Source organism: Aquarana catesbeiana, linkage group LG07, assembly GCF_042186555.1.
Source record: "Aquarana catesbeiana isolate 2022-GZ linkage group LG07, ASM4218655v1, whole genome shotgun sequence".
Taxonomy (NCBI): Eukaryota; Metazoa; Chordata; class Amphibia; order Anura; family Ranidae; genus Aquarana; species Aquarana catesbeiana.
In genome coordinates this window covers 104,785,922-104,930,100 of record NC_133330.1, presented here as the reverse complement: position 1 = coordinate 104,930,100, position 144,179 = coordinate 104,785,922, and the positions used below count along the sequence as shown (strand labels likewise).

General features: G+C 44.8%; 1 protein-coding gene and 1 pseudogene across 1 annotated transcript; one reads left to right on the top strand and one right to left on the bottom strand.

Annotated features, from left to right (window-relative positions):
• Window positions 1-80,425: 80,425 nt before the first annotated feature.
• KDELR3 (KDEL endoplasmic reticulum protein retention receptor 3) lies at window positions 80,426-139,847 on the top strand. Its single transcript, XM_073592578.1, has 5 exons — window positions 80,426-80,882; window positions 102,456-102,556; window positions 129,419-129,577; window positions 133,980-134,232; window positions 136,839-139,847. Exons 1-5 carry the CDS (start codon window positions 80,792-80,794, stop codon window positions 136,877-136,879), a joined length of 645 nt encoding a protein of 214 aa, XP_073448679.1. The 5' UTR covers window positions 80,426-80,791; the 3' UTR covers window positions 136,880-139,847.
• Window positions 107,602-107,666, bottom strand: LOC141104010 (U4 spliceosomal RNA; annotated as a pseudogene).
• Window positions 139,848-144,179: the final 4,332 nt, after the last annotated feature.

The window sequence follows — 144,179 nt, the reverse complement described above, 5'->3', positions numbered from 1 at the left end:
TGGGGAGAGGGGGAACTTGTAAGGTGGCAAAGATATACCAGGACAAAAACTAGGTAGGGAGGACACCTAAATAAGGAGCCTAACAAGTCTAAGGGGTCCACTGAAATGGGACACCACGTGAGAAATCACGTAAGAAGGCACAGTTCGTGCCAGGCCTATTGGGGGTGGGGGGTCGAGGTGGAGAATCTGAGCCGTGAGCCCGGTAGCATAACAGGCATATATAGCTTAACTGAGGCACATCAGTGTAACAAGACATTTAAACAGCAGAACACACATCAGATCATCTGTGAAGGATTGTGGCGGCCTGTGTGGCCAAATAGCTCCACCCAAGCCCACCCCTCTCCCCCACAGAGGAGATATCAATCTGTGAGATAATATTATGGGAGAGAAGTAAACATTTTCAACACATACTATCCACAGACCCCAACAGGGGCCCCGGAAACAAATCCGTGTAGTAACACTGAAAACAGTAACAATGTGTAATAACATTTTAAAGTGAGACTAATCGGTGTATAAGAAACCGTATACCGAGAGCTATAGGAGCCCACGTGGATAGTGGCAAGAGACTGTGGACCCAGTCAGTCCATCTGTCAGCCCCTCCACCCGTATCCAGGTGGGACATTTCCGCTAAACACATAGAGTGTAGACCAGTGCGGTAAAATATTCTAGAGGCTCAACAATTGCATATCCAAAACAAACATTAGAAATTTGAAGTCCAGTAGCCTCTCCTAAACCCCAGCTAGGTACAACACACCAGCAAAGGGCAGGGAGAAGGCCCACCAATTTGGTGCACCATCTGTCCTGAGGCATTAGAGTACGTATCAGGCCATCTTGTCTCCCATCGTAACATATCCGGCTGTAATCAGGTGGAACAGGTGAGGATAAATGTAAAAAGAAAAGAAAAACCCCCCAAAAAAAGACTTATCGGGGGGGAGGGGTTCCAAACATTGACCTGTCCAGCAGACAAGAGATACGCAGTGTACTGGGATGGTACTAGGCATATGGGGAGCGTTGAAATGGCTTCAAGCAACTTTTAAGAGTTACCTTAATCTTCCGGAGAGGTAGGATGATGTGGTCTAGTGTCAATAGAATGTGATCTGTACCTCGGGTGCCTGCGTCGTTGTGGGAGAGGGTCACGTGTTTGCACCCTGGCACGGTCGTCTGGTGGGTCCAGCCAGTTCGGTACATCAGTTGGGTCTTGCTCCAGAAAGCTGAAAAAGGCTGGGAGTTGATCCGGGTCGGAGAGGACAAATTTATGCTCAGCCCTGGTCACCTTAATACTGAAGGGGTGTCCCCATGTGTAGGTTGCTCCGGCTTGACGTATCAGGTCTAGCAGTGGGTGGACCATGCGGCGCATGTGGAGAGTGTTACGAGAGAGGTCTGGGTATAGGTGGATAACAGAACCATCAAAGTCCACGGGACCCAAACGCCATGCCTTGCGCATAAGTTCTTCTTTAAGGGTGAAATAGTGAACCCTGCAGAGGACATCACGTGGGTGGTCACTATGTTCCCTCCTCGGTCCCCCCACTCTGTGCACCCGGTCTAGTTCAATAGGAGACGAAGTCTCTCTTCCTAGGACTTGATTGAGGATGGCAGTGACAGAAGGTTTCAAGTCTGTACCCGCCGTGGCCTCCGGTATGCCTTGCAGCCGTATATTATTCCTGCGGCTCCTATTTTCTCCGTCTTCTATGCGCAGTTGATGTTGTCGTATACGGTGTAAGTGCTCCTTGGAGGCCCGCTCAAGGGATGTGATGCGGGCTGCATGGTCAGATTGAATGTCAGTTAGGGCGGACACTGCAGTCTGATTAGTGGAGACCTGCTGTTGGAGGGCCTTGAGATCCTTGTGGAGTGAGGTCTCCATTTTGACCGCCCAGGACTCAAACTCCACTCAGGCCGCCAGAAGGGCTGAGGCTTCAGATCTAGGCGATTCTCCTGAGATTTGAGGGGCCACAGCCCCATGACCTGCGTCTGGAAGTGGGGCAATAGAGATCCCAGATCTGGACGCTACAGCTGGTAAGTCCGAGGGCTGGACCGGGGGGTCATCCGAATCCTCGCTGCTGTCTGTCGCCGGCTGAGCGGGGGGAGGAGGCTTGCCCTTCCCTGGGTTTTGAGTGGGCGCCATCTTGTCTTTGGGAGTGCGGGGATCGGGTTGAGCTGTGCGGAGCAGGTATCGCTGGATTGTGCCCTGTTGTAGATTTGAGAACTGTGCGTGGACATGCTTTTCAAGGATGTGCGATGACTGAAGTATAGCCTGTCTGCTATGGGCGGTCACGGAGCTCAGCAGCTCATTTCTTTAGCCATACATGGTCGGTCACGCTTCTCTGCAGAATTGTGCAGACGGGGACCACAGGTGGGCGCTGACCCTGCTGGGCTACTCTTGTGGCTGTGCAGGTAGTGATCTAGGCTCAGAGGGGTGGAGGAGATTAGGAGCATTTGAGGATACAGTAGCTTGGGTGGAGCAAGATGGCCGCCTCTCGTGGTTTCTGGGGCCATGTCTGCAGCACGCGCGCAGATGAGGGTAGATACTTGTGGGTATCTCTGTCAAGGGCCACAATCCACCAGGCCAGGATGCCCTGGGGGGTTAGTGAAGTTTAGATTAGGCTCAGAGGAGGAGATGGGGCTGCCAGGGTGTAGTAAGATGGCCGCTACACTAGGCCTCTGGGGCTAGGGCTGCAACTGGAGCCAGATGGGGGTGGATGCCTCTTCAATATCCCCTTGGGGGGCTTGATTGGCCAGGCCAAGGTGCTCCTGGGGGTGGATGGAGACGGATTGGGCCCAGGAGAGAGACGGAGAGGTAGCAAGATGGCCGCCGTCAATTATCAGGTCCCTCTAGCTGGTCTAGTAGGGTGGCTCAGGGAGGATTGCGGGCCCCGGGTGGCAGGCTGAATATCCCCAGTGGTCTAGGAGGAGGAGAGCCGGTCTCAGGGCAGGTGGAACGGCCCGAGGCCGCGCCGCCACAGCGTCCGGGTGAAGCAAGATGGCCACCGCTCCCCAAGGCCAGTCCTCTCAAGCGGCTGGAGCTCCACGATTGGTTACTTTCAGTCGGTTTAGGAATGTAATCAGCTTTGCCAAGCGCCAAGGCTTGAAATTTGTCTGGTTTGTTCTATTTCATTAAAAGAGGAATCTTTTAAAAAAGAGGTCTTTGTGTTGGTAAGATGTTTGACTAATACAAACCCCTCTAATGACTGGTTTGTGGGCTTCCCACAACGCCAAGGGGGGGGGTGTCAAGGGACGTGTTGTTGGCAAGGTCCTTGATGGCACTTTCAATTTCCAGATGGTGAATAGGGTTAGCTAATAGATTATCTAGGGACAAGAGAGGATAAAGAGGTGATGACTGCATTGTGGTCAGACCAGGCACAGAGCATAATGATTGAGGCCAGAAAAAGGGGAGGTGCAAAATATGGTCTATGTGAGAGAACAGCTTGTGGGGATCAGAGCAGTGGGTATATTGTCACCTCACAGGGTTCTGTTCTCTCCAGGAGTCAAGTAGCGAGTGCTGATTCAGAAGGTGTTGGTAAGAAAGGCGATGGGCAGTATATGGGGCTGGGGATTTATCTAGAAACGGATATAGTACTTGATTTGAGTCTCCACAGATCAAAAGTGTACCTCGTTTATGGGAGGCAATGACAGATAATAAATGGGAGAGGAATGACAGCGGGCTCTTGTTTGGAGCGTAATAGGAAGCAATTGTGACTTTGTCTGTCAGTATAAGATAGCGGCCCTCTGGGTCACTGGTCTCCGTCAGGAGCGTGAATGGCGTGGAGCGATAGAAAGCAATTAAGACCCCCCACTGTTTAGTGGAGGCTGAGACTATGTACACTTGTGAGTATTGGCGACCAAAGATTTTAGATAGATAGAGGGATGAGAATGATCAAAATGCTTTAGTACGTTTATAGGGGGAATTGGGTCCTTGAACATTAAGGGTATGAACATTGACATTTACCACATTTAGATTTGCCATGGTTGGACTCAGGAGAGATTAGCAGGTGACTGGTTCACAGTGGCTAGGGGTACCTCTCTGAGGGGGCAGGAGGGAAGGGCAAGGGTAAAGCAGGGGTAGGTAGAAGAGCAGAATAAGAGGATGAGGAAGGAAAGTAGCACTAGGCTTAGTGAAAAGGGAAAAAAAAGCGTTCAATGGATGGAGGGTTTACCACCAGCCAAAGGGCACAAAAAGGTCCGATGAATACCCTATGTCAAAAAGTAGGGGGTATTCTAGGACTGAGGGGGGGGTACAGTGAGCAGTCTCCAAGACTGCAACAGCCAGAAAGGGGGGTGAGCATTATACATTAAAGAAAGTCATATAGATGAGTCTCAATATTAACATTAACACTAAAACTAAGTATCCCTGGTCAAGTAAACAGAAGGACATCCAGCAGATAGGGTCTGTATTAAGTCAGAGTGAACAAACACTAATGCCCTGTACACACGATAGGATTTTCCAACAACAAAATCCGACGGATGTTGGCTCAAACTTCTCTTGCATACACACGGTCACACAAAGTTGGTCGGAAATTCCGAATGTCAAGAACGCGGTGACGTACAACACGTACGACGAGCTGAGAAAAATGAAGTTCAATAGCTAGTGCTGCTCTTCTGCTTGATTCCGAGCATGCGTGGAACTTTGTGCGTCGGAATTGTGTACACACAATCAGAATTTCCGACGATTTTGTTGTCAGAAAATTTGAGAACCAGCTCTCAAATTTTGTGTGACAGAAATTCTGATGGAAAATGTCCGATGGAGCCTACACACGGTCGTAATTTCCGACAACAAGCTCCTTGCAAACATTTTCCATTGGAAAATCCTATCGTGTGTACAGGGCATAAGACTCAAGGGTGGGAGTAAGCACAAGAAGCAGGACGGAGATAGTGACTAAAACCACTGCTGAAGGTCCAAGGCAGTATTACCCAATGTGAACAACTTAACCATAGGAACCCAGGGGGTGTCAGATGCAACATTTAAAATCATAATAACTATATGTAGGTGCCTGAGTCTTTCCGCTAGGAAAAACCGGTGAAGGGAATCAGGTCCCAAGGTACAGAGTCAAGGCCGAGAAGCAGATATAACATAATATGCAGACAGAGATGTCCAGCATGTTGAAGTAATAAATAAATAAATAAACACTTGGCATAGTTAAGGGTCAGGTGGATTTGCTAGGAGAGCAAGGTAAAGAGTAGGAATTTGTGAAGCAAAGAAAAGTGCATCTTAGGGAGGAGTCAGTCCATGGAGTCTTCTGGAGCTGGTGCTGGTGAAGCAAAGCAACCTCGTTTGTGGACGCTGGACTGGGCATGGCGACCTGGTGAGGCTTGCAGCTTCTTGGGGGAGCTGGATTCCGCTGTACGTCTGGATCCCTCAGCGGAGGCTTCAGGAGGAGAGAGATGGAGGTCTACTAGGGTAGCTTGTAGGTCTTCGGCAAATTTGCACAGGTATGAAGAACCGTTGTGGGAAGCACGCACAGCAAATGCGAAGCTCCAGCAGTATATAATGTGATGTTGTTGCAAGATGAGCAGATGGAGTTTCATGGCTTTTCTCTTGTTGAGAGTAAGCTGGAAGAGGTCAAGGAATATCTGATACCGGTGTCCCTGGAAGGTTAAGGATTCCTTATTACGTGAAGCTGCCATCAATTGCTCTTTAGTGCAGAAGTAATGTCGTTTTACTACAACCTCCCTCAGGGGACCATCTTCTGGACGCGGAGTCAGGGCCCTATGGATTCTATCCATCTCCTGTCGCTCCATAGGGATTGATGGGGCAAGTTCCTGAAAGAGGGCCGTAATGGTGAATTGGAGGTCCACTACAGTCTCAGGGATACCTTGGATGCAGAGATTTGATCTTTTGGCCCTGTTCTCAAAATCTTCAAGATGGGATTGGAGGGTCAAGTTTTCCTTACGGAGGGTTTCCAATTCCTCAACATGGTTGCCTGTAATGATATGTAGCTCCTCAACCCGCTGCTCTAACGCTGAGGTGCAGCAACCCACATCCCAGATCTTCCATGTCAGCTGCTCAGTAATGGCATCTGAGGTGTTCTGTAGAGCCTTTGTGAGCATCTATTTAAACTGGCAGAGCAGGGCAGACTGAGAGGTGTCACACTCCAGGGCTATGGGGGTTGCCCCGGATTCAGAGTCAGACTCACGGTCTGCTGCTGTTACCGGGAGCCGATTCAGTTTTGGAGTGCACAGTGTGTCAGGTCGGGAAGATGGCAACGGCGCCATCTTAGAGGAAGCCCTTGCTAGCACGTCCTGGATCATCTTTGGCTTTGATTTCAGCTTAGAGTCGCTATATACCAATGCTGGCTGCTCCGGTGGGTCATGGCAGAGAGTGGGTTCAGCAGGTGGGGTTGTGGCAGTATAAGACTCTGGTATCGGTAGATGCGGAGATCTAAGCAGGCATGTCTTGCTCAGACAACTTTGTGCATGCACCCCTGTAGCTCCCCTGCCTGAATTAGAACACTCCTAGGCATGTTATTTAAAATATACACATACAAATTAGGTGCGCTTGTGTAAACCAGTGGTATAACATCAAGTGTGATGTGTGATGATCCGGTCGGCTCTCCTCTTCCTCTCTTCTCTCTGTTCCCCTGCATTGGTAAGGCTGCATTGAATGGGCACTGGTGAGGCTGCATTGAATGGGCACTGGTGAGGCTGCATAGATGGGCACTGGTCTGGTTGCATTGATGGGCACTGGTCAATCTGCATTGCTGGGCACTGGTGTGGTTGCATTGCTGGACACTGGTGAGGCTGCATAGATGGGCACTGGTCAGGCTGCATTGATGGCCACTGGTGAGGCTGCATAGATGGGCACTGGTAAACTGCATAGATGGGCACTGGTCAGGCTGCATTGATGGGCACTGGTAAGGCTACATAGAAGGGCACAGCTGAGCCCTGCATTCTTTATGTAACGTACTGCTGAGCCCTGCATTCTTGATGTAGCGCACTGCTGAACCCTGCATTCTTTATGTAGCGCACTGCTGAACCCTGCATTCTTTATGTAGCGCACTCCTGAGCCCTGCATTCTTTATGTAGCACACTCCTGAGCCCTGCATTCTTTATGTAGTGCACTCCTTAGCCCTGCATTCTTTACGTAGCGCACTGCTGAGCCCTGCTTTCTTTACGTAGCGCACTGCTGAGCCCTGCATTCCTTACGTAGCGCACTGCTGAGCCCTGCATTCTTTAGGTATCACACCCCTGAGCCCTGCATTCTTTATGTAGCACGCTCCTGAGTGTTATTTAGCCCTGCATTCTTTATGTAGCACACTCCTTAGCCCTGCATTCTTTATGTAATGCACTCCTGAACTCTGCACTCTGTAAGTAGCGCACTAAAACTCTGCACTCTGTTTTTTCTCTATCTTATCTTTCTAAAAATCCAAAAATTCTAAGAAGTATCTTTTTTTTATCTCATGGTCGAAATGTGAGGAATAACATATATAGCATACAATCATTCCATAAACACATACCACATACACTGCATATATAATTTGAGGAAAATATGCTCGTAAAATAGTATACCACTTGCAAATTAAAAAAAATATGTCCCTGGATTTAATTTTAAAAATGTAGTCACCGTATTCTAAAATGACCGGGTTTAACAAATGCCTGACAATCACACAGCTCTAATGATTTTTGGCCCAGCAGCATCCAGTTAATGTTGGGTTAAACAGGTCTCAGCATGACACAAACAATAGTACATTCTCATGCAAGCACCCCGGCATCCGGCAACCATCAAAGAAATAATGCAGACAACAGGGCAGAGCTCAGAGTGTAGTATTAAACAATGTTCAGGTTTCAGCCCTGGTTCACACCAGTGCGATTTGTCATGCGATTTGACCATCAGAAATTATATGGCAAGTCGCACCCCATTCCCGGCAAAATGCTCCTTTTTTATGGTAGAAAATGCCCTACTAAAACACCGCTAAAGCGTCGCAAAAACAAGCGGTGCTTTAGTGCTAACGGCACGGGTCTGCAGTGTGAAAGGGGTCTCAAAGTGATTGTAAAGGTTTCGTTTTTTGTTTTGTTTTTTAAATAACAAACGTGTCACACTTACTGTCAGGGCTGGGCTCAGCCCTTCCTTCTTTGAGCTGGCCGCTCAGCTGTCGGCTAATTACCAGCTCCCATCTCTCTCCACAGTTACTCAGCTGTTGATGATCCTGCTCGTCAGTCCTGCCAACTTAAGCCGTCCAGTCCAGAGGAGCTCTGCCTTCGCCTTGGTCACATCACAAGAAACTATCTCCTGCGTTCTTGTTTAAAGACTGGCTTTGCTGACATCCCTTCTGGCTCTAGATCCTGCTTCTAAAAGTGACTATTGCATACAATGTGACAAGAAAGGCAATTGTGCAAAAGTAAATAAATAAACAAATGTCCTATTATCGTGATATTCAATGAATATTAAAATATAAAGTTCATATATGATAAGGTGCATCAGTTGGGATCAAATATGTAGGACAAATGCGTATATGTTTGTAGTAATCTTCATACATAACGTTCCGATATTATCAGGCTCTCAGAACTCTCACCTTAAGAAGAGTAAATTCAGGCATTAATGGGTGTCTTTAGGTTGGCACTGTATGTTGTAACGTGATGGTAATCAGGATTTAGCATCCGTTGGTGGCCAAACTTATTGCCTTCTTAATCTTCATATGAGGATATGTCTATTCAAAAGTTATATCTATTTATCTGTATCTATATATCTATATATCTATATATCTATTCAGATGAAGTCACAAGCGGTGACGTAACGCGTAGGGCGTGGCGGAGAGCAGACGCAAACCGGAAGTCACGTAAGAGGGCGCCTCAGACGCCGCTGCTTCTGTTCAATGCTATTTTAAAGTTTTTAATATGTAAGAGACCACTTTTTAGACATTAATAAAGCAGATATATTCATCCTACTACACCATTGGAGGCTTCTTTCTCTTCCCCCCCTTTTTTTTCATTCCACCAGGCTGGTTAAGCCCAGGTGGAAAATCTTTTGAATAGATATATATCCTCATATGAATATTAAGAAGGCAATAAGTTTGGCCACCAACGGATACTAAATCCTGATTACCATCACGTTACAACATACAGTGCCAACCTAAAGACACCCATTGATGTCTGAATTTACTCTTCTTAAGGTGAGAGTTCTGAGAGCCTGATAATATCGGGACGTAAGGTATGAAGATTACTACAAACATATACGCATTTGTCCTACATATTTTATCATATATGAACTTTATATTTTAATATTCATTGAATATCACGATAATAGGACATTTGTTTATTTATTTACTTTTGCACAATTGCCTTTCTTGTCACATTGTATGCAATAGTCACTTTTCACAATAGAAGGTGATAGATTTGATGCGCAAAATTTCTTTATTTATTTTCACGGTTATTAGAGTGTTATGTGAACACTTTTTGATTTTGCTGCAGTCTACGCTAGACATCATCACATTACGTATATCACTATTTCTTTATGTTTGATCATTTTTTTGAGATTTTGTTGTCACCATTCCATTACTTCTCGCATTAGCGCGAAGGACATTTCCACTTGCATTCTAGATCCTGCTTGCTGTTCTACTACTTGGATCCCTGATTTCTGGCTTGGCTGACTATCCGTTCTGGTTACTGAACTTTGGCTATGTTTTGACTAGGTTTGCTCTTTTTACTTTTATTATTAAACAGGTGTGATTTAACTGTACTTTTGTCTCGGTCTGATTTCATGGTTTCTGACAATTACCTGCTCTGTGCAAGGGCCGATTTCCCTGGGGGCACCCGTGCGAGCACGCTCACGAGTCCCGCTGCTGTGTCTATTGACACAGACAGCAGGACACGGCTCCCATGTCACTGGATTTGATTGACAGCAGTGGAAGCCAATGGCTCCCGCTGCTATCAATCTATCCAATGAAGACCCAAGACAGCGTCTGGAGCTGATCATTCAGATCATTCACACCACATACTTTTACACCATCTGTGCCTCTCATGTACATGTACTACCCACCACCATACACTCCACACTAGAGGTCGACCGATATATCGGCCGATATTTGGCTTTTTTTACTTAATCGGCATCGGCCGATTGTGCTCATAAAAAAAGCCGATTCAGCGGGACTTGCAAATGACTTCTGTAATTGAAGTCAATTGCAAGTTGTCTGAAGTTTTCTTCTCTCCTCCTCTGGGCAGCCTGCCAAGTCTGATAAGAAGATACATTGTATCTCTTTCAGGTTCTTTTATTATCAATAGACTGAACTCCGTGGAGAAGTTTTCAGTTTAACCATTTAAAGACTAAATCTTTTCTGACACTTGTTGCTTACAAGTAAAAATCCTGTATTTTCTGCTATAAAATTACTTAGAACCCCCAAACATTATATATATTTTTTTTAGCAGAGACCCTAGGGAATAAAATAGCGGTTGTTGCAATATTTTATGTCACACGGTATTTGCGCAGCAGTCTTTCAAACGCAATTTTTTAAAAAAAAATACACTAATGAAATAAAAAAAAAAAAAAAAGCAGTAAAGTAAGCCCATTTTTTTTCGTCCAAAAGTTTTGATTACCTGTTTTTGTGTATTTAATATTTAAGATATAGTTATTTTTTTTTAATCTAAATTCTACATACAAGTGAACTGATTGGAGGTTTGTTTTGTTTAATAAATGTTTAAATATAAAAAATTTTCTGTATCACTTATTACTTAAGGCTGCTTTCACACTGGAGCGGGCATGCGTTGACGGTAAAATGCTGTTAATTTTAGCGGTGCTTTACCGTCATTTTAGCGGCGCTATTCGCCTGCTAGCGGGGCGCTTATAACCCAGCTAGCGGCCGAAGAAGGGGTTAAATGCGCCCCTGAAGCGCTGCTGCCGAAACGCTTTGCAGGCGCTTCGGCAGCGGTGCGCATTTATTTCAATTGGCAGGAGTGGTGGAGGAGCGGTATACACTGCTCCAAAGATGCCACTTGCAGGACTTTTTTTTAACATCCTGCCAGCGCATCGCCTCAGTGTGAAAGCACTCGGGGCTTTCACACAGACTGCAGGGGAGCTGTTTTACAGGCGCTGTTTTTAGCCCAAAAGCGCCTGAAAAACGCCCCAGTGTGAAAGGGGTCTAACTGTTAGATTTTATGAGATGAAGGGAAAAAAAAAAAAATCGGCCTAATATATCGGCCCTAAAAAATCGGCATCTCATATCGGCCATCGGACACCGCGATTTCTAAATATCGGCTTTGGCATCGGCCAGAGAAAAACCCATATTGGTCGACCTCTACTCCACACCCCTCTCTTGTACATACTGCCCAGGAGAAGGGAGAGACACCTCAGTGGAACAGAGGGTCCGGCGGGGGGAGTGTATTGGAGGGGACCCGTGTCTTCAGGAGGTGGAAGGAATCCCAGGAGGGAAGGTTGAATTCCTGGAAGTTGAAAGTCGTTTCACTACAAAACCCAGCAGTGAATCAGCACTTGTGAGGAATCCAGAGACAGCCTCTACAGGGCAGGTGCAGTATGTTAACGCTTTGTATGATGATCTTAATAATGAACTAAGTGCATTTCAATCAGAGTTAATAGTGGATTGAGACTTAAGAGAACACTTGAGAGCACTTCCTACAAAGAAAGACATTCAATTACTAATAACCGCTACTGAATCATCCTGCAAACAGGCTGCGGAGGGGTTAAGGGAGGATATAGGGGCACAGAGTAGAGGAAATGGAGATGGGCCAGGATGATATTAGACAAGGAGTGGCTGATATCCAAGATATGACAAGACATTATGAGGAAGTGTTGAATTCTCTATTAGATCAAATGGATAATCAAGAAAATAGAGAAAGTAGGCAAAATATACGTATAAGGGGCCTGCCTGAAATAAAACAACATTTTGAATTACTTCCAAAGGTGATCAGTTTGTTCCAGTTAATTCTGGGGGCCATCTGCACCGGATATGATTGAAATAGATAGAGTCCATCGTGCCCTTGCCCCTACCCCCCAAAATACAGAAAAAAAACAAGAGATGTCATTTGTAAACTACATAGATATCTAGTGAAAGAAGCCATTATGAAAGCAGCCCGCAATAAATCCACGGCTGATTTTGAAGGTGCACAAATAGCCTTATTTCCAGATTTATCATATAGAACTCTTATGTAACGAAGAATGATTAAACCCTTGCTGGAAGTTCTACAAGCAGCTGATGTTAAATATCACTGGGATGTAGCAACCCGGAATGGGAAAACAGTAACACTTAAAACAAAAGATGACTTGCAACACTTCATAGAGGTGCTGAGCTCCCCCTGGTGGACTTTCTGGATTGGAGTTTGAATAATTACAAACCACCACTACAACGACCAGAACGATGGAAACAAGTGCCAGTTAAAGGTCAACGGACAATTGATGTGGATAAGACAGGACTATAATCCGGTCATAGAAAGGTATGCCTTAGTAATGGTGTAAAGTGAAAAAGGCTAAGAGGAAAGGAGCAGATTGACTAGAGTTGATGGGGGGGTATTTTGGTTTGGGGGGGATGGGGGGAGGAGGGGGAGGGGTTGCTTTTCCCTCTGTTCTCTTTTAATCCCCAACCACTCTCCCCTTCTTTCTTTTTTTTATCCCTTGTATTACCCTTTTTTTTTTCTTTGGGGGGGATGTTGTTTTTCCCTCTGTCCTCTCTTAGTCCCTCTCCCCTTTTTTTTTAACCCCCCTTTTTTTCCCCTTCCCTTTTTCCCCCTAAACACTTTTTTGTTTTCTCCCCTTTGGTGAGAATTTTTGAGGCAATGCGCTGAAATACCACAAAAAAAAAAAAATGATATCAGAATATAAATGGAAGCCCGGGGTTCACGAGGTACTCACGAGGTTCATGTTTTTATTCATCTTTTCCCCAATAAGTCGGTCCCAAGACAAGAGACTTTGTTTTCTGCCAAAAGGCAGAAGGGGGGGGACTACGGGCACAGGTGGTGCACCTCTGCCCGGTTTCACCCTCCCTTTAGGGGGATGTGCCACAGACAGTGGCATAGTAGGTTACGGTTTTTAGATGGTTTTGTGTGTTTTTTTTCTTCTCCTCCTCCCTCCTTCTTCTCATCAGATGCATCCAAGGCGAGAGAGCTCAGAAGGCTGGGTGCAGACACTGATCAGGCACAGGAGTACAATAAGAGACTCATGGGAGTAATGAGAGAATGGCAGGTAGAATGAAGATTGTATTATAGAATGTGAGAGGGCTTTGTTTGATTGGCAAGAGGGGCCGCCTCTGGCATGAACTGCGTCACATGAGGGCAGAGAGAGTTTTTTTGCAAGAGACGCACTTCGTGGCAGGGTCTACCCCTCGTATGCCTCTTTTTCCATATAATCAATGGTTTCATGCACCTTCACCCATTCCCAGGGCTGGAGGAGTTACAATAGCTATCCACAAACAATGTCCCCTAGTACCCATAGAAATACAAATAGATCCTGAGGGCCGCTTTCTTTTTGTTAAAGGAAAGATCCAGGGCCAGTGTTATACCCTAGCTACTATGTATGCCCCCAATAGCCATACCGTTAAATTTCTATCTAAAACTTTGGATATCCTGGGTACGTTTCTGGAAGGTCTATTGGTTATGGGAGGGGATTTTAACATTACCTTGGACCCTAGTCTAGACACCTCTTCGGGGAAAACCTTTGTATCTCATAAGGCGTTAAGATATGTTAAACAGAGCCTTCGCTCTCTGCATTTGGTGGACAGTTGGAGGGTGCTGCATGAGCGAGACAGGAAGTTATAACTCCAAAATACACAATGTATATTCAAGGATCGATATGTTGTTGATCGATCAATATTATCTGAATTATGTAAATTCATCTTTTCAACTATTGAGTCAATCACCATGTCAGACCATGCTCCAATAAGTTTAACGATGTCCAGCATCGATTGGGAGCCTGGAAAGAACATGGCGATTGAATGAATCTATTTTGGATAATAAACAGAAAGTGGAATCCTTGTCCTGCACACTAGCACTATACTTTGAGACCAATATATCAGAGGAGGTGCCTGACCAAGTGGTATGGGAAGCCCACAAGTTGGTCATCAGAGGGGAGTTAATTTCAATGGGTTCGCGTATTAAAAAAGAGTGACAGACGGAAATGGTTTTACTTTTAGAGGAAATGCATAAACTTGAAATTATACGTAAGGCCCATTTAAAACCTGGGGACACGCAGAGACTGGAGAAACTGCAGGCAGACTTAAAACAGCTTCTCGATCGAAAAGTTCAAAATAAATATAGATACTTTGCCCACCGATTCTATGAACAGGGGAATAAGGGTGGGAGACTATTGGCTAGACAACTAAAGAAATAACAGGATTCACGCCATGTTCACGCTATAAAGACAGGCGATAAGCAGATAGTGGAATCCCAAGCAGTAGCCGCTGAGTTTCATCGCTTTTATGCGTCTCTATATAACATAGACTCGGTTCCTGTGGGGACGGAGGAGGGTGGACGTTTGAATAGAATTTGGGAATAGCTTGAGGCCTCAGAGCTACAGGTCATTCCATCTGCGGCCTTGGAGGAAATGGAAAAAGCAATCTCCATTGAAGAGATGGGTGGAGTGATTGCAACTTTGCCATTAGCTAAAAGCCCGGGACCTGATGGTTTCACAAATATGTATTATAAAACATTTTCCTCAATCCTGTTGGTTGCTCTTTGCAGATACCTTAACTCTATCTCAATCTCTAACCCTTTGCCTCCAGAGGCACTGTTGGCTTATGTGACGGTTCTCCCGAAGGTAGGGAAAGATCCTCAGTGCTGTGCCAGCTACAGACCCATCTCCCTCCTTAACTCTGACACTAAGCTCCTGGCTAAAATTCTGGCCCTAAGGTTACAAGAACATATAGTTAAATCGATTCACGCAGATCAAACAGGGTTTATGAAGGGCCGAGAGGCTAGAGATAATACTATTCAGGCCCTGCATGTATTGCATTGGATGCATAATGGACGGAACCAGACCCCCCAGGGTAGTAATTTCAATGGATGCTGAAAAAGCATTTGATAGGGTGGGGTGGGAGTTTATGGTCGGGAATTTTGAGGGAGATGGGTCTGAGAGAGTGGATGATGGGATGGGTGACGGCACTGTATGCAGATCCTAGAGCAAGGGTTAAAGTTAATGGTAGACTGTAGATTATTTTGAGATACGGAATAGGACTAGGCAGGGATGTCCACCATCCCCATTATTATTTGCTATGGTGCTGGAGTCCTTTCTGCGTACAATTAGGGGAAATAGGAAGATCAAGGGGATTTGTAACGGATGTCATGAGAAGGTTCACCCGTTGGTGGCGCTGTCAGTCTCTTGGATCGCAATACCAGTGTCCACCAGCGGGTGTCTTCCAACACCTAAGACCTGTAATAAGAGGACTCATCTGCTGGTGGCACTGTTGGATCCTTGGGCCGTAGTATAGTAGTGTCCACCAGCGGGTGTATTCCAGCAGTGTGGAGCAGACAGCACCTTCTGCGCCCAGGTGTAACGTGAGGTCAATTATTGGCAGCCTTATAAATACCCGGCAAGCCCTCACATGCTTGCCTTGGTACCTCTCTCCTTGAGCCCTGACCTTCTTTGCCTGTTAACCGATCCTGAGCCTGCATCTGACCTTGTTCCCGAGCTTATCCTGACCCAGTCCCTTCTGTGTTCCTGTACCCTTCAGCCTGATCCATCCCCTCTCTGTCCTGTTGGTTCCCTGTCCCTCATTTATTGATCTTTACTGATCTTCTGTGTATGACCTTGGCCTGGCTAACGTTTATGCTTCTGGAACATCCCTTGTCCTTCTGCTGACCTGCCGTGTATGACCCTGGCCTGGCTGACATCTGTGATTCTGGTACCTGCCCCTTGCTGTATATATTGTTGTTGTTGGTGGGTTTGTTGGGTTGGTTGTGCACTGTTTGTATTATCTTATTTATCATCTATCTTACTAGATATCATTATTCACTATACATGCGTTTTGGGTTATCTCTGTGCAGTACACACGGTCTGGTCTACTAACTCCCCTGATAACGGAACATAAGATCTCAGCTTACGCAGATAATCTACTGTTGTACCGCTCCTCTCCTCAAGAGTCTTTGATGGAATTGATGTTGGAAATAGACAGGTTTGGCTTTATATCTAATTTTAAAATAAATATTGAAAAATCAGTGTTGATGCCAAGCCATGTGCCTTTGAGGATGAGGACCACCTTGCAACAATCTTTCCCTTTTGTTTGGCACCTTGATTCTATATTCTATTTAGGGATATATACAGTATCTCTTCAGATATAAAGCACCTATTTGATCTAAACTATGGACCCTTGATGGTATCCATAATAAAAGACTTGCAAAAGTGGAGAAGTCATACTCTGACATGGTTTGGCAGGGTAAACACGCTTAAAATTAGTGTAATTCCCAGGCTTATTTACGTTTTACATACCGTACCCATAAAACTCCCATATTCTTTAAACAAATTCGAAGGGCTTTTATGACCTTTGTGTGGGGAGATAAACATCCCAGGTTGGCACACGAAATTTTGAGGAGACCAAAACGGGAGAGTGGAGTGGGACTCCCAGATATAGCGTTTTATTACAGAGCCATGGCCCTGATTCATATAATGAACTGGTGCCATGACTCTGCTAGTAAAATTTGGATGCCTTTGGAGAAAACATTAGCAGGTAGGAACTTGGCCGGAGCCCCCTGGATTCCGGTTTCTTATAGGCGGTTGTTGGAATATGCATCACCATTGATGAAGACAACGCTATCCATTTGGGATAGAATGAACAGTACGGGGAAGTTTGCCCTCCCCAATATCCCCTATAACACCATTGGATTTCCCTGGTTTTCCCCGGGGGAAGAGAAAGGGAGTCTAGATCGCTGGGGAATGGACGGAAAGGGTAATTGCGCTGGCTTCAATACATCAATAAGTTCCCATATACAGGAGATGTCTTACAAATTCCTGACAAGATGGTATTGTACACTGGCTCGATTGGCTCAGATATATCCATTGGCGGATGTTAACTGCTGGAGGGGATGTAACCAAAGGGGTTCATTTCTGCATTTATGGTGGCATTGCCCAAAGATTAAAGTTTTCTGGGAGGAAATAGCCCCTTGGAGTAAGAAAATGACACTTGGACCTATAGAATTCTCTCCATTACATTTTCTTTTTCATGGGATGCCATCATCTGCTAAGTTTTATAAGAGAAGCATAACTCCCCATTTGCTAAATGCAACCAAAATATTGATACCTGGATTTTGGAAACAGTCTGGATGTCCCACTATAATGGATTGGAAAAGGGAGGTAGAAAAATAATGAAAGCAGAGAGATGGATACATATGGTTAAAGACCAACAGAATACATTTAAAGATACATGGGCAGGATGGCTGTATTACTCCTCAGAAATAGGGGTGGATTAAACCCTTTTGGGGACAATGCTGCGTTATGGATCGGATAGTCTGTGGGATGCATCTGGTGGGGGGGAAACTGGGAGGGGGTGGGGTTTTTTTTTTTCTTTTTTTTGTGTTGTTTCTTTTTTCCTCCTCTGGGAGGCACAGTGGAGAGATGATTGATGTCATTTAAGGAAGAGGATAAGTTATAATAGTAAATTAGGCACGGGATGGGCAACACATAATGGAATCACATAAAGAAGGGTAATTGAAATGAAAGGTGGAGAGGTATAAAAATGAAATAGTAGAGTGAGATTATATTGAATTAAAACACTAAACATAAGAGGACACGAAAATAGTAATTTGAAATTATACATTTTTTTATATATTTTTTTTATTATTTACTTTTTTTATTGTATTGTTGGTTTTTTGACACACCTACTAGGGCGCTGTAAAGCCCCCTTCTTAATTATACTTTGTATAATGTTTTGCACAAATTGAGTTTTGGTTATGGTTAGGTAAGTGGGTGGGCTTTTTTTTATTTTTTTTATTTTTTTATTTTTTTCTCTCTTTCTCTCTTTTGAAGAGGACATGATCAAGGACCCGGTGTGTTTTCTCGGAATGGGGGGGTTAGTGTGGTGTATGTTAATCAAAAGATTTATATATATATATTGTGCAATGTGTATTTCTATGTTGTATGTTGGAATTTGTCTTAATAAAGAAAAAGTGATTATAAAAAAAAGGAGGTATGCTGCTGTGTCCGGGTTTCAGGAGGACATAAGTGTCAAAACCCGTACTGTCTGGGTCATTCCCATACAGATGGCAACCCTAGATCCTGCACTTCCAGGTAAGGGGAGCAAATGCGCGCCACTGGCAGCTCGATGTCCATCGCCACCCGCCGATTATCCTACAGAGAGGCAAAACGGCAGTCTGCATATGTACAACAAGGCAGATTGCCTTTTTGACAGGAGGGAAGGCCTGGATCGTGTGTCTCTGCAAAGCAGGGGCATGGATCCATGTCTTCCCCTAGTAAAAACTACGACTAAGGCATAATTGCACCCACTTGGAGGAGTTTAAGAGGGAAGCTTTGGTCCTAAAGTCCAGATTTCTGACCAAGGGTTATGACAACATGGCCCTTGACTCACCAATAACAAAAATAGGAAATAGACATAGGCGTATGCACAAGGTGTGCCAGGTGTGCCTGGACACACCCTAATCACGATGTGCTGCGCAGAATTCCCCTGCTGCTTGGCTGCAGAGAAAGGGACTGGGGAATCTTTGTCCTCAGTCCCTTTCTCTGTTTCAAAAGTGAGACATCAGGGGTCTGTTTAGACCCCTGTTATTTTACCAAAGCCCCCAAATGAGGCTTCTAAAAAATTGTGAAAAGAATGGTAAACTATTGTAAAAAAAATTATAAAATAGTAAAAAAGTTATAATAATTAAAAATACCGTACACTACTGACACCGTCCATTGCTCTACTGCTATAAATATATATATATATATATATACACACACACGTGTGTGTTTGAGGTGCACACCCTAATGCAATAGGCTGTGCACACCTATGGAAATAGAGATCGCCAGGCTCTCTTAGGTGACAAACCACCACAAGTAGAAAACAGAGAGGACTTTGAACTAGCTTTTCTCACTACTTACTCTAGCCAACATTGGGTTATAAAGAGAATAATTAAAAGGCATTGGCCTGTCATTAAAAATGATAAGGTTCTAGGACCTCTGCTTTCTGAGAAACCTCGTGTTCTCTTTAGAGGTGCCTCTAATCTTAGGCACTCTATAGCACCCAATATTCCAGGACCACCTATATGTCCCACTTTCTTTGGTGATCTGAAAGGTTTCTTTCTTTGCAGAAAATGCCAGATTTGTAAATTAAATGCATTTCATGGCAGAAGACTAACAGAATTTACATCAGTTGGTGCAGGAACCACACATTCTATTGAATCCTTTATCACTTGTACCACTAAGTGTGTTGTGTACCTTTTAAGGTGCCCTTGCAGTTTAGAATACGTAGGGCGTACCATCTGAAAGTTACACGTTAGACTAGGAGAACATGTTGCTAACATTCAAAGGGGTTTCGACACACACAATGTTTTGAAACATTATGATCTCAAACATAAAAGAGACCCCAAGGGTACCACCTTTTTTGTTCTGGAAAAGTACATACCACACTGGAGATTCAGTAATGGTAGACTTAGTATATCTAGAAGCGAAACAAACTGGATATACAGGCTTGGATCCCATGTCCCTAATGGCTTGAATGTGGAGTGGGACATCAACTGTTTTATTAATAACTTTTGATGTCCCCTCCAACTATGCTACCACTCTACTACTAATATTGCCTTTTTTATGTAACTGTAATGGTCCCCCCCCTCCCCTTCTTATTCCTGTTTGTTCTATTATATCATTATTAGTTGGACTGCTTTAGCAGTCCCACTATTGTTATTTGATTGTATTTAGTGGGAATGCTTTAGCAGTCCTACTATTGTTATTCGATTTTATTTATTTTTATTTCTTTATTATTCCGTACGTTGTTTGGCTCTGCGTAACTTCTGCATACTTTCAGCTATTAAAACCATTCAACTATTAAAATGTTCGTCTCTTTCAGCTGATGATGGGACTTTTTCAACTTTTTTTCTACCATTTATACTTTTTAAAATATTAAGCTTTTTATCACTTTTTTTAACATTGAAGTCAATGGGAGCATGCTTCAGATCCTTAAAATCTTCTTCCGCTCCCAAAAGTTTCAGCTCCTTCATACTTTCACCTACAGACACCAAATAACTTTAAAATGTTCACAAAATATTCAGCTATCTGGCTATATCTTTTCAGTTTGATATCTTTTACAGTTTTTGTGAAAAAGCTTTCTGTTTAGAGGTCATTTCAGGAAATTTTAGCCATGGTTACCAAAGCTTCTGTTATACACAGGGGGGGAGGTGGCTGGAGCATCTCAGCTCTGATTACAGAGCCCGGGGGAGGGAACAGAGACACCATGTACTGATTTATAATAGAGGAATATGATGGGGCAGTTTTGATGGGGCAGATTTGATGGTGGCAATATGATGGGGCAGTTTTGATGGGGCAGTTTTGATGGTGGAAACATGATGGGGCAGTTTTGATAGGGCAATTCTGATGGGGCAGTTTTGATGGGGCAATTCTGATGAGGCAGTTTTGATGGTGGCAATATGATGGGGCAGATTTGATGGGGCAGTTTTGATGGTGGCAATATGATGGGGCAGTTTTGATGGGGCAATTCTGATGGGGCAGTTTTGATGGTGGCAATATGGTGGGGCAGTTTTGATGGGGACAATTTTAATGGAGCAGTTTTAAAGGTGGCAATATGATGGGGCAGTTTTGATGGGGGCATTTTTGATGGTGGCAATATGATGGGGCAGTTTTGATGGGGACAATTTTGATGGGGCAATTCTGATGGGGCAGTTTTGCTGGGGGCCGTTTTAGCAATTCAGCTATAGCTTTAGCAGTCCCACTATTGTTATTCATTTTTATTTCTTTATTCCGTACGTTTTTTGGCTCTGCGTAACTTCTGCATACTTTCAGCTATTAAAACCATTCAACTATTAAAATGTTTGTCTCTTTCAGCTGATGATGGGTCTTTTTCAACTTTTTTTCTACTATTTATACTTTTTAAAATATTAAGCTTTTTAACACTTTTTTTAACATTGAAGTCAATGGGAGCATGCTTCAAATCCTTAAAATCTTCTTCCGCTCCCAAAAGTTTCAGCACCTTCATACTTTCACCTACAGACGCCAAACTTTAAAATGTTCACAAAATATTCAGCTATCTGGCTATATCTTTTCAGTTTGATATCTTTTACAGTTTTTGTGAAAAAGCTGTTTGTTTAGTGGTCATTTCAGGAAATTTTAGCCATTAAACACAGTGTCCTGTGCTGCTTATGTTGCCATGGTTACCAAAGCTTCTGTTATACACGGGGGAGGTGGCTGGAGCATCTCAGCTCTGATTACAGAGCCCGGGGGAGGGGACAGACACACCATGTACTGATTTATAATAGAGGAATATGATGGGGCAGTTTTGATGGGGCAATTCTGATGGGGCAGTTTTGATGGTGGCAATATGATGGGCAGTTTTGATGGGGGCATTTTTGATGGTGGCAATATGATGGGGCAGTTTTGATGGGGACAATTTTGATGGGGCAATTCTGATGGGGCAGTTTTGATGGCAATATGATGGGGGCAGTTTTGCTGGGGGCCGTTTTAGCAATCCAGGTATTCAGCATTCCCACGCATTTTCCCCAGGAAATGCATTTTCTAGTTAGTGGGAATGCTTTAGCAGTCCCACTATTGTTATTCATTTTTATTTCTTTATTCCGTACGTTTTTTTTGGCTCTGTGTAACTTCTGCATACTTTCAGCTATTAAAACCATTCAACTATTAAAATGTTTGTCTCTTTCAGCTGATGATGGGGCTTTTTCAACTTTTTTTCTACTATTTATACTTTTTAAAATATTAAGCTTTTTAACACTTTTTTTAACATTGAAGTCAATGGGAGCATGCTTCAAATCCTTAAAATCTTCTTCCGCTCCCAAAAGTTTCAGCTCCTTCATACTTTCACCTACAGACTCCAAACAAACTTTAAAATGTTCACAAAATATTCAGCTATCTGGCTATATCTTTTCAGTTTGATATCTTTTACAGTTTTTGTGAAAAAGCTGTTTGTTTAGTGGTCATTTCAGGAAATTTTAGCCATTAAACACAGTGTCCTGTGCTGCTTATGTTGCCATGGTTACCAAAGCTTCTGTTATACACAGGGGAGGTGGCTGGAGCATCTCAGCTCTGATTACAGAGCCCGGGGGAAGGGACAGACACACCATGTACTGATTTATAATAGAGGAATATGATGGGGCAGTTTTGATGGGGCAATTCTGATGGGGCAGTTTTGATGGGGCAATTCTGATGGGGCAGTTTTGATGGTGGCAATATGATGGGGCAGTTTTGATGGGGCAATTCTGATGGGGCAGTTTTGATGGTGGCAATATAATGGGGCAGTTTTGATGGGGCAATTCTGATGGGGCAGTTTTGATAGTGGCAATATGATGGGGCAGTTTTGATGGATACAATTTTAATGGAGCAGTTTTAAAGGTGGCAATATGATGAGGACAGTTTTGATGGGGGCAGTTTTGATGGGGGTAGTTTTGATGGTGGCAATATGATGGGGCAATTTTGATGGGGCAATTAGGATGGGGCAATTAGGATGGGGCAGTTTTGATGGTAGCAATATGATGGGGCAGTTTTGATGGGGCAATTATGATAGGGCAGTTTTGATGGTGGTAATATGATGGGGCAGTTTTGATGGGGCAATTCTTATGGGGCAGTTTTAATGGGGACAATTTTGATGGGGCAATTCTGATGGGGCAGTTTTGATGGCAATATGATGGGGCAGTTTTGATGGTGGCAATATGATGGGGCAGTTTTGATGGGGCAATTCTGATGGGGCTGTTTTGATGGTGGCAATATGATGGGGCAGTTTTGATGGGGCAATTCTGATGGGGCTGTTTTGATGGTGGCAATATGATGGGGCAGTTTTGATGGGGCAATTCTGATGGGGTAGTTTTGATGGTGGCAATATGATGGGGCAGTTTTGATGGGGCAATTCTGATGGGGCAGTTTTGATGGTGGCAATATGATGGGGTAGTTTTGATGGCAGTATGATGAGGGCAGTTTTGCTGGGGGCCGTTTTAGCAATTCAGCTATTCAGTTTTACCACGCATTTTCCCCAGGAAATGCATTTTCTAGTTATTTATTATTCCGTACGTTTTTTGGCTCTGCGTAACTTCTGTATACTTTCAGATATTAAAACCATACAACTATTAAAATGTTCGTCTCTTTCAGCTGATGATGGGACTTTTTCAACTTTTTTTCTATCATTTATACTTTTTAAAATATTAAGCTTGTTATCACTTTTTTTTAACATTGAAGTCAATGGGAGCATGCTTCAGATCCTTAAAATTTTCTTCCGCTCCCAAAAGTTTCAGCTCCTTCATACTTTCACCTACAGACGCCAAACAAACTTTAAAATGTTCACAAAATATTCAGCTACCTGGTTATATCTTTTCAGTTTGATATCTTTTACAGTTTTTGTGAAAAAGCTTTTTGTTTAGAGGTCATTTCAGGAAATTTTAGCCATTAATCAAAGTGTAGTGTGTTGCTTTTGTTGCCATGGTTACCGAAGCTTCTGTTATACACAGGGGGGGGGTGGCTGGAGCATCTCAGCTCTGATTATAGAGCCCGGGGGAGGGGACAGACACACCATGTACTGATTTATAATAGAAGAATATGATGGGGCAGTTTTGATGGGGCAATTCTGATGGGGCAGTTTTGATGGTGGCAATATGATGGGGCAGTTTTGATGGGACAATTCTGATGGGGCAGTTTTGATGGGGACAATTCTGATGGGTCAGTTTTGATAGGGAAATTCTGATGGGGCAGTTTTGATGGTAGCAATATGATGGGGCAGTTTTGATGGGGCAATTCTGATCGGGCAGTTTTGATGGGGGCAGTTTTGATGGTGGCAATATGATGGGGCAGTTTTGATGGGGCAATTCTGATGGGGCAGTTTTGATGGTGGCAATATGATGGGGCAGTTTTGATGGGGCAATTCTGATGGGGCAGTTTTGATGGTGGCAATATGATGGGGCAGTTTTGATGGGGCAATTCTGATGGGGCAGTTTTGATGGTAGCAATATGATGGGGCAGTTTTGATGGGGCAATTCTGATGGGGCAGTTTTGATGGTAGCAATATGATGGGGCAGTTTTGATGGGGACAATTTCAATGGAGCAGTTTTAAAGGTGGCAATATGATGGGGCAGTTTTGATGGGGGCAGTTTTGATGGTGGCAATATGATGGGGCAATTTTGATGGCAATATGATGGGGCAGTTTTGCTGGGGGCTGTTTTAGCAATTCAGCTATTCAGCATTCCCACGCATTTTCCCCAGGAAATGCATTTTCTAGTTTTTATTATTTCTTTATTCTGTACATTTTTTGGCTCTGCGTAACTTCTGCATACTTTCAGCTATTAAAACCATTCAACTATTAAAATGTTCGTCTCTTTCAGCTGCTGATGTGACTTTTTCAACTTTTTTTCTACTATTTATACTTTTTAAAATATTAAGCTTTTTAACACTTTTTTTAACATTGAAGTTAATGGGAGCATGTTTCAGATACTTAATACCTTCTTCCGCTCCCAAAAGTTTCAGCTCCTTAATACTTTCACCTACAGACGCCAAACAAACTTTAAAATGTTCACAAAATATTCAGCCATCTGGCTATAACTTTTCAGTTTGATACCTTTTACAGTTTTTGTGAAAAAGCTTTTTGTTTAGAGGTCATTTCAGGAAATTTTAGCCATTAATCAGAGTGTACTGTGTTGCTTTTGTTGCCATGGTTACCAAAGCTTCTGTTATACACAGGGGGGGAGGTGGCTGGAGCATCTCAGCTCTGATTACAGAGCCCGGGGGAGGGGACAGACACACCATGTACTGATTTATAGTAGAGGAATATGATGGGGCAATTCTGATGGGGCAGTTTTGATGGTGGCAATATGATGGGGCAGTTTTGATAGGGCAATTCTGATGGGGCAGTTTTGATGGGGCAATTCTGATGGGGCAGTTTTGATGGGGCAATTCTGATGGGGCAGTTTTGATTGTGGCAATATGATGGGGCATTGTTGATGGGGCAATTATGATGGGGCAGTTTTGATGGAGGCAATTTTGATGGGGCAATTCTGATGGGGCAGTTTTGATGGCAATATAATGGGGGCAGTTTTGATGGTGGCAATATGATGGGGCAGTTTTGATGGGGACAATTTTGATGGGGCAATTCTGATAAGGGAGTTTTGATGGCAATATAATGGGGGCAGTTTTGATGGTGGCAATATGATGGGGCAGTTTTGATGGTGGCAATATGATGGGGCAGTTTTGATGGGGCAATTCTGATGGTGGCAATATGATGGGGCAGTTTTGATGGGGCAATTCTGATGGTGGCAATATGATGGGGCAGTTTTGATGGGGCAATTCTGATGGGGCAGTTTTGATGGTGGCAATATGATGGGGCAGTTTTGATGGGGACAATTTTGATGGGGCGATTCTGATGGGGCAGTTTTGATGGCAGTATGATAGGGGCCGTTTTAGCAATTCAGCTATTCAGCATTCCCACGCATTTTCCCCAGGAAATGCATTTTGTAGTCTAGTTTTAATTTTATTCTGTACGTTTTTTGGCGCTGCATAACTTCTGCATACTTTCAGCTATTAAAACCATTCAACTATTAAAATGTTCGTCTCTTTCAGCTGATGATGGGACTTTTTCAACTTTTTTTCTACTATTTTAACTTTTTAAAATATTAAGCTTTTTAACACTTTTTTAACATTGAAGTCAATGGGAGCATGCTTCAAATCCTTAAAATCTTCTTCCACTCCCAAAAGTTTCAGCTCCTTCATACTTTCACCTACAGACACCAAACAAATTTTAAAATGTTCACAAAATATTCAGCTATCTGGCTATATCTTTTCAGTTTGATATCTTTTACAGTTTTTGTGAAAAAGCTATTTGTTTAGTGGTTATTTCAGGAAATTTTAGCCATTAAACAGAGTGTACTGTGTTGGTTTTGTTGCCATGGTTACCAAAGCTTCTGTTATACACAGGGGGGGGTGGCTGGAGCATCTCAGCTCTGATTACAGAGCCCGGGGGAGGGTACAGACACACCATGTACTGATTTATAATTGAGGAATATGATGGGGCAGTTTTGATGGGGCAATTCTGATGGGGCAGATTTGATGGTGGCAAAATGATGGGGCAGTTTTGATGGGGCCAATTTTGATGGAGCAGTTTTGATGGGGACAATTCTGATGGAGCAGTTTTGATGGTGGCAATGTGATGGGGTAGTTTTGATGGGGCAATTCTGATGGGGCAGTTTTGATGGCAATATGATGGGGCAGTTTTGATGGGGCAATTCTGATGGGGAAGTTTTGATTGTGGCAATATGATGGGACAGTTTTGATGGGGCAATTCTGATGGGGCAGTTTTGATTGTGGCAATATGATGGTGCAGTTTTGATGGGGCAATTCTGATGGGGCAGTTTTGATTGTGGCAATATGATGGAGCAGTTTTGTTGGGGACAATTTTGATGGGGGAATTCTGATGGGGCAGTTTTGATGGTGGCAGTATGATGGGGGCAGTTTTGATGGGGGCCGTTTTAGCAATTCAGCTTTCCCCAGGAAATGCATTTTCTAGTAGAGGAATATGATGGGGCAGTTTTGATGGGGCAGTTTTGATGGTGGCAATATGATGGGGCAGTTTTGATGGGACAATTCTGATGGGGCAGTTTTGATGGTGGCAATATGATGGGGAAGTTTTGATAGGGCAATTCTGATGGGGCAGTTTTGATGGGGCAATTCTGATGGGGCAGTTTTGATGAGGGCAGGGGCAGTTTTGATGGGGCAATTCTGATGGGGCAGTTTTGATGGTGGCAATATGATGGGGCAGTTTTGATGGTGGCAATATGATGGGGCAGTTTTGATGGGGACAATTTTAATGGAGCAGTTTTAAAGGTGGCAATATGATGGGGCAGTTTTGGTGGGGGCAGTTTTGATGGGGGCAATATGATGGGGCAGTTTTGATGGGGACAATTTTTATGGGGCAATTCTGATGGGGCAGTTTTGATGGCAATATGATGGGGGCAGTTTTGCTGGGGGCCGTTTTAGCAATTCAGCTATTCAGCATTCCCACGCATTTTCCCCAGGAAATGCATTTTCTAGTTTGAACCTATTTTTTTCTTTTTTGACGGCCATCCAAGAAATTATGCGGCCTTATGGTTGTTTTTATAAATGAATATTGGATTTTATATTTAGGTTATGAATGAACTATGCTCATTAATGGTAACACGGAAGAGCGTTTTTTCTTTTTTCTTTAACACCCTTTTTTTCATATTTATTAATAAAGGAAAAATGGAATTTTTAATATTGAGGTAATATCGCAATTGTCCACATGATGGCATTGTGAATACCTCTTCTAGCGTCAACCACCTATGTAGTGTTTTTTCGGTAATATCACTGCGACCGTCTGGGTGTCATCAGAAAGTTTCTATTAAGTGTTTGTCTAATCAGCTCCAAGTATCGCTTTTGTGAAATCAATGGCTGCGTTCTTCAGCTTTGCTGTTTGGGTATATAATGCGCACGCGCGAACGTGTGTGCGTGCCCCTGATGATGTCATTTCTGACGAAACGGTCGTGGGGTTGACATGTACACACTCACTGCGCACCAGCGAAATCTTCGATACGATCTGGAGTTGTTTTTAAATCCTTGCAAGGAACGTTTCTGCTGTAAATGCACCGGCTTTTATTTCTCTGGAAATTTTTAAATAAAGGAAGCCAAAAGGTGTCTTTGCACTCTTATGCCCCGTACACACGGTCGGATTTTCCGATGGAAAATGTCCGATCGGAGCGTGTTGTCGGAAATTCCGACCGTGTGTGGGCTCCATCGGACATAAAATTTTCCGACAACAAAATCCGATCGCGTCAATTCCGACCATGTGTGGACTGTTCCGACGCACAAAGTGCCACGCATGCTCAGAAGAAATTCCGACACGGAACAGCTCGGTCTGGTAAAATTAGCGTTCGCAATGGATACAGCACTTTCGTCACGCTGCAATGTTAAAAATGGTTTAATACAGCGCACTCTCTTCTTCTTTATAATGTGACAAGAATTAAGTTTTTTTGCTGCTCATATTCACACAGACTTCTCACAAACTTATTTCTTTATGATTTATCGGGATTCCCTCAATATATTTTGATTTGTCACATCTGACATCATTATTTTGGTGTTGTTTTTTTTTTTTTTGGTTTTTAAGGCCGATTATTTTTTTTTTGCTTTGTATTTTTTTCAAGGCTTATTTTTTGTTTTTGTGATTTTTATTTGTACTCCTGAAAATTTTTGTGTGTGGTTTTTTGTGTCAAGTTACCACAACACCATTGATATGTTGTTCTATTTAATCTGTAGGAGATTGTTTGGTGTTGTTGTCCCTTGTTAATTTCACACTTTATGTTAGAAATGTACCTGAATCGTCACCAACAAACTGTCCTTTTTGGATGAAAACACACATAGGAGAGTATAATTTTCCAAAATAAAACTTTTATTAAGGGCTCACAACTAAACAAAGAGGGAGGCAACGCTGGAGAAACTGCAGAAATTGGCGAAGCCTTGGACCCCCAGGGCACACATCAATTATTTTCATGCAAAATTGGTGGCCTGAGGAGTCCTTATCTAAGGGAATGCAGTCTGGTCCAGAAGTCCCAGAGATCCATAAAGCAGCAGATGACATCTGTGTCCCCAGGCTGTGGTTATAGGCATATGCAATTTGTTTTGTTCCGAATTCGTTTTTTAACGAATTTCGACAAATTCGTTAAATCGGGAATATCCGAATTAACGAAAACCCATTTAACGTTTTTTTTCCCGAATATTCGTAAATTCGATAAAGTTGGACATTCGTAAATTCGGGTATTCGTACATTCGCAATTTACGAATGTACATTCGTACATTCGTACATTAGTAAATTAGTGAATTCGTAAATTCGAAAATTCGGAAATCTGAAATAATAGTTAACTAATAATAACTTAACTATTAGGAATTACTAGTAACTTTTAAATTATAGGTATTGTAATTTCCTTTCAAATTTGGCTGTTAGTGAACGTAACACATACAAATTTATCCAAAGTTATGAATGATCCGAAAAAATGGAATGGAACGTAATGAATTAATAATAATAAATAACAATAATAATAATAATAACAACGTTATATTATTATTATTTATTATTAATTTGTTCCGTTCCATTTGTTTAGATGCAGCATTTGTTTTGGATAATTTGTAACTTCAGATAAATTCGTATTTGTTACGTTCGCTGACAGTCAAATTTGAAAGGAAATTGCAATACCTATAATTTAATAGTTAGTTACTATTTCAGATTTTTTAATTTTCGGGTTTTTGGATTTTCAAACTTAGAATTTACAAATTTCCGAATTTTCTAATTTACAAATGTACGATTTTACGAATGTATGAATTTACGAATGTACAAATGTAAAATGTACAAATGAACGAATGTACGAATGAACGAATGTTCGAATTTACGAATGTAGGAATGCACGAATGAACGCATTTACGGATTTACGAATGGACGAATTTACAAATCGCGATCATAACGAATGACCCGAAAAACGAAAAAAATAATAAACAAATGAAACGAAAACAAAAATGAACTAATTTTTTTGGCTGTGCACATGTCTACGAGAGACTGCAGCTTTTGTCAGACCAGACTGAACCCAGGGTCATCACTCTCTGGTCTTCCTTCCACGCGGTGGCTCTGGTGGTGGAGTTGTGGCAGCAGGAGGAGGAGGAGGATGGTCCAACTCAATCACGTCGGTCTTGGGTGTTAGTTCCCCACTCACCCCCTTAGTTAGGACTTTATAAATAAGTTGCTCACACAGGAGGCGTTGACCCTCCTGCATGCCCTGCATTTTGGTGGCAGCCATGCAGGCAAAGGCCTCTTCAGGAGTGGGTAAGGCTCGGAGGGACGCAGAAGCCTCCTGAATGAGCCTGAGTGCTGAATCCTGCATGGGAGTCGCCTTCCTCGCTCTTTTATATGGAAGGCGGAGGGGAGGAACCTGCAATTCAGTCAGGCTGCGACTGGTCCCGGGCTTCTCTTGGCTGACACTTAGCCCCACCTCCTCCTGGCTGCCACTAATCCCAGCCTCCTCCTGACTGCCACATTCCACAACCTCCTCCTGGCTGAGGTCTTCCTGTGTATGAAAAAGGGACATAGTTTTAGTTTTTTATTCATCAATCACACACAATTTTCACCTCCTGACTGTTGCAAATTGAATGTTATCAAATATAACAGACTATCCTTCTGAGCCCAGGATTTTTCATTCTTGTCCCAATTATTTTTGCCCACTACTGTCTATTGATATGTAAAACACTTTTTTCAATCAGCAATTAGTGATCAATAATAACATCTAGGAAACATAATTTCTTTATTGACCAGAAATCTGTAGAACAATGCTATACCTGGCTCAAGCTGGGCTCCTCCACTTCTTCCTGGATGGAAGTCCCAGGTTGGACATCGGAAGCCTCAGCTGGGGTGGAAGGAAGAGTGGGGAGGGACTCCCTGACTTCAGTGTGGTCTGACAGAAATCGCAGTCTCTCATAGTACCACAGCCTGGGGACATAAATGTCATCTGCTGCAGCTCCGGACCTCTGGGAATCTGTGACCTTCTTGCGCTCCCTAAGATAAGTGCTCCTCAGGCCACCAATTTTGTTTTTTAAATAGGGGATGGTTGCTGTGGGGACCACCGGCTTCACCAACTCCAGCAGTTTCTCCAGCGCTGCCTGCCTCTTTTGTTTATTATTGTAATGAGGATGTCTCACCTGCCACAGACAGGGCAGCTCCCTGTATTTGTCTATGAACAGGGGGAGGAAATTGTGGTAATTGAAGCCATCCATTTTATCTGCAAGACACAACACAAGACAAACCCTAATGTCAGGCAAAACTCTCCTAATCTTGTTACAATATAGGCCTCAATCTAGAAGCAGTATAGGCCCAAGTTTAGATCTTACCTTCGTTCTCACGATCGGCGCCTCCGATACTCCTTCCTCCGCTCACAGATCGTACGTACTACGCACGCGTGTTATGCTTTATACACACTGCGCATGCGTGTAACTCCATCCGCCCCTAACGTTCTTTCGAGTCTATTCCCCGCCCCTTTTCGTTCTGCGCAGTGGGGGAAGAGCACATGGCGGATACACAGCAGGTGCGTGCTAATTATAGCAACGAGGAGGAGGAAAGGCCGGAGCCTGAAACGTCACGATCCAGAAGGAGATTTAAGGCCTCAAATATGTCCTTTGGGGAGATGTTGGAGATGGTGGACATCCTGAAGAAGGCCGACTATGATGGAAAGTATGGACCTTACCCCAACCCCAATGTCAGAAAGGCAAAGATAATTGCGAAAGTGGTCAAGAGTCTGCACCGGCATTTCGGGGTACGACGATCGAAAGATCAGCTCAGGAAACGGTGGTCGGACCTCAAATTACGAGAACATGAGCAGTACAGAAAGATCCGGAGAGTGCTGCAAAAAAGTAAGTAGTTGTCCTGTGTTCCTATTCTTTATGTTTCTTACGTTCGTGCTGCTCCATGTGCTTTTCTTACAAGTGTACAGTTTTAAATGGCAAATTTCATGTTCATGGGCACATTATTCGTTCGTATCAAACATTTTTCTTTCGGCCTATAAAACACCATTGTTTAGGCCATATGCATTTGGCCCCAATTTTTACGCCCTACTTTTACGCCCTACTACCAAACTATTTTGGTGGTGTAGATGGCTTTGTTACTAGAATGAAATGCCAACTAGATTCTGTGTAAGGAGAGGACACTCAGCAGCTGTTTTCACATCTGGACACTGGAGCACTAGTGTGGGACACAAGAACACCTTTTTTATTAGGGGGCCACACAGGTGCTCCAGTGCATACTATAGGGGGGGGGGCTACATCTGTGAAGCTTGTACCAAACAGGTAAAGTATTGCAGCTTGACAAAGGACACTGAAAATGCTACATTTCGGAACTCTGCCAAAATAGACAATTGTACCCTACTTCCAAGCAATGTTTCCTATTTATAGTTCTGCCAATCAATCCACTGTGTGTTAAGTATACCATTTTTGTTTTACATAGGGGAGAAAAGACTCGGAGGACACCCCTCAGCCGAGGAGACCACAGACCCCCCACCTCTGGAAGAAGGGGAAATACCCCCAACCCAAGAAGTGCAGGAGGAGGAAGAAGACGTGGTGGAACTAGTCACCACAACAGGTGAGTGTCTGCGACCACAGGCTCAGGTAAGAGATGGATGCCGGCATATTTTTGATACCTTTTTTTTGGGGTTTCTCTCTTTTTAGGTGATCGTGATGTTGTGGATCCAGATCCTTTCACATCAGAAAGTGCCCAGATCCTGATCAGGGAGATCATGGGGTGTAATTTATAATTGGAAAACCTCAAGAAAAACATCAATGATGTTATTGTAAAAAATAAAAACATCATTGATGTTTTGGGGCGAGTTTAAAACCCCTCCAAAACACTTTATTTTTTTGTGTGCTCCAATGTTCAAAATGTTTTAAAGATTTGTAGAAAAGCCAAATTTGGAGGATGCACACAGTGTGCCAACATGTGCTATCTGCCATCATGGGAGATCAATGGATGCGTTTTGGGGGTGCAACCCCTTCCTCAATAATAAAGTAGCTGAGAGGAAGGGGTTTCTCCCCCAAAACACGTCCCTTGATCCCCCGTGATGGCAGCTAGCACATGTTGACATTGGGAAATTTGTGTGCATCTTCCAAATTTGGCTTTTCCTGGGGTGACTTCACCCCATCTGAACGCAATATCAAACACACTTCCTAAATACTCATGTCTGATATTGCCTTCAAGTTCTACCAAATGTGAACTTTGTAAGTTCAAGATTTGTGTCTTTCTTGTTGTTTTTACACATGCCTGTTTTATCTTAAATGGACATTTATCTGTTTTATAATGCTACACCAAAAATTGTTATACAACAAACATGTTGGTTTGTTAGAAAAACCTTTTCTGAATGCACATCTGATTGTGCAGGTATTAAAGAGATTGTTAAGCAAGAATGTGTGGATTCTTGTGTCAACGCTAAAACACTTTGTTGGTGATGTAATTGGTGTTTTCTGTGAAAATGGGGGTTATTTCCTAAGGGCAAATCCTCTTTGCACTACAAGTGCAGTTTCAGTGCACTTGTAGTGCAAAGTGTCTTTGCCTTTAGTAAATAACACCCAACAGTGCTTTGTATAAAAGGTTACACAATCACGCCATTTTCTGGACTCAACACATTTCTGTCAGGGTCAGCTAAAACAAACACAAGCAGTAAATGTCCACAAAGATTTTCTTTTTTTTGGTTTTTTATTTGATAAAGGCTTCACAAATTTTCTGGCATAGTGATGGCCCCCCTACCCGCAAAGAACTCCAGGTATCGTAACCGGACATCACGGGCACTCAGGGAGGGCAAGCCAGGACGGCCACTTTCAAGCGCCCTCAGTGTTGTTCCATGTATCATTCCGGCCTCAGGCCCAACTGAGCCAGCATAGTTGGCCAAATGTTTGCGTAAAAAGTTATGGAGAATACAGCACGCCAGGATTATATGATTAAGTTTATACTCCGCCATATGGATGGGTGTCAAAAATAGGCGGAACCGGCTGGCCATGATTCCAAATGTGTTCTCCACCACTCTTCTGGCTCTGGCCAGCCGGTAATTAAAAACCCTCTGTTCCGGGGTGAGGGTCCTCATCGGGAATGGCCGCATAAGATGGTCCCCCAGCGCAAACGCTTCATCAGCAACGAAGACGAATGGGAGTCCTTCCACATTGTCCTCTGGAGGTGGCAAGTCCAAGCTGCCATTCTGGAGACACCTGTAGAACTCCGTCTGGGCGATGACTCCAACATCGGACATCTGGCCATTCTTCCCCACGTCCACATACAAGAAGTCGTAATTAGCCAACACCACCGCCAACATCACAATACTATTGAACCCCTTATAGTTGAAATAGTATGACCCCGAGTTGGGTGGTGGGACGATGTGGACGTGTTTTCCATCAATTGCCCCTCCGCAGTTAGGAAAGTCCCACCGCTGGGCAAAGTGGGAGGCCACAGTCTGACATTCCTGTGGCGTGGAAGGAAACTGTTGAGGAAAACAAAAATAAATTAAGATTTTTGCACATAAACATGGCAAGCAGATTAGACACAAACATTCTTGGCCAACCTCCAGATAGCATTTATTAAGGGGAATTTAACAACACCAAAGTATAAGGTACACCTATCATATTCCCCCTCCCTCCCCTCTCATGGGCCATTTCTAACATTATGGGGGGTGGGGAAATCTTGGACAGGTAACCCTCTCCACTTCATTGAGAGATGAATGCCTAAATACAGGGTATTACTTGGAACAGCCCTTCCTTAGTTACACTATTGGCAGCCCACTGGACAGGTAAGAAGTGTCATAATACAAAGATATAAATACACACTGTACACATTTGAGCACATTTGGACATTCTGCTATTACCTATCAACATAATAATAGGATACAAAAACTTTAAACAGTACCATTTGAAAGTATACAGGCAGGCCCTTGCACTACATGCTTTGGGTAATTCATCCATAAATCTGAGCACAAAAGAGATGGGTATAGTGTGTATGGGTTTGGCAAAGTCAGCAGATAGATGATTGAGGATAGATAGAGAATTGGGATCTGCTGACTTAGCAGTTGGGGGGAGGGAGGGTTAATAAAAATAATTTGGGGACACCACAAAAAAAAAGTCTCTGCCACTCTGCCTGAATTTAAAGCACAAATCACATTTCTAAACATTTTAGGGGGTGTTTGGGGTAAAGCACTACTATGGAGCTGATAAAATACTTTGTTAAGTGACTACATGAGGTGAATATAGGGGCAGGAGAACACGCTGGGGAGGTTATTGAAGGCCAATCTGTATGAAGTACTAAAAAGTTAATTACAGAAAAATCCAGCATGCATGAGGACAAAGGGGACATTCACAGCATATTACAATCATGGTAATTAGGGAATGAGGAGAGAAATACAATAAATTATCAATCATTAAATACAAAAAAATGTGAGATTAATGGATAAAAATCTTACCTTCATATACTCCTTCTGCAGGACCTGGATGATGGCAGAACAGGTCTCTGGGATAATGATTCCCAGAGCCTGGGGGGAGTACCGCAGGGTAGCGACCAGCCTCTGCTCCGGAGTGATGGCTTGCCTCATGCAGGTATCCTGCCTGCTTATATAAGGGGTCAGCGAAGCCAGCAGACGGTGAAACACGGGGTCCCTCATCCTGAGAAAGTTCCTGAAATCATCAGGATTATTCTCACGGATATCACGGAGCAAAGGCATATGAGAGAACTGGTCACGTTGAAGCAACCAATTCTTGGTCCATGAACTCCTCCCCACCCTGTTCATGGACTGGACTTGTGTCAAGGTCAGGACCCCAACACCAAGCCCCCGCACAGCACGAACTCTACGAGGAGTACGTATACGCAACATGGCTAGAAAACGGTTGGCTGCTCAGAACGAAGTAACAGAACGCACTGAAGAACAGCAAGGCCTGTGAAGAGCGACCTGAAAAACAGTAACGAACGAACAAGAACACAATGACTACTTAAAGTCGTGCGGAACTTGCTTGCACGCACTGAAGAGCAGATACAAACCCACAAGCACAAACTGAACCGCAGAAAACGATCTGAAAGCCACGAGTCTGAAAAAGTGCGAATCGTCTCTCACCAAACTTTTACTAACACGAGATTAGCAAAAGGAGCCCAAAGGGTGCCGCGCTTGGTTCTGAACTGGCCTTTTCTAGTCTCGTCGTACGTGCTTGACGTCACCGCGTTGTTGGCGATCGGAAATTCCGACGACTTTGTGCGACCGTGCGTACGCAAAACAAGTTTGAGCCAACATCCGTCGGAAAAATCCTAGGATTTTGTTGTCGGAATGTCCGAACAAAGTCCGATCGTGTGTACGGGGCATTAGAGTTTCTTTTTTCTCCCTTAATATACCATTGCTGTTTGTTGCTCCTTAATACTGGAACTTCACTGGGCATCTGTGGTTTGCCCATGAAAAGGAACTCCTATTGCTGTATACTGACCACCCTGGAAGTGAGCGGTTCTTAGTGGGGTTTGGAGGTCTCTGAGAGGGATACACTTGGACGTCTGTGGGTCGCCTGCTGGAGGAAGTATCTAATGTTTCATCACTGATTCTAGGATTCTACTAAGCCTATTTGAAGGGCTTTCTGGTAAACCTTTAATGCCACTAAGGTGATGGGCAACACATGCGGTGAATGTCACATTTCTACATCTGCACTGAAGTCACTTCTTTCCGAATATCAGTGTTTTATGAACATTTTCTTTGTGGTTTATTGTAGCCCCAGATCTTATTTCTAGAGGCTATTACACCTTTTGATCACATGTTTCTTTTTTTTCTTTGTGATTTTTGAATATTCACATATTGCATACTATATAATGTTATTATCACAGTTGTCCAGCGCTGCACTCTTGTTTCCATATGTTTTATTTGTACCCACTATTAGGCTTTTAGTGTTCAGCTGCAGGACATCTTTCACAGATCTTTTTCACTTTAGTTTTTTCAAAACCCAATTTAAATATTTACATCTAGCGCAAATTTCTTTTTATAATATTTTATAGTAAAAATACCCCCCACACTGTAATAAAACACAAGCTAGACACACAGTTAACCCCTTGATCGCCCTTGATGTCAACCCCTTCCCAGCCAGTGTCATTAGTACAGTGACAGTGCATATTTTTAGCACTGATCACTGTATTAGTGTCACTAGATCCCAAAAAAGTGTCAAAAGTGTCTGTTAGGGCTAGTTTACACTTGCTTCAAAACAAGGCTTTGGATACACTTTGTTAAAGCTCTCTTAAACGCCAGTCAAAGCTCATATCACTAAATAAAATGGTTAGCTTACAGTCCTGTTTACACCTTGTGTTTGCTTTGGCTCTGCTTTAAAAATTATACCCTATGCAGCTCAAAGTGTCTTCAAAGCCTCCATAGAGCTCTATGACAGATCACAACTGCAGTGCGTTTTCGACGTGGTGTGGGAAACGAGCATGGAACGCAAAGGAAGGGGGGATTTGGGTGCGGTGGAAGAAGATTTGTGCTGGGAAGAGCGGAAAGGCTTTACACTAGGATGAGAAGGATCTGTGCTAGAGGAGGGATTTGGGGGAAGGGGGGAGATTTGTGTTTGAGGGAGGGGAGGATTTTTCGCTGGGAGAAGAAAATTGGTGGGGATTTGTTGTGCTGGGAAGGGGGATTGGGGGGAAGGAGGATTTGTGCTGTGAGGGGGAACTGAGAGGCGTGGGGATATGTGCTAGGATAGGAAAGAAGGTGGAATTGTGCTGGGACTGGGGATTTGGGGAGGGTGGAGGAGGACTTGTGCTGAGAAAGGGGAAGAAGATTTGCGTGGAAGGATTTGTTCTGGGAGGGGGAGAGAGTATTTGTACTGGGGGGGTCTTGTGCAAATTAGTGCTGGATTTTTAGGGAGGGAAGGGAGTTTGATTTTTTTGCTCTAAGGGTAAAGTGGGGGAGAGTATTGCTTGGGGGGGTGGTATTTTGCAACTCTCCTTACCCCTACACTGTGCGTTGCACACCCCTGACTCCTGCACTCTTTTTGTTTTGTACTCTCAACTTTTACCATACATTACATACTCCTGACCCCTGCGTTCTGTGGATAATACTCCTGTCTCCTGAACTCAAAACTCCGGGACCCTGCTCTCTGTGTGTCATGTACTCCTAAACCCAACACTGACTACAGCCCTCTTGAGGGCATACTCTACATACTCCAGATTCTTGAACACATTGCATTACACACCCTGGACTCTACAGTCTGTGTTATGTATCCTAAACCTGACACTGACTGCAGCACTCAGTGCACTGGATATCCCCGACCCCTGTGCTCTGCTTTATAGACTCCTGCACCAGTGGCGACTGCTCATTAGGGGCACACGGGTGCCACGCCCCCTAATCCATAAGTCCGGCCCCTAATCTATATGGGGAGCACCAGACGCTTGGATTTTAATGGATTTTTTCTCTTAGAAGCATATGATTAGAGCCTGGGGCTCTAATTGGTTTTAAAAAATACCAATTTTGGGGGTAAAATAGTTGATGTGTGCCCTGGGGTACAAAGGCTTCGCCAATTTCACCAGTTTCTCCAGCCTTGCCTTCCTCTTTATTTTATTATGACCCATAATAAATGGCTATTTTGTATTCAAATATAGTTGCCTATGTATTTTACTTCAAAAAGGACAGTTTGTTTGTGAGTAGGCAGGTACATTTCCAAAATACAATGTCAAATTAACAAGGGACACCAACACAAACCAACCTCCTAGAGGTTAAAAAGATACAAGATAATAATGGTGTTGTCTTAACTTGACACACAAAACGAAAAACAATATTATGGAGAGCACTAGGAAAAAAAACAAGGAGATCTTGATAAAAAACAAAACAAAAACACTATGAACCAGAATTAAATACATTATTATGGAGATCTGACGAAAACAAAAAAATAAAATATTCAGGAGATCACGAGAAATAATAAAGAAATCATTTTTTCAAGAACTCTGTGTGAATATTAGCAGCAAAACAACTTCATTATTCTAGCATTCTAAAGAAGAAGAGAATGCACTGCAATAAAAGATTTAAAAAATTGCAGTATGACGAATCTCCATTATGAACGCTAGTTTTACCAGACCGATCGTTTCCGTCTCGTACTTGATTCTGAGCATGCGTGGAACTTTGTGCATCGGAATTGTGTACACACGATCAGAATTTACGGATTTTGTTGTCGGAAAATTTGAGATCCAGATCTCAAATTTTGTGTGTCGGAAATTCCGATGGAAAATGTCCGATGGAGCCTACACACGGTCGGAATTTCGGACAACAAGCTCCCATCGAACATTTTCCGTCGGAAAATCCAACCGTGTGTACAGGGCATAACAGTGTATACATTAAGGCCAGAGCATCTCTCCCTCGAGAAAGACTCCATCCGCAGAAATTCTTGTCTCCAGCCAGCGGATGGGGATGGACAGCCATCCCATCCCAGAAGATCCTAAGAGAAGACAAAAAAATAACATCCTACTCTCAAACCTAACTGTACACTATACATTATTTCTGTTGGGCGGAGGGTTAGCACACTGCCAGCAGAAATATAAACAACACAACTTAGATATAGCGCACACATTCTTTTTTTCTTCTTGTTCTGTCAGGAGGGGGTTATAACCTGCTAACAGAACAACAGGGAAAGAAAAAAACATACATACAGATGTGGACAGTCCTCTTCTGGAATTCCTGGTGGGAGGGGCCCCTCCCTGAGCAAACAGGCTCCGTAAAAGAGTTAATGTGGGAACAAACTTCACCCCTTGCCACAGGAAAGTTTCTTCCATCGGGCAACAGGGTGGCAGGCTGGTTTGCTCCTGAAAAATCAGGGAAAGAAAGAAAAACATGCTGCAACTCTACAGCAGTCCATGAAACTCACTCCTCGCGTACAGTGACAGAATTGTTGACATTTTTACAGATTTATTAAAAAATAAAAACTGAAATATCACATGGTCCTAAGTATTCAGACCCTTTGCTGTGACACTCATATATTTAACTCAGGTGCTGTCCATTTCTTCTGATCATCCTTGAGATGGTTCTACTAATTGGACTTGATTAGGAAAGCCACACACCTGTCTATATAATATATTTCTTTATTAAAAAAGAAAAACGGAAATATTACATGGTCCTAAGTATTCAGACCCTTAGCTCAGTATTTAGTAGAAGCACCCTTTTGAACTAATACAGCCATGGTTTTTTTGGGAAAGATGCAACAAGTTTTTCACACCTGGATTTGGGGATCTCTGCCATTCCTCCTTGCAGATCCTCTCCAGTTCTGTCAGGTTGGATGGTAAACGTTGGTGGACAGCCATTTTTAGGTCTCTCCAGAGATGCTCAATTGGGTTTAAGTCAGGGCTCTGGCTGGGCCATTCAAGAACAGTCACGGAGTTGTTGTGAAGCCACTCCTTCATTTTAGCTGTGTGCTTAGGGTCATTGTCTTGTTGGAGGGTAAACCTTCAGCCCAGTCTGAGGTCCTGAGCACTCTGGAGAAGGTTTTCATCCAGGATATCCCTGTACTTGGCCTCATTCATCTTTCCCTCGATTGCAACCAGTTGTCCTGTCCCTGCAGCTGAAAAACACCCCCACAGCATGATGCTGTCACCACCATGCTTTACTGTTGGGACTGTATTGGATAGGTGATGAGCAGTGCCTGGTTTTCGCCACACATACCGCTTAGAATTAAGGCCAAAAAGTTCTATCTTGGTCTCATCAGACCAAAGAATCTTATTTCTCACCATCTTGGAGTCCTTCAGGTGTTTTTTTTAGCAAACTCCATGCGGGCTTTCATGTGTCTTGCACTGAGGAGAGGCTTCCGTGGGGCCACTCTGCCATAAAGCCCCGACTGGTGAAGGGCTGCAGTGATGGTTGACTTTCTACAACTTTCTCCCATCTCCCGACTGCATCTCCGGAGCTCAGCCACAGTGATCTTTGGGTTCTTCTTTACCTCTCTCACCAAGGCTCTTCTCCCTTGATAGCTCAGTTTGGCCGGACGGCTAGCTCTAGGAAGGGTTCTGGTCATCCCAAACGTCTTCCATTTAAGGATAATGGAGGCCATTGTGCTCTTAGGAACCTTAGGTGCAGCAGAATTTTTTTTGTAACCTTGGCCAGATCTGTGCCTTGCCACAATTCTGTCTCTGAGCTCTTCAGGCAGTTCCTTTGACCTCATAATTCTCATTTGCTCTGACATGCACTGTGAGATGTAAGGTCTTATATAGACAGGCGGCTTTCCTAATCAAGTCCAATCAGTATAATCAAACACAGCTGGACTCAAATGAAGGTGTAGAGCCATCTCAAGGATGATCAGAAGAAATGGGCAGAACCTGAGTTAAATATATGAGTGTCACAGCAAAGGGTCTGAATACTTAGGACCATGTGATATTTCAGTTTTTCTTTTTTAATAAATCTGCAAAAATGTCAACAATTCTGTGTTTTTCTGTCAATATGGGGTGCTGTGTGTACATTTATGAGGAAAAAAATGAACTTAAATGATTTTAGCAAATGGCTGCAATATAACAAAAAGTGAAAAATTTAAGGGGGTCTGAATACTTTCTGTCCCTACTGTACCTTCCTAGCAGCCAGCTAGGTGAGACTGATTTTTATGATCAGCTGACTACTGGGAGACGCACCCACTAGCAGCCATTGAAACTACAACATTCTGCTCTGGGAGCCACACTGCTACCAGCAGGTGATCCAGGCCCTGACAGTAGGCAGTGATGGGCATTTCTTACTGTCGCACTGAACAGTGCAGTACATGTGTGTCAGTGTGATAGTAGTCTGGGCCCAGGAGGCAGGATGATGCCACCCCCATAAAAGGCAGGGCTCAGAGAAAGTGGGTTTTTATGGCACTAGCGGTCATTCAACCTCGATTTAGTGGCAGAAAAGAATTGCTAGTTAGATTTGGATTAAAGTTAAATCGTTTTATGTTTCTTTTAACATTTAAAGGGCTATTCATTTTTTTAAGCTGGAGTTCTGCTTAAAGCCTATACGCATACTCTTTCCTCAATTAGTTTGGTGGTCTCTGTATGTACAGAGTTACATTGAATCTCTTCATAACTTTCATCACCCCTGGCACCCCTATCAACGTGTATGCTTTAAAAACTTGAACATCGGAGGTCGCATGGGATGGTCTGAACAGGGATGTCTCAGGGGATGCCTTCTCTTTGCAGCTACTCTTCTATGTGTTTTTTGTTTATGAACAGTTGCTGCTATTACTGTATAGGCATCATCATTTTATGGCTCCTGCCATTAAAGGCACTGAATCAATGAGACAGGAGTGTTATATCATTTAATTTTACTTTTTTTATTAATTGAAAATGAAATTTACTATGCAAATCTTGCCAAAATGTCCAAAATAGCTAAAGCAATTAAAGCAGTATTATTAAAAAAAACTAGTGTAGTTCTCCCTACTTCTTAATTCTAATGTGCAATATTTACATCAAGATAGATCAAACATTCGTCTTCACGTGAAAAGAACATACTGCATGTCAAAATCAAAACCAAATTATGATGTGCATGTGTATAACGCGTGTCATAAAATGCAAAGCATGTTTGAACACCATTACTTCATGTGCCAAAAATAGGTGCTTATATTTATTTTATACAATGTCTCTGTGAAAAATAGCAAAGCATAAAGTCCCAAAGAAATCCAACGATATATCGTGTTAGGGCTGGAGACAGCGCTGGACTGACTCGGTCAGTCATTGGTGGGTGATAGCGTGAGCTAGCAGGAGGAAGTCTCTTTCAGTGGTTTGTGCCCAGTTTGTGGGATGTGGTGGTGAGCCCTTTTGGGGCTTGGGCTGCTGCCTTTTCAGTACAGCTTTAAGGTCGTTTCCATAAGCAAACTTGAAAAGGTAGGTGTAGAAAGGCCCCCGGTGTCCAATAATATGCAAGTTGAAAGGTGAGTTAGAAGGCGTTTATTGAAAAGGGAAACAAGTACATTGAGCCAACGCATTTTGGGGGAACAATGACTCCCCCTTCTTCAGGGCTGTTGCTGCTTGCTAAAAGATGGGGAGAGTTCCCAATCGGTTGTGTTAATAGCAAAGAATCTGAATAATCACTGTCAGAGTGACTTTGGTTGCAGAGGTCAAACTCACCTTTCAACTTGCATATTATTGGACACGAGTGCTACTTTCTACACCTACTTTTGCAACGATTTATAATAACATCTTCTCCATAACTTTAAATCGTTAAGGATGTGAACACACACCACTGCTGTGCACAGATGGGTGTATCCACACCTTATCACTATATTTTGCGGTCAAACAGAGCTTATGCTCCCCAGGTCCAGAATTTCAACCACCACTTCTTCCTATATAGATGTTTTTCAATGAGGCACTCAGGGGACAACAGTATAGAGGGAAACTCCACAGTGTAAAACTGTAAATTTTAATAAAGTAAAAGAAATTGAATACACATGTTGCTTTAAGACCCCATTCACACCGAGGGCGTTTTGCAGGCGCTATAGCATTAAAAATAGTGCCTGCAATCCGCCCTCAAACAGCTGCTCCATTGTTTCCAGTGTGAAAGCCCGAGGGCTTTCACACCGGAGCGGTGTGCTGGCAGGACGTCAGGAAAAGTCCTGCCAGCAGCTTCTTTGGAGCAGTGAAGGAGCGGTGTGTTTACCGCTCCTCCACCACTGCTCCCCATTGAAACCAATGGGGCAGCACTGGGATACCACTGGCAAAACGCCGCTATTGCAATGCATTGCGGGCGGTTTTAACCCTTTCTCGCCCGCTAGCAGTGGGTAAAAGCGCCCCGCTAGCGGCCGAAATGCGCCGCAAATCCGACGGTAAAACGCAGCAAAAAATAGCGGCGTTTTACCGCCAACAATATAGGTGGCTCAGTGTGAAAGGGGTCTAAGAGAGATCTCACACAGTATTGCAGCAATAATATCAAGCCAGTGATCCAAAATGGTGCCAAGGCTCCATCCAACATGAAGCTCTGCCCACTGACACATTGCATTCATACTGGACTTTATCAAAGGTACTAATCAAACTGAAGATAATTAAATTTAGGAAAATGAATGTAGTATTAAATCATCCAGGTAATATTGCTCTTACCATTAAACTCCACCTATCTGGTAGCTAATATAGTATTGTTTTCTTTCTTGTGCCCCAGATTCTTTTTATTTGCTATTATTTTCCCTTTAATGTGGCCCCCCTGGGTTCTGTGCTGGGACCAATCCTATTTATTTTGTTTATAAACGACCTGGAGGATGGGATGGGGTAAACAGTTCAATCTCTGTATTTGCGGGTGATACTAAGCTAAGCAGGGCAAAAACTTCTCTGCAGGATGTGGAAACCTTGCAAAAAGATCTGAACAAATTAACGGGGTGGGCAACTACATGGCAAATGAGGTTTAATGTAGAAAAATGTAAAATAATGCATTTGGGTGGCAAAAATATGAATGCAATCTATAAACTGAGGGGAGAACCTCTGGGGAATCTAGGATGGAAAAGGACCTGGGGGTCCTAGTAGATGACAGGCTCAGCAATGGCATGCAAAGCCAAGCTGCTGCTAACAAAACAAAGCAAGAATATTGGTATGCATTAAAAAGGGATCAACTCCAGAGATAAAACGATAATTATCCAGCTCTACAAGACTGTGGTCCGGCCACACCTAGAGTATGCTGTCCAGTTCTGGGCACCAGTTCTCAGGAAGAATGTACTGGAAATGGAACGAGTACAAAGAAGGGCAACAAAGCTAATAAAGGGTCTGGAGGATATTAGTTATGAAGAAAGGTTGCAAGCACTGAACTTATTCTCTCTAGAGAAGAGATGCTTGAGAGGGGATATGATTTCAATTCATAAATACTGTACTGGTGACCCCACAATAGGGTTAAAACCTTTTTGTGGAAGGGAGTTTAACAAGACACATGGCCACTCATTAACATTAGAAGAAAAGAGGTTTAACCTTAAACTACTATGTCCTCACCCGAAGCCGACCCATCCCTCAGCTCCAGGTGGAGGCGCCAGCATCTTAAGTAAGGGAATTGGGAAGTGAAGCCTTGTGGCTTCACAGCCTGTTTCCCTACTGCGCATGCGCGAGTCGTGCTGCGCATTCTGACTGGTCCCTGCTGTCTTCTGGGACCTGTGTGTCTCCCAGAAGACAGTGGGGGGGACAGAGGAGGGGCCAGACATGGCGTAGATTGCCACGGATACTGCGACGATCTTTCGCCAGAAGTGGGACCAAATACCTGTATTAGACATGTATCTGCTCCCCTTTCCCCCTTGAAAGGTGCCAAATGTGACACCGAAGAGGGAGAGGAACCGGATAAGTGAAAGTTAAATTTCTGGGTGGAATTCGTCTTTAAGTGCAGCAAATGGCATCATTTTTAATTCAGAAATAACATGCTTTAGAGTAGTAACCCAGCCCACAACTGTGGATCAGGAATCTAATGGAGATGGGTAAATGAGCAGTTTCCCTATAGGGGAAGATGGGGTGAGAAAGTAGAAGGCGCTCTGTAAATTCCCCTAGCTCTGATGGTCACTCATATAAGACTATTAACAGACGGATGGGCTCAGGGACTTCTGAAGACCAGATTCGGTATTTCATATTTAACTTAGAAATAGGCTGCCTCAAATCCTTTAGTCCTTTCATGTAATCTCAGACAAACGCAATGAAGTTGAGATCAGGGCTCTGTGGGGGCCAAACCATTACTTCCAGGACTCCTTGTTCTTTTTTATGCTGAAGGTAGTTCTAAATGACATTAGTTGCATGATGGTATGGCATGATGGTTAAGTACTGTATCTCCCTGTATTTCTCAGCATTGACACAGGACACACATTGGCAGGACACAATTGATCATTAATGTACCATTCTCCAGCCATTCGGAAAACGAACTGCATCCAGCTACAGCCAAATATTTCACATTTTGACTTATCAGTCCAGAACACCTACTGCCATTTTTCTGCACTCCAGTTCCTATGTTTTCATGCATAATTGAGTCGTTTAGCCTTCCACGGAGGTATGGCTTTATCGCTGCAATTCTTCCATGAAGACCACTTCTGGCCAGACTGCTCCACAGTGATGCCAACCTCCCACAGTGAAATCTACTGACAGAACAGCAAAGATTTACTGACTGTTTCAAGGACCAATTCTTTTACTGAGACAACACATGAAATCTACTGACAGATACATGGAGGTGATACCAAGAATGGCAGATCAGAGTGCAAAGTGGGAGTAAAGTAATGTATAGGAATGGTGATAAAAGATTATTAGTCACCATATAGGGTACTTGCAAAAAGTATACTGAGCACAAAGAACCATGTAGGATTACCCTTGAAAGAAAGTAAGGAGCCAAAAAAGTAAGAACGTAAGTAGTAGCTTAGTCTTGAACAGAAGAAACATAATCCCAGAGTATAGTGTGCTCCCAGAAATATATGTGGCAGAATAAGCATGGTGAACACCTAAGTGTGATTTGTGCTGAGCCGCATCAGCAGGGCCACGCCCAACGCCACACAATGCGCGTACGAGAGGGGCGCGGCGCCAACACCCGAGTGAAAGAAATTTTCGGCATGTGTCATAGCGGCCACTCCACCATAACAATGCTGATAAAAAACATCTGCGACTGTGCGCGGCGTTGGTATAACATTACATGCACAGCGCACGGAGTGTGGCGTCGACGCACGTCAGGCACGCGCCCCACAACCCAGAATCCTGAAGAAGCAGGGGAGGAGGGGAAAGCCTGAGCGCACATCGCAGCTCCTGAAGGTGGCAAAAACACCATAACCCTAAAGCATCCGCATCACTCAGGAAATGAGCGATTGCAGTGGGAACATCGGAGGGAAAGTGAATACCCAATTCCTTGTCAAAATACAGTGAAAACCTAGGCCTTCTTCCACTATCTCGGCGCTATGGACTTATTATAGACTTATTATAAATCTTATAATAATATAGACCATTCAATAATCACAGTGATTCAAACTTCCACAGCAATTCAAAGTGTCAGCTGCCGCTTAAAGTACAAAATGGAAGAAAAATAATCCATACAATATAGTAAAATGTCCACAGGTACTCCAAAAGGTACCTCTGATTACTAAGGCGGCGCTACTGTCATTGCTTATTATAACCAGCTTTCATATGGTAATGGCACATGAGAAAAAAGAAGAATGACAGATGGTGATAAAAGTCCAGGGAGACACAGATGGTGGTCCTAATGTGGTATTGAAGATGTGCACCTCACACCAGAATTCGCAAGCCGTGGATCACACTCATAGTTACATAGTTACATAGTAGGTGAGAAGAAGGACGGGTTAACTGGGGCTACTCCAAATATTATTGCCTAGTAACACCAGTATGGTGGAGGGACTAGTAGGTGAGGTTGAAAAAAGACACAAGTCCATCAAGTCCAACCTATGTGTGTGATTATATGTCAGTATTACCTTGTATAACCCTGTATGTTGTGGTCGTTCAGGTGCTTATCTAACAGTTTCTTGAAACTATTGATGCTCCCCGCTGAGACCACCGCCTGTGGAAGGGAATTCCACATCCTTGCCACTCTTACAATAAAGAACCCGCTACATAGTTTAATGTTAAACCTCTTTTCTTCCAATTTTAATAAGTGGCCATGAGTCTTGTTAAACTCCCTTCCACGAAAAAGTTTTGTCCCTATTGTGGGGTCACCAGTACGGTATTTGTAAACTGAAATCATATCCCCTCTCAAGCATCTCTTCTCCAGAGAGAATAAGTTCAGTGCTTGCAACCTTATTAGAACTCCCCTTAAGGGTTCTCACTCACCAGAAAGATGAACACATCAAGCCTTGATATGTTAACCACGGCTGTCATCCACGTCATGGAGGTGTCAGAGCTGTACTGGATCTCCCATAGGTACTCGGACAGTAAAAAAGGCTCAAATAGTGTAATTCCGTTTTTCTCTATTCTTTATTTAAACTCAAAATGAAATGTTCCATAAAATCCATCAGTAAGTTGATTCTTGAATTATCAGCATTAAAAAGCGTTCTACACAGCGCAGGAAACCCAAGAGACTCACAAAAAGACAGCATCCACCGCTCACTTCCGGTTGTCTCTTCCTGGCCGAGGAACGCAAATGTCACTTCCGGTCGCTGTACAGTCACGCTCTGACACGTTTCCTCATCACAACTTCCTCTGAGGGCGTGGCCTTATGGCACAGCGTCCCGGTTTTATATCAACAGTGTCAGTGCAGTATCAACATTAACCCTCCAAGTGCAAAACTGCTCACATCAAAAGGTGCACATCGGCGGCCATCATTGCTTAACTTGGAGATCAGTACACTATTGGCATAAAAGATTATACATGACTTGTATACCTACAGTGGGGAGAACAAGTATTTGATACACTGCCGATTTGCAGGTTTTCCTACTTACAAAGCATGTAGAGGTCTGTAATTTTTTATCATAGGTACTCTTCAACCGTGAGAGACAGAATCTAAAACAAAAATCCAGAAAATCACATTGTATGATTTTTAAAAGATTAATTTGCATTTTATTGCATGTCTTAAGTATTTGATCACCTACCAACCAGTAAGAATTCCAGCTCTCACAGACCTGTTATTTTTTCTTTAACCACATCAATACAGGGCACTTTCACCCCCTTCCTTCCCAGACCAATTTACAGCTTTCAGCGCTCTCGCACTTTCAATGACAATTGCGCGGTCATGCTACGCTGTACCCAAATGAAATTTTTATGATTTTGTTCGCACAATTAGAGCTTTCTTTTGGCGGTATTTATTACTCCATTTTTTTATTTTGTGCTATATAAGCGAAAAAAGAGTGGAAATTTGGAAAAAAAACAATATTTTCTTCTTTCTATTTTAAAAGAAATCCAATAAAATCGAATTTTGTCATACATTTAAGCCAAAATGTATTCTGCTACATGTCTTTGGTAAAAAAAAAATCCTGTTAAGTGTATAATAATTGGTTCGTGTGATCACAGACATATGTACGCAGATGATCATGTACAGATGTGCGCAGGTGATCACGGACATATGTGTGCAGATAATCATTGGGACATGTGATTTTACTGTTAAATCTGTGGGGGACAGGTGTTTTTACTATGTGGAAACGTGTGTGTGGACATGTGTTTTATGGACATGTGTGTTTTACATTGTGTACATGTTTTACATGTGTGTTTTACATTGTGTACATGTTTTACATGTGTGTTTTACACTGGTGACAGCTCATACTCACTGATCACCAGCCGGCTGCAACAATCCGCTCTCCTCTCCTCACCGACAACTTCTGTGTGAGGAGAGGAGAGCCGATCGCCTAGCAACCAGCTCTGTTTACATCACATGATGGCTGTGATTGGACACAGCCGTCATGTGATCAGGAGGACCAATCACAGAGCCCTCCTGCCGATTGGAGATGTGCTGTGTCCGGGTGACACAAGCGCATCTGGATTGCACCGCAGCACGGGCATGTGCGCGATCCACCTCCTTCTGAGGGACGTTCCTGAACGTCCACTCAGACGGAGAGAGCGCCCACCCGGCCGTACATATGCAGTGGGCAGGTGGGAAGTGGTAGAAGCCCTCCTGTTCTCCACTCATTACCTGTATTAACTGCACCTGTTTGAACTCGTTACCTATATACCTGTTACCTGTATAAAAAACACCTGTCCACACACTCAAACAAACAGACTCCAACCTCTCCACAAAGGCCAAGACCAGAGAGCTGTGTAAGGATATCAGGGATAAAATTGTAGACCTGCACAAGGCTGGGATGGGTTACAGGACAATAGGCAAGTAGCTTGGTGAGAAGGCAACAACTGTTGGCACAATTATTAGAAAATGGAAGAAGTTCAAGATGACGGTCAATCTCCCTCGGTCTGGGGCTCCATGCAAGATCTCACGTCGTGGGGTATCAATGATCATGAGGAAGGTGAGGGATCAGCCCAGAACTACACGGCAGGACCTGGTCAATGACCTGAAGAGAGCTGGGACCACAGTCTCAAAGAAAACCATTAGTAACACACTACGCCATCATGGATTCAAATCCTGCAGCGCACGCAAGGTCCCCCTGCTCAAGCCAGCGCATGTCCAGGCACTTCTGCAGTTTGCCATTGACCATCTGGATGATCCAGAGGAGGAATGGGAGAAGGTCATGTGGTCTGATGAGACAATAAATAAAGCTTTTTGGTCTAAACTCCACTCGCCGTGTTTGGAGGAAGAAGAAGGATGAGTACAACATCAAGAACACCATCCCAACAGTGAAGCATGGAGGTGGAAACATGATTCATTGGGGCTGCTTTTCTGAAAAGGGGACAGGACGACTGCAGCGTATTGAGGGGAGGATGGATTGGGCCATGTATCACAAGATCTTGGCCAACAACCTCCTTCCCTCTGTAAGAGCACTGAAGATGGGTCCTGGCTGGGTCTTCCAGCATGACAATGACCCGAAACACACAGCCAGGGTAACTAAGAAATGGCTCCATAAGAAGCTTCTCAAGGTCCTGGAGTGGCCTAGTCAGTCTCCAGACCTGAACCCAATAGAAAATCTTTTGAGGGAGCTTAAAGTCCGTATTGCCCAGCGACAGCCCCAAAACCTGAAGGATCTGGAGAAGGTCTGTATGGAGGAGTGGGACAAAATCCCTGCTGCAGTGTGCAAACCTGGTCAAGAACTACAGGAAACGTATGATCTCTGTAATTGCAAACAAAGGTTTCTGTACCAAATATTAAGTTCTGCTTTTCTGATGCATCAAAGACTTATGTCATGCAATAAAATGCAAACTAATTATTTAAAAATCATACAATGTGATTTTCTGGATTTTTGTTTTAGATGCCGTCTCTCACAGTTGAAGAGTACCTATGATAAACATTAACCTCTTCAGATCCGCGCTATTGCCATATGATGGCAACAGCGTGGATCTACATTGCCGGGACTACGTCTATTGACGTCGTCCCCTTTCCTCGTTCCCAGCACGCTCTCATGAGCGCGCCTTGGGGAAAATCTGTGTTGGCCATGTCCCTTGGACACAGCCAATCACAGATCGCTGTAGATGGCCAATCACAGCGGCCGTTTACAGCACAATCACCGTGGCCAATGAGAGATGATCTCATATGTAAACAATTGAGATCATCTCTCATTGCCGTCTCTCTCTCCTCACACAGAGACAGCGTGTGAGGAGAGAGAGCTTCTGTGAACAGTGTGTGAGTAAATTTTTCAGTATAAAACACAAAGTGTGCCCAAAAAGTGCCCAACAGTGCCCACAGTGACATCTATCTAGTGCCATCTGTGCCCACCTGTGCGCATCAGTGCCCACTTGTGCCATCAGTGCATCATCTATGCCATCAGTGCCCATCTGTGCTACCTGTGCCATCAGTGCCCGTCTGTGCCCATCTGCAATCAGTGCGCATCTGTGCAATCAGTGTGCATCTGTGCCACCTCATCAGTGCCCATCTGTGCCATCTCATCAGTGCCCATCTGTGCCACTTCATCAGTGCCCATCTGTACCAATTAGTGCCCATCTGTGCCTCCTTATCAGTGCACATCTGTGCAATCAGTGCACATCTGTGCCACCTCATCAGTGCCCATCTGTGCCGCCTCATCAGTGCCTATTTGTGTCACCTCAACAGTGCCCATCTGTGCCACCTCAACAGTGCACATCTGTATCAATCAGTGCCCATCTGTGCCGCCTCATCAGTGCACATCTGTGCAATCAGTGCACATCTGTGCCGCCTCATCAGTGCCCATCTGTGCCGCTTCACCAGTGCCACATCAGTGCATATCTGTGCCGCCTCATTAGTGCACATCTGTGTAATCAATCAGTGCACATCTGTGCTGCTTCCTCAGTGCCCATCTGTGCTGCCTCATTGCCCATCTGTGCCACCTCATCAGTGCCCATCTGTGCCGCCTCATCAGTGCCCATCTGTGCCGCCTCATCAGTGCCCATCTGTGCCGCCTCATCAGTGCCCATCTGTGCGATCAGTGCCCATCTGTGCCGCCTCATCAGTGCACATCAGTGCACATCTGTGCTCATCAGTGCCACCTCATCAGTGCAGGCTTAGCACACACTTGTGCAATCTCATAACCACCAGCAGCCATGTCCAAAAAAAGCTTTTCTGCCGAGGAGGCATACCAAATTCTTTCCACGGCCGACGAGAGTAATGGGGAGCTCTCTTTTTCGGATTCCCTTTCCAATTCGGATTCTGAGTCTGACGTAAATTATGAGCCAGTCCTCAGTAGTGGAACACTAACAGACTCAGAGGAGGAAGAAATTCGGCCCGCCAAACGAAGGCGTTCCGGTGAGGAGGCAGTGGCATCCACCAGCACCGCAGGGGCATCCACTAGCACCGCAGTGCCATCCACCAGCACTGCAGTACCTCGGCAAGAAAGGTCAAGTACCAGTGGGGTGTCACCTCAGCCCCAAAGGGTTAGGTCCCATGCCAGCCTTCCCTATGCCCTTCAGAACCCCTCGTGGCTTCCTCCTAATTCAGGAGAAGCTAGTGTTCCCCCTTTCACTGCCCAGCCAGGAGTCCAGGTGGACACAGAGAATTTTACCCCAATTAATTTTTTTAATTTAATTTTTATGGAGGACATGTTGGCGTCAGTTGTGGCCCAGTGCAACCTGTATGCACAGCAATTTATTTTGCAAAATCCCACATCATATTATGCCCGTCCCTATGAGTGGAGAGACCTAACAGTGGAGGAGTTCAAGGTTTTTTTTGGCCTCACATTTAATATGGGACTCACTAAAAAAAATGAATTATGTTCCTACTGGTCAACCCACCCCATCCACCACATGCCGCTCTTCTCCGCAGTAATGCCCAGAACCAGGTATCTGATGATAATGAGGTTCCTACATTTCAGTGACAAAACCCAGTACCCTCCCCAAAATGACCCAAATTATGACAGGCTTTACAAAATTCGGCCAATATTAAATTATTTTTCTGAAGTATTCCCCCAGCTGTTCACCCCGGACCAACACATATGTGTGGATGAGTCCCTTGTTAAATTTAGCGGCAGGCTTAAAATTAAGCAATTTATCCCCAGCAAAAGGGCCCACTATGGGGTGAAGGTGTACAAATTATGTGACCGAGCCACAGGGTACACATATGCCTTCATAATGTATGAAGGGAAGGACACCCAGCTGCAGCCCCCTAATTGTCCGGACTACTTGGGAACCAGCGGGAAAGTTGTTTGGGACCTCATATACCCCCTACTGAAGAAAGGCTACCACCTGTATGTAGACAACTTCTACACATCTCTGCCCCTGTTCCACAACCTTCACCGGAAGAAGACACCAGCATGTGGCACGGTAAAAAAGAATCGGAAGGGCTTTCCTCAAAGTCTTGTTAATAAGAAGTTGAGAAAAGGAGAGACGGCAAGTCTGCATAACAAAGAGATTCTGGCAGTGAAGTGGAGGGACAGAAGGGATGTGTATATGTTGTCTTCCATCCACAATAATGCCCCGTACACACAGTCGGACATTGATCGGACATTCCAACAACAAAATCCTAGGATTTTTTCCGACGGATGTTGGCTCAAACTTGTTTTGCGTACACACGGTCGCACAAAGTTGTCGGAATTTCCGATCGCCAACAACGCGGTGACGTCAACCACGTACGACGAGACTAGAAAAGGCCATTTCAGAACCAAGCGCGGCACCCTTTGGACTCCTTTTGCTAATCTCGTTTTAGTAAAAGTTTGGTGAGAGACGATTCGCGCTTTTTCAGATCGTTTTCTGCGGTTCAGTTTGTGCTTGTGGGTTTGTATCTGCTCTTCAGTGCGTGCAAGCAAGTTCCGCGTGACTTTAAGTAGTCATTGTGTTCTTGTTCGTTCGTTACTGTTTTTCAGGTCGCTCTTCACAGGCCTTGCTGTTCTTCAGTGCATTCTGTTACTTCATTCTGAGCAGCCGACCATTTTCTAGCCATGTTGCGTATACGTACTCCTTGTAGAGTTCGTGCTGTGCGGGGGCTTGGTGTTGGGGTGCTGACCTTGACACAAGTCCAGTCCATGAACAGGGTGGGGAGGAGTTCATGGACCGAGAATTGGTTGCTTCAGCGTGACAAGTTCTGTCATATGCCTTTGCTCCGTGAGATCCGTGCGAATAATCCTGATGATTTCAGGTACTTTCTCCGGATGACGGACCCCGTATTTCACCGTTTGTTGGCTTCGCTGACCCCCTATATCAGCAGGCAGGATACCTGCATGAGGCAAGCCATCACTCCGGAGCAGAGGCTCGTCGTTACCCTGCGGTACTTGGTGACAGGGAGAAGCCTGCAGGACTTGAAGTTCTCGACAGGCATCTCCCCCCAGGCTCTGGGGATCATTATCCCAAAGACCTGTTCTGCCATCATCCAGGTCCTGCAGAAGGAGTATATGAAGGTAAGATTTTTATCCTTTATTATCCTTTAATATCACATTTTATTGTATTTAATGTTTGATAATATATTGATAATATATTGTATTTCTTTCCTCATTCCCTAATTACCATGATTGTAATATGCTGTGAATGTCCCCTTTGTCCTCATGCATGCTGGAATTTTATGGGGGTTTTTTTAGCCCTTCATACATATTTGCCTTCACTTACCTCCCCAGCATGCTCTCCTGGCCCTATATTCACCTCATGTAGTCACTTAACAATGTATTTGATCAGCTCCATAGTAGTGCTTTACTCCAAACAACCCCTAGACTGTGGCCTCCCACTTTGCCCAGCGGTGGGACTTTCCTAACTGCGGAGGGGCAATTGATGGGAAACACGTCCACATCGTCCCACCCCCCAACTCGGGGTTGTACTATTATAATTACAAGGGGTTCAATAGTATTGTGATGTTGGAGGTGGTGTCGGCTAATAACGAGTTCCTGTATGTGGACATGGGGAAAATGGCCGGATGTCAGATGGTGGAGTCATCGCCCAGACAGAGATTTACAGGCGTCTCCAGAATGTCAGCTTGGACTTGCCACCTCCAGAAGAGAATGTGGAAGGACTCCCATTCGTCTTCGTTGCGGATAAACATTTGCGCTGGGGGACCATCTTATGCGGCCATTCCCGATGAGGACCCTCACCCCAGAACAGAGGGTTTTTAATTACCGGCTGGACAGAACCAGAAGAGTGGTGGAGAACACATTTGGAATCATGGCTAGCCGGTTCCGCCTATTTCTTGCACCCATCCATATGGCGGAGTATAAACTGAATCATATAATGCTGGCGTGCTGTGTTCTACATAACTTTTTACGTCAACATTCTGCCAACTATGCTAGCTCAGTTGGGCCTGAGGCCGGAATGATAAATGAAACAACCCTGACGGCGCTTGAAAGTGGCCGTCCTGGCTTGCCCTCCCTGAGTGCCCGTGATGTCCGGTTAAGATACCTTGAGTTCTTTGCGGGTAGGGGGGCCATCAATATGCCAGACAATTTGTGAAACCTTGATCCAATAAAAAAAAATTGCAAATCTTTGGTGACATTTACTGCTTGTGTTTGTTTTAGCTGACCCTGACAGAAATGTGGTGAGTCCAGAAAATGGCGTGATTGTGTAACCTTACAAAGCACTGTTGGGTGTTATTTACTAAAGGCAAAGACACTTTGCACTACAAGTGCGCCTGAAACTGCACTTGTAGTGCAAAGAGGATTTGCCCTTAGGAAATAACCCCCATTGTCACAGAAAACAGCAATTACATCACCACAAAAGTGTTGTAGCGTTCAGACAATAATCCACACATTCTTGATTAACAATCTTTTTAATACCTGCACAATCACATGTGCATTTAGAAAAGGTTTTTAAAACAAACCAACATGTTTGTTGTCTAACAAATTTTGGGGTGGCATTATCAAAAATAGAAATGTCCATTTAAGATAAAACAGGCATGTGTAAAACCAACAAGAAAGACACAAATCTTGAACTTACAAAGTTCACATTTGGTAGAACTTGAAGGCAATATCAGACATGAGTATTTAGGAACTGTGTTTGATATTGCGTTCAGATGGGGTGAAGTCACCGCAGGAAAAGCCAAATTTGGAAGATGCACACAAATTTCCTAATGTCAACATGTGCTAGCTGTCATCACGGGGGATCAAGGGACGTGTTTTGGGGGAGAAACCCCTTCCTCTCAGCTACTTTATTATTGAGGAAGGGGTTGCACCCCCAAAACGCGTCCATTGATCTCCCGTGATGGCAGGTAGCACATGTTGGCACACTGTGTGCATCCTCCAAATTTGGCTTTTCTAAAAATCGCTAAAACATTTTGAACATTGTAGCACACAAAAAAGAAAGTGATTTGGAGGGGTTTTAAACTCTACCCAAAACATCAATGATGTTCTTATTTTTTGGAATAACATCATTGATGTTTTTCTTGAGGTTTTCCAAAGCTAAATTACACCCCATGATCTCCCCGATCAGGATCTGTGAACTTTCTGATGTGAAACGATCTGGATCCACAACATCACGATCACCTAAAAAGAGAGAAACCAAACAAAAACAGGTATACAAAATATGCCGGCATCCATCTCTTACCTGAGCATGTGGTCGCAGACACTCACCTGTTGTGGTGACTAGTTCCACCACATCTTCTTCCTCCTGCTCTTCTTGTGTTGGGGGGATTTCCCCTTCTTCCAGAGGGGGATGCCCTGGTCTCCTCGGATGAGGGGTGTCCTCCGAGTCTTTTCTCCCCTATGTAAAAGAAAAATGGTATACTTAGCACACAGATATTTGATGGCAGAACTATAAATAGGAAACATTGCTTGGAAGTGGGGTACAATTGTCTATTTTGGCAGATTTCCAAAATGTAGCATTTTCAGTGTCCTTTGTCAAGCTGCAATACTTTGCCTGTTTGGTACAAGCTTCACAGATGGAGACCCCCCTATAGTATACACTGGAGCACCTGTGTGGCCCCCCTAATAAAAATGGTGTTCTTGTGTCCTACACTAGTGCTCCAGCGTCCAGATGTGAAAACAGCTGCTCAGTGTCCTCTCCTTAGACAGAATCTAGTTTGCATTTCATTCTAGTAACAAAGCCATCTACACAACCAAATTAGTTTCATACAAGTAGGGCGTAAAAAATGTGGCCAAATGCATATGGCCTAAACAATGGTGTTTTATAGGCCGAAAGAAAAATGTTTGATACGAACGAATAATGTGCCCATGAACATGAAAGTTGCCATTTTAAAATGTACAACACTTTTAAGAAAAGCACATGGAGCAGCACGAACGTAATAAAGACAAAAAGAATAGGAACACAGCACAACTACTTACTTTTTTGCAGCACTCTCCGGATCTTTCTGTACTGCTCATGTTCTCGTAATTTGAGGTCTGACCACCGTTTCCTGAGCTGATCTTTCGATCGACGTACCCCGAAATTCCGGTGCAGACTTTTGACCACTTTCGCCATGATCTTGGCCTTTCTGACATTGGGGTTGGGGTAAGGTCCATACTTCCCGTCATAGTCGGCCTTCTTCAGGATGTCGACCATCTCCAAAATCTCCCCAAAGGACATAATTGATGCCTTAAATCGTTTCCTTCTGGATCGGGACGTTTCCGGATCCGGGCTTTCCTCCTCCTCGTTGCAGTAATTAGCACGCACCTGCTGTGTCTCCGCCATGTGCTCTTCCCCCATTGTGCAAAACGAAAAGGGGCGGGGAATAGATTAGAAAGAACGTCAGGGGCGGGCGGAGTTACATGCATGCGCAGTGTGTATATATCGTAACACGCGTGCGTATTACGTACGATCTGTGAGCGGAGGAAGGAGCATCGGAGGCGCTGATCGTGATAACGAAGGTAAGATCTAAACTTGGGCTTATACTGCTTCGAAATTGAAGCCTATATTGTAACAAGATTAGGAGAGTTTGGCCTGACCTTAGGGTTTGTCTTGTGTTGTGTCTTGCAGAGAAAATGGATGGCTTCAATGACCACAATTTCCTCCCCCTGTTCATAGACAAATACAGGGAGCTGCCCTGTCTGTGGCAGGTGAGACATCCTCATTACAACAATAAACAAAAGGCGGCGCTGGAGAAACTGCTGGAGTTGGTAAAGCCAGGGGTTTCCATAGCAACCATCCCTTATTTAAAAACCAAAACTGGTGGCCTGAGGAGCACTTATCTTAGGGAGCGCAAGAAAGTCACAGATTCCCAGAGGTCCGGAGCTGGAGCAGATGACGTTTATGTCCCCAGACTGTGGTACTATGAGAGACTGCGATTTCTGTCAGACCACACTGAAGTCAGGGAATCCCTCTCCACTCTTCCTTCCACTCTTCCTTCCACCCCAGCTGAGGCTTCCGATGTCCAACCTGGGCCTTCCAGCCAGGAAGAAGTGGAGGAGCCCAGCTGGAGTCAGGTATAGCATTCCTCTACAGATTTCTGGTCAATAAATAAATGATGTTTATTAGATGTTATTATTGATCACTGTTTGCTGATTGCAAAAAGTGTTTTACATCAATAGACAGTAGTGGGCACCCAAAATTGGGACAAGAATGAAAAATGGTGGGCTCAGAAGGATAGTCTGTTATATTTGTTAACATTCAATTTGCAACAGTCAGGAGGTGAAAATTGTGTGTGATTGATGAAAAAAATACTAAAACAATGTCCCTTTTTCATAAACAGGAAGACCTCAGCCAGGAGGAGTCTGTGGAATGTGGCAGCCAGGAGGAGGCGGGGCTAAGTTGCAGCCAGGAGGAGGCAGGGCTAAGTGTCAGCCAGGAGAAGCCTGGGACAAGTCGAAGCCTGACCGAATCGCAGGTTCCTCCCCTCCGCCTTCCATACAAAAGAGCGAGGAAGGGGACTCACATGCAGGATTCTGCACTCAGGCTAATTCAGGAGGCTTCTGTGTCCCTCCGAGCCTTACCCACTCCTGAAGAGGCCTTTGCCTGCATGGCTGCCACAAAACTGCAGGGCATGCAGGAGGGTCAACGCAAAATATGTGAGGACCTTCTGTGTAAAGTCCTAAGTAAGGGGGTGAGTGGGGAACTAACACCCAATACCCACCTGAGTGAGTTGGCCCCTCCTCCTCCTGCTGCCACAACTCCACCACCAGAGCCACAGCGTGGAAGGGGGCGTGGAAGGAAGACAAGAGAGTGATGGCCCTGGGTTCAGTCTGGTCTGGCAAAAGATGCAGCCTCTTGTATGACCACAGCCTGGGGACACAGATATCATCTGCTGCTTTCCGGATCTCTGGGACTTCTGGACCAGACTGCACTCCCTTAGATAAGGACTCCTCAGGCCACCAATTTTGCTTGAAAATAATTGATGTGTACCCTGGGGGTCCAAGGCTTCACCCATTTCTCCTGTTTCTCCAGCGTTGCCTCCCTCTTTGTTTAGTTGTGAGCCCTTAATAAATGATTTTTTTTTCTATTATACTCCTATGTGTGTTTTCATTCAAAAAGGACAGTTTGTTGGTGACGATTCAGGTACATTTCTAAAGTACAATGTGAATTTAACAAGAGACAACAACAACAAACAATCTCCTACAGATTAAATATAACAACATATCAATGGTGTTGTGGTAACTTGACACACAAAACACACACAAAAATATTCTGGAGTAAAACTAAAAATACAAGAAACCAAAGATCAGCCTTGAAAAAAATACAAACCAAAAAAAAAAAAATTCTGCCTTAAAACAAAAACAAAAAATCAAAATACAACACCAAAAAAATGTTGTCAGATGTGACAAATCAAAATATATTGAGGGAATCCCCATAAATAGTAAAGAAATAAGTTTGAGAGAAGTCAGTGTGAATATGAGCAGCAAAACTACATTCTTCTCACATTATAAAGAAGAAGAGAGTGCGCTGTATTAAACCATTTTTAACATTGCAGCGTGACGAAAGTGCTGTATCCATTCCGAACGCTAAGTTTACCAGACCGAGCTGTTCCGTCTCGGAATTTCATTAGTGAATTATTAGTGAAGTATGGTAAACGTAATCCTCAGTTCCTGCCTTCGCACCCCTTATGCCACTGCCTGCTCTGTAACTGACCCTGGCTTGTTATTCGACCACGCTTCTGCCTGCCGATTTTGTACATACCGCTGCCTGATCTGGAACTGACCCTGGACTGTTATTCGACCATGCTCTGCCTAACGATTCTGTACATACCTCTGCCTGATTTGGAACTGACCCTGGATTGTTATTCGACCATGCTTCTGCCTAATGATTCTGTACATACCTCTGCCTGATCTGGAACTGACCTTGGACTGTTTGACTATGCCTCTTGCCTGCCTCTTGGACTGATCTTGTACCCTGCAACTGGACTAGTGGCATTTAACACAGGGGTCTCACATATGTGAGGGGCTCCAGAAAAACTATTCTAATTTTCTTTGTTTTTTCATTCCTAGATTAGGGTCTGGAGACTCAGAGGCTTCAAAGAGATTTGGGTGGGAGAAGCCTCTACCCCTGTCCCCATTCTGTCCTGACCGAGGCCCTACTTCTGCCTGCTGCCTGTAGGACTTACTGCCGTCATGAATCTGTTTGTCGCACTGACCACAGCACATGGACCATGTTCCTGCCTACTACCAAGACCAATATTTTGCCACTGCTGACAATCTCTGCCTGCACTGACCCTGGACTGTATATGGACAGTATCCCTGCCTGCTGCCTGTACTGACTATGGACAGTATTCCTGCCTGCTGCCTGAAAAATTGTGTTCGCTGTTGCTGACCAAGTCCCTGCCTGCTGCCTGGACCAGTGCTATCCTCCTGTGGACAACTGTGCTACAAAAACCACAGGTAATGCAAGGTAACTGCAACTGAAAAACACCCCCACAGCATGATGCTGCTACCACCATGCTTCACTGTTGGGACTGTATTGGACAGGTGATGAGCAGTGCCTGGTTTTCTCCACACATACTACTTAGAATTAAGGCCAAAAAGTTCTATCTTGGTCTCATCAGACCAGAGAATCTTATTTCTCACCATCTTGGAGTCCTTCAGGTGTTTTTTTAGCAAACTCCATGTGGGCTTTCATGTGTCTTGCACTGAGGAGAGGCTTCCGTCGGGCCAGTCTGCCATAAAGCCCTGACTGGTGGAGCGCTGCAGTGATGGTTGACTTCCTACAGCTTTCTCCCATCTCCCGACTGCATCTCTGGAGCTCAGCCACAGTGATCTTTGAGTTCTTCTTTACCTCTCTCACCAAGGCTCTTCTCCCCCGATAGCTCAGTTTGGCCGGACGGCTAGCTCTAGGAAGGATTCTGGTCGTCCCAAACGTCTTCCATTTAAGGATTATGGAGGCCATTGTGCTCTTAGGAACCTTAAGTGCAGCAGAATTTTTTTGTAACCTTGGCCAGATCTGTGCATTGCCACAATTCTGTCTCTGAGCTCTTCAGGCAGTTCCTTTGACCTCATGATTCTCATTTGCTCTGACATGCACTGTGAGCTGTAAGGTCTTATATAGACAGGTGTGTGGCTTTCCTAATCAAGTCCAATAAGTATAATCAGACACAGCTGGACTCAAATGAAGGTGTAGAACCATCTCAAGGATGATCAGAAGAAATGGACAGCACCTGAGTTAAATATATGAGTCTCACAGCAAAGGGTCTGATAACTTAGGACCATGTGATATTTCAGTTTTTCTTTTTTTAATAAATCTGCAAAAATGTCAACAATTCTGTGTTTTTCTGTCAATATGGGGTGCTGTGTGTACATTAATGAGGAAAAAATGAACTTAAATGACTTTAGCAAATGGCTGCAATATAACAAAGAGTGAAAAATTTAAGGGGGTCTGAATACTTTCCATCCCCACTGTAGGTGAGTGCAGGAAACGCCACTTATCGGCAAGTATGCCAAAAGCACACTCCACTACACGTCTTGCCCTTGATAGTCGGTAATTAAATACCCTCTTTTCAAAGGTAAGTCTTCTGTTTGCATATGGGCGTAGAAGGCACTCAGAAATAGGGAGTGCCTCATCCCCAACAAAGACATAAGGCTCCAGAGGTTGATTTGTTCCAGGAAGTGGGTGATTATCAGGAAGGTTCAGTGAGTTTTCACGTAGAATCTTGCCAAAAGAAGAATGAGAGAAGATGCTGGAGTCAGAGCTAATTCCATATGATCCTATATCCACATAGGTAAATGAATAATTGGCATCAGCCACTGCCATTAGAATGAATGAGAAATATTTTTTGTAGTTAAAGTATTTTGAGCAATTATAAGGTGCAATGTGTAAATAATATACTAGATGTATACCATTAGAATAAGAGTAACGATGATTAAACTACTAACTGTATATATAATAAATTAAAAATTATTTATATAATCTGAAATTTACCGTTTAAAAAATATATATAAATAATATCACAGTGATAAGTGCAAAAAATACAACAAAGTGCCAAGTGCCACACAATGAGTGTGAATATCAAATCCAAGATGTGATACGTGGTTATTAAAGTCCAATTTATGAAAGAAATGCACATAAACACCATAAAAACAGTTCATTAAAAATCCAACGTGTGTGCATTAATCTTAGTGCTTAGAATTCCATGCTCAAGTGCCATTCAGTGACCCCCCTGGGGACAGCCACTCACCTCAGAGCGTGCGACTCAGCTGTGAGACTGAATCTAAACACGCTTATGAGCCATCCCACGGCTCAGTGATGGAATCCAGATACACAGTATTCAGCAGCAGCTCCACAGTTAGGAATAAAGGAAAAGAAAAAGAAAAACTGGATAGTGATATCGTTTATAAATGTTTATTTGAATAAAAGCTCCCCACATTAGGGTACTCACATTTGCAAGGTGCGTGAGTGCACCAATCTGATAACAGTCTCCAAAGTTTGCCTCAAAGTTTGCCTGTCAGGAGGGATAAGCTGTGCATCTCATCTCAGTGGAGTGAAAGGCTCCGTGCTCCATCCTGGCCCCTCCCCTACGCGTGTTCGACACAGGGTCACGTGTCTTCATCAGGGGGATGTGATTGGACAGACGCTCTGCAGCCTAAATATAGTCATCGCGGCCATTTTGCCGTGGATTTGCAGACACTCTAGTGCCAGTCTCCATGTGTTATTGCTCAGTGTATTGAACGACGCCGCAGAAAGCAACAAGCATCTGCAAAACTAGGATTTATAGCTGCGTATATGGGGAACGAGTTAATAGAGTTCAACTCAGACCCCAAAGGAAATATACACATATATAGAAATATATCAACAGCCAATGTGATATTTGTGCAGGACGGAGACCGATGTAAGATGGGCCCTGGAAAAAGGTGAAGGTACTATGGAGGTTAATATGCGCAATTTTATCCTAAAATGTTTGGAGTTTTGCCTGCAACACAATTTTTTCTGGTACAATAACACGTTCTATTTACAAGCAAGAGGCGTGGCTATGGGCGCTAAATTCCTAGGTGAAGGATATGAAAACATCATGTTATACAAGAGGTTCATAGATGACGTTTTGATCATCTGGAAGGGCGACATGGAATCTATGATGGAAATGCTGCGATCTATGAATGATAATAATCGCGATATTTCCCTGACCTGGGATGTCAGTAGGGATAGCGTGCACTTTCTGGATTTGGAGATCAGCAACACTGTAAGAGGTTTTGTAACCAAATCATTCTTTAAGGCGACTGATCGCAACTCGTATATCCCCACCACAAGTTGTCATTTTAAACCATGGCTGAATAATATTCCCCGTGGGCAATACATGAGAATGCGGAAAAACTGCACAAGGGATGGAGATTTTGAAGCCCAATCCAAAATGCTGAGTGGGATGTTCAAGGATAAGGGGTATCGATACACTTTTCTGGAGAAAGAAAGAATCAAAGTGAGGGATTTGAACAGGGATAGTTTACTAACAGAGGGTACCAACAATAAAAAAAAGTAATGAGGATATGGGCACAAGTATACTGCTCGACTACAATCTACAGAACCGCGACGTGGAAAAAATTATAAAGAAATATTGGAATGTGTTGAAACAAGACATTCATCTCAAAGACCATCTGTCAGACACGCCCAGGATTATATATAAGAGGGCGCCGAATTTACGGGACCTACTAGTGCATAATGTGGTGGAACCCCCCCAAACCCAAAATGTTTTGGGATATGAAAGGTTTTCATGGGTGTGGGAGGTGCTACAGCTGCATTAGAGTTCGGGGCAATATCAGGGGAGTGGGAGAATTTTGTAATCCTTGTACCAATCAACTCCACACTATAAAGGATTTTATCTCATGCAACACTGTAGGGGTCGTCTATGTAATTAAGTGTCCGTGCGATTTTCTCTATGTTGGCCGTACCATCAGAGCCCTAAAAGATCGGATGGAGGAACACGTTAGAAACATCCAAAAAGGCTTTGATAGGCATCACCTATCTGTACACTTTAGGGATGTGCACAACCAAAGTAAAGTTGGTATGCGTTTGTGGGGCATTGAGGCACCTAAAACGCCATTGGAGGGGCTCGAATTATGTTAGGGACATCAGCAAGCGTGAATCTTGGTGGATACACCAATTGGGTTCACTAGCACCTGGGGGATTGAACAAAGATTTAGATTTAAAATGTTTTTTAAGCACTTACTAATATATTTTAAGCAACGTTTTTTTTTTAACATTTTATTTTTATCATAAAATAACATTGCATTTCACACATATATATTTTAAATTTTATTTCAAATGCTTGTAGGATACAGCTTGTAATGGTATCTCTATGAAATTTAGTGCCTCTATAGAATTTTATATATATGTGTGTGTACCTATATACACGCAGGTATACATGCGTTTTATATATATTTTTTATATATATTTTAAATTTTATTCAAATGCTTGTAGGACACAGCTTGTAGTGGTATCTCTATGAAATGTAGTGCCTCTATAGAATTTTATATATATGTGTGCGTACCCATACATACGCATGTATACATGGGTTTTATACGTATTTTAATCTCTATTTTCTAATGTTATTTTCAATTTTACGTCATATTCATCTCTAATGTATTTTGGGGGTGCATAGAGGTCTTTGTACTTGGGGATGTTCCCATTTTGTAACAGATTGTTGCTACCACATTAAGATGTTGATTTTAAATATATCCATAGTATACACTATTATTAAGTGACACTACATATAATCAACATGGTATTAGGGATACGCTTAAAAGTTATCCATTACACATGGGATTTGATTGTGGATATTTACTGTTTGATTGCCTTGTCATAGGTCATATAGTAGCATTGGTATATTTTGTATGTTTGGGATAATATGTGCTGAACATCGGTCTCCGTCCTGCACAAACATCACACTGGCTGTTGATATATTTCTATATATGTGGATATTTCCTTTGGGCTCTGAGTTGGACTCTATTAACTCGTTCCCCATAGACACAGCTTTAAATCCTAGTTTCGCAGATGCTTGTTGCTTTCTGCGGCGTCGTTCAATACACTGAGCAATAACACATGGAGCCTGGCACTAGAGTGTCTGCAAATCCATGGCAAAATGGCCGCGATGACTATATTTAGGCTGCAGAGCGTCCGTCCAATCACATCCCCCTGATGAAGACTCGTGACCCTGTGTCGAACACGCGTAGGGGAGGGGCCAGGACAGAGCACGGAGCCTTTCACTCCACTGAGATGAGATGCACAGCTTATCCCTCCTGACAGGCAAACTTTGAGGCAAACTTTGGAGACTGTTATCAGATTGGTGCACTCACGCACCTTGCAAATGTGAGTACCCTAATGTGGGGAGCTTTTATTCCAATAAACATTTATAAACGATATCACACTATCCAGTTTTTCTTTTTCTTTTTCTTTATTCCTAACTGTGGAGCTGCTGCTGAATACTGTGTATCTGGATTCGATCACTGAGCCGTGGGATGGCTCATAAGCGTGTTTAGATTCAGTCTCACAGCTGAGTCGCACGCTCTGAGGTGAACGGCTGTCCCCGGGGGGGGTCACTGGATGGCACTTGAGCATGGAATTCTGAGCACTAAGCACTAAGATTAATGCACGCACGTTGGATTTTTTATGAACTGTTTTTATGGACTTTATGTGCATTTATTTCATAAATTGGACTTTAATAACCACGTATCACATCTTGGATTTGATATTCACACTCATTGTGTGGCACTTGGCACTTTGTTGTATTTTTTGCACTTATCGCTGTGATATTATTTATATATATTGTTTACACGGTAAATTTCAGATTATATAAATAGTTTTTCATTTACGTATATATATATATATATATATATATATATATATATATATATATATACACAGTTAGTAGTTGAATCATCGCTACTCTTATTCTAATGGTGTACATCTAGTATATTATTTACACATTGCACCTTATAATGACTTTAACCACTTGCCGACCGCCTCACGCATATATACGTGAGCAGAGCGGCACGGGCAGGCAAAATCACGTACCTGGTACGTGATTGCCTTCCCGCGGGCGGGGGGTCCGATCGGACCCCCCCCCGGTGCCATCGGCGGTCGGCGTTTGGCTGGGAGAGTTGAGAGACGAGGGGGAGACCATCCGATCGTGGCCCCCCCCTCGCGATCGCTCCCAGCCAATGAGAAACATCCCCTGCCTCTGTATAGTACACAGAGGCAGAGGATGTGATGTCATCTCTCCTCGGCTGGCCAGTTTCCGTTCCAGCACCGAGGAGAGAAGACATGTAAGTGCACCAACACACACACAACACAGTAGAACATGCCAGGCACACTAAACACCCCCGATCCCCCCCCGATCGCCCCCCGATCCCCCCCCAATCACCCCCCCCCGTCACAAACTGACAGCAAGCAGGTTTTTTTGTTTTGTTTTGTTTTTTTCCTGATTACTGCATGGTGTCAGTTTGTGACAGTTAGCAGTGGTAGGACAGTTAGTATTAGCCCCCTGTAGGTCTAGGGTACCCCCCTAACCCCCCCTAATAAAGTTTTAACCCCTTGATCACCCCCTGTCACCAGTGTCGCTAAGCGATCATTTTTCTGATCGCTGTATTAGTGTCGCTGGTGACGCTAGTTAGGAACGTAAATATTTAGGTTCGCTGTCAGCGTTTTATAGCGACAGGGACCCCCATATACTACCTAATAAATGTTTTAACCCCTTGATTGCCCCCTAGTTAACCCTTTCACCACTGATCACCGTATAACTGTTACGGGTGACGCTGGTTAGTTCGTTTATTTTTTTTAGTGTCAGGGCACCCGCCGTTTATTACCGAATAAAGGTTTAGCCCCCTGATCGCCCGGCGGTGATATGCGTCGCCCCAGGCAGCATCAGATTAGCGCCAGTACCGCGAACACCTACGCACGCACCGTACACGCACCGTACACCTCCCTTAGTGGTATAGTATCTGAACACATCAATATCTGATCCGATCAGATCTATACTAGCGTCCCCAGCAGTTTAGGGTTCCCAAAAACGCAGTGTTAGCGGGATCAGCCCAGATACCTGCTAGCACCTGCGTTTTGCCCCTCCGCCCAGCCCACCCAAGTGCAGTATCGATCGATCACTGTCACTTACAAAACACTAAACGCATAACTGCAGCGTTCGCAGAGTCAGGCCTGATCCCTGCGATCGCTAACAGTTTTTTTGGTAGCATTTTGGTGAACTGGCAAGCACCAGCCCCAAGCAGCGTCAGATTAGCGCCAGTACCACTAACACCCACGCACGCACCGTACACCTCCCTTAGTGGTATAGTATCTGATCGGATCAATATCTGATCCGATCAGATCTATACTAGTGTGCCCAGCAGTTTAGGGTTCCCAAAAACGCAGTGTTAGTGGGATCAGCCCAGATACCTGCTAGCACCTGCGTTTTGCCCCTCCGCCCGGCCCAGCCCACCCAAGTGCAGTATCGATCAATCACTGTCACTTTTTTTTGTAGCGTTTTGGTGAACTGGCAAGCGCCAGCGGCCTAGTACACCCCAGTCGTAGTCATACCAGCACTGCAGTAACACTTGGTGACGTGGCGAGTCCCATAAGTGCAGTTCAAGCTGGTGAGGTGGCAAGCACAAGTAGTGTCCCGCTGCCACCAAAAAGACAAACACAGGCCCGTCGTGCCCATAGTGCCCTTCCTGCTGCATTCGCCAATCCTAATTGGGAACCCACCACTTCTGCAGCGCCCGTATTTCCCCCATTCACATCCCCAACCAAATGCAGTCGGCTGCATGAGAGGCATTTATATGTCCTCCCGAGTACCCCTACCCAACGAACCCCCCCAAAAAAGATGTGTCTGCAGCAAGCGCGTATATAGACGTGACACCCGCTATTATTGTCCCTCCTGTCCTGACAATCCTGGTCTTTGCATTGGTGAATGTTTTGAACGCTACCATTCACTAGTTGAGTATTAGCGTAGGGTACAGCATTGCACAGACTAGGCACACTTTCACAGGGTCTCCCAAGATGCCATCGCATTTTGAGAGACCCGAACCTGGAACCGGTTACAGTTATAAAAGTTACAGTTACAAAAAAAAAGTGTAAAAAAAAAAAAAAAACACAAACAAAAATAAAAAAAAATAGTTGTCGTTTTATTGTTCTCTCTCTCTCTATTCTCTCTCTGGTGTTCTGCTCTTTTTTACTGTATTCTATTCTGCAATGTTTTATTGTTATTATGTTTTATCATGTTTGCTTTTCAGGTATGCAATTTTTTATACTTTACCGTTTACTGTGCTTTATTGTTAACCATTTTTTTGTCTTCAGGTACGCCATTCACGACTTTGAGTGGTTATACCAGAATGATGCCTGCAGGTTTAGGTATCATCTTGGTATCATTCTTTTCAGCCAGCGGTCGGCTTTCATGTAAAAGCAATCCTAGTGGCTAATTAGCCTCTAGACTGCTTTTACAAGCAGTGGGAGGGAATGCCCCCCCCCCCCCCCCACCGTCTTCCGTGTTTTTCTCTGGCTCTCCTGTCTCAACAGGGAACCTGAGAATGCAGCCGGTGATTCAGCCAGCTGACCATAGAGCTGATCAGAGACCAGAGTGGCTCCAAACATCTCTATGGCCTAAGAAACCGGAAGCTACGAGCATTTTAGGACTTAGATTTCGCCGGATGTAAACAGCGCCATTGGGAAATTGGGAAAGCATTTTATCACACTGATCTTGGTGTGGTCAGATGCTTTGAGGGCAGAGGAGAAATCTAGGGTCTAATAGACCCCAATTTTTTCAAAAAAGAGTACCTGTCACTACCTATTGCTATCATAGGGGATATTTACATTCCCTGAGATAACAATAAAAATGATTTAAAAAAAAATATGAAAGGAACAGTTTAAAAATAAGATAAAAAAGCAAAAAAATAATAAAGAAAAAAAAAAAAAAAAAAAAAAGCACCCCTGTCCCCCCTGCTCTCGCGCTAAGGCGAACGCAAGCGTCGGTCTGGCGTCAAATGTAAACAGCAATTGCACCATGCATGTGAGGTATCACCGCGAAGGTCAGATCGAGGGCAGTAATTTTAGCAGTAGACCTCCTCTGTAAATCTAAAGTGGTAACCTGTAAAGGCTTTTAAAGGCTTTTAAAAATGGTTTAATTTTGTTGCCACTGCACGTTTGTGCGCAATTGTAAAGCATGTCATGTTTGGTATCCATGTACTCGGCCTAAGATCATCTTTTTTATTTCATCAAACATTTGGGCAATATAGTGTGTTTTAGTGCATTAAAATTTAAAAAAGTGTGTTTTTTCCACAAAAAATGCGTTTGAAAAATCGCTGCGCAATTACTGTATGAAAAAAAAAAATGAAACACCCACCATTTTAATCTGTAGGGCATTTGCTTTAAAATAATATATAATGTTTGGGGGTTCAAAGTAATTTTCTTGCAAAAAAAAATAATTTTTTCATGTAATCAAAAAGTGTCAGAAAGGGCTTTGTCTTCAAGTGGTTAGAAGAGTGGGTGATGTGTGACGTAAGCTTCTAAATGTTGTGCATAAAATGCCAGGACAGTTCAAACCCCCCCAAATGACCCCATTTTGGAAAGTAGACACCCCAAGCTATTTGCTGAGAGGCATGTCGAGTCCATGGAATATTTTATATTGTGACACAAGTTGCGGGAAAGAGACAAATTTTTTTTTTTTTTTTTTTTTTTTTTGCACAAAGTTGTCACTAAATGTTATATTGCTCAAACACGCCATGGGGATTTGTGAAATTACACCCCAAAATAAATTCTGTTGCTTCTCCTGAGTACGGGGATATCACATGTGTGGGACTTTTTGGGAGCCTAGCCGCGTACGGGACCCCGAAAACCAAGAACCGCCTTCAGGCTTTCTAAGGCCGTAAATTTTTGATTTCACTCTTCACTGCCTATCACAGTTTCGGAGGCCATGGAAAGCCCAGGTGGCACAAAACCCCCCCAAATGACCCCATTTTGGAAAGTAGACACCCCAAGCTATTTGCTGAGAGGTATAGTGAGTATTTTGCAGACCTCACTTTTTGTCACAAGGTTTTGAAAATTGAAAAAAGAAAAAAAAAAAATTTTTTTTCTGGTCTTTCTTCATTTTCAAAAACAAATGAGAGCTGCAAAATACTCACCATGCCTCTCAGCAAATAGCTTGGGGTGTCTACTTTCCAAAATGGGGTCATTTGGGGGGGGGTTGTGCCATCTTGGCATTTTATGGCCTTCAAAACTGTGATAGGTAGTGAGGAGTGAAATCAAAAATGTATGCCCTTAGAAATCCTGAAGGTGGTGCTGGGTTTTCGGGGCCCCGTACGCGGCTAGGCTCCCAAAAAGTGCCACACATGTGGTATCCCCGTACTCAGGAGAAGCAGCTGAATGTATTTTGGGGTGCAATTCCACATACGCCCATGGCCTATGTGAGCAATATATCATTTAGTGACAACTTTTTGTAAATTTTTTTTTTTTTTTTTTGTCATTATTCAATCACTTGGGACAAAAAAAATAAATATTCAATGGGTTCAACATGCCTCTCAGCAATTTCCTTGGGGTGTCTACTTTCCAAAATGGGGTCATTTGGGGGGGGTTTGTACTGCCCTGCCATTTTAGCACCTCAAGAAATGACATAGGCAGTCATAAACTAAAAGCTGTGTAAATTCCAGAAAATGTACCCTAGTTTGTAGACGCTATAACTTTTGCGCAAACCAATAAATATACGCTTATTGACATTTTTTTTACCAAAGACATGTGGCCGAATACATTTTGGCCTAAATGTATGACTAAAATTTAGTTTATTGGATTTTTTTTATAACAAAAAGTAGAAAATATCATTTTTTTTCAAAATTTTCAGTCTTTTTCCGTTTATAGCGCAAAAAATAAAAACGGCAGAGGTGATCAAATACCATCAAAAGAAAGCTCTATTTGTGGGAAGAAAAGGACGCAAATTTCGTTTGGGTAGAGCATTGCATGACCGCGCAATTAGCAGTTAAAGCGACGCAGTGCCGAATTGTAAAAAGTGCTCTGGTCAGGAAGGGGGTAAATCCTTCCGGGGCTGAAGTGGTTAAAAAAAAAATTTTTTTTTTTTTTTTTTTTTTTTTTAATACATATATCCTTTGTGCCTTGCTGTGGCTGGATAAGCCGCTTATGCGGTATTTTCAGTATACCTCATATGCATTAATGATCTCCAGATTGACACTTTCACCTTAGCACAGCATATCTTTTGTATACATTGTATTGCACGGCATATGAAACGTGTTCTGTGCGGGCAGCTAGGTGATTTCCACATTTGAGGCAATATACCATTGTGGCTCGCAATATCCCCTTTTAGCTATAAAGTATTTTGAGCCACTACCAATTGGGCAGATTATTCTTATGTGCTTTCCATCTACTGCACCCACACAATTTGGAAAATTGCACCTCTCCCAAAAAACTTTGGCAATTTTAATCCAGTCTTCACTAGTCGGCTTCTTCAACACCTTATCTTTCAAAACTTGCCAGATAGCTGCACAGGTTTCATGCACAGTAGAACTCACGGTCGATTTTCCCAGCTTGAATTCATATTGTAAACTGGCGAATGAATTGCCGGTAGCTAAATACCTGAAAGGAATGAGAAGGATAATTAATAGTCTTTTTTATAATTTTCGCTCTAAAAAGGTAGCTATTTTTTCAGGGGTGGGGGCATCATTTTAGGTCACCCATGCTCTGCTCCTTTTTGACAATTTCATGAAGAGGAGGGGCTTTATCATTAAGGGTGCAACGGATCAAAAAACTCACGGTTTGGATCACTTTCGGATCAACAAAAAAAAAAATCTCGGATCAACAAAAAAAAAAATCTCCCCCACTGTAATATCCACGTCATCTCCCCCACTGTAATATCCGCAATCTCCCCCACTGTAATAATAAAATAGCAGGGTATTGGCAGGGTATGGCAGAGTATTGGCAGGGTATTACAGGGTATTGCAGGGTATGGCAGAGTATTGGCACTGCTGCCATCTGATTTCTCCCCTCCACTGTACAGATCAGTACACAGAGGGGAGAGAGGAACCGGCGTCATGACAGGACGCTGGTTTGTTTACAAGTGATTACTCCCATGGTAAACGGCCGCCGGGTGTCCCAAGATGGCCGTCGCTCCATAGCTAGGCCGAAGCCGCGGCCTTTCCTAAGGCCGAGGCAGCGGCGCGCTCCACAGAGCGCACATGTGCAGATCCGAACAGGCTGAACCGTTCGGATCACGGATCGGTGACGATCCGTTGCACCCCTATTTATCATCATCACATAAAGCGTGATAACCCTCCCCCGTTCCACTGCCACATTTGGCACTTTTTGGGGGGGAGAATGTACCTGGTTTTGCTGTGGCGATCTGAGCCACATACAAAACCATGCAAAATATGCTGCTACCACAGCAAGTGAAGGTATAAATAAACATACAATTAGGCAATCGATCAATTACAAAAAAAAAAAACTACCCCTGCATGGTGCAGCATTGGCTTAAGCCAGTGGAGATCCTAAATTCTATATGGGCACAATAGCATCTTTATGGGCACAACAGCAGCTATAGTTATATGGGCACAGCAGCAGCTTTACGGGCACATTAACATCTTTATGCTATGTTGCTGTGCTTAACCACTTGCCTACAGGGCACTTTCACCCCCGTCCTGCCCAGACCAATTTTCAGCTTTCAGCGCTGTTGCACTTTGAATGACAATTGCGCAGTCATGAAACACTGTACCCAAGTAACATTTTTATCATTTTTTTCACGTAGATAAAGCTTTCTTTTGGTGGTATTTAATCACCATTGGGTTTTTTAATTTTTGCTAAAAAAAAAAGTGAGTGTTCTCTTATCATGTTTGACTTTACTTTCCTGCACTTTCCTCCCTAGTGAGTGGACACCTTGCTGATATTCCGGGGGGGGGGGGGGGGGGGGGGGGGGCACTTGACCCCCCTTGCCCCCTCCTGCGGACGCCCATGCCTGTACGTCCCCAATTTATTTATCGAAAGACCCCTACTTTAAGGGATTTGGTCGCCCCTGGTGTAGTGGACCCACCTGTCATTAAAGAAAATTATTTATTTAAGTTTCTGTCTGGTTTCTATGCGTGTGGATGGTGTTCAGCATGTAGGCATTCCCGTAACAACATAAAAAAAGTAAGGAATTTTCCTCCTCGATTACCAATAAAAAATACCAGATTAAGCCCCTTTAACATGTAACACTGAGGGCATGGTCTATATGTTGGAGTGTGACTGTGGTTTCCAATATGTTGGCCGGACAAAAAGGACATTAAGTGTACGTATAGGCGAACATGTTAATAGCATCAAAAAAGGCCTTAGGTCCCATAGTGTGCCCAAACATTTCCGGCACCATCATACTAGGGATCCTAGGTGTCTTAAGTTCTGGGGGATTGAAAAAAGTAGTAAACATTGGAGGGGGAGGGGGAGGGGGGGTTTTGGCAGATGTATGAGCCAAATTTTGGGATTAAATGTTGAGTTTGATCTCACCTCTTTTATTTCAGATAGGTAGTTTTGATCAACTTTTAGATTTTCTCTTCCCTCTTTATATTATTGATTTTTTCATTCTTGGGTGTATTCATTTTTAATATTGATTTTTGTACATAACAATGATATATAATGATTTTATTATATTATCAATATGCATTGTTTTTTAAATGATGTATTTAACGGATGGCCGCGGGTGATGGAAATAATTGAATTAAACTTTAATTTATTGAGTATTAGTAGTGATACAGCTGTGCTGACGCTGCTTTTTATTTATTATCTGCTGTATGCTTTAGTGATGATTGAACCTCTAGCAATGCTGTGAAGTAATCTTTGTTTCCGGCTCACTGGGACAGAGTTTATGCAAGCCGTGCAGCTGCAGAGGAATAAGCATCAGTGTTGCTATGACAATGTGTTTTATTTAAAAATCCTCGGGTGATGCCATGTCTCCACCCCAGACGAAGTCCCGTAGGACGTGACGTGTACGGGAGGAGGAGCCACATTGTGCTGATGTCACCAGCTGTCATCTGATCGGATCGTGTATCATCGAGAGCCGCTCGGCGGTACTTGTTAAAAAGGCTGTACGCAAGATGAAAGAATTTGTAAGTGTATTTTCAATTAAAGCGTGTTTACTTATCATACAGAGAGCACTTAGATTGTGTTTCTTAATGTGTCTATGACATCGGGATGACGGTTACCATCTGAGAAATCTTAGACAGGCCACCATCTACCATTTCATCCTACCCCTGTGAGTGGGAAAATTGCGTGTTTTGACCTATCTGTGGTGACAGAGGTCAACATATTGAGGTGAGCGAAGCACTATACGTGTCAGTGGTGGGCTCATTCTCACACGGAGTCTGGTGTTATCTGTTATTTCTGGGATTTCCAGCACAGGGATTCTCTCAGGAATCTTCTGCTGTATGTCCTTTTTACCTGGATATGGACATTTGTAACACATTTATATGCGCTGTACCTTTTTGATTTTTATTGTTGATAGCATGTACCTGTTATAGGTGGAACGGCCTCTAGCAGTGAGGGAGATGTTGCCGGCACTCCTTCTACCAGCAGTCTGTCTCCCAGAGTAACTACCTACCTGACCCACACTAACCTACCTGACACACACTGACCATTACACTGACCCACACTGACCTACCTGACCCACACTGACCTACCTGACCCACACTGATCATTACACTGATGCACACTGACCTACCTGACACACACTGACCCACACTGAGCTACCTGACACACACTGACCTACCTGACGCACACTGACCACTACACTGACCTACCTGATACACAACTGACCTACCTGACCCACACTGATCATTACACTGACGCAGACTGACCTACCTGACACACACTGACCATTACACTGACCTACCTGACCCACACTGACCTACCTGACCCAGACTGAGCTACCTGACCCACACTGACCTACCTGACGCACACTGACCATTACACTGATCTACCTGATAAACACTGACCTACCTGACCATTACACATCAGACTTCAGATGACCGTGACCTCCTCCTGCGTCTCAGCCAGCGTGCCCATCCCAGTAGACAGCAGGCAGGCAGAGATAGGAGAGGACAGGAGAGGAGAGCCGCCCGCCCGAGTGCCGAGCAGGGATCTCATAGTGCTCGGCGCGGCCGCATTGTAATCTCCGCCTTCTGGAGCCTGCAGCACCTATGATGGACGTCGCACGCCCCGCGCCCCCTGCATTAGACCAGTGGGACGTCCATCATAAGCGCTGCAGGCTCTAGAAGGCGGGACCTGCTATGTCACTCGGCCGCACTCCGAGTAAGATCGGTCCCCGCTCGGGCTCGGGGCTAATAATAGATTTGTGAATGCCTGAGACCCGGGGCTTTTTGGGGGCCCACTCGGGGCTCCAGCCCCCCTTAGCCCCCCCCTGGCGCCACTGGTACGGAGGTTCAAGAGTTATGTTAAGTGCAGGTGTGGAGCCCGCGCAGAGTTCACGGTGAGGCCCACTCCACTACTGGAGAGCAGTAGTGGAAAATGTTGGACAGGTGGATGTGCACATTGCATCAGCGTGTCCCTCAGCATGTCCCCTAAATGGCAATTACAGAGAAGGTGTGCAGTGGCATGAGAAACTGAGAGTTAACGGGAGAACAGTTGCAGTGCCAGTGTACATGATGTATGTTCATCTTTAAAAGTAGAGGCCTGCCTTAAAGTGGAACTTTAGTCAAAAAATGAAGTCCTGCTAGATCACTTCAGGATGGACCCTTGCAGGTATAGCTATGTAAAACATTAAAAATAAGTGCCTATACTGTTTAAAATCCAGTAATACACTGTTTGACCCTGCTCTGCACATGCTCAGTTGCTCTCCTTGATCCTTTTTCTTTTGCAGTATTTTTTTTTTTAATTGCGGTTTCTTATTATTTTTTCTTCTGCCAACTTATAAAATATAAGGTTGGGGTTTAGTGTTTTAGGCTAGGCTCACACTAGCTTGCACTGTGCGTTCCGGTTGCAGGTGCGGGAACCTGCAACCACCACCAGCCAAATTGCATCTCAGCACGCAGCACATTTTCAGGTGTGGGAAACGCAGGGAAATCACATGGGCTGCCGTGCCTGTGCAAACGCATCCTGCACAAAATGCAGAAAGAGGGAGTTATATTATATATTGTTTTCATTTTGCTAGAACACTTCTGTTTTATTTTGGGGTCAGCAGGGTGAATGTGTCACTGTACTTGTGCCTGTAAAGTCCTATGCACTTAATAGCTCCTCTAAGACCCCTTTCACACTAAAGGCGCTTTTCATGCATTTTAGCGCCAAAAAGAGCACCTGCAAAGCGCCTCTCGAGCCTCCCCAGTGTGAAAGCCCAAGTGCTTTCACACTGGGGCGGTGCACTTGCAGGATGGGAAAAAAAGTCCTGCAAGCAGTGTTTTTGGGGTGTGGGAACAGCGGTGTATACAGTACACCACTCCTAAACCACCCCTGCCATTGAAATCAATGGGCAGCGCTGCCGAAGCGCCTGCAAAGCGATTTGTGGTTGGGGTTAAAAGAGCCCCGCTCCTGCCTGCACAGTGCCAGTAAAGCGCTGCTGAAACGAGCAGTGCTTTACCGCTAGCGCGGGGTGGTCTTCAGTGTGAAAGGGGTCTTAGTACACCAAACCACAACATACACATTCCCTATATTGCTATAACTGATATTAAAACAAAATTAAACTCCTTGATTTAACTGCTTGTGTTATAACTGATCACATGTGCTGCACCATGGCAACTGCAGATCAGACAGAGGCAAAGCCATCAGAACACACTGATCAGCGATGCAGGCTGTAACCAGCAGTGCTAGCTGAGCATCAAAAATCTGACAGGGTGGTTCTAGAGAAGTCGATCAGTAGATCGACTTCTCTAGAACCACCCTGCCCATACATGGATAGAAATTCAACTGGTAGCTGCTGAACCAGGCAAAAATCAATCCATGTATGGCGGGCATTAAAGCAGTAGTAAACCGCTGCAGAAAAAGTGGGTTTACTACTGCTTTAGGCTCTGTCAAAATTCTAATCTCTGATAAAGGGATTTAGAGATCTGTTTGGCCACCAAAATGAGTTGATTTTTTTTGCTACAAAACCAATGTTATCATCAAAATCTTTGGATTCTTAGATGTTAGTTTGGTACTCTCATTGAAATGTATATGTGAGGATGCTCGGAGATAGTCCACTACCACCGACAGTGTGGGGGAGAAGATGAGAGCACTGGGGGGCTGCGAGAGTGGGGGATCCGATTAATAAAAGTGCCTTTTCTGTTTCCTAGACATAAACAAGCATTTAATCCTTGCAGTGCAGGGGCAGTCCCACGGCGAGGGAGGATTAGGATCTGCTTTAGACTTTTTTAAAAATATTTTTTGAAGTTACATTAACATGTTATAATATATTATTGATTGGGTTTTCATATACATTAACCCTCTTCTCTGTCACCAACATATGTCACATAGCAGCCAGAGTGGGTGTACATCTGACAGCCGACTGTCAGACTACAGCCACCCAATCACTTCCTTAGACTCTCTCTAGTGCGTGTCCCCCCCCCTCCCCCCCATGTTTCCTCGGCTTTGTTTTCTCACCTGCGGGCCTAAGACCCCACATGAAGGGTGCCGCTGCATAAAGGAGAGGGAGAGCATTGAACTTCCTTTCGCTGATCTCCCCTAGCTATAATGAACACAGAAATAACGTGCATTGCATCACTTCCAGGTTTGGCTGTCACTTTCCCAGGCCGCTGCAGCTGAGAATTAAGCTAATGGAGTGCGATTTGCTTCCCATTCGTTTCAGTGTGAAGCAGGCAAGATATCAGGGGTCTAATAGACCCCTGATATCTCATTAAAGAGAACCTGCCATAGCAAAATGCTATCACGTAGGGGACTTTTGGTCTTGAGTGAAAAAAGTGTAGAAAATGTAAAATTACACCCAAGCACTTAGCCTCCCTCCAAAAAAAATAAAATAAACCTTCCCCCCATGCACAAACCCACCATTGGGGCGCCAATGTATGAAAAAGTCAGTTGCGCTACACATGTTACATATTGCCACACATGCCAGAGTGAGACCTATAAACTGGTGAGGTGACCTGTAGGGGCTTTTAAAATGTCGCTATGAAAAAAGTTAATTGGTTCACAGGAGAGCAGAATGTTAAGGCTTGACATGTTTGGTATCTATTTACTGGAAACATTATCTGTTATATTTTACCAAAAATTGGGTAATATAAAAATGTGGAACTACCACCATTTTATTCTCCAGGGTCTTTGTTTTTAGAAAATATATACAATTTGGGGGTTTTAACTAAACTTCAGGTCTAAAATTATTTTTTTTCAAATGTGTGTAAAAGATGAAAAAAATCCGCTGACAGCATTCAATATGTAAATAAAACAAGAAACATAAACTAGAATAAAAGTCAATTTCTTTTTTCATTTTGGATAGAGTAGGGGCTCTTTCACACAGAGCCGATCCACATCAATCAGTACGGGATGCATGAGCACATCCCCTGCAGGATCAGAGCCGAACGGGGTGGATGGCAGTTCTTTGATAATCGAGCCCATTCAGTTTGTGTCAGGTGGACACAAGCAAATCCGTAATAGCTCTAGGGGCAGACGAATGTAAACGAACACTGGAGTCCATTTACATTAGGCTATCTCCAATCTCCCACATTTAGGTCCAGAAAATGGAAAAGGACGCAGTTCTTTTCCATCTTTTTTTCCCAGATTTGGATGGACTTGGAAGTGGGCGGGTGTAAACGGACACAAGTCCATTTACATCCACTTGTCCATAGAGCTGCATGAAGCTTTAGATCTTTTTGCCTTCTATGTCCATTGGGGAGATCTCCCTTTGCTTCCTGTCCTATAGCCAAAGCAGGAAGTGAGAGGAAAACCCTCCAAAAAGAGGGACTCCCTGTCTGTCACCAGTGTCCCCACTATTCCAGCTCTGGTTTCTTTCACTTTCAGTGTTAATAGATGCACACAGCCCGGACTGGGATCAAGAAAGTGGCTTCGTATGGGAGCAGTCAGAAGAGAGGAAAAGCATGGAGCACTACCAGAACAGGGCAGATCTGGGGGGGTGGGGCAATGGGACAAATGCCCTTCCCCTGAGAAATTAGTTGCGGGTGAGCGGCAGGTGAGTGAGCGTGCGGCTCGGCGGGCAGCTTGGCGGATGGGTGAGTGAGCGGGCGGGAGGCTCGGTGGGTGAGTGGGCGGCTGGCCAATCAGTCGGCGGGCGGGGGAGCAGAGAGATGACATAATCTCTCACCGCCTGGTGCCCGCCCTGCATCCCTGCAGTTACGCCTTCACTGTGCAGGCAGCAGAGAGATTACATCATCTTTCTGCTGCCTAACTTCACTCTGGGAAACAGCAAGTGACAGTCCCCACCTTAGCAGGAAAGTGACACAGCAAGTGACAATTGTAGCAGGCAAGTGACAATCTGCAACGCGTTGCAGGTGACGTGGCAAGTGGCAATCCACAACTTGTGGCAGGTGACGTGGCAAGAGACAATCCACAACGTGTGGCAGGTGATGTGGCAAGTGACAATCTGCAATGTGTGGCATGTGACGTGGCAAGCGGCAATCTGCATCTGGTGACAGGTGACCTGGCAAGTGACAATCCGTAACTTGTGGCAGGTGACGTGGCAAGTGACAATCCGCAACTTGTGGCAGGTGAGGTGGCAAGTGACAATCTGCACCGTGGGGCAGGTGACATGGCAAGTGAAAATACACGTGTGGCAGGTGACGTGGCAAGTGACAATCTGTGGCATGTGACGTGGCAAATGACAATATGCATCTGGTGACAGGTGATGTGGCAAATGACAATCCGCAACTTGTGGCAGGTGACGTGGCAATCTGCAACGTGTGGCAGGTGATGTGGCAAGTGACAATCCACAATGTGTGGCAGGTGACGTGGCAAGTGACAATCCACAATGTGTGGCAGGTGACGTGGCAAGTGACAATCCACAATGTGTGGCAGGTGACGTGGCAAGTGACAATCTGCATCTGGTGATAGGTGACGTGGCAAGTGACAATCCGCAACTTCTGGCAGGTGATGTGGCAAGTGACAATCTGCATCTGGTGGCAGGCGACGGTGGCAAGTGACACGTTCAGGGCTCCCACTGATTCTGCATTATGGTGAGTTGAACTATTTAATTTTATATAACAATGTAATATAAGAAATAATGCACTTCAATCATCCTGACACCATAACAACCATGGTGCTGTGATGATTAAAGCGCCAACACCAGCCATTTCCCCGATAAACTGCCCGCAAAAAAAAGTATTTTCTGTCAGTGTCCCTCCCAAGACTAGACTCTCGGGGGGGCACCAGAAGACCCCTGAAAAAAAAGGTTTGGGAACACTGGGTTATCCATTGCACAGAGAAGGTAAATAGAACATATTTATTATTTTAAGGAAAAAAAAAACTTTACAATCTGACTATAACTAACTCCCCTTTATAAAGGTAATCCTGGCGCTTTTTATCTCTTTTCTCTATCATGTCAGTAAACCCCCTGGCCTGTACTCTGTGTCAGAGACCTCAGAAGTGGCATATTTCAGGAGCAGGGGGTATAATTCGGAGAAGTCGTGCACATTCCTCCGTTTTCTGTCGGCAGCCTTTCCCATCCCCTTTAAACAGGCTGATGTGGTGATGTGTAACCTCCCAGCTCAGGTCCCCTCCTCCTCCTCATGCATTGCCCTGAGTACAGGCACCCAGCAGCCACGTCACCCGCCACTACAGCAGAGGAACAGCTCCCTCCTTCCTCCCTCCCAGCCCGGCCACTGCCGTCCATCCTCTCCGGAGCAACACGGCGCCGGGAAGTCACGGTTTGTCCTCAACTAACGAATGTCCAACTTTCTATAGAATATATAGGAGAGAAGGCCGAGCTGAGCCCAGCCCGGGGACTCTGAGGGGACTTTGTGTGAAAACTTTCAGCGCTTCTGCAGCAGCTCTCCCGAATTTCTCCACAACGTTTTGCGCTGCTTTTTCACATTTAGCGTCATTTTTGCACATTTAGCTGTGTTTTTTTCAGGAAGATGAATATTTTTAGAATTTCAGGGGATTTATCCCACTTACTAGCTATTATCATCCTGCTGATGAAGATGTGGAAGACCAAGTCCTGTGCTGGTAAGATATTGCAGGTCTCTGGGGGATGTACACTGCATTATACAGGGTAATGATCAGATGAAGGACGGAGGGGTGGCTACATTCTGTATGAAATTATTAGAAGGCCTCATACACACAGACACTTAAAGTGATTGTAAAGCTTGTGGTCTTATTTATTTATTTATTTAAGTAGCAAACATGTTCTACTTACCTGCTCTGTGCCCTCCTTTTTCTGGGATCCCCCAGCGACACTCCTGGCTCCTCCTCTTCATTGGGTGTCCCCTTAGAGAGCCGATTTCAAAGGGGGCACCTGTGCAGGCGCACTCCCGAGTCCTGCTGCTGCATCCATTGACACAGACAGCAGGACTCGGCCCCGCCCCCCTGCTCCTGTGTCACTGGATTTGATTGGCTCCCGCTGCTATCTATCTATCCAATTAGGACCCGAGACGGGGGCTGGAGCTGCTGGGCTCGTTCACGATGCTGGAACAACCAGGTTCAGGTAAGGAAAAGGGGGGCTCTGAGGGGCAACTGCAGCACAGAAGGTTTTTCACCTTAATGCATAGAATGCATTTAAGCGGAGTTCCACCCAAAAGTGGAACTTCCACTCATTTGTCTCCTCTCCCCGTCCGGTGCCACAATTGGGAGGGGGGACAGGATACCTGACAGGTATATCTTTGACAGGTATCCTGTTCCCACTTCCGGGAGTCCGGGCCGCGGCCCATGACATCACTGCAGGGCTCCCTCCTCCTCTCCCTGTCACCGGGCCAGTAGGAGAGAGGAGTGGGGCCTCACGCATGCGCAGCAGGGTTCCCGGCGTGAAGCCGTAAGGCTATACTGGCGGGTACCCTTACCTGCAGTGGCGGCGGCAGCACCCGATAGCTGATGGAAACATCAGCTGTGGTGCCGACATCGCTGGACTCCAGGACAGGTAAATGTCCTATTGTTAAAAGCCAGCAGTATGTGTAGCTGCTGGCTTTTCTTTTTTTTTGGGGGGGGGCAGAACACCGCTTTAAGGTGAAAAACCTTGAGACTTTACAACTCCTTAAAAGTGGTAGTAAACTCCCCTTTGTGATTTTTTACGAACAGTTAAGCCTATAATAAAGCTTACCTGTGGGTAAAATGAATATCTCCTATTCCTATTCACCATTTAGGAGATATTTGTCTGTCTGACAGCCAGTGATGTCACCAGCTCTGCGCCGTGGCTATAACTCCTGTGCGCATGCGCAAGAGTGATGTCATTGCGGCTTGGCCATTCAAACAGGCACAGCCCGTGAACCCGGACGGAAGACCAGGTGAAGATGGAAGCCCTGTCCCTGGTAACAGTGCGCTGCTGAAGGGCTTCATCTCAAGGTAAGTCTATCATAATGTGCTAGTATGCGATGCATACTAGCACATTATGATATTAGCTTGCAGGAGAAACATTTTTTTTCCCACAAGTTTACTATTGCTTTGAGCTGGCCATAGATGGATCAAATTTAGACAGTTCAGCAGTGACTGGCCAAATTTCAATCCATTTATGGCTACTCAAGAGAAGTTGAACTAAAGATCAACATACTTCATTTGGGAATGTTGGAGAACTTTCATTCGATCAGTGTCTGAAGCCAATCAGCTGCAGTGCTGACCAGTGCATTCTGACACTGGACTATACCATGGCACAATGGCACAGTGGGGTGGATTCCTCCATCTATCATGCTTGTGTGCAAGAGGGAATCTATTTGGTTTTTCTTGTTTTTGTTTTATTAGCCCACCGGTTGATTGAAAAGAAGATCCATTTATGGCCAGCCTTAGCGGTGTAAAATTCCTGGCATTTTCCGGTGTCCACTTATAGCCACAAATACAAGTGAATGGCTGTACATAGCCGTGCTCGGGTAAATGGCAATGGCAAAAGTGGCACATTCAGGTTGAAGCGCTGTATGCGCATGGGTAAACATTAATGTAGACACCAATGGCATTCAACCAAGCAAGACTGTGTATAGCCATTCACTTGTATGAGCAGTTGTAAGTGGCACAAGTGGCTCCCCAGGCACCAGAAAGTGCTCAGTCAGGGGAATTATAAAAGGGGTTGTAAAGGTTAAAAAAAAAAAAAAAAAAAAGTTTTGTTTTTTTTTGCTAAAATAAACATGTTATACTTACCTGCTCTGTAGAGAAGCCCCAAAGCTCCTCTTTTGGGGTCCCCCACCAGCACTCTCAGCTCCTTCCCTTGTGTGGGCCCCCATAGCAAGCCACTTGCTATGGTGGCACACCTGAGGACTCACTCCCAAACCGAACTGTGTGCATCCATAGACACGAACAGCACGACTCGGCACCCCCCCCCCCCCCCCCATAAGGTTTTTTTGACAGCAGCATGAACCAATGGCTCCTGCTGCTGCCTCTGTGAGAAGAGAGAGCCACTGCAGACAGACACAACACTGGACTGAGATAGGACTAAGTAGGCATGTAAGTATTTATGGTGGAGTGGGGGATGATACAACTACTGGGACATTTTTGTTTGAAAAGTGTAAGAATTAAAAAATAACAATTATACTCGGTCCGATGTTGCATATGTCCCCGCCATCTCTACTCTCTACACCAAAAACTAAGCCATTAAAGACCATTAATCACTCAGTTCTTGGGCTTCTGTGAGCAGAGAGCCGGTGACTGTTAGCTCTCTGCTCTGCCCCTCCAGCTCCAACTGGAGCGCTGGGCTGTGGAGGGGACGGGAGCTGCTGGCTACGACTATCAGTGACTCGATGAGGGGCTTAGCCAGCTGCCACTCAGGGATCAGGGTGGATCCTGACATTAAATTTGAGATCCCTCCAGAGTCTGGACCGGCTGAATGACGTCAGCTGACAGTGGACTTAAGCCAGGTGTCGGCTGGATACAGGTCACAGGAGTGCGGAACTTAGTGCACTCCTGTGATCTACAGAAGTACGGCCAGAAGAGCTTTGGCCCTAAATCTCCATTATTGCAGGGAATGCATTAAGGTAAAAAACGTCCGGCCTTTAGAACAACTTTAAAGTGGGGTTCCACCCAAAAAAACAAAAATACCTGAAAAATTCTAAAAAAAAAACAAAAAAACATTTGGATATTTTTTTTTTTTACTTACCTCTAAATGCCTGTTGCTAGGTGGTCCCTCGTAGTCTGCCTCCCTTTGCCTGGGCTGGTGACATCACTTCCCCCTCGGCACAGGAAGGGCTCCGCTCTGCTCCCTCCCTCCTGTCAATCATCTGGGACCCATTACAGGTCCCAGGTGAATAAGCGGCCAATCACGGCGTGCGACGCCGCTCGCGCATGCGCAGTGGGTGCCAGGCTGTGAAGCCACAGCTCGGCGGCCACAGTTGAAATGCCGGCGCCGACGAGCGGAGGGGGGGAGCGAGCGGGGCTTCGATCCCCCGCATCGCTGGACCCAGGGACAGGTAAGTGTCCAATTAAAAAAGTCAGCAGCTGCGGTATTTGTAGCTGCTGACTTTTAATTTTTTTTTTTTTTTAATGGACCCCCTGGGTGGAACTCCTCTTTAAGCACATCTAAACCCAGGAACTGCTAATGAGTCCTTAGATTATTTTCCCTTCCTGCCCAGCCCTGGTGTCCCTTTACAAGCAGGGGACAGGAAAGACCGGCTGATCAAATGACCACTGTGAATGACTGTCACAGTGATCACATAATCGGGAGCTTATCCCACTGGTCCCTGATCATTAGATCAAGAGCTGTCTTTGACATCTCAGTCACTGTGCTGGGAGCACAACCTCAGCACAGAAAGCTCTACCACGCATGAATGCTAATGTGGAGCGTGTGGGCCCAACCTATTTGCTGAAGCATATGTGTGTTACGTAGGTGGTAAGAGGTTAATCGTACACTACAGGGCACAGGTTGAGTATTCATAGACTCTGGCTTATAACGCTATCCACTACGTGGGTCTTCACACTCTTTTCCCTTTATGTTAACCTGGCACTCCTGCCATTAATGCATTTCCTGTCTCAGGGTGACAACTGCACTGAGCAGCGTTGTAACTCTAGGACAGGGAGTGTGTTAAGACTACATAACACCTTCCTTTCTTCTGCATCATAAGGTGTTTTGTAGCCCACAGAGGTAGCAGGGAACAGTGCTAGCTAATAATAGTCCATTGGCAGAGAGCACAGGACGTTATCGGCTCACAAGATTTCTGGCAGGATGAACAGATATTTTAAAAATGTTCCTTTTGCCGTGTTTACATGGCACGTTTGCGTTTAGAAGCTTTTTTCTTTTTTATCAAATAGACAAAAATTAAGAACGCCTGTAAACTAAGTGCGAGTTACCGCATTTACAAGCTGTTACAGGCGTTTCAGATGCCTCTGAACATCCGTCCTGAATGCATTTTTTTTGCTTTTCGAATAAATGCTTCTAAACTCAACTGCCTAGAAAAGACTATAAAAGACCCTGTGTACATGTACTGATAAGATAACATAGAGGAGAGTTCAGGGGCAGCTGAAAAAAACGCCCAACTGCTCCTAAACGTCCGTTTACCAGCATCAGTGTACATGAAGCCTAAATCCCTGTACACACAATCGGAATTTCCGTCAGAAAAACGTTGGATGGTTTTTCAGACAGAATTCCGCTCAAGCTTGCCTTGCATACACACGGTCACACAAAAGTCTCTGAACTTTCGACCATCAAGAACGCGGTGACCTACAACACTACGACGAGCCGAGAAAATTAAGTTCAATGCTTCCGAGCATGCGTTGAATTTGTTTCCCGAGCATGTGTAGGAATTTTGCACGTCGGAATTGCTACAGACGATCGGAATTTCTGATAGGAACTTTTTCCGTCGGAAAAATAGAGAACCTGCTCTCAATCTTTTCAAATAATTTCCGACCAAAAGCTCACATCAGACTTTTGCTGGCAGAATTTCCGATCGTGTGTACGGGGAATTACAGGCCAAAAGAGATCAAATAAGAGCTCTTTCACATGTGCAGCTATTACTACCATCCTTCTAAAAAGCGGTCCAAGGTGGATCACTTTTCAGAGATGTTTGACAGGCAGCAAGGAGATGCTATTTCACCTCCTCACTGACATTTTTACCCTCAAAATAACATTCCACTGTACCGCAACTGCGTACAATGCAAGTGGTTGTGGCACAGCTCTAATCACTTGAATAGGCCGCATTTGTATGTCAGCGGCGGTACCAGTTGGCGAATGTGACATGCCGTTAAATTTTTACTATGGCACCTGTCTGCATTTCTATGTTTGGTGGGCAGTGGTAAAACCTAACTTTTAGATCCATACCAGACCCTTATCCGAGCACACAGCTGGCAGGTCAGGGGGTAGGGACAAGCGAGCTTCCCCCTCCCTCCTGAACTGTACAAGGCCGCATGCCCTCAACATGGGGGGGGGGGGTGCTTTGGGGCCACCCCAAAGCACCTTGTCCCTATGTTGACGAGGACAAGGGCCTCTTCCTGACAACCCTGGCCGTTGGTTGTCGGGGTCTGTGGGCGGGGGGCTTATCGGAATCTGGAAGCGCCCTTCAACAAGGGGTCCCCCAGATCCCAGCCCCCCACCCTATGTGAATGAGTATGGGATACATTGTACCCCTACCCATTCACCTAAAAAAAAAGTATAAAAAAAAATGCCCCCGCCCCAAGGCACGTCCCCACCCCCTTTCCTGTCCTTCCGGGCTGCATGCTCGGATAAGGGTCTGGTATGGATTTTGGGGGGACCCCCATGCCGTTTTTTTTGGCGCAAGGGTTCCCCTTAAAATCCATAATAGACCGAAGGGCCTGGTATGCTCTTTGAGGGGGAACCCATGCTAGTTTTAAATTTTAACATTTTGCGAGGAGGTCCCCCTAAAGATTCATACCAGACACAGTGCCTGGTATTGTCGGGGATCAAAGTCGGATCCCTGCAGGGCAAAGTTGGATCCAAAATGGTACGACTGTTGTGTCATACCAGTGTTAACACAGCCTAAAGGTCTGTAATTGTAAAAAGGTTACAGTGTATGTAAACCCAAAATCTATTATCTTAATCTGGTAAAGCTTTTGAGGAAACACCCCTTAAAGCGCTTGTTACCCCAACACTTCATATTCCTGATATGTGCCTGCTGTATCATGTACCTGTATGAGAAAGTCTCCTGTTCTTGTATTGCTTCCTTTATGTGAAATCCCTGGTGTTCCTGCCACGTAAGTTTGACTTGAACAACAGCCGTTCGACCGTTTGTCGAATTACGAACATTATGGGCCGTTTGTGCCAAATTCGCGACTGCATCACACCGCAAAGCTCCGCAAGTGCAGGGCGCTGGTGACTCTGCGCATTATTCCAAAAATTCTTTGGTGTGGGCCTTTTTTGAGACATGTGCAGAAGATTGCACTGTTGCTATTTGCAACACATCTCTGAAGCGTATCAAGCGTGGACTAGACAGCAAGCGCTTTGGCACCACATGCTTAATCAGACATGTGTCGAGCTCCCATGCAGCCCGTTGACAACACTACCTAAAAGACCCACACCAAAGAACAAGGCGGACCTCTCCTTGCTCCTCCTCATCAGCTGGGATCTCCAACCCCACTATACCTCCAGTCCTCTCAGAAACCTGCACTGAGAGGAATGAAGGTGTAGAATTAGGTGTGCCACTGCCAAGTACTTGCGGGCAATCTGCTATCGGTACACCAACGTCCGATTCTAGCAGACAGATTTCCCTACCCCAGTTGCTCCACCGGTGACAGAAGTTCGCTCCCAGCCATACACATGCCCAACGGTTGAATGCTAGCTTGGCTAAATTGCTAGCACTTCAACTGCTGCCTTTTCAGTTGGTAGACTCTGCCCCCTTCCGTGAGTTTGTGGAATGTGCGCTACCTCAGTGGCAGGTTCCCAAACACCACTTTTTTTCATGGAAGGCGATTCCGGCTCTCTACCAGCATGTGGAAGGCAATGTCCATGCCTTGCTGGGACATGCCCACCATTCTACTAGTGGTGATTCTGCCACACCTCTCTCCTCCACCCCCTCCTCTTCTTCTTCCTCCATGGCCTCTTCCTGTGCTGATTTGTCCTCAGAACCAGCAGTGCTCCATAGGCGTTCAAGGGGCTACGCAAGCACGCAGGCAAAAAGATGCCATGCGGTGCTTGAGCTGGTGTGCTTAAGCGACAGGAGCCACACTGGGGCAGAGATTCTGTCAGCTCTGCAGGGGAAGACTCAGAGGTGGTTGACGCCACGCCAGCTTAAGGCAGGAATGGTGGTTTGCGACAATGGCACCAACCTCCTCTCCACCCTCTGACAGGGACCACTGACCCATGTGCCCTGTTTGGCTCACGTCCTTAACTCGGTGGTGCAACGGTTCTTGGGCAGGTACCCGGGCTTACAGGATGTCCTGAAGCAGGCCAGGAAAGTCTGTGTGCATTTCCGCAGGTCATATAATGCCGGTGCTCGGCTGGCTGACCTCCAAAAGGAATTTAACCTGCCCAAGAACTGCGTCATCTGTGACATGCCCACCAGGTGGAACTCAATGTTGGCCATGCTGCAGCGGCTGCACACATAGCAGAGGGCCATTAATGAGTACCTGTGTGACTATGGCACCAGGACAGGGTCAGGGGAGCTTGTTTTTTTTTTTTCCACGCCAGTGGGCCATGATCAGGGATGCATGCACGGTCCTGTCACTATTTGTGACACTGTCCCTCTTGTCCACCTGTTGGAGCACATGCTGCGTGGAATAATGGACAGGGCACTTGAGGCAGAACAGAGGCAGGAAGAGGAGGACTTCCTTACCTCTCAAAGCCCCCTTTATCCAGACAGTGTTCCTGCGTGCCCGCCGATCACACAGGAAGAGAACGAGGAGGAGGATTGTGTCAGCATGGAGGTGGGGCCTAGCACTCAGCATCAGCAGCAGTCTTCAAGGGATCATTTACAGTCCAAAGAAACCCATGGACTTGTACATGGCTAGGAGGAGGTGGCTGCGGATCATGTCGTCCTTAGTGACCCAGAGGACTCTGGACCGAATGCCCCAAGCAAGCCTACGCTGCATGGCCTCCCTGATCCTGCAAAGCCTGCGGAAGCATCCTTGTATTCGTGGTATCAAGGAGAGGGATCATTACTGGCTGGCTGTGGACCTTATCTTGCCGTTGCAGAGGATGAAACATCTTCGGGAGGCCTCGCAGAAAGGTTTGTGCAACACGTTTCCAGAGCCTGGGGGTGTTACAATTTCCTGGTCCTCCTGGTCAACGTGTTGCTGAGGCTTCGGTCAGTCACAGAAGGAGCGGTGGAGAAGGTGGCCGTCTGACCAATGCGTCAGACAATTTTTTAGTCCGCAGCCCCAAGGTATGATTGGTTCCAGCAACCATCGCCAGCGTCTGATTCACATGGTGCAGGAATACCTAGGGGCAAGATCAGACTTGGACACCTTTCCCACCAAAAATCCTCTGGGTTACTGGGTTGAGGATGGATCACTGCCAGAGCTTGCACAGTATGCAATTGGGCTACTGGTCTGTCCTGCATCCAGCGTTCTTTCGGAACGCACATTCAGTGCTGCTGGAGGCTTTGTAACCGACCACAGGGTGCGCCTATCTATCGAATCGGTCGATCGGCTGACCTTCATAAAAATGAATCAGTCTTGGATCACCAGCTACCAAGCACCTGATGCTGATGTAACCGAATATTTTTTTTTTTTTTTTAATATGAGATCCCTTCAAGACTGCCTATGCTGATGCAGAGTGACTATCCTGTTATGCTGAGTGACAATCCTCTTCCTCCTCAATGTCCATGCTGATAGCTTGTAAGAACATTTTTGGTTCTGGGCACCGCCACCAGTGGCTAAGGCCCAATTTTTCTGCCCCTGTTTAACAGGGGCATGTAATTACATTTTTTGATGCAATACTTTGCAGCAGGACTCATTCCTGCACTCCAACTAGAGTATCTGTGAGGGGTTGCAGTGTTGTGGCACCAGTGCCCAAGGCCCAATTTTTCTGCCCGTTTAACAGGGACGTGCAATTACAATTTTTGATGCAATACTTTGCAGCAGGGCTCATTCCTGCGCTCCAACTAGAGTATCTGTGAGAGGTTGCAGTGTTGTGGCACCAGCACCAGTGCCTTAGGCCCAATTTTTCAGCCTCTGTTTAACAGGGGCATGTAATTACAATTCTTGATCTAATATTTCACAGCAGGGCCCGTTCCTGCGCCCACCAAGAGTAACTGTGAGGCCTTACAGTGTTGTGGCAACACCACCACACCGTCCATCACCAAAGGCCCAATTTTTCTGACCCTGTTCAACAGGGGCATGTAAGTACTATTCTTCTATGGCAACACCAACACCTAAGGCCCAAATTTCTGCAGAGTATATAGGGCAGGCCCCTACTTTCAAACATCCAACTTACAAACGACTCCTACTTGCAAACGGAAGGAGACAACAGGAAGTGAGAGGAAATCTACCCCTAGGAAGGGAAATTCTCTCCTGTAAGAGTTCCTTGTTTCACTAAAAACCCCAAATTTTCAAATTCCAATTGTCATTGGGACAGAAACTGAAATGGTGAAATCTTCTGAACAGGTGCACAGACAGCAAAACAAATGTTACAGGGGTGATAATCCTTCCCTTTGTTTTCCAAAAAGCTTAAAAATAGATTTTTTGGCTGGAGCTACACGTAAAGAATGTACCAGTTCAAAATTACAAACAGATTCTACTTAAGAACAAACCTACAGTCCCTGCCTTGTTTGCGCCGGGGTTGGGTGCGGGGTTCCCCTTAATATCAATACAAGACCCAAAGGGGCTGGTAATGGGCTGGGTGGGGCAGTTTCTCAGTGATTTTCATCCATATTGCCGGGACCAGACATGACATTAAAGCCGCAAGCAGTTTTAAATTACTTTTTTCCCTTTAGAAATGTCATTTTGAGCAGGGACGGTTCGAAACACGCGACACTTTACAGGCATACTATAGACACCCCTCAGGTACGATATTTAAAGGAATATTTCACTTTTATTTTTTCACTCTAAGCATCATTAAAATCACTGCTCCCGAAAAAAGTCAGTTTTTAAAACTTTTTTTTGCATTGATACATGTCCCCTGGGGCAGGACCCGGGTCCCCATACCCTTTTTAGGCCTTTAAAATGCGCACTTTAGATTTCTCACGTTCGAGTCCCATAGACTTTAACGGTGTTCGAAAGTTCGCGCGAACTTTCAGTCCGTTCGAATGTTCTGATGCGAACCGAACCGGGGGGTGTTCGGCTCATCCCTACTGCTTTCCTATTAAAAACTGATCACACTAAGCAGGAGAGCACATCGTGGTAAGTTCTCTATCTGTGCTGGGAACTCAGCCTTCTCCTCCAATGATCAGACTTGTCCTGAAATGCCCCCGCTGTACAGCCTTTCACTGGGAAGCTCAGTGTCCGGTTGCTTCCCCTCCCCAGCTCTTATGCGGCTGAGAACAGAGGGAATATAATCACTTATAAAAAAAGGTATTTATAATGTTTTTTTATATCTGCACAAAAATGTTTTGCCTTTCATTTCTATTTTAAACTGAATGGGTTGTTTGATAAGGTGATCATTTACAATCACTTTGACCCTATAACCCTAAAAACCCTACATTCATTTCAAAAACCTCTGAAATCACTTTCCCTTGTAAAAACCTTTAGCCCCCGTTCCCATCAGCACGATTTGACATGTCAAATCGCATGCCAAATCGAAGCCTATTGCTGGCAACGGCACTGTCCCTATCGGTGTGACTCCGACTTTGCAGCGCTGCTCCGATTTCCAAAAGTAGTTCCTGCACTACTTTTGGCTACTTCGGGGGCGATTTCAATAGACATCTGTGCATTAACCCTCACAGATGTCTTTCAAATAGCCCCAGAGCTCGCTCTGAAATGCGGGCTTAAAATCGTGCGAGTTCAGCTGAACTCGCGCAATTTCAAACCCGTGTTCAGTGTGAATGAGGGCTAAATCGAGGTTCAGAGAATTTACTTTTCTCAGATTCATTTACCATTACAGCACCCTATGTTTCCTTGGGACTCTTATATGGTTCTCTCTGCCCTGCAGAAACTACAGTGAGGGAAAAAAGTATTTGATCCCCTGCTGATTTTGTATGTTTGCCCATTGACAAAGAAATGATCAGTCTATAATTTTAATGGAAGGTTTATTTTGACAGTGAGAGACAGAATAAAAACAAAAATATCCAGAAAACTGCCAAAAAGTTATACATTGATTTGCATTTTAATGAGTGAAATAAGTATTTGATCCCCTATCAGTCAGCAAGATTTCTGGCTCCCATGTGTCTTCTATACAGGTAACAAGCTGAGATTAGGAGCACTCCCTTAAAGTGAGTGCTCCTAATCGCAGCTTGTTACCTGTATAAAAGGAACCTGTCTACAGAAGCATTCAATCAGATTCCAATCTCTCCACCATCGCCAAGACCAAAGAGCTGTTCAAGGATGTCAGGGACAAGATTGTAGACCTACACAAGGCTGGAATGGGCTACAAAACCATCGCCAAGCAGCTTGGTGGAAGGGTGACAACAGTTGGTGCGATTATTCGCAAATTAAAAAAAACACTCAATAACTGTCAATCTCCCTTGCTTTGGGGCTCTGTGCAAGATATCATCTCGTGGAGTTTCAATGATCATGAGAACGATGGGAAATCAGCCCAGAACTACACAGAAGAATCGTGTCATTGATCTCAAGGCAGCTGGGACCATAGTCACCAAGAAAACAATTGGTAACACACTACGCCATGAAGGACTGAAATCCTGCAGCACTTGCAAGGTTCCCCTGCTCAAGAAAGCACATGTACAGGCCTGTCTGAAGTTTGCTAATGAACATCTGAATGATTCAGGGGAGAACTGGGTGAAAGTGTTGTGGTCAAATGAGACCAAAATCAAGCTCTTTGGCATCAACTCAACTCGCCGTGTTTGGAGGAGGAGGAATGCTGCCTATGACCCCAAGAATGCCATCCCCCCCGTCAAACATGAAGGTGGAAACATTGTGCTTTGGGGGTGTTTTTCTGCTAAGGGGACAGGACAGCATTACCACATCAAAGGGACGATGGACGGGGCCATGTACCGTCAAATCTTGGGTGAGAACCTCCTTCCCTCAGCCAGGGCATTGAAAATGGGTCGTTGATGTGTATTCCAACATGACAATGACCCAAAACACACAGCCAAGGCAACAAAGGAGTGTCTCAAGAAGAAGCACATTAAGGTCCTGGAGTGGCCTAGTCTCCAGACCTAAATCCCATAGAAATTATGTGGAGAGAGCTGAAGGTTCGAGTTACCAAACGTCAGCCTTGAAACCTTAATGACTTGGAGAGGATCTGCAAAGAGGAGCGGGGGAGCGGCACAAAATCCTTCCTGAGATGTGTGCAAGCCTGGCGGCCAACTACAAGAAACGTCTGACCTCTGTGACTGGACAAATTAAAACGTAGAAGTGACCTGGCACAGCTAGCAAAGGCATGCCCCCATCTCGAATAAATGAACATACATAAAAAAGAGACAGGGTTGGGACTTTGCATGGGACATGTCTTTGCAAAAAAATAAAAATAGAATTCAAATGATAAACTCTAATTCAGTTGAATATCACAATCACGTAATGTGTACACATGATTGATAGACACACGATGTACTAAAGTCATAATAGATAATCAAGTCAGTGCCACAATCGCGTAAGATATACATGATTGATAGACACATGGTGAACTAGTACAAAATGATAATAATGGCAATAATGATAATCATAATGTAAATAATCATAATAATAATAGTAGTAACATGATTTTTATTTTGTAGATACTTAACATATCAATTAAGGATCGTAAAAATATTTGTTACAGTTAATCAGTGAATAATGAACATGATTGATGAAAATATAAATCACAGTAATCATGATTGATACATTGGATACAGAGAAACAACATACATCCAATATAAATTGATACATAATGTAGGTAAGTTACAATTCATCATAAAAACCGGATTGTCTTGACACCCTTTATCAGAGACTCTACGCGTTTCATGGCCTGAAGCCAATCATTAGGAGTGAAAGATGCAAGACTATACTGAAAGATGAATAAATAGACAACTATTATTATATGATCCCTTTCAGGAAGGGGGGACATGCAAGTAGCACAATACTTGTCAATCACTTACAAGGCAGCTAAGAGGCTGAGCCCAGCTTCTTAGTGGGAAAGCGAGGGATCTGGGATGGTGCATCTCACCTGGGGCAGAGGCGGGAGACTCCCCCACTCCTTCCCCCCTTCCCCTTTCAAGAGGAAGAGGGATCAGGGGAACCAGCCAGGAAGTGTACCAGACCACCACAGTGGTGCCTCTATGTATATGTGTAGTGCATACACCCAATACCTAAAAACAATGTGTAAAAAAACATGTGTAACTGATGAGATAAGTGAAACAATGAAAAAGGTATAAATATGAGGATAACACATAACGAATGATAACAAGGTGTTTAAAATGAGTGAACCACCTGTGTGCCAACATAGGAATGGTTGTGTGAATGTGTAAAAATTATGTGCTTAGTTAATGGTGTGCCTATGTGAAGTGAAAAATTAGGGTGTTGATATGTGTTTAGAATGAATAAACTGAACATACTCCAGTAGGAGTGCATAGTAAACAAACATAGTATATATACATGTATTGGCTCCAAGTTTACCTGGTGATATAAAAGTGCAGTGGATAGTGTCCTGTCCTTAGGCCTCATGGCCACGGGCGTTTTAAAAAATGAGCTGCAAAGCTAGTACCGACATTTTGCATTGGCGTCAATGTGCGTTTAGCCACGCTAGCTTTCAGATGCGTTTCTCTGTCTCTATTCATAATCAATGGGTCCCCATGGGAGCCCATTGATTTGAATAGAAGTCGCACCAGAAGTCAGATCCAGATGATCCAACTTGGGGTGTGACTTGTGTGCTGAGAATCTTGAAGGGGAACCCCACCAAAATTTTGCTTGAGGTTCTCCCAAGATCCATATCAGACCCTTATCCGAGCCCGCCCCCCCCTCCTGACACGTCCGCAGTGGATCCCCACCCATCCCAGCTGCAACGTTTGATGGAAGAAGAACGTCCCCATATTGCGGCGCGGCTGCTCGCCGTGATCGGGGCAGGTCTGCAAGATGTTGAGGCATCAAGGTCAGTCCCCACTCCCATCGCTGTACAGGGATGAAGGAGGAGGGAGCCATATGGTGCCTCGCAACCCCGGAAGTGAAAGACAATAAGATGATTTATGATTATGATTATTGCCATTATTATCATTTTGTACTAGTTCACCATGTTTCTATCAATCGTGTGGCGGCACAGTGGTGCAGTGGTTAGCACTCTCACCTAGCAGTAAAAAAGGGTCGCTGGTTCGAATCCCAACCACGACACTACCTGCCTGGAGTTTGCATGTTCTCCCTGTGCCTGCGTGGGTTTCCTCCGGGTACTCCGGTTTCCTCCCACACACCAAAGACATGCTGGTAGGTTAATTGGCTTCTGTCCAAAATTGGCCCTAGTATATGAATGGGGACCTTGGATTGAGGGTAGGGATTGATGTGAGTGTGCGATGTTCAGGGTTAGGGACAAGGGTCAGGGTTGTAGACCCACACTCACTCAGGTTGAACTGGATGGACTGGTGTCTTTATTCAACCTTACTAACTATGTAACTATGTGTGTATCTTACGTGATTGTGGCACTGAATTGATTATCTATTATGACTTTACTAGATCGTGTGTCTATCAATCATGTGTACACATTACGTGATTATGACATTCAATCGAATTAGAGTTTACCATTTGAATTCTATTTTCGTTTTTTTGCAAAGACATGCCCCATGCAAAATCCCAACCCTGTCTCTTTTTTATGTATAACCACTGTGATTGCCAACAAGGGTTTTTGCCACCAAGTACTAAGTCATGTTTTGCGAAGGGGTCGAATACTTATTTCACTCATTAAAATGCAAATCAATTTATAACTTTTTTTGAAATGCGTTTTTCTGGATATTTTTGTTGTTATTCTCTCTCTCACTGTTAAAGCAGAACTCCAGGACTTTCAAAAAATCCCCCATTAGTACCCCCCCCTCCACACACACACACACAGAAAACACTAAACAGTTATTATATTTGTGAAATTTCTTACCGTTTAAGAGATATGTCTGATTTAATTTTTATATTCCGTGATTCAAAAAATGCATCATCTTTTCTGGCAGGGAGGATCTCTTAGAATAGTGATTGCATTATATCCTCTTCTCTCCCTCTCTAACTGTAATCAGACTACATTTCCCATGAATCCTTGACATGGGAGAAAATGTGGGAGATACACTAGGCTTATACATGTAAATGTGAACTCGCCCACTTCAACATAAATCACACCCCTCATTCTGCAGCCAGCAAGCCATACATAACGCACGGTATGATAGGTTACAGCCTTATAAATACAAAGCATTTTAATATAAATGCAAACCGGTGCAACGTGTCAGTGCCCACCAGTGCTGAATGTCAGAGACCACCAGAGCCGAATGTCAGGGGCCACCAGTGCCGAATGTCAGGGACCACCAGTGCCGAATGTCAGGGACCACCAGTGCCGAATGTCAGGGACCACCAGAGCCGAATGTCAGGGACCACCAGTGCCGAATGTCAGGGACCACCAGTGCCGAATGTCAGGGACCACCAGTGCCGAATGTCAGGAACCACCAGTGCCGAATGTCAGGGACCACCAGTGCCGAATGTCAGGGACCACCAGTGCCGAATGTCAGGGACCACCAGTGCAGCATGTCAGGGACCACCAGTGCAGCATGTCAGGGACCACCAGTGCAGCATGTCAGGGACCACCAGTGCGGTGTCACCAGTGCCTTATCAATGCGGTGTCACCAGTGCCTTATCAGTGGCCATCAGTGCGGTGTCACCAGTGCCTTATCAGTGGCCATCATTGCGGTGTCACCAGTGCGTTATCAGTGCCCATCATTGCGGTGTCACCAGTGCCCATCATTGCGGTGACACCAGTGCCTTATCAGTGCTTGTCTTGGGATAGTTACAGATAATCCAGAGACAGGGCGAATCTTTGGCTGACAGACCTGTATGTGAGAACACTGCTCGTCGTACAGCCCCGCCTCCCTGCACCGGAATTGTGATAGACAGCTCAGAGCGCACTGTTCCAATGTGCAGGGAGGCAGGGCTGTACGGCGAGCGGTGTTCTCACATACAGATCTGTCAGCCCGAGATGCGCTCTGTCCCGATTATCTGTAATCTCCCCGCACTGGAGAGAGATGGCGGGCGCTGGAGATGGCGGGGAGGACGGGGGCGGTGCTGGCAGGGAGGAGGAGGGACTAGAGCAGAGGAGGAGGACACCAACTCTATGGGCGGCACAGACCGGGGGCTGTAAGAACCTCTCCACCCACTACAGCGAGCCAGGCAGAAGTACAAGTCCCTGCTCGCTTTCAAAAGACTACAAGGGGGCGTGTCAGACCACTGGCTGAGGTTACTGGAGGGATAGCAGCCAGCGGTCTTGCAAACAGGAAATCAGCAAGAATGTTTTTTCAGCAAGTTCAGCAGGTTATTGCAGAGGAACTACAGAGCTCAGAAGAACATGGCTGACATAGTTGGTGAAGGTAGGAGATCAGCAACGAGAACATGGAAAAAAGGTTTTGCCTGGAGTTCTGTTTTAAAATAAACATACCATTAAAATTATAGACTGATAATTATTTTGTCAGTGGACAAACGTTCAAAATCAACAGGGGATCAAATATTTTTTTCCCTCTCTGTACCTTTTTAACCAATTAGGGAATTCCCCTGCAAGGTGGCCTTCTTGGTGGCTATCAAATCTGTCAGATGTGCCTTTGAGTTAACGTCTGTCTCTTGTAAAAAGCTATTCCTTATTATTCACAAGGATACAGTAGTATTGCAGCCATTACCCTCCTTTCTTTCTAAGGTGGTGTCAGGCCTCCACATAATCCTTCCTTCCTTGTGCACTGCTTATAAGCACCCAAAAGGAGATTGTACTGTACTTCACTGTCTGGACGGGGTCAAAGCCATCAGAGCATACCTAAAAGCTATAGGTTCTATCAGGGAGACAGATTTTCTGTTTGTCCTAACCTCAGGACATTGCAAAGGACATCCTGCTTCAAGATCAACAATTGCTGGGTGGATAAAACAACTCATCCCGAGTTCACACCTGAAAGCAGGCATCACTAAATAGCAGACCATGGTCCACATTCGTACGTACTTAGTCAATGTCCTGTCTGGATCACCATAGTCCCCCCATTTAGATGCCATTCTACCCAGAGCTATCACTACTGCTGCTGTCATTTTCACAGAGCTGACAGCAGGAGGCAGGACAGCGCTGGATGGAGGGCAGGGGCTGCCAGAGTTAACAAGCAGGTGATTGCCTGCTAGGTTGCAGGGCGGTCCCAGCAGCCAATCAGAAGCTAGCAGCTCCCGTCCTCTGTCCAAACCTGCTGTGTCTACCACCTTCTTCCCTGTTTGTGTAAGGTAGGACAGGAAGCGGGGGGGTGGGAGAGTATGTAAAGGGGCCGGAGGACATTATTGGGGTCACTGACAGTTAAAGGGGGTGCTCAGGACAGTAATGGGATTGTTGAGGACAGTAATGGGGGGGCTCGGGACAGTAAGGGAGGAGCTCAGGAAAGGTAAAGGGGGAAGCTCGTTTGCACGCACATGTCGCAGGTAGGGCAGCCCATTCATTTTAATGGGCTGCCCTACCCGAAAGAAACGCAGGGAAAGGAGCCCCAACTTTTTTTTTTTTTTATCTCACCGCATCAAGCTGCATGGTGCTGCAGCACCATCTGGTTTGGTGCTTGTGAAAATTTGCCATAGGTGCCGAAAGAGCAGCGCATTTCTCTGGGTGGGGAATGTTTGTGGTTTCGCACATGTTCCCTAGCCACAGAGATGTAAAGCTAGCTGAAGAAGAGAGGAGGGCTGTGATGTGAAGGATCTGAGTCATCGCACAAACATACGCTTCGGACCTCTGCTGGAAGAAAGTGTCACTAACTGGACCTCCATGAATTTTAATTCAATACCACTGCCCTAAAGGATAAAGGACCTCCTGCACTCCACCGGGTCAGTAGGAGTTTCCTGGGCATTTCAACATCAAGTCTCTGTTGCTCAGCTTTGTAAGGCCGCCACATGGTCCTCTGTTCTTACATTTTCCAAGTTCTACCAGGTGGACGTCTTTTGACTCTTGTTATTGTTGGTCCTGTTGGCACAGCTCTGTTTGCCTTGTTGTTGCCCCCTATGCTTGGGGAGGACCCAGGGTATATGAATAATAAGCCTGTCTCCTGAACTATACCTCTAAGATAAAATAAATTTTGGCTTACTTGTAAATTCCATATGTTGGAGTACTAGACATAAGCTACCCTCCCCTCTGTTTCTGTGCTACTATGCATTGCTTAGGATTTAGGATTAGAGTAGCGATATATGGGGATATTCAGGATGTGTGCCCTCCAAAGCTTTGCCAGTGTCCAATCACCTGAAGGTTCAAGCTTATACCCCGGGGTGTATGAACATTAAACCTGTGTCCTGCATTGTACTCCAAGTTTTTGGTTTTTTTTTTATAGAAATTCATGCAGTTTAATGCTTCAGTGTACTCTGAAACTACTGCAATTAAACTATTGAACAAATAACCAATTGCTTTGTTTAACAAAATTAGTACAACCCCAATTTCAAAAAAGTTGGGACACAGGTTGATTTACTAAAACTGGAGAGCAAGATCTGGTGCAGCTCTGTACAGCAACCAGTCAGCTTCCAATTATTATTGTCAAAGCTTAATTAAACAAGCTGATTGGTTGCTGTGCAGAGCTGCACCAGATTTTGCACTCTCCTGTTTTAGTAAATCAACTCCACTGTGTAAAAATCTACATAAAAACAGAATGCAATGATATCTCATAAACCCATATTTTATCCAAGGAAAGAAAGCATATGTGTAAACTGAGAAAATGTATCATTTAAAGAAAACAATAGGGTAATTTTGAAATTGATGGCAGCAACACCTCAAAAAGTTGGGACAGGAGAACAAAAAGCTGGCAAAGTAAGTGGTACTAACAAAGAAGAGCTGTCAGAACATTTTTCAACTAATGAGATTAACTGGCAACAGGTCAGTAACATGATTGGGTATAAAAAGAGCATCTAAGAGTCACAGTGGGGGAGACTTACAAAAAAATGGTGCACAGAGAATCTGGTGCAGCTGTGCATAGTAAACAATCAGCTTCTAGGTTTTATTGTCAAAAATTATTTAACAAGCTGAAGTTTGAAGCTGATTGGTTACTATGCACAGCTGCACCTAATTCTGTGTGGACCAGTTTTAGTAAATCTCCCCCCGTGTCTCCGAAGTAAAGATGGGCAATCGCCAATCTGTGAAAAGCTGCATTGAAAAATCGTCGAACAAGAATTATGTTCCTCAACGTAAAATTGCAAGGACATTACATATAGTGTCATCTACTGTACATAATATCATCAAAAGATTTAGAGGATCTGGAGAAATCTTTGTGCACCAGGGACAAGACCGCAACTCAATGTTGGATGCCCGTGATCTTCGGGTCCTCAGAAGGCACTGCATTAAAAAAAGGCATGATTATGTGATGGACATCACTGCATGGGCTCAGGAATACTTCCATAAATCACTGTTTGTGGACACAGATAACCATGCCATTCAAAAATGCAAGGTAAAGCTTTGCTATTCAAAGAAGAAGCCATATCTGAACATGATCCAGAAACGTTGTTTTCTCTGGGCCAAAGCTCCTGTAAAATGGTCTGTTGCAAAGTGGAAAATCGTTCTGTGGTCAGATGAATTGAAATTTGACATCCTTTTTGCAACCATGTGCGCCGGATTCCCAGAACTAAAAAAAAGGAGAGGGATCTACCGCTTGTTATCAGTGCTCAGTTCAAAAGCCTTCATCTCAGATGGTGGGGGGGGGGCGTATGGATTGCTGCTTGCACATCTGGAAAGGCACCATCTTTGCTGAAAGATATACAGTATCCAGGTTGTAGAGCAGCATATGCTCCCATCCAGACAATGTTTTTTTCAGGGAAGGCCTTGCATATTTCAGCAAGACAATGCTAAACCACATACTGCATCTGTGACAACAGCATGGCCTCGTAGATGAAGAGTCATCCGGGTGCTTAACTGGCCTGCTTGCAGTCCAGACCTTTTACCAATTGAAAATATTTGGAGCATCTTGAAATGAAAAATACGACAAAAAAGATCCAGAACTGCTGAGCAGTTAGAATCCTATATCTGGCAAGAATAGGACACGATTTGTCTCCCAAAACTCAAGCAACTGGTCTCAGTTCCCAGATGTTTAGAGAGTCTTGTTAAAAGAAGAAGGAATGCTACACAGTTGTAACCATAGCCCTGCGCCAAATTTTTGAGAAGTGTTGCTGCCATCAATTTCAAAACTACCTTATTTTTCTCTTAAAATGTTACATTTTCTCAATGTAAACATTTGATATATTTTCTATTTTATTTTGTGAATAAAATATGGGTTTATAAGATTTACAAATCTTTGCATTCTATTTTTTTTTTTTCGTAGATTTTACAAAGCATCCCAACTTTTTGGAATTGGGGTTGTAGTTGTCTTTTGCAAATATAACAAATATTTTTAAGAAAGTTCTTCTCAATACTATTGAAGACGTTTCCACAAGTGTGTTGCATTTGTGTTGTTTTGCTTTTACCCTTCTGTCCAATTCATCCCAAACCAACTCAGTGGGGTTTAGGCTGCATTCACACTTGTGCGTAGCAGGAACACACAATCCCATTCAAGGTTTTTTGTTGTGCGTTTTTCACACATGTCAACATGACATGCATAGGGGAGCCAGTTCACTTGAATGGGCTGCTCTATGTACAATAAAAACGCCAAAGAGGCTCCAGAACCTTTTTTGGGATGGAGTGTCGCATGTTTTTTCAATGCACGTTTGCCTCACATCTGCTAACCCCATTTGGGATGCCATTATCAATTAGTGGCACGAAAACACGTTGCGCGTTTGCAGCACATTTCTGAGGCAAAATGCACGTTTCATGTGTGCTATGTCGTGTGTTCAGGAAACACGAAGTGTGAATTGAGCCTTAACAGCTAACTCCATCTTTCTGAACATGTTTCATGTTACACCCATATTAGGGATAACATAAAGCATTATCTTGTCTGCAGCGCCCCACCCTAAAGCCATTACCCCCGTTACAGAGTCGGGGGGTCTTCCCCCCACTGGATCCTATTAAGTTTGAAATTGGCATGGCTGTGTGTGTGGCTTTGCCCACACAGCTGCATCATTCATTCAGAAGAAGCTATGAATGAAAAAATGACAAGTTCTGTCTACCACCGCGGAAGAGGGACTCTTGGTTCTCAAGCAACGTGATCTATCTACATGCCAGCTGCTGCAAATATATTCTGTGGGAGTCAGACCATTGCACCCATGATCCACTGATCGTGGTTGCAATGCTTTCCAGGCCCCTATGCAAAAAATAACAAATGCACCTTTTTCATTTTTATGGGTGTGTTCATTATTTGTTGCAAAAGGTAGACTCCAGCACTGCTCAGCAAATGCTGGCAACTCCTTACGCTTCTGCCTATTTGTACAAATATCTTCTTATTTACTTGGAAGGCAGATAAATTCTAAAATGGAGGTCTTACTACTAAAAACAATATTTTAAATGACCATGTGGAAAAATCTAACCTTATATACTGTGTCTTTCAGGAATATCAGGGAAAAGCCAGCTATTATTTGCTCTTGTGTTTACCACACGTTACTTGGATTTGTTTACTTCATTCATATCCATCTACAACACTGTCATGAAGGTAAGGAACAATAAGTAATGCATGTAAAGGTACTGAAATTTAAGGCATGAATAATGCTTTCTTATGTTCAGTTTTGGAGATAAAGAGGAAGGGAGGTGTTCTGTAGTCCAGCGGGCGGGATATTCGGTCAGAGCTGACACTGCTGCTTGGGACTTCAGTGCAGCAAAGGCAGCATTGTCAGTTTATTGCAAGAAGTTATGATCTCACTCTTGTGAGTCCAGTCACATTACAGGAAGTCAGCTTCTAGCATAACACTACGTTACATCATGGGTTACCATGCGTTTTGATGCGTTTCCATCCATTTCAAAAGGAAAAGACATCGGCCAAAAACACATAAGTGTGAATGATATATTTTTAATTATTTTTTCAGTCATTTCAGTTCTGTGCCAATTAACTTCCTGCATTCATAGGCTGTTCTAACATATACATCTTTTATCAGGACAGATAGGACTTTAATTTTTTAGCTGTTATACAGTAGATACACAAATAGGAACCAGTGTTTCTTTAGGGCCATGTAACAGTGTCACTGGAGACACTTACCCATGACATGATTGCTAAAGAGTACAGAGTAAATACTTACAGCTTTCATGGTGTCACTCCTTTGCTGATGGAAACAAAGCAAAAGACTATTGGGAGATTTCCTGATTTCTAAAAAGCATAGATATAAATAGTAACAGAATCATTCAAAGATGACCTAAAAATGATTATTTTGGAAAGAGCAAAGGATAAGTTTAGTGGGTTAACCTCATACGTATGCCATCAGAACACTAAACATTACATTTTGAGCAAAAACCTGTGCTGGTCGCAGATGAACTGAACTGCACCTTAATGCCTGTCCTCACCATAAGTTCCTGACACGCATCGACTAATCACAAGACCCAGAAGGCATAAGCAGGCACTAGTTGGAGACTAGCAAGGGAAATCCCATCAATACATTTGTGACAGTAAAATAGAAAGATCAGTAATCACTACCCCCACCATACTGAAAGCTGATCTCAAACTTTTAGTAAAGTCTAAAGTGGTTCTAAAGGCAGAAGGTTTTTCACTGTAATGCATTCTACGTATTGCGGTAAAAAACCTTCTGGATGCAGCTCCCTCCCAGCCCCCCTTATACAGTACTTACCCAAGCCCCATCTCGATCCAGCGATGTCCATGAGAGCAGTGGCTCTTCCCAAGTCTCTCTCTCCTCATTGGCTCAAACAGCAATGGGGACCATTGACTCCTGCTGCTGTCAATCACAGCCAGTGAGCCAATGAGGAGAGAGCAGGGGGACAGAGCCAAGCTGCGCTGTGTGTGTGTGTGAATGGACAATGTCCATTCACAGGAGTGTGGCTCATAAAACAAAGCCTGCTCAAGTGCCTCTATAGCAAAAGGCTTGGTATTGGGGGCACTTGGCAGGGGGGAGGAGCCAGGACCACTGGCGGGGGACCCAAAAAAAAAGAGGATGTGCAAAACCATTGCACAAAGCAGGTATTTATATATTTATTTAAATATAAATAAAAAATAAATAAATAAAAAACATGCTATACATGGATCGAAATTCGGCCGGTTCCGCAGAAAGTGGACGAATTTCGATCCTTGTAGGAGTAGGCAGACTGTACCCAGGTTGATCCATCAATCGACTTGGGGACAACCAGCCTGTAGGGCTTTTCTATATGCTATTACTGCCAGCCAGGCTCCCCACGCCACCCCCCGCTGGCAGAATACACTGGCTGTGTTGATGGGGAAATCAAGTGATCTACTTTCCTTCCACCTGTGGTGGAAAGGAAGGAAATTGATTAATCTATGGTTTGCTTAAAACAATCTCCTGCCATTGTGTATTATATTGGACAACATCTCTCTTCCCATGAAGGAGCATTGGGCATTGGGGCACCCTCCTCTTAGAGAATTCCCTTGCCTCTTCTTGGTCTATTTCTGCCACTTTCTATGTAATTGCAGGTTTAATTGCTGAGAAGTCTAACATGTTTACATTTATTGGCCAGGTTATATTTGTGTGGCCACTCAGCTTCTCCATCAATGTTGGATGGATTATTCTTCTCCCCATATTTAGGAAATAGGGGTCTCATATTGGAGAATCCTTATTTCTGGGGCTGCTTTGTGGCCGCCCAGAACAGATGTTTTTTTCTACATTGTGGGATCCTGTCTCAGGTCTCTTGGTTTAGATTAAATTAGACATCAACGAGGTACTGCTGTATCTTCACCAGTGTGTAAATAGAGGTAGTCTGATTTCTGCACTAGACGATACTGTGAGTTTTACACATGCTAATTACTTTAAGGACAATCCCCTGGAAACCACTTTCCCTCAACTGGTAGCCTCTGGAGAGAGAGGAGAGTTTCACACTTTTAGATGTGCCTCAGACCCTGCCTGGCAGAATACGCTCGTCGGAGGGGGACCTGTGTCTCTTTGGTTTATTGGCAGAAAGGGCAAATTAACCTCCTGCTGCAAGTACCCTCTGAAAGGAAGAGTAAATGCCTTAATTTATTTTATGCATAGCGCTATATGGTTGCTTCTGTTTCACCAGTATAGAACTAGGGTCTGTCTTCCATGTCCTGCCTACCTTTATGGAGATGCTTCTCTTGCACACTATCCCTTCAGTCATGATGACTTTGTGAGATCGAATTTATAGATTCTCTGGACTCAGGAGTCACTTTACACCCTTTTTTAGGCTGTTGTGTAAAAATACAAATACAACCCTGGCTAATGGCCCATACACACGATCCAAAAATTGTATGAAAAATACCGCTTTTGATAGAAAAGGATTTTACAGGTAAGTATGACGAAAAAAATCCTATTTTCTTTTTCATACATCATGGGACACAGAGTTGGTCCCATGATAGTCATTACCTGCTGGGACATACCAGAGCAATAGCCTTGAGGGGAGGGAGGCACCCTGCCAAACAACAGCCAGACCTTAAACGGCAGGCCGCAGTACACTGTGGCCGAAAGCCGAATCCTCGGCTGCTCGAACATCCACTTGATAACATTTTGTGAATGTATGCACTGAAGACCAGGTAGCAGCCTTACAAATCTGAGCCACAGATACCTGATGGTGAAAAGCCCAGGAGGTTCCAACACCCCTAGTAGAATGAGCTCTCACCCTAAAGGGAGGAGCTTTATGTGTCAGACTGTAGGCCTGAATGACCAATTGACGGACCCAATTAGCAATGGAAGCCTTGGAAGCTGCCTGCCCCTTCTTGGGTCCTTTTGGTAAAACAAAAAAGGAGTCTGATCCTCGGATCTCTGCAAATCTAGACAAATAAACCTAGACTGCCCGGACAATGTCCAAGGAATTCAGTTGTTTCTCTTCCGCCGAACGAGGCTGAGAGAAAAAAGAAGGCAAAATAATGTCCTGATTTAAATGAAAGGCTGACACCACTTTTGGTAAAAAGGATGGAACAGGTCGTAACACGACCCTGTCGTGGTGAAGAATCAAGTATGGTTCCCTGCACGAAAGGACCACCAACTCCGATGCCCTTCTAGCCAAGGTGATGGCCATCAGGAAGGCTAGCTTGCGTGACAGCAAGTCTAATGGAATTTCCTTGATGGGTTCAAATGGTTGTTTCTGTAACACAGACAGCACCAAGTTCAAGCCCCGAGGACACATAGGTGACCTAATGGGGGGAAGCAAATGGGTTGCTCCCTGCATAAAGGTTCGAACCAGTGAATGGGAGGCTAAAGGCCTTTGGAAGAATACTGACAGGGCCGAAATCTGACCTCTGATTGTACTCAAAGCCAATCTGACTTCCACAGCTGACTGTAGAAAAGAGAGAATTCTCCAAATCACGTATTTCTGAGGATGCCATTTTTTGGCTTCACACCAAGCAATATAAGTCTTCCAGACCTTATGATAGATCTTCCTAGCGACAGCTTATCTAGCATTCACTCTCTATCGAAAAGCCAGTGGCGTGCAAAACACACCTCAAAAACTTCCACCCGGTGCCAAAAAAAAGTGCCCACACAGAGAGTGAAACACAAAAACGTGCAACGGGTGTACAGAGTCCTCCACTAGGGAAGGACCTTACCCTGATCCCCCGGGGCGTTAGGCTCCAGACAGGGACTGAGGTACTCAGACAAAGGGTCCATCCGGCCGAAACCAGGCGGACCCCCACAACTGGAAGGACTGCCGAAGCAGACCAACCCAAGTACAGTGGGGCTCTCCCGAAGAGAGACCCCTCAAAGGAGAGGGCGAACCAAGCCAAAAGGCCTATGTCCACCCCCTCCCAAGACTTTCAGAGTAGGCCCGAGGACCCACACCCTACTCGCCACACAGTGACAAAACGTGTATACAAAGACAACCAAAAAAAGACAAAAAGGTGACAAACAGGGGTAAAAGAAAGAGTGGGGAAGATAGTGAGATGGGAGAGTGAAAGTGGCCATTGTGCTATACAATGGCCGGCCCTCCGGCCAGGCATAAAAATTTCCCCTGGTCCTGGCCAAAAGGCCCGGCCCAAGAGGCAGGTGCGAAAAACGTGTGTTGTGGTGAAAGTGACCATGGTGCCATAAAATCAAGTGCTTTCACACCGTGACTATACGGCACCCCTGAACTGCCACTTCAGGGGCACATTCACCACTGGCTTTTCGAAAAAGCCCTGACCCTCCAGCCCAGACCACAGCAGACCCCACCACAGACAGGAAGGATATGGAGATCAGGAAGCCGGAAAGAGCCCTTTACCATCAAGCTCTGCCGTAGCTCCCATCACTCCTCCTAATTACATTCGGGAAGTACTTGCCACTCCCTCCCCCCCTTGCAAGGCAGGAGTAAGCGTTCTCTCCCAAATAACTGTCTGGAGCTAGATCCGCCCCAATCCAGGCCAGAAGGCCAGGGTCCCGACCCTCTGGTTCAGACCCCGTGGTTCTCCATCCCCATCAGAAGGCTTCCCTTTCGGCTACAAACCGCTCCAGGTCACCTTCACTCCAGCAGGTTTTGCATAGCAACCGCAATCCCATCTCTATTTCGCCATAGATCAGGGACGGAAGCAAGCGCCACCTCCTGGAAACTGATAAGAATAGATACTACACTTGATCTTCGCCAAAAGACCGAGAAGCAATTAGCAATAATCACGCCTCAGTTGAACCTCATTGGCTATGATACTGCCACTGCACAAAGCTTATCTAGCATTCACTAGAGTAGGCGCTACTAGTCCCGAGATGCCACAGTCCTTTAACACCCGTGTTTCAATAGCCATGCCGTCAGATTTAGAGACTGTAAATTGGGGTGGAATATAGGACCTTGAGACAATAGATCGGGGCGATGTGGAAGCGTCCATGGCCTATTGTCAGTCTCACAATCTCCGGGAACCAGGGCCTTCTGGGCCAGGCTGGTGCCACCAGAATGACTGGAACCCCCTCTCTCCGTATCCTGTGCAACAAATGTGGAAGGAAAGGGATTGGTGGGAAAGCATAAACCAGGGAGTACTGGCTCCATGGAACTACCAGAGCATCTGCTCTGATTGCCAGAGGATCTCTCCGGCACACAAACTGCTGTAGCTTGTTGAACCTGGATGCCAGTAGGTCGACCTCTGGCCACCCCCAATGTTGGCAAATTTCCTGGAACACCCCTGGGTGTAGGGACCATTCCCCCGGGCAGATCTGCTGGCGACTGAGATAATTTGCTCTCCAGTTCTCTACTCCTGGGATATGGACTGCCGATAGAATTGGCACATGTCCCTCTGCCCAGGCTAGTATGTGGTTCACCTTCTTCAGAGCTGAACGACTCCTGGTACCGCCTTGGTGGTTTATATAAGCCACTGCAGTGACATTGTCGGACTGAACCCTGATAGGGCAGTCCTGAAGCTCCACCGTCCAGAACCGTAGGGCCAGACGTACTGCCCGTAACTTCAGGACGTTGATGGGCAGGATCTGTTCTGTCCTTGACCATTTCTGCTGAGCTGTGTGCCCCTCTAGGGTCGCTCCCTAGCTTGAGAGATTGGCATCTGTAGTCAGTACTCTCCAAGTTACTGGGAGGAAGGATTTTCCCTTTCACAGGTTCTGATCCTGCAACCACCAGTTTAGGCTTAATCGTGCCCGAGGGGATAAGAACATTGGATAATCCAGGGCTTGTCCTCTTCTGTTCCAAGCCAAAAAGATGTTTTGTTGCAAAGGCCTGGACTGGAACTGGGCATAGGGCACTGCCTAGAAGACCCTAGAAGACTCATACAGAGCCGAATCGAGTGTTGTCTGGTGCCCCTTATCTGAGGCACCTGATCCTTCAGGACACAGATCCTTGCGGGTGGCAAGAATACCCTTGCTTGGACCATATCTAGGATAAGACCTAAATACTTTAGACTTTGAGCTGGTTTCAAGGCTAACTCTTCGGTATTTATGATCCAGCCTAAGCTTTTCAAATACCGCACTGTGCATGTTATGCTCTGTTCTAGAGCCTGTAATGAGTGCTCTCTGAGCAGGAGGTCATCCAGATACCCGAGCACCAAGATCCCTTGGGCCTTTAAAAGACCCAGTACTGGTGCTAGGACCTTTGTGAACACCCTGGGAGCTGTAGCAAGCCCGATGGGTAGAGCCACAAACGGAAAATGACGTTTCTCTACTACAAATCGCAGGAACCTCTGATGAGGCTGAAAGATAGGTATGTGTAAATACGCGTCTTTTATATCGATGGAGGCTAGAAAGTCTCCCGTATGGAGTGAGGCTACTACTGAGCGGACAGACTTCATCAGAAAGGACTGGATCAGTAGATACTGGTTCAGAGGTCTTAGGTCCAAAATGGGCCTTGTGTCCCTGTTTGGTTTTTGAACCGTAAACAGGTTCAAGTAAAACCCTGTACCCCTTTTGGATACAGAAACCTCTACAATCACTCCTTGATGCACTAAATGATGTAGTGCCTGAAGCAATAAGTCTCTTTTTGGAGGATCTGAGGGAACCTCTGGGGGGAACCCCCCACAACTCCAGCTTGTAACCGCGGGGTATAGTTGAGGTGACCCACTCGTCCTGAATTATTAGTCTCCAAATGTCCGCAAAGTGCAGCAGCCTTCCCCCACCCGATAGAGTGGGGGCGTCACCTCAAAAGGGGGGCTTGGTGCTGGGTTTAGAAGAGTTTTGGATCCAGGGCTTTTTCTGGCCCTGGCCTTGCGCCTTGCCCTGGGCTCTAGTGCCCTGTTGGCCGCAGGACTGCCTTGGCACTGAGATACTCGAGGAAGCAGTCCCTAGAGTTTTAAACGAGGGACACCTGGTGCTTTTCTTCACAGGAAGTAGAGATCTCTTCCCTCCAGAAATTTTTGGGATATATTTGTCCAAATGATCACCAAATAAATGTTCCCCATGAAAGTGGAAACCTGCCAATAAGTTTTTACAAGGAAGCTCGGCTGACCAGTTTTTAAGCCACAAAAGTCTGCGCATATGTACAGACAATAGAGCCAAACGAGAAACCTGCTGTATTGAATCCTTTAAGGCGTCAACAACAAAACACAGCGCTCAAAGAATATCTGTCTTATTTTTAGCAAGATCATCCTCCCGGTTAGGCCTGTCAGGCCATCTGACCTGATCCTTTATGGACTGGCAGATACCAATTGCTGTCACAGCTGGCTGAATAGCTGAACTGGCCAAAGAAAAGGAAGCCTTTAATAATAACTCCAATTTCTTGTCAACAGGGTCTTTCAAGCCCTGTGTGTTATCTACCAGACAAGTTAAGTTCTTGTTTAAGTAAGAGACTGCTGCATCTACGGCTGGCATGCTCCACTTCTTAACAAAGTTTTCATCCCTGGGATATAAAAGGGAAAACCTCTTAAGAGGAACAAAAATCCTGTCAGGATGTTCCTAATCAGTATACACCGCCTGTTCCAACAGAGGGTTAAGGGGAAAGCTTGTGTGGCCTGAAGAGGCCTCAGGGACCCCAAAGAGGACCAGGGGGGCTCAGTAACCTCTGCAAGAGGCAACTTAAAGGTAGAACGAACCATTTCGGTAAGAGTCAGGATCAAAAGCCTCTGCGACTGAGAGGCAGACATCAACTGGATATCTTCTTGTTGCTCGGAAGCAGACTCATCCGCCAGGCCCTCCACAGAATTCTGAGCTTTTAGCTCTTCCCCATCCTCAACCCATTCCTGCTCCAAACTAGGAGGCTCCGGGGAGGGAGATCTGTCACTCTTCTTGCCAACTTGCAGGATGTAAGCAATCATGCTAGCAATCCTTTGCTCTAACCTCGGCTAGGGCCGAGGACAGTTCATCCTTGGTGATAAAGGGTGAACCAGCAGCATTGACTGTAGGCACAATACCAGATAGGCGCAGCGGCTCAGATTGCCCAGAAACCTCTGGTCTTTCAGGGGATACAACACTAGGGATACGACTAGGTTCAACAGGAACTACTGACGACATAGGTGTGCCCTTCTCTGTAGTGTTAGTCCCGCTCCTTTTTATTGAAGAGATTTACTAGCCACAAAAAGAGAGTAGCTGTGTGTAGTATTAACACACTTCAGAAGGGAGACCCTTTAACCACTTCAGATCCGGGCCATTGCCAAATGACGGCAACAGCACGGATCTACATTGCCGGGACGACGTCTATTGACGTCGTCCCGTGCACGAGCGGCCTGCGCGCCCCCTGCAGGGCGCGCGCGGTGCGCTCGGTGAACAGCGAGTCTATGAGACTTGCCTGATCACAGATCAGAGTAAGGGGTCGGTCCCGACCCCTTACCACATGAACAGAGCCGGTAATCGACTATTTTTCCTCCTCGCGCTGACAGCGTGAGGAGGAAAAATAAACCTGATCACGGCGATCTTCTGTGACACGGCAATAGGCAGCAGTGCCGCCTACCAGTGCCCACCAGCGTCACCCATCAGTGCCCACAGTGCCATCAATCAGTGCCCACAGTGCCACCCATCAGTGCAACAACAGTGCTGCACATCATTGCCACCAATCAGTGCCCATCACTGTCACCTACCAGTGCCCATCAGTGTCACCTACCAGTGCCCATCAGTGCCACTAGGGTGGCCACGTGTCCCGGATTGCCCGGGATTGTCCCTTATTTAAGATATTTGTCCCGTGTCCCGGGTACCTTCATTCCGGGACAATACAGTGTCCCGGAATGAAAAAAAAACACACCGCCGGCGGCTGGCACCAGTCCGACTTCGTCTCCGAGTCTGACTGCCTGCCACCCTTATCACAGTATACACACAACAAGCTAAGCGCAGCTTAGCTTAAGTGCCTTAACTGGTTGCTAGGCTAGGGCCGCCCGCCCCGCGTCTAGCAACCAGTGACGTCAGCTGGCACGTGGAGTCAGTGCAGTGGGCTCTGGGCACCCGCACGGCACGGCGGCGACGGCGCAGTGCGCACTCTAGACTCACTGTACACGCTACGGGCCTACGGCTGAGCAGAGCAGCGCGCCTGAGAGAGAGAGCAGCCGCCACTGCCAGCCTGCCAGTGTCAGTGAGTCCACTTACTAGCCTGCCCTGTGCGCGCCGCCCAGCCCCAGTCAGTGACAGTGGTGGAAGGTGCCTGCCAGTGACCACCAGTCCCGGAGCGCCGAGCCGACTACAGCTACTCCAGCAGCCGCACATTGATTGCCACTGCCAGCCAGCAAGCGCAACCCTCGTCCGAGTCCTCCCTCCGGCTCCCTCCCGCCCACGAGGTCCGCCTGCCAGAGATACTTCAGGTTAGTGTAACTTCCACAGCACACTACCTAGTGAGCAATGCACACACTCCCTCTCAAATCTGCTGCTGTCCCCAGACCCCCACCCACCCCCTCAGTTCTGCTGCTGTCCCCAGACCCCCACCCACCCCCCTCAGTTCTGCTGCTGTCCCCAGACCCCCACCCACCCCCCTCAGTTCTGCTGCTGTCCCCAGACCCCCACCCCCCTCAGTTCTGCTGCTGTCCCCAGACCCCCACCCCCCTCAGTTCTGCTGCTGTCCCCCACCCCCCTCAGATCTGCTGCTCTCTCCCACACTCCCCCTCAGTTCTGCTGCTCTCCCCCTCCATCTTTCCTCCATGTCCCCCTCCGTTCTGCTGCTGTCCCCCTCCGTTCTTCCTCTGTGTCCCCCTCTGTTCTTCCTCCGTGTCCCCCTCCATTCTGCTACTGTCCCCCTCCATTCTTCCTCCGTGTCCCCCTCCTTTCTTCCTCCGTGTCCCCCTCTGTTCTTCCTCCGTGTCCCCCTCTGTTCTTCCTCCGTGTCCCCCTCTGTTCTTCCTCCGTGTCCCCCTCTGTTCTTCCTCCGTGTCCCCCTCTGTTCTTCCTCCGTGTCCCCCTCCATTCTGCTGCTGTCCCCCTCCGTTCTTCCTCTGTGTCCCCCTCCGTTCTTCCTCTGTGTCCCCCTCCATTCTTCCTCTGTGTCCCCCTCCATTCTTCCTCTGTGTCCCCCTCCATTCTTCCTCTGTGTCCCCCTCCATTCTTCCTCTGTGTCCCCCTCCATTCTTCCTCTGTGTCCCCCTCCATTCTTCCTCTGTGTCCCCCTCCATTCTTCCTCTGTGTCCCCCTCCATTCTTCCTCTGTGTCCCCCTCTGTTCTTCCTCCGTGTCCCCCTCTGTTCTTCCTCCGTGTCCCCCTCCATTCTGCTGCTGTCCCCCTCCATTCTTCCTCTGTGTCCCCCTCCATTCTTCCTCCGTGTCCCCCTCCTTTCTTCCTCCGTGTCCCCCTCCTTTCTTCCTCCGTGTCCCCCTCTGTTCTTCCTCCGTGTCCCCCTCCATTCTGCTGCTGTCCCCCTCCGTTCTTCCTCTGTGTCCCCCTCTGTTCTTCCTCCGTGTCCCCCTCCATTCTGCTGCTGTCCCCCTCCGTTCTTCCTCTGTGTCCCCCTCCGTTCTTCCTCCGTGTCCCCCTCCATTCTGCTGCTGTCCCCCTCCATTCTTCCTCCGTGTCCCCCTCCTTTCTTCCTCTGTGTCCCCCTCCGTTCTTCCTCCGTGTCCCCCTCCGGTCTTCCTCCGTGTCCCCCTCCGGTCTTCCTCCGTGTCCCCCTCCGTGTCCCCCTCCGTGTCCCCCTCCGTGTCCCCCTCCGGTCTTCCTCCGTGTCCCCCTCCGGTCTTCCTCCGTGTCCCCCTCCGTTCTTCCTCTGTGTCCCCCTCCGTTCTTCCTCCGTGTCCCCCTCCATTCTGCTGCTGTCCCCCTCCATTCTGCTGCTGTCCACCTCCATTCTTCCTCCGTGTCCCCCTCCTTTCTTCCTCTGTGTCCCCCTCCTTTCTTCCTCTGTGTCCCCCTCTGTTCTTCCTCCGTGTCCCCCTCCATTCTGCTGCTGTCCCCCTCCGTTCTTCCTCTGTGTCCCCCTCCGTTCTTCCTCTGTGTCCCCCTCCGTTCTTCCTCTGTGTCCCCCTCCGTTCTTCCTCTGTGTCCCCCTCTGTTCTTCCTCCGTGTCCCCCTCCATTCTGCTGCTGTCCCCCTCCGTTCTTCCTCTGTGTCCCCCTCCGTTCTTCCTCTGTGTCCCCCTCCGTTCTTCCTCCGTGTCCCCCTCCATTCTGCTGCTGTCCCCCTCCATTCTGCTGCTGTCCACCTCCATTCTTCCTCCGTGTCCCCCTCCTTTCTTCCTCTGTGTCCCCCTCCTTTCTTCCTCTGTGTCCCCCTCTGTTCTTCCTCCGTGTCCCCCTCCATTCTGCTGCTGTCCCCCTCCGTTCTTCCTCTGTGTCCCCCTCCGTTCTTCCTCTGTGTCCCCCTCCGTTCTTCCTCTGTGTCCCCCTCCGTTCTTCCTCTGTGTCCCCCTCGTTTCTTCCTCTGTGTCCCCCTCCGTTCTTCCTCTGTGTCCCCCTCCGTTCTTCTTCTGTGTCCCCCTCCGTTCTTCCTCTGTGTCCCTCTCTGTTCTTCCTCTGTGTCCCCCTCCGTTCTGCTGCTGTCCCCCTCCGTCCCCATCCAACTTTGATGCAGTGAACTTGCCAGAGTAAGTGATGTACAAAGTACGCCGTTGTCACTAAGTGACTTAGTTAAGGCAGGTGCACATTGCATACCACCTGTCTAAACTGGTTACCACTGTTTGCTTTTTTTTCCCAAAAATTGGCAAAAAAAAGTATCAAAAACCATCCTTTTTGGGCGGCGCGCGGGGGGGGGGGGGGGGGGGGGGGGGGTGTCCCTGAATGGCAGTTTGGAAATGTGGTCACCCTAAGTGCCACCCATCACTGCCCATCAATGCCACCCATCAGTGGTACCTATCAGTGCCACCCATCAGCGCCCATCAATGCCGCCTTATCTGTGCCCATCAGTACCACCTTATCTGTCCCTATCAGTGCCGCCTTAACTGTGCCTATCAGTGCCGCCTTAACTGTGCCTATCAGTGCCGCCTTAACTGTGCCCATCAGTGCCGCCTTAACTGTGCCTATCAGTGTCGACTTACCTGTGCCTATCCGTGCCCATCAGTGCAGCCTATCAGTGCCCACCAGTGCCGCCTCATCAGCGCATGTCAATGAAGGAGAAAAATTACCTGTTTGCAAAATTTTATAACAAACTATTAAACATGATTTTTTTTTTTCAAAAATTTCCATCTTTTTTTGTTTGTTTAGCAAAAAATAAAAACCCCAGCTGTGATTAAATACCACCAAAAGAAAGCTCTATTTGTGGGAAAAAAAATGATAAAAATTTCATATGGGTACAGTGTTGTATGACCGCGCAATTGTCAAAGTGCGTCAGAGCTGAAAGCTGAAAATTGGTCTGGGCAGGAGGGGGGTTTAAGTGCCCAGTAAGCAAGTGGTTAATAGGGCTCACCAGGCCCCTATGCAACAATCCTGCTAAGCACCTTTAGCCTGCCAAGCAACACCTGATGACTCACGTGACCCAGGTAAGGAGAAAAGAACCGCTGCAAATGCCTGGTTCAGAGCCTGCTCTGTGGCCCACAGCTGCCTTCTGAAAGCACCGCATGCTTGGCATACACAGTTTAAATAAGCTGGCTGTGCGCCAGAACGTTCTGTGCATGCGTGCGCACGCACGTGCGAGGTCCAGGCGAACGGACGTGGCTGTATTCGCTTATGACGCAAATCTTCGTACACCCAGATAAATGCTACGGCGCATGTGCGGCGAAGCCGTGTGCGCCATGGCCGCCAAACTGCTAAGCCCAGCGGCGCTCTTGCAAACGCATGTGCGCCATGGTGAACCAAGGCGAAATGGCACACCGTTGTGCGCCATCATACAGGTAAAAAAACAGCCAGACACAAGCAAAAAAGGTACACTTTGCAAACACCCACAGCTAGCCCAAAACTCCCCCGTATGGTCATGGCACACAGGTGTCCAGCCTCTAGCTATCTTGACTGATTGTTACAATCACTGGGACACCCCACAATAACTAAAGGGCGTCCAGGCGCAGGGCAGGTTAGAAACTAAGAGCCCAACCTTCACCCATCACGGCGGGTTCCTGTCACTTGAGGACCTTCCAGGACTGGGTATCCCTTTCATGTTTAGGGTCCACTCCCTTAAACCTGTACAGCACCCTGTAGGAATGCCTTAGCGCTGTGGTGTCCAGGATTCCACTTTGCAGGGTCCAGAGCATGGAGGCCGCATTACAGGCATAAATGGATCTGATTGGTCAATCCCTTGATTCATTTAAGAACCGTTTGTGGGACAAGAGACCTAGCGCTCAAAGAGCTCAAACAACTGTGCCATCCACCTTGCAGACACTGGTAAAAAAACTGAAGTACTTCCTGTATGGGAGGGGTTATATAGGGGATCACTTCCTTTCTAAAGACCTTTGGTCTACCAGTGTGCATTCACCTGGAGATGAAGTATAACCCAGCAGGTTATGAATTTTAGCCTAACTCTGTATCCCATGATGTATGAAAAAGAAATATATATATTTTTTTAAACTGTTGTTCTTTTTTTGTTGATATTGCAAAAAATAGAAATCACAGAGGTGATCAAATACCACCAAAAGAAAGCTATATTTGTGGGGAAAAAAGGACATACATTTTGTTTGGGTACAGTGTCGCACAACCTTCCGGACGGCAAGTGCTTAACTGAATTTATGCAGTTCTGCAAAGAAAAGTGGGCAAATACTACAAAGTCTAGATGTGCAAAGTTAGTAGAGACATATCCAAACAGACTAAAGGCTGTAATTAAAGCAAAAGGTGGTTCAATACAATACTGGCACATTGGGGTGATAAAATAGAAACTGTTATGCTGCGTACACACGATCAGAAATTCCGCCAGCAACTCCAATGAGAGCTTTTTGTCGGAAAATGCGACCGTGTGTATGCTCCATCGATCTTTTGCTGGGGGAATTCCAGCCACCAAAAGATTGAGAGCATGTTCTCTATTTTTCGGTCTGGAAAAGTTCCTATCCGAAAATGCGATCGTCTGTACAAATTCTGACGCACAAAATTCCTACGCATGCTCGGAAACAGTTCGACGCATGCTCGGAAGCATTGAACTTCATTTTCTCGGCTCGTCGTAGTGTTGTACGTTACCGCGTTCTTGATGGTCGAAAATTCAGAGAACTTTTGTGTGACCATGTGTATGCAAGGCAAGCTTGAGCGGAAATTCCGTCGGAAAAACCATCCAAGTTTTTTCCAGCGGAAAATCCGCTCGGGTGTACAGGGTCTTAGTCTTCATTTCAGACTGCAAAGCAACAAAATGTGATTATTTTAAAGAGGGATGATTCTTTTCTTTACTCACTGTATATAAGGAGTCATATTTTTCTAATAAGCCTTTTTTACCCATCCTAGGAACACTGAGCACAGAGGTGGAAACACTGCTGGACTATTGATTATACAGTGGAACCTCGGATTACGAGCATAATCCGTTCCAGGACTATGCTCGTAATCCAATGTACTCGCATATCAAAGCGAGTTTTCCTATTGAAGTCAATGGAAACGAAAATAATTTGTTCCGCATTGACTTCAATGGGATGCAATACCGCATGCGGCCAGAGGCGGGGGGCGCTGCAGAGCCTCGGAAACGGCCAAAAAGGCCCGAGGGACACTTCGGCGGCCCTCGGCACACCTCGGAAAGACTCCGTTCACGAGCCTTTCCGAGGTTTGCCGAGGTCAGCTGAACTGTCCTCGGGCCTTTCCGTACATTTCCGAACGGCGACTTTCGGCTCTGCTCGGCTCCGGTGCCCCCCACCTCAGGCCAAAAGCGGTACTGCACACCGCTTTTGGTCTGAATCCTGCTCGTTTTGCGAGACAACACTCGCAAACCAAGGTAGGAATTTTAGAAATACAGTGCTCGGTTTGCGAAACGCTCGTTAATCGCGTTACTCGCAAACCGAGGTTCCACTGTATACAGTATCTCATAAAAGTAAGTACACCCCTCACATTTTTGTAAATATTTTATTATATCTTTTCATGTGACGACACTGAAGAAATTACACTTTGCTACAACGTAAAGTAGTGAGTGTACAGCTTGTATAACAGTGTAAATTTGCTGTACCCCCAAAATAATTCAGCACACAGCCATTAATGTCTAAACCGCTGGCAACAAAAGTGAGTACACCCCTAAGTGAAAATGTCCAAATTGGGCCCACAGTGTCAATATTTTGTATGGCCACCATTATTTTACAGCACTGCCTTAACCCTCTTGCCCAGTCTCTGAATGGTGGGGGTCATGCTCTGCTCCAGTATGTCACAGTACATGTTGGCATTCGTGGTTCCCTCAATGAACTGTAGCTCCCCAGTGCCGGCAGCACTCATGCAGCCCCGGACCATGACACTCCCACCACCATGCTTGACTGTAGGCAAGACATACTTGTCTTTGTACATATCACCTGGTTGTCGCCACACACGCTTGATACCATCTGAACCACATAAGTATATCTTGGTCTTATCAGACCACAGGACATGGTTCCAGTAATCTATGGCCTTAGTCTGCTTGTCTTCAGCAAACTGTGTGCGGGCTTTCTTGTGCATCATCTTTAGAAGAGGCTTCCTTCTGAGATGACAGTCATGCAGACCAATTTGAAGCAGTGCGCTATGTATGGTCTGAGCACTGACAGGCTGACCCCCCACCCCTTTAACCTCTGAAGCAATGCTGGCAGCACTCATACGTCTCTTTCCCAAAGACAACCTCTGGACATGACACTGAGAACGTGCACTCAACTTCTTTGGTTGACCATGGCGAGGCTCTGAGTGGTTCTGAGTGGAACCTGTCCTGTTAAGCCACAGTATGGTCTTGGCCACCTTGCTGCAGCACAGTTTCAGGGTCTTAGCCATCTTCCCATAGCCATACTTATGTAGAGCAACGTTTTTTTTTCAGATCCTCAGAGAGTTCTTTGCCATGAAGTGCCATGTTGAACTTCCAGTGACCAGTATGAAAGAGTGAGAGTGATAACACCAAATTTAACACACCTGCTCCCTAGTCACACCTGAGACCTTGTAACACTAGCGAGTCACATCACACTGGCGAGGGAAAATGGCTAATTGGGCCCAGTTTGGACATTTTCACTTAGGGGTGTACTCACTTTTGTTGCCAGCAGTTTAGACATTAATAGCTGTCTGTTGAGTTATTTTGAGGGGACAGCAAATTTACACTGTTACAAGCTGTACACTCGCTACTTTACATTGTAGCAAAGTGTCATTTCTTCAGTGTTGTCACATGAAAATATATAATACATTTCTTTTTTTTTTTTTTTAATCAAAAAACGGTTTTACTGTGCAAAGACAAAGATATAAAACACAATCAAGTATACTGTAGACTCCATACAAAATAGGTAGACAATCAAAGATTCGTTTCCGTCGCATAAAGTATTAACTTGTTAGCATAGAGCCCACATCAACTCGACAGTGGATTCTGCACCACATGTAGTGTAACAGTAAACTCCAAACATAAACATCACTAACAACAATAAAAGGAATTTTCTATTTTTTGTTTTGTTCCCTCCCCCCTAAACTATCCCAGTGTATGCATCTCCTCCATACCTAAATACATATTGCACCAATCTGCCAATGTCCATTTGACACCTTATCTAGAGCTGGACATGACTCTCTCAAGTTTGAAATAGTCTAGTAAGTATGAGCTGAGGGGGAGCTACCCCCGGAGTCTCCAGCCACTCCCTCCAAATTTTTTTAAATTTATTAGGGGTATTCCTGTGAAGGTATGTATTCTTTTCCCTTATCAATATATTGTTAACCTGTTGTATCCACTGCTGACAGGTGGGTATATTAGAGGATAACCAATATCTTGCTATCAGTTTTCTCGCTACATAGAGTAATCTAACCAGGGCCATATAAGCAGTCGGGGAGTAAAGTTCTTCTGTCAGTCCACCTGAAATGCACGTAACTGGAGCAAAATCAAGTTGAATCTATTGTTTATAGTTTGGGTGACTTCCTGCCAGTATCTCACTAGTTTTGGGCATCTCCATAACATTGAAATAAGTATTCCTTGGTGTACTTGATACTTCGGGCATATGAGCGAATCCCGTCTACCCCATTTTTGTAGCTGTACCGGCATGTGATACGCGCGGTGAAGAATAAACAGGTGAGACAGCTTATGTGCCACTGACACAAGTGGACCAGCCTCTAAAATCTGTTCCCAAGTATCCCCATCTATATGGCCGACATCTGCCTCCCATTTTTCTCCACAAGGCAGCAAATCCGGGGCCTGTATATACGTCAATAAAAATGCATATATCTTAGATATGATCCCCTTCTTGTCAGAGGTGGAGAAAATATCCGTAAAAAATTTAGAATCCTCTACCTGAAACATGGATGTCCTACCCGAGAGCATGACCGAGTTGCATGTACATGTAGAACCTAGTACTTAGCAAGGGGAACTCTACGCAAAGTTGGTCAAATGATTTCACTTCCTGCCTGAGAAAAAGTTGCGATAGATAGTTATCTCCAGCTTCTATCCAAGTAGAATAGTTTCCAAGTTTAGCCAGTTCCCTATAGGACCCATTACGCCATATAGGGGTACCAGCAAAAAACCCTGTGATACCTAATCTATGCTTTAATTCTACCCAAAGTTTCTGTAGGAGTTGGATTGTAGGGCATTGACCGGGCATTTCTGGCAGGCCCATTTCCAGCTGAGACAAAGCGGAAAACTCCAATGAGGATTTAATCAGCAATGCCACTCATTACAATTAGAAGAAAAGAGGTTTAACCTTAAACCTCGTAGAGGGTTCTTTACTGTAAGAGGGGCAAGGATGTGGAATTCCCTTCCACAGGCGGTGGTCTCAGCGGGGGGCATTGATAGCTTCAAGAAACTATTAGATAATCACCTGAATGACCGCAACATACAGGGATATGTAATGTAATACTGACACATAATCACACACATAGGTTGGACTTGATGGACTTGTGTCTTTTTTCAACCTCACCTACTATGTAACTATATGTAAATGTCCTGGAGGGGTCGACCACCAATGGGAAATCCCACCCAGCCAAGTGCTGCAACTGGGCGGCCATAAAGTATGTGAAAGAATGAGGTACCGCCAGTCCCCCCGGTCTTTGGGGTATTGTAAGGTAGTCAGTTTAACCCTAGCAACTCCATATTTCCAGATCAAGCTCTATATTGGGAGTCAATGCGGGCGAACCAATATTGAGGGATCCACACGGGAGCGTTGTGGAGAATGTACAGCAACTGGGGAGCCCACACCATTTTGATGAGGTTAGCTCTGCCAGTGACAGAGAGGGGCAGCTTGCACCAACTGGAGCACTTTTGCCTGAATTTCTGCAAGATAGGTTTAAGATTCAATAAGAGACAGTCTCCTACATCCCCTGTCACCTGTACCCCTAAATATTTAAAGGACGTAACCACGTCAACCTGGGAGGCTATAGGAGGAAGGGCTGCAGGCAAAGGGTCCAACAGCATCAGTGAGGACTTGTGCCAATTAATGGCAAATCCTGAGTGTTGACCAAATTTGTCTATCAGTCACATGACAGCCTCCAGGGATCCTGCTGTGTCCCCTAGGTATATTAGGGTGTCATCAGCATATAGGGAAAGTTTGTCTACCCTCTCACCCCTATGAAATCCCACTATGGCTGGAGAAACTCTTACCATTGTGGCCAGAGGTTCCAGCGCCAAGGCGAAGAGCAGAGGGGACAATGAGCTCCCGTGTGGTCGCAAGGTGTAGGGGAAAAGCTTCCGAGAGTACTTCATTAATGCGTATTCTCGCACTGGGAGCTGCATAAAGCAGCTGAATCCATGCAAGAAAGGTCTTCCCAACTCTAAACTTATGCAAAACAGCCCCTAGGTATCTCCACTCGACACTGTCAAAAGCTTTGGCAGCACCAAGCGAGAACACAGCCCTATTGCCCGGGTTGTCAACCAGAAGCTGTATATTTAGAAAGAGCCGTCCAATATTTAGTGCCATTGAGCGTGCAGGTATGAAGCCTGATTGGTCAAGGTGTATGAGTCATGAAACCAGTTTTGCAAGATGAGTGGCAAGTACCCTGGCCAGTAGTTTAATATCCGTGTTTATTAACGATATTGGCCTATAGAAGTCAGGCAATAAGGGCTCCTTAGCCGGTTTTGGCAATACTACAATTATAGCTTCCCTCATAGAGACAGGCCAAGTCCCCCTCCCAAGAGCATCATTCAGAGTCTCCAAAAGTGTGGGCAAGAGAAATTCACTGTATCGTTTGTACGTTTCTGCAGGTAGTCCTTCAGTCCCTGGGGATTTACTATTGGCCATAGTGGCCACCGCTTCTGTCAGTTCCTCAATTGTGATAGGTTCATTGAGTAATTTACGGCCCTCTGTGGATAATGATGGAAGAGTACACTGATACAAAAATTGCATCAGTTCCTCCTCCGTGGGGCTGACGTCTAAGATTAGAGCTACATCCAGCACCTTCTTACCTGCAGGGCCCTGGATAGTTTCTATATGTGATGCTCCATGTTGTGACCAAGATATTACTGCTAGTAAGTGCCCAGTGTTCTCCACCTCCTCAAAGCACTTCTGTTGTGTAAAGAACCGTTTGTTCTCAGCAGCTGTAAGGGTGTAAGTTGGTGTAGAGTTTGGGCAGCCAACCAACTACGTTCCGAGGCAGGTGAAGGATTCATATTATACCGTTCCTTCTCTGTACGTGCTTCCCTGAGCACAAGGATTTCCCATTGCTTAGTGGCTGTTTTAATGTTGGAGATTTGTTTGATGACAAGCCCACGGACATGTGCCTTAAGGGCATCCCAAACCACCCCATGGTCAGCCGTACCCTTATTATAATATAGGAAGGATTCGATCCCCTTAGGGAGAGAGTCTGTAGGTGGGAAGGGATTAAACCAGAAAGGGTTAACCTTCCATAACTTGGGACCATTGTTACCCGGAACAGCAATTTGTATTCTCAGTGGTGAGTGATCAGAGATATTTTGTGGGAGGTATTCTGCCATTTGTATCATATACAGTGCCATAGAGTTACTAAAGCAGTAATCTATACAGGATAGTCCCTTGTGTGAAGCAGAGTAACAAGAGTAACATTTTTGGTCAGGGAATCTATTCCTCCACACAACGCATAACAACTTTGAGATCAGTCTAGCAAATGGAGTAGGGCCCGCAGCATCGGTAAGCCCACCCCCACTCAATATAAATTTGTCTTTGCTTTTATTCAGACGATTATTAAAATCTCCCATTGCCTATATAGGCACATTGGAGTGCGGTGCCAGGAATTGCGCCAGCCATCCAGTCTGGAGAGAAGGGTGGAGGAATATATATATATTGGCTATAATACATACTACCCCAGCAATTTTACACAGCAGAAAGACATACCTTCCTTGGTCATCCACACGGGATTGGATCAAGTGAAAGGGAACATTTTTTGAAACAAGAATACTGACCCCTCTGGAATAAGCAGTATGGGTGGAGTGAAACTGTGTCAAAAAACCCCGGTGCCGAAGCAGCGACAGGGTATTAGATTGAAGGTGGGTTTCTTGTAAACACACCACCGCGTTTGGATATGGCTTTAGAGCGGAGAACAGTGCCACCCGTTTCACACTATCATTCAACCCCTGCACATTCCAGGACAGCAAGTCGTATCTAACTGCCATAAAGACTGACTTTGTTCATTGGCCCAGATGGGGGAGGAATACATCCCATGCCTGGGTCATCTAGGACAAGGTAACACTGTGGCATAAGTATTTGTAACAGGTTCAAGGCCTTCCATGAGCCCAGAGTAGAGCAGGGGTGTACCCCCAGGGGCATCATATAACAGAATAAAATGTCACATATATAGGCAGTCACAATATAGCTGTGGAGAACATACACTGGAATCAGCCATTGAGAGGCCCAGCATAGCCAGTTATGGCTCATTCGTTAGGATAGGTAGCTCAACCAAACCTGAACTTGGAGCCACAGTCCCTACAAAATTTGGGAGAAAGAACTTTAACTTTAAGAGTCCTCGCGGGACAGATACAAATGGGTGCCCCAACGTCTCTGGGTAATCCAGTGTTCAGAAGGAGCTTGCCGTTCCACTATCAATAGTGGCAGTAAATTAAACAGGAAAACTTGTAGTAGGAAAAGCCAATAATGCAGGAAAGAGAGTATTCAGATTAGCAATACAGCCCAACTGGGCAGGAATAAGCTGATATTCAGGTCACCGCCTGTCTGCGTAGGGTATGCTCCTTGCGATCCAGCCATTCAGAAGCAGCATTTGGGTTGTCAAAGAAGTGGGTTTCGTTGTTTGCAGCCACGCGCAATCAAGCCGTTTATAACATGGCATAGGTGACATCAAAGCGGCGTAAACGCTTCTTAACTTCTGTGAATTTCGCCCTCCGGCGTTGTAGTTCAGCCGAAAAGTTAGGATAAAACAATACCCGGACATTATCAATTTTAATCGCCTCTCCTTTGGTTTGAGCCAGGTGTAGGATAGCATCTCTATCTTTAAAGTTCAATAGTTTGTACAGGAACGGTCTGGGTGGTTCACCAGGGCGTAGAGGCCTTGCAGGCACCCTGTGGGCCCGTTCCACTGCGAACATGCGGGAAAATGATTCCGGGCCGAACGTTTCTGTAAGCCAGTTCTCAATGAAGACAACTGGGTTTTTGCCCTCAGCCCTTTCCGGTATTCCCACAGCTCTGACATTGTTTCTTCTCAGTCTATTCTCTGTGTCTTCTAATTTGGCTGTGTGGGCTGTAGTTAGTGATTGCACATGGTTCACATCACGCTGCAATGGTGCCATATCATCCTCCACAGTGCTCATGTGGCCCTCCAGAGTAGCTGTGCGCTCCCTCAGCTTTTGCATGTCCTGTCTGACTAGGGCTATTTCCATTTTCACACCCTTAACTTCAGAGGTCAGCGTATGTAAGGTAAGGTTGCAGGAGGTGACTGCAGCCAGGATTTCCCTGAGTGTGGGTTCAGGGTCCTCCACGCCTGTTGTATTGGCTTCAGGGTGAGAGGCTAGGAGGGTAGGGGTACTCACTGTGTCCCACATGGCAGACACTTTAACCCAGTTAGGATCCACCTCCTCCACAACAGGAATATCCGCTACCGTTGCTGGTATCAAGGGGGTCGGTGTGGCCGGAGGAGGGTCCTTGTAGTTTGCCTTAGCAAACTGCTTCTGTTCTGGCTCCTCAGCTGAGCGTGGTAGATGGCCGCCATCTTGGCCAGCATGATCCGGCACTGATAGGAGGTCTTTTCCCCTTCTAGACATGTCCACGGCGGGCGAGACTGGCACCGGAGGATAGCTGGAAGTGTGCTGTATACCGGGAGGTAGTTATATCGCAGATGCGGTGTGGTAACTGAAGGCAGGCAGGATAATATGCAGGATATTCAACAGAGAGAGCGGTCAGAATGTCTTACTCCATGCGCCGTAAGCCACGCTCCCATAATAAAATATTTACAAAAGTGCGCCCCCTACGTTAGCAGACCCCCGTACCCCCAACATGGCACAGCTTAACCTCGACTACAGGTCAAATTCTGCTCGCTTAACATACGTGGTCTTAACACCCCAGAAAAAAGAACCCAACTACTCTATACCTTACAGAAGACCAAAGCTCACATAGTCTTTGTCCAAGAAACTCATTTTCGATCTGACAACCTCCCCAAGCCTACCACACCTTCAATGAGGACTCTAAATCTAAGGGCGTATCGATTTTGACCTCCAAGCACTGCCCTATCCAAGTACTAGATGTCAAGTGCAACGAAAAGGGTAGATACCGATTTCTCAAGGGGTCGTTACAGACAGACCTATCACATTAGCTAACCTGTACGCTCCTAACAAACATCAGGTACCCTTTTTTTGCAAAACTTTGCAACATCTCACATCCTTCCAAACTGGTATCCTGATTGTAGATGACTTTAATGTAGCCCTATCCCCCTCCCAAGACACCTCCGCAGGGACATCCTCCATGACTTATAGAGCCCTTCGAGCTATCAAAACCCTACATGACATGTGGCGTACGCTACACCCGAAACGAAAAGGATTTTACATTTTTCTCCCCACCACACAACAAATATTCCAGGATTGACTACTTCTTCCTATCACAGAACAACTTGACACGCCTCACCAAGGCAACCATAGACCCTATGCTTCTCTCATTTTTGTACTTACCATGGAACCCCTCCTACGCAGAATAAGAGCCAACCCAGACATCAAAGGAATTGACATCAAAAACAATACAAAATTGCAGCCTACGCAGATGATATTCTGCTATTCCTGTCAGACCCCATAATCACCATACCCAACTTACTAAAGGACTTTACTCTCTTCAAATCAATCTCTAACCTCCAAATTAATTTTTCGAAATCCAAGGCCCTGAACATATCTATTCCCTCAGCCATTGTTACGCAATGCCAAACCAACTTTCCCTTTAGTTGGGAACCCCACGCCATCACATACCTGGGTATCCAGGTCCGCACAAACGTATCGGAATTATACTCTAGAAACTTCCTACCCTTCCTTCAGACCATACACAGCAGGACCTCCACAAATGGAACTTGGGCCCCTTCTCTTGTTTTTGAAGAGCAGCCATTATTAAAATGAATATCCTACTTAGAATCCTATACCTATTTCAGACCCTGCCAATCAAAATTCCCTTAACGTTCTTTACATTGGGCTGGGACTTTCAAATGTATACAAGTACCACTGGTCATGCCACCTAACCAGAATAATAGACTGGCACGTCCACACAAACACTAAGGACTGTATTAAACTTGAGGATTCTTTTGCCCAGGTACCAATCTCCCACCTACCATGGATTGAACAAAAATCGATCCCTAAACAAAGCACTACTCTCCCATTAATAGGCCCTACCTTACTGACCTTTAGGGCAGCATGTAAGAAACTTGATCTAACCCCATCGCCTGGACCTCTGACCCCTCTAGACCACAATCCTGACTTCCCTCCTGGTCTTTTGGAGCACAACACAAATAACCCACGCTGCAAACCCTCACTTAGAGAGGAACACCTTTTTCATAATAACAAGATTCTAACGTTTCCGGTCCTCTCCTCCCGATTCCCTGAACGAACCATTCCGTTCTTCAAATACTTACAGATCAGACACTTCCTCCATAGTGCCAAACCCCTCGCCAAATGGCACAGAGAATACACTCCCTTTGAAGCACTCTGTACCAGCACAGAACACCAAAGACACTTGATCTTGGTCGTATATTCACTCCTGTTCATAGGCTGCGATCCTAAGGCAAACAAACTCAGCCAGCAATGGGAAAGAGAACTCTCAGACCTACCCAAGGAAGAATGGGAACGAATATACGACCATATCCACAAGGGATCCATCAACATATCAGCACAAGAAAATGGTTTCAAAATCTACTCTAGATGGTACAGGACACCCGAAAAGATCCACAAATACCACCCCCATGTCTCCCCGCTCTGCTGGAGATGCAATTCAGCCCTAGGCTCCCTGCTACACATATGGTGGGACTGCACACTCACACAAACTTTCTGGAAAGAAGTCAGCCGCCTAACCGTTCAAATAACAACCTACACTCCAGACTTTGCCCGGCTCAATACCTGCTTCACCACACATCCATACCCCACCCTGCCTACAAAAAATCTCTCACCCTCCACCTCATCAACACTGTCAAACAATGCATACCTGTCCACTGGAGAAGCTCCAACCCCCCCACTATCTCTGAATGGCTCCGCCGCATAGAGAGAATAGCAGAAATGGAGAACCTAATCCACCAAGCTAAAGAGACCCCAACAAAATACCAAAAAACCTGGGCCTGTTGGCTACACTTTAAGGAATCCACAGATTTCCACAATCTTCTACGTAACTCATAATCGTCTGACCCAAGGAGACCAAACAAGACACGATGTGCCAACCTGTTCAATACAAACACAAGCAGACACCCCACCCCCTTCAACCCCCCCCCCTCCCACTCACACAAAAAACAATGATCAACGCCTCAACTACGCCTTTCAGTAAACAAATACTGCTGGGAAAACAAATAACAACCAATGCCCCCACCCATTCATAGTAAAGCTCCCAATAGGGGTGTTTGTGTGCAGTGGTGGCACATATGGTCTACCTGTATTTCCCATATAGAGCCCTCCAAATGCACCAACCCAATCCTCCACAGCTCAGACACCTGGGAAATCATTTATGTACACTCTACAATGACGTGTTTACTGTTTATCTTACTTTGCAATGATATTATCTTGATGCAATGTATGCCTTACTATTATATTTCCTTTTAACCGCTTCATTGGTTATATTGTTTTGTTTTTTGTTTTCTCTCTGTGAACCTGAAAACATTAATAAAAACATTGAAACAAAATAGTTACAAAAATGTGAGGGGTGTACTCACTTTTGTGAGATACTGTAAATTTGAAATTTTTTGACATTTTCACTTTTTTTTTTACTATTATTGGAAGTTTATGTTTCCACTAATATTTTTAAGATTGAGGTTTGAATGGACATTTGCACATTATATAGTTGGGGATTGGGTTTGGGGTATTTTGACATAAACGCTGGTTTATATAGAACACCTTTAGGCCCCTTTCACACTGGGGCGGTGGGGGCGTCGGCGGTAACTGCGCTATTTTTAGCGTCGCTTTACCGTTGTTTTAGCTGCGGTATTCGGCCGCTAGCGGTGCGGTATAGCCGCGCTGCCCCATTGATCTCAATGGGCAGGAGCGGTGAATACACCGCTCCTTCACCGCTCCAAAGATGCTGTTTGCAGGAGTTTTTTTTCTCTCCTGCCAGCGCACCGCTCCAGTGTGAAAGCCCTCTGGCTTTCACACTGGAGAAACAGTAGCGGCAGTTTTAGGTCGGTTTGCAGGCGCTATTTTTAGCGCAATAACGCCTGCAAACCGCCCCAGTGTGAAAGGGGCCTTACAACATTTTACTGAACTAACACAGTACAGCCTCCCTACCCACTGGTCCCCGCTGTACTTACCTCTGACAATCCTAAGCTGTCAGGTCCCTCGCAGCTGGTGCAGTGGTCCTAGGATGTGAAATCCTTACTCCTCTCCATGCAGCGCTCTCAGAACCGACTAGAATAATTCTGATTAGTCAGCGCTGTCACAGTGAATTGATCTGGGCCATAGAAGAGCAGAAATTTCAAATCCTCGCACCGCTCCACCAGCTGCAGGAGCCCATGAAGCTCGGGATCCCGGAAGGTAAATACAGTGCAGATCAGGGGAGTGCTGTACCATGTTAGTTCACCTTTACATTTTTACTGTAAAGGTGAACTAACCCTTTAAATGGCATTCATTCTGAAGCTTTGTCTTTATAGCGACTGCTTTTGATTTATTACTCATATGCTTTAACAAGATTTGTATGACAGAATTGCTCAGGATTATGATGCAGATGTCCATTTTATGGTATTTTCTTTTTAGTTTAGTTTATCGGTATGTTTGTTTGTTTGGTTTTGTAAAATGTACAAACTGATAAATAAAAACAATTTGATCAAAAAAAAATGGCATTCATGTAAGCCCTTTGACTTCCACAGGTTTATCAGCTGAAGAAATACCATAATGTTAGCCCAACCTTTGTGGCTCCAGGTCCCATCATAGCCATGGGTTTAATGTCAGATTTTGTAGCTGTAAATTTTGTTATAGAAACATGTTGTAAATTAAAGCGTGTTTAACCAGTACTATATAAAGTTTGTGCTTCTTTTCAGTTCGTCTTCCTTATCTGCGCATATATCACAGTTTACCTCATCTATCTGAGGTTCCGAAAGACGTATGATAGTGAAAATGATACATTTCGCCTGGAGTTTCTGCTGGTACCAGTTGTTGGGCTGTCATTCCTAGAAAACTATGAATTTACACCTTTGGAGGTAAGAAATACTGTCTAGGAAATACAGTTTCAGTTTTAAAGCGGTTGTATAGTCTATTTTTTAACTTTTACCTACAGGTAAGCCTATAATAAGGCTTACCTGTAGGTAAAAAAAAATATCTCCTAAACCGTACCCCTTGCTATGAGCCGCTGACTGCAGCGGCGCATGTGCACAGGGGATTCTCGGCTGAAGGCCCGGCAGTTGCCGGACCTTGCCGGTAAAGAAATCTCCCGTGCGCATGCGCGGGAGTGATGACATCGCGGCTCCAGCCACTCACAGCGCTGGAGCCGCGATACCCGGAAGACACGCCGAGGCAACATGTCAGCTACCTTGGCGTGGACCAGGTAAGATACCGATGCCTCGTTCTAAGGCAGTGGCGTAACTAGAACCTTCAGGGCCCCAATGCAAGAAACTATGGAGGGCCCCCCCTGACCCCCGGACAGGCCCTTTCCTCCAAGCCCGATGGCGGAACACCAAGGCCCGGTCACAAGTGTGTTGCTGCATATAAAGGAACCGATTTCTCCATTTCCCCCTGCTTCTCCTCCTGTCCCTCCCACAGGCATTCAGCGGCTGCAGGAGGAAAATGGAGAGATGGGTTCCTCTATGTCGGTGTTTCTCAGTCTTTTTCCAGTCAGGCCACCCTTGAAGTATACCCCTAGGTGAATGGGGCTGCACTGCAACCACCCTGCCACATGTTTGCATTGCATGCGGTTGCAGCATAGTGATGATGCATTTAAGGGGTTAAAACAGGCAGTCAGTAGGCAACATATTGCCTCTTTACTGGCTGTCAAATGCCTCTGAGAAGCGATCTTAGCATGGATCGCTTTTCGGAGGAACAGCATTTTTTTGCTGGTACTATGAACAAGCAAAGAGAAAAAAAAATCGGTTCTGATTGTACACATATAGGGGGTAAGGATTAAAGGCGTATATCTAAAATGTGCACACATACATGTAAGCACACACACACATATATATAAAAACACACACACACACATATATATATATATATATATATATATATATAAATATATATATATAAATGCACATATGCATGCACATATAAAACAGTGGCGGCTGGTGCTCAAAATTTTTAGGGGGGCGCAAGCAAACTGAAAAATTCAGAAAAAAAAAAACATCAATTGCAGCCACTGTGCCCATCTAAGGCAGCCACTGTGCCTATCAAGCTCTGCCACTGTGCCATCAAATGCCGCCACTGTGCCCATCAAATGACACCACTGTGCCTATTAAATGCTGCCAGTGTGCCCATCAAATGCTGCCAGTGTGCCCATCAAATGCTGCCAGTGTGCCTATCAAATGCTGCCAGTGTGCCATTGAATGCTGCCACTGTGCCCATTAAATGCCAGTGTGCCATCAAATCCTGCAACTGTGCCATTGATTGCTGCCACTATGAATCCCCCCCCCCCCGCCCGCCACTTACCCTGTCTCAGTGGGGCAGCAGGTGACGGCCACGAGCAGGGTCCTCCAAGCGTCTCATGCCGTCTTCATCTCTCGTCCTCTCCTCCTGATAGGCGTCCAATAGCCGCGCCTATTGTTTCAGCCAATCAGGTGATGGGTAACAGACCCGCACACCTGATTGGTGGAGAGGGGGTTCAATGTTAGGAAAGTGAATATTAATTCGTTTTTCTAACACACTTGGGTGGACTGTGAGCGCCAAGCACGGCACTCGCAGTTCACCTATTTTGAAGCCTATTAGAGCCTATGGCTCTAATCAGGTGCTTCAAAAACATCCCCCGCCGCTGTAATTCAGGCACCTGGCGCCCGAAAAGGGGCCGGACACCTAAATATGGGGGTGGCAGAGGTGGCAATGGATAGATTCATGCTATACATAAATCTATCCATTGGTCATAGAGGGAGGGGGTGGCTGAAGAGAGGGGACGGCGCCTGTGTGCCCTTATGGATGCACTGCCACTGATAAACACATGCACACTCACATACATACATACATGCACACTCACATACATACATACATGCACACTCACATACATACATGCACACTCACATACATACATGCACACTCATATACATACATACATGCACACTCATACATACATACATGCACACTCACATACATACATACACACTCATATACATACATACATACATACATGCACACTCAAATACATACACACATGCAAACTCATATACATACACACACACATGCAAACTCATATACATACATACACACTCACATACATATACATGCACACTCACATACTTACATGCACACTCACATACATACATACATGCACACTCATAAACATACATACACACTCACACACACATACACACATATAAACACACATACAGTAGATAGATAGTCTTATAAAAAAAAGTCAGACTTTTACCTTAGCTCTTCCTGCCGGGTACTGCACTATAGGGGGAGACAAAGAGCACAGCACTGTACTTTCACTTTGGTGAGCTCCCTGCACAGTCAGTGCCGATTACAGTTCGGCTGACTAGCTCGTCTCAGCCGCCCCTGCCGTTCCTCCTATCGAAGTGTACAGGGGGCCCTCAAGGGCCCCCTGCAGCAAGGGGGCCGGTCGCCATGGCGATCTCAGCGACCCCTATAATTCCGCCACTGTTCTAAGGTAAGTATTTCATAATGAGCTAGTATGCGGTGCATACTAGCTCATTATGCCTTTTGCCTTACAGGGGTATATAAAAAAAAAAAGTGTCAGCGGATATACAACTGTTTTAACTAAAGTTGGAAGTCTTAATTCAGAATACAGCTATGCATAGTTTGGGGCTGAGGATGTGGTTTCTGTTTAATACAGCATAGCTGTACCTATTAATGCTAATTCTACACTAGATGTTACTAGAGGCAGGAGTTTCACATAACTGTGTATTAGGGAGCAGACCTATTCACATTTAAAGCTTCACATGCAGTCAGGTCTGGAGTTCATGTATGATGTGGTGTGTGCCAGAAAAGTGTGCTTTATGTTAGTGGGCTAGTCTGGTTTGGGAGCCAAAGCAATTATTATAATCATACAGCACAGGGCATTGGCTGGATATTCCCAGACACTGGGTTATAGGCTAGTACCTTCAGGTGGTTGGACACTGGAAAAACTTTGCTGGATACGTTCTCCTGGGCATACCCCTACCACACTCTATGAGACTTCCGTTTTTTACTAATGTCCTAAGATGCTGGACCTCTTCTCCCTTGCTACTTTGTGAGCCATACCCAAACCCAACACTATAGGGAGGGTCTATAATGTTTCTTTGGCTTTTTATCCTGCATGCACACTTACCTTTGCATATGGTGCAACACATTGAATAAGCTGCTATACAGGTCCAGGACCGTAGTCCATCCCTATGGAACTCAGAAGAACCCTCGGGGGTATACCCACTGTGACGGGTTAAGCATGAATGCCTGAGTAGGGACCAGAGAGATGGACAGGTAAGACAGGTTTACCCTTTACTGGATACTGTAACCTCACTTTTTACAGGTTTTCTAAATAGTATTCATTCTAAATGAAAACTTTCAGGAAACTAGGATTTATGTTTGAAATGTATTTACTTGTGTAGTGTTAAACTTTTCAAAATTTGCAGTAAAATTCCACAAATCAGAGCATAGGCTCAGGTGGATGACTAGATGTTACATCACACCACAGATCGCACTTTTACCATCACTTCAGCCTACAGCCCAATGAGGTACCTCGGCACTTCCTACTGCTACGAGGCCTTCTATACCTGGTACTGCTTCGAGGACATGCTTAACCCATTTCTGCACTATACTTCATGGGTTTCCCATAGGGGAATACATGATGTGGCACATTTTTCAAAAGTAGTACATGCGCTGCTTTTTGTACAGTCTGATGCAATTTGCAGCCCATTCAAATGAATGGGCTGCCAAATCACACTGCAGGGGAGCGCACAGAAATCACACAGGAACGCTGAACACATGCCTGTGTGATTCTGGTGTGAATTGGCCCTGTTGCAGCAACTAAAACTACTGTAAATATGGTTATGATCTGATTACATGATGGCTTTCAGCCTGATATGGATTAGTGATTTTGGAATCTGAAGGAAGCCAACTTGGATTGAAGACATCTTTAATGCTTTACTGTGAGTTGCTGGATGTGTGTGTAGATCATAGCAATGTTTGGATGTTTGGACATCAGTGTCCTGCTTTTAATGTGTTGGTGATTGGCAGCATTGATTATTGCATTTGTTTTAAAGGGTAATAGCCTGTAATGGTGCCTACATTCACCCTTTCACTTTTTTTTGATAAACTTAAAACAATTAATTTAGTTTATATGCCACTATATTGTACTTGCATTACTTAGTTGGTGGTAAATTCTACAATTAGATTGTAAAATTTGTTAATCTCTTTATATGCCAACCATCGTTTTCGTTGTGACCATTATATTATTCTTCCTAGATCCTCTGGACTTTTTCCATCTATCTGGAATCTGTGGCCATTCTGCCTCAGCTTTTTATGATAAGCAAGACAGGGGAAGCAGAATCGATCACTACGCACTATCTCTTTTTCCTGGGGCTCTATCGCCTGCTCTATTTGGCCAACTGGATTTGGCGTTTCCACACTGAGAATTTCTATGACCAAATAGCTGTCGTGTCTGGAGTTGTGCAGACCATCTTCTACTTTGATTTCTTCTACCTCTACATAACTAAAGGTAAGGAGGTCACAAAACTAGCAAAAAATACAAAGCACCAAAAGTGGCCATAAAACAGGAGGAAACAAAAGTGCTCACTCTCAGCTGACTGGTTTGCAATTCCAACGATTCTGTCCTTCTTTCCTTTAAAGCTGAATTCCAGGTATGGGAGTTTTTACATAGATCCATTGGTCCAGCTTGGACCAAGGTAAGTATGTCCCATACCTGTTGGATGCCCATGAAAATCACTGTAGTTGGTACCACTACTACAGTAATCCCCATTAGCTTCTAGGTCCCATGCGGAGACACTGCACTGCTGCTTACTGAACACTCAGCACGGGTGCCATTCAGAGAACACTTTGTATTTGTTGAGAAAAAGCAAAGTGTTTTCTGAGTGGATGAGGTGAAGATCATGACATCACCGCCTACCAGAGAGCATTTTACATTCAATGAGAGAAAACAAAGGGCTACCCGAATGGCACCGATGCCAAGCAGGTGACTTCTTGTGTAGACAGTGCAGCAGGGCAACTACTCATTACTGGATCCGGAAGCTAGTGGAGATTACCGTAGTAGCGGTGCCTGCTATATGATGGATGGAAGTACCTATTAAATTTCTTTTGTGTAGCTTGCTGGGTGTATAAAAGAAATATATGCAACTATGGCCAGCTTTTACTATAGGCTGAGCGGGAAGCTCTCTTGTTCTGGGTGGACGTCATACGACATCCTCCCGAGAACACTCCTTGCGTGGGCTCCATAGGCCACTCAGTGCCGCGATGTCACCCGCTGTGTCCCTGAGAAATTGCCGATGACAGATCAGTGTACCAGTCCGCTGGCGGTACGATATGATTGCTGTGACCAATCACATGACAATTATACACAATGGATGGCTTTCATTCATTTTGTACATTTGTGTTGCTTGCTGTGATTGGTCACAGCAATCACATGGTACAAACAGGGCTAATCACAATAGGAAACACTAACTGAATACATTTCATTCAGAAAAAATGGTTGCGTATGAACAATGAAATTTACAGCTATAAGCAATTGCAGTGTGTAAAAAAAAAATCCTGATCACCTCCCTAGAGTACTACAGCAGTACAGTTACTATGGAAACACTGTATTGCTCTGGTCAAAATATGAAAAAAAAAAATGGTACATGCTGTTACCATTCAGTGTCCCTGATCACCACCACACCAGTTATAGGACGATGCTGTACTGCACTGGTAACAGTATGTACAAAATAAAAACAAAAATTGTGAAAACATTTTTTTTAATTTTCCAAAAAACTGACAAAAGATTGCAACTTCAAAAAACATGCCGCTTACTAAATACCTTGGACTGTCTACTTTCCAAAAAGGGGACATTTGGGGGATATTTGTACTGCCCTGGCATTTTTGGGTCTCAAGAAATGAGAGGCTGTCAGTACATCAAAATTGATCAATTTCCAGATATTTATACCATAGTTTGTAGAACTTTCCTACAGATGAAATAATATACACTGATTTGTGTTATTTTTACCAAAGAAATGTAGCAGAAAACATTTTTGCCTAAATTTATGAAGAAAGATTATTTATTTGCAAAATGTTATAACAGAAACAAAGAAAAACGTGTTTTTTTCTCCCCCAAAAAATTTCCGTCTATTTTTCCTTTTTTTTTTTTTTAGCAAAAAATAAAAAATCAGTGGTGATTAAATACCACCAAAAAAAGGTCTATTTGTGTGAAAAAAAAAAACTAAACATTTCATATGGGTACAGTGCTACATGACCATGCATTCACCATTCAAAGTGCAACAGCGCTGAAAGCTCAAAATCGGTCTAGGCAGGAACAGGGTATAAGTGTCCAATATTGAAGTGGTTAAAGAGAAAAAGTCACAAATAGGTTTATGCAAGAATCTGAATATTCAGTATAAATGTATCACAATTTTGCTGTCTTGCTTTTTAAAGATAATTTTTTCTTCCTGGTTTATCTTTATTTTCTCTGTCCGAGTCTGACATTTCAGCTGTTTTAGGGGGTAAGAGGTCACCTGACCTTAAACAGTTTACTAGCAGCTGAGTCTGCAATAAATAAGGTGGGCAGATATAAACATTTCATAAGTATTGCACAATTATAATATTTAAAGAAGTCCAGCCAAATCCCCTATGGATCACAGGAGTGCAATTCGTTCTGCACTCCTGTGACCCTTTTTCAGCAGAGAGTGAGCTGAAGTCCGTTCTCTGCTGACGTCACTGCTGTCTGTCCAGGCACCACATCATCACAAGAGCCTGACCACTGAGAGCCTGAGCCAGCCTCCCCGCCCCCTCAAAAGCCCAGCGATCCAATGAGCAATGACGGAGCAGAGAGCTGTGACTGACAGTCTACAGCTCTCTGCTCGGGGAGCTCTGAAAACTGAGCGATCGGTGATGTCTGATCGCTCGGTTCTCAGTGCAGAAGGCGCCGGGGGACAGATGTAGCATTGGACTGACGCTGCATCCACCGAGGCAAGTATTATTCCGAAAAAAAAACTAAAACCTTTACTTCTCTTTTAATATGCTAATTTTTGGGGGTTTAGTTAAAAAAACAGTTTAGTTTAATATTGACACATATGCTTTAAGGTAATGGCTGATTTGTGTATATTGCTGCACTTACAGTTCTCCGTGGAAAGAAACTGAGTCTTCCAATGCCAGTGTAAAGGGACCAGGATTTCAGCTGATGGAGCAATGGACTTAAAGTAACAGTGCACTTTCACTCCTAATGAACTGTGCTCTGTAACTCCTTCCACAATGAAGCCAAAATGGTACACTTGTTTTCTGTTTTTTCTTTTACTGGTCAAGTGTAATAAAATATTTGTAATACATACTGTACATACCTTTTATATATACAAAAAAACAATGCATAAAGAAAACCAAATACTCCAATATTTTTATTATGGACTACCAGTGAGGTAGTCTTCTTTGGAATTGGAAGTCTAGACTGGGTTGTGTTGTTACTGTGGGGTTTTAAATTGCAAAGCTTCTCACTGTTTGTAAATATATAAAAGCAATAATAATTAGGTAATCTGACTGTTTTTTTTGTGCTCATTTACACAATTGACAGCCCTTGCCATCACTCTGAAAAGCAGTCCACTGTTGATCGCTTTTCATAGGGCAGTTATGTTGACACCTGTATGAACCCTGAAAAGGCTGCACCACCACAAAAAAAATCACATTCATTGCACAGTGATTGCAGTGTGGCCTCATTCACTTGAATGCATTTTCATTTGGCAGTGGCACTGCCTGACAAATGTGACTGGGAGTATAATTTTTGCCTTAGCATATGAACAGACTCCTCTGGGTGCTGTGCTGGTTTGGGGGGCAGTAAAACTGTGGGTCAACCACATATTTTTACTGCTCCATGGCCACAAGTGTAAACAACCCCCTAGGTATATTCTGATGATTATCAAAATAAAAGATATGAATGGAACTAATAAACATACAACTAAAGATATTGCTGACAGAGTATCTATAATGTATTTCTCTCTCCAAACAAGACTTCATCTTCTTCACTTTGGGAAAGATTATAAGAGAAGTATAGTCAAAGCTATTTTGGCCATACTTATATCCTATGGATCACAGGAGTGCAGAACAAAGTGCAAAGTACAAACGGTACAAATGTTTTCAGTCAACAGCATGCTTTGCATATTTAAAGGAAGAACAATATCTCACCTGCAGGGTGTGTTGCTTTACACTGGTAGCTAAGTAGGAAGTACATACGCCAGGCTGAAAATTGCACAGTGAAGTAAGGCATTAGTTGGTCCACCAGAAAAAAGAGTGGTTCCAGGACTGTTTTGGACTTTGTTAAAGACAAATATAACAGTTTAAAATATAACAGTTTATCAGGTGAGCCAGATATTTATCATGACATGGGACTTGCAGTTTTGATCAATGGGTTTACATTTCTGGCCGAACTTCAATTTTAACATTCTTTCCTACACTAATAGGCTGTTTTTAATGTATTTGTTGCTGCATTGATTTTCTGCAATTTACCTATATTATAAATATTATAAACACATTAAGAATCCACAGGAACTACTAAGATAATCATGAGTTTGAAATACTGGCTAGAAAATAAGGAACCATTCAGATTTCTCTGTTGTAGTGTGTTCAAGTGTGTTGCTTAAAACGCATCAGAAAGGACCAAAAATCAGATGCACCATACTTTTCCAATGCAGTGCACAACGGTGCATTGGGTTAATGCATTGGGGTGCTGTTCACAATGATTGGACAACAGCATGTTAACATGTGTTAATGCACGCAGCATTCCTACAGTGCACCACACTAGAGAGGCCTGAATAGGCCCCAATGCAGGCCGCCCTCCAATTTTTTCTCTGTAGAAGAAATGAGATTTATTTTTTTCTGGTTGGAACCAGAAATATTAGTCATACACTATAATATATAACTAAACCCTAGTACACCCCCAATTCCAAAAAGGTTGTGAGAAAAAAAGCTGTGTAAAATCTACATAAAAACAGATTGCAAATCTCATAAATCCATATTTTATTCACAACAGAAAATAGAAAAATATAAAATGTTTAAACCGAGAAAATGAACAGTTTTAGGAAAAAATAAGGTCATTTTAAAATGATTACTTTTTTTTGGTTTAGATAAAGGAACGTGTCTTCTTTTACATGTCTGGCTTGCTTTTTTTTTTTTTTTTTTTAGGGGCAGGGTCACTAACTTTTTCCTGTTAAAATTTTTTAAAAAGACCCCTTTGCCAGACCAATAACAATCTTCCTGCTGCTGGACACCACCATTTTAGATGTGATATCAGCAGCCCCAGCAGAAGGTTATGTAAGTAGTGGAGTCAGCACATGCAAGGCCTAGTTCACACCTATACAGGTTGCAGTTTGCGTATTCAATACACGTTTTTGATCCATTAAAATCTATGGAACCAAAAACCAGAAAAAAATTCCCTGGTCCTTTCCATAAAATGAAAAGATGTGAACATGACCCATAGGAAACCATATTAAATGGACTGTAGTGTGTTTCTGCAAATTTGAAAACGCACTAAAAAATGCCTAGGTGTGAACCAGGCCTAAGTGGAGATTTTGGGTCAGCACAGAGAGTAATAATATACTTCTAGAAGAGGAGAGGGCTATGAAATGGCTAGAGAAAGCGGGCTGTGCTAAGGGACTGACTAGTAAAATTTGCTAGCAGGTTCAGCAGCACATTGAAAGTTAATAAAAAGAAAAAAACAAAAGAAAAAAGCTGCAAGCATTTAAAATATTTGATTTTTCCATATATTGTATAGCAATTTAAGTTAGTAACCGGATCTCTTTAGGGAAATTTGGGAAAGGAGAGTGTAGCAGCATCAGGGTCCTCCTTTTATCAAAAGCTAGAAGAGTTATTTATTTTAATCGTAAAGGGCTATTTTGCTAATGCTTTGTTCTAGCTTTGTATGGATGTGTATGGAAGTATATTGTTTTGAATGCAGATGCTTTTCTTTGTCAGCCATTGGCAAAATTCAACACAGATTTGATTGAAATTACGGTATATTGTAATGGAAACTGTGACAAAACAGCTTTCAAATATGGGTGGTAGCATTGTATGTGAAAGAGAAACTATGCTGTGTTTTTGTCTATAAGAAAATGTTTCTACTAAATAAAATCTTTGTGTAAATTATTGCAATGTGAATTGATTTTTTTTTTTTTAATTACTAGCTGTGTCTTTCTTAGTAGTAAAATCTATGAAAGTCTATTAGATGAGGAACAGTATACACCCCATACCTATATAACCATCCAGGGCATTATTTGTAGCTAGAAAACTTATTGCCAGAAAATGGCTCTCTGTATCACCTCCTACACATACGGAATGGGTTTCTGTCGTAAATGACTCTCTTATAAGGGAGCAACTGACATACAAGCATTGAGGTAGCCCAAAGAAGTTTGAAAACATCTGGGATGCTTGGCTAGAGGTTTCTGGTTTAGCTTCCCTACGCCTGGTTCAAAATAAAATTCTCGGTGGCAGGACAACATCGTCTGCTTAACCATAAAAATTGTTAGCCAGTCAGATGAGGTATGTGGCCGACTGGCTAACTTGCACTCTTTGTACAATTTAAACTGAAGGAATATACTTACTGTGGTGGTTTCTAGATCTGTAGTGGTTGAATGCATTGTTTTGTTTTAACCAATGGTTAATATATACAAATACTGTAAACCACTCCCCGCTGTTTAGGGGTATGTGGCAACCCTGCACCACTTGATAGCCCTGCTATGGGGCTGGGAGCGGAGTTGGGGGTTAGGATATAATGAGGGCACACACAATATAAAGTAATTCAAGGATTATGGATTCGGATGTACCTTTCCTAGACAATGCTTCTTTGAACTGCTGCCTTTTGTACAATGTGAACGCAAGCATTATGTGGCCGGCTATGATGTGATACGTTTGTTGTAAAAAGAAAATTTTACTTTTGTTCTCAATAAAAACGATCCGATTAAAAAAAAAAAAAAAAAAAAGTCTATGAAAGTCTAAAAAAAAGTTTCCTCCTGCAAAGTAATATCATAATGTGCTAGTATGCACCACATACTAGCACATTATGAAAGGCTTTCCTTAAAACGAAGCCTTCCAGCAGGGCGCTGTCACCGCTTTAGAGGCTTCCATCTTCACCCTTTCTTTCTTCGGGGTTCGCGGACTCAGGTTGTCTGACTGGCCGAATCGCGATGACGCCACTCCGGCATATGTGAGAGTCTCGGCGACGGCACACAGCTCTGAAGGAATGGCACGGGTATGTCTTTCCTTCAGAGTGCATCCGCTGGTGACATCCCCGGCTGCTGTTCGCTAGAATATCTCCTCAACGGTGCATGTACAGGTAAGCTTTTTTTTATAAGCGTACCTGTAGGTAAAAATAAACAACAAGAGCTTACTACCGCTTTAAAGTAAACCCATGGTCAGGCTGTGAACATTTAAGTATTTACATATTTTTAATAAGGCTGACTGAATTCAGACATGTGCAGCCAACTATAAAAATGCATGTTGCTGTAACACACAACATTGAATGGTGCATTGCGGTGCTATTCAATTGGAATGGCACTCCAATGCACCTAGCCAGTGTAACATAATGTATGTGTGTTATCACAAAGCAATATGCAAAGTTAAACTATCTGTACATTGTTGTGCCCTGCTTCAGATCAGGTGCATGTCCCTGAAAATGACCACTGCAGTGATTTGGTAGCACATTCAAAATATTTAGGCTGCCTTAAGGCAATGCACGATAATGTGTTTGTGGTAATGCACATCAACAGTGTGCATCCAGCCTGAATGAGTACTAAATCAAGCCCTCTGACCTCTGTAGCTGCAGGCACTGTGAAGAATTAAATCTTCAAATAGTGTATTGAAACCCCAATGGGTTAGCACTAGGGTTGTCCCGATACCACTTTTTTAGGACAGAGTACAAGTACCGATACTTTTTTCAAGTACTCGCCGATACCGATTACCGATACTTTTTTTTTAATCTCACGTAACAGTTTTTTTTTTTTTCTTTTTTAACAATGCTTTCTTTTTTTTCTTTTTTTTTTTTTAGGGGGGGGGGGGGTGAACGGTGTCTGTGTGTTTTTTTTTATTTACATTTGTATTATTTTTTACAATAATATTTTTTTTTATTATTTATTGCAATATGTGTTTTTTTTTGATCAGCCCTGTTGGGGGGCTTTGGTGAGATATCAGGGGACTTAACAGACCCCTGATATCTCCCCCTTGAGAAAGAGACCAAGGATAGAGATTCCCCAGTCCCTTTCTCTGCAGCCTCAGCTGCACTGAGAATGAATGAAGAGAAGACAGCGGCTCCTCTCCATTCATAAACTGAGACATCATAATCACAGGAGGTTACAATGTTTCAGTTATGTGAATGGACAGAGTCAGCTGACTCTGTCCATTCACAAAGGAAGGAGGAGGACATGGAGAGAGACAGCAGAACGGAGGGGGACAGCAGAACGGAGAGGGACAGAGGAAGAGAGAGGGACAGCAGAACGGAGGGGGACAGAGGAAGAGAGAGAGACAGCGGAACGGAGGGGGCATGGAGGATGCGGTGACAGTCAGCAGTGATCGCGTGTGGGGGAGTTACAAGCACCGATCACCGCTGTATGTCACTAAAGAAGCTGAAAGCCGCGGGGGGAGAAGCTTGTAACTCCCCCACGCACCGATCACTGCTGACTCTCAAGGTATCGGGGGGAGCATTTGCCCGAGTACAAGTACTTGGGCAAATGCTCGGTATCGGTGCCGATACTAGTATCGGTATCGGGACAACCCTAGTTAGCACTCAATCCTATTTTCCACATCTCTCGAATCGCATTACAAATCGCTCCAATGTGAACCTATGCAAAAAGCTGGGGAGTACCTCAGCAGTAGTCACTACTAAACTAAACTGGCATAGACAAGGACTTCATTGATTCTGCTGTAAACTTTGAGGATTAATTGCTCCATGGGGTCTGCAGCCATAGAGATCCATGAGGGCTGTTTTAAAGCTAATTTACTGCTTGTTAGGAATATGTAAACATTTGAAGGTCCATAGCTTGGTTCACTTTAAAGTAGTCCTGCTGTTTGGAAAAAGTTTGTATATTGAGTCCACACATGGTTCAGGCTGGTTACTTGCAGAATCAAACATAGGCAGTCTCTCTGCAAGAAACAAAAAGACATGTACTACACAGTTCAAGTAACTCAATGAACAGGAAATTTATCCTTGTGTGCAGCTCCACAATACTCAGCCTTCTACTCATTTGACTGCCATCACAGTCTCTGGCAAGCCATCGTACAGAACAAACAATGATGTCAATTGACTCCCTCTGACAAGATTAACCATAGTATTCGCTTACTTAGACCAGGTACACCCAAGGTCTGGACCATCATTTTCAGTCTTTCCTTACTACGGGCGTCCAAAATCCCTCTTTTATAGAAGTCACAGACACTCTCAGGTTGAACTGGATAAACTGGTGTCTTTTTTTTTTTAAAAGAACAAGTTTATTTCAAATAGTAATTCGTACAGGTATGGTACAAAGAGTTCAGAGTCATAAATGAAAAAGAAAAAACACAGAAGACTGGCGGGAATTAATACTTCCCATAATCAGGTAACTCCTATAGGCAGCATACTAAAATGTACAAGCAATCACTTCATCAATTATTTTAGTTTTAAAATATACAATTAACAAGTGCCTTCCCAGGGTCCACAGCATTAATGCCTAAAATATCGTCTTCTAGCTCATTAAATGGTAGGGCTTGGTAACGTTAGACATTGTGTGAGCTATCACCATTAATCATTCCGTGCATGTATTAGTATTGTTAAGCCACCTATCCCAGACCTTGTTGTATTTGGCTGGACACCCCCTATGTCTATATATCACCTTCTTATATGGTAATGCTGCATTTATTTCTCCAATCCATTCCTGAATGGTAGGAGAAGCAGTCCTCATCCACCTTCTAGCGACTAGTTTTCTGGTGCAGAATAAAGTTTCGTCAAGGAAGGAAGCTAGATACTTGTCCATGTCAGCGTCTGGGAATAGCCCCAGTAAACACGGCCTAGGGTTAAGCGAAATTGGGGAGCCCATATGGTCATGTAAGAATTTTATAATTTGTGCCCAGTAATTTTGAATGTCTGGGCATGACCATAGTAGATGGAAGAATGAACACGGACCACTCGAGCATCTCGGGCAGTTCGGGTTCTGACTTGAAGAGAATTTGGCTATTCTGGATGGTGTGAGGTAGGACTTATGGATTACGTACAACTGAGTCAGACGCTCGGATATTTTAGGGGATGTTTTTTTGACATTTTCTAATATTTTGTCCCAGTCGGAGTCATCTATGGGGCCCACATCATCTTCCCATCGAATTCTGGCTGTGTCTGTGATTCTTGCTATCGATCTTGTGCGCAATATAGTATAAAAAGAGGATATTAATTTGTCTGGGTTCGACCCTGTAACCACATCCACTAGAGGTATCATTTGCGTGTTAGGGAATCCATTTACA

Bases quoted from the DNA above. Each gene is read 5' to 3' on its own strand.
- KDELR3 (XM_073592578.1), top strand. From the start codon at position 80,792: ATGAATATTTTTAGAATTTCAGGGGATTTATCCCACTTACTAGCTATT. The intron at 80,883-102,455 runs GTAAGATATTGC...TGTGTCTTTCAG, and splicing joins GAAGACCAAGTCCTGTGCTG to GAATATCAGGGAAAAGCCAG. The intron at 134,233-136,838 runs GTAAGGAGGTCA...CTGCACTTACAG, and splicing joins CTACCTCTACATAACTAAAG to TTCTCCGTGGAAAGAAACTG.